Source organism: Magallana gigas, chromosome 10 (genome assembly GCF_963853765.1).
Source record: "Magallana gigas chromosome 10, xbMagGiga1.1, whole genome shotgun sequence".
Classification (NCBI taxonomy): domain Eukaryota; kingdom Metazoa; phylum Mollusca; class Bivalvia; order Ostreida; family Ostreidae; genus Magallana; species Magallana gigas.
In genome coordinates, this window is record NC_088862.1 from 20,233,433 (window position 1) to 20,374,291 (window position 140,859).

The window sequence follows — 140,859 nt, forward strand, 5'->3', positions numbered from 1 at the left end:
CGATTGTTAAACTATATTTATCTGATACAATTTGCATTCGTGAACTATAGTTTAGAGTTGTTAATCATAGTTTCACAATGGTGAAACTATATTTATCAGATAAACTATGTTTAACAATCGCAAATTATTGATTTCAGTGTTAACTATAGTTAACAGATGTGAAACATAGATTAGGCCTATCGCGTTAACTACAGTATAGTTTACAGACGTGAAATATAGATTAACGTCGTTAACTATAGTTTTCGATCCGTAAACTATAGTTAACAGTCGATAAACCTAGTTTATCGACTGTGAAACTATGTTTAGCTCATCTTTGTGAATTTGTCTGATAAATGTAGCTTCACGATTTGTGAAACTATAATTAACAAGTCTTAACTATAGTTTACGATTGTAAATTATATACAAATGTGAATCTATATTTATCAGCAAAATCTATTGTTAACGTTTTTTACAGATAGATAAGTTATGAAATAAAAATCTTATCATTGGTAAACTATAGTTTACATTCGTGAAATATAGTTTCACAGATGTAAACTATAGTTAACGAATCGTTATCTATAGTTTAGGATCTGTAAACTATAGTTTACAGCTGATAAACCTAGTTTATCGACTGTGAAACTATGTTTAGCTCATCTTTGTGAATTTGGCGTGCCATATATATGGTCAAATCTTGATTTGATTACTGGTCATATATGTCCGTTTCTTTGAAAACGAATTTGATTGCAATTTCATAGAAGAGGGGCTAACTCCACGTAATTGACCTTTTATTAGTTTAGTATGGGGTAAATTCATTGCACGAACAAATTCTTGTACACTGTTCATCTTTTGATGACCCTCCTTACTTTGTAAAAGCGTCGGGCTCGGGAACTGTTAATCAGCCTTTCGGCACATCCTCTAAAATTTTTAAAATCCTCAAAGGTGTTTCGAATAATTACCCGGGAAATGAGAACAGTCATGGGGGACACAAAATCTTCATCTTCGAGAGTCCTACCCAAAAGACAGCGCATGGCACTAAAACAGAATGACGAGAGTCCAATGTATAGTACTTCAAGTTCAAGTTCATCAGACGAAGACTTTCAGACTTCAAGGAGAAAATGGACGTTAAAAAAGTTAGAAATGTTTGGATTATGCTACGATTTGCAGTCTTCTGATGTTTCGTTGTTAATGGGGGAAAGTGATAATTATGAATATCCTCTTGAAGAAGACAGGAGAAAAGTCGTGGAGTCATTAGCAGATCAAGTTGACAGCCTGGATAGGCCTGGCATAACATTCAGAGAGGGAGAGAAATCCAGGACGTGGATTACTTATCGCCGTATCTTGCAGAAATGCGATGAAACATTGCAGTCAGTTGATGTTCATCTAAATAACCCGCCAATGAATTCAAAGTGAGTGTAATTTTAATCAGTTAATTAGTGATTTGATTTTGATTATATTTTATTCATTGGATAAGTTGGATACAATACATGCGCGGATCTAGAGGGGGGGGGGGGGTCGGGGGGGTCACGACCCCCCCTGGAAAATGAAAATTTATTAAATTTACATAGTAAAATTATCGCGAAAATATGCCTCGGACCCCCCCTGGCAAACACAATTATCCTTCGGACCCCCCCTGGAAAAATTTTCTCGATCCGTGCATGCAATATATGCAAAGGGTAGATCGAATTATATAACTTTAATAATTTACTGTTGAAAAAGATTTCGAGTGATTGTCATGCATATATATGGCTTCATAAGTTCGCTGAATGATATTTTGTTTTTTTAACAGGCTACTTGTTCTTAGCCAAGCTGCACTACACAGATTTTACATGGGTCTTAGAGAGTTCCTTATTGAAAGTGATCAGATTTTGGCAAAAGAAAAACCCATCCCCAAGCACTTGTACACTAATTTATGCAGTAAATTCATGGAGGTTTTCTTGTTGAATGTCAGGTATATAAATATTTTTTTTAAAATTTAAGTTATTTAATTATTTTTTTATTAAATTTCAAAGTTTAAATTGAACAGTGAATGTCTTTTTCAAAGGAAAGAGCACACTATACTTAACTGCATTGGCTAATAATTATCTTGTCTGTTTTCTTAATAAAAAGCGGGCAAAAATAAGTAGGATCAAACATCAATTAATGGTTTATTTCATGCATCAAATTATACTGCTACATTCCAGTTTCATTTATTATTTTGTAGATCAGGTTTATTGGAGAGTTCAGGGATGACAATTAAGGGTGTGAAGAGTTCTAGTGATCCAGATCTGCGGGCGACAGTACCTGTTAGCTCGTTTGGCAGAATCTCCAGTGTTCTGGTCATTAATGTAGAAGAGGTAATCTTTTTAAATACAATTTATTGTAAATCAGATTCAATATAAGTGATACCCAATAACTCAGAGTCATTTATCAGGAACAATTTAGCCACTTGCAGGAGTCAAAAAGGTGGTTTATTTCGATTTCATATTGTTTGCTGAATAGAAAACACTAATATGATTAAATAACGTAAGATTTAAAAACACTAGACCATCTGATACATGTACAAATTAAGATACATTTACGATAACAAATCCATAGAAATCTTAAAGATGTGTAATAGAGCCACCAGTAAATTGGTAAAATTTAAAACTTGGGAATTTCTGTTTATTAATGATCTTGCAGGTACTGCAAACATATACTACATGTTATTTAAAGTGTACGATATTTGGTGGAATATGATTTTTAACAAGTTTAATAGCGTGGATTTGATTTAGCGCATTTCTGAATGTACCTATATTTATCTACTTACATAGGGTAAAGGCCGGTATCTTCGGACAGCCGGTAAATTCGGACAGGACTCGTTAAATTCAGTCCTTTACCTTCAACAAATACACACTTGCTTTCTCTTTTTCACTTTCGGTTAATATTAGAAATAAAGTTGTACGACTTACCTTTTTTATCCGGATGTGTTGTTGTTATTATTTAAAACCAGCAAAAAACAAAACTTCTTTTTCCGGATTGATACAACAGTTGTCGACCGCGATAATTTCAAGGACTCGTTCCAAAGTTTTGATTAGGTAAGTAATATTTTTTTTTCACTCAATACACAATTTTCCCAAACAATTTGATTATCATATTGTGCTTTTAAGGGAAATGAACATAGTTTTAAGTGTTAAATCATGCTGTTTTTAAAGCAACATTGGTATTTTATAGTGTCCGAAATTAACGGACGAATTTTTTTCAAAGTAATTTAATTTCGGACATTTTTTTTAAAATGTAAGAAAAATAGAAAGTGAATTTTTTATCGTTAGTTTGAAAATTTATCAAGTCTATTAACGGTAAAACATTTTCAAAAACAATTTGCAATTATATTTTTTCCAGATTTTTCTAGATAATTAATTATTCAGTAACGTTTGCTTTTTATAATTATACATCTATGTTGATTTTTTTTAAATGTCTCCGATGCTATTAATTTTTATTGTTTTTTTTTTAATAGGGAAAATTTTCTTTCAGCATGGCCAGAAAAAAGGCAAAAACAAGGGGGAGCTACCAAAAAAATGACCCCTCAGTTATGGAGCAGGCGGTAAAAGCTGTACAATCGGGGGCTCTGTCTTTAAGAAAAGCCGCGGAGAAGTTTAATGTACACAAGTCAACTTTGCACGACAGAGTGACGAAACGAGTTACTATCGATGCAAAGCCTGGGAGAAAGCCTGTTCTCTCGAACGAAATTGAAAAAAGAATTATAAAAAATGTTACTGAAAGTGCTGAGAAGGGTTTCGGTATATCAAGAAAACAACTCCTTCATCGAGCTGCTGTTCTTTGTAAAAGGAAAAAAATTACAGGTTTCAAAAACTTCACACCATCTAAACACTGGTGGGAAGGTCTGAAAAAAAGGCACCCCGAGGTTGCGTTAAGGAAGCCAGAAAAGCTCGGCACAGTACGTGCAAGAATGCTTAATGGCTGTGTAGTAGATAAGTATTTCGCAGACCTATCTAAAATAGTTGTTAACCTTGATTTGCAAGAGAAACCAGAAAATATATGGAACTGCGACGAAACCGGCAAGCAGTTAGAGCACACGCCCGTCAATGTCATTGCCAGACGTGGCAGCAAATCTGTTGTTGGCCGCACTGGCAATGACAGGTCCAATATTACAATCATGGCCTGCGTAAATGCCACTGGGGATTCCATGCCCCCTATGCTTATAGTGAAGGGCAAGACTAAAAAGTCTTTATTCGGCTTCAACACAGCCGAGTCTCCCCAAAATTCAGTTTGGACCTACAATGAAAAGGCTTGGATGAATGAGGAGTTGGGGGAACAGTGGTTTCGGGAGGTTTTTCTAGCGCACTGTGGCCACGAGAGACCCCAACTTCTCATTCTGGATGGCCACGGATCTCACGAAACACTCGGCTTGCTAGAACTTGCAGCGGAGGAAAATATACATATATTAGCACTACCTCCCCATACCACTCACTTTTTGCAACCCCTAGACAGAACTGTATTCGGTCCGTTCAATAAGGCGTACAACAGGGTTTGTTCTGAATTTTTGTCTGAAAATCCGAGTAACTTAATAAACAAATGGACGTTTCCAAAAATGTTTTCTAAAGCATGGGAGGCTGCAATTACGAAAGAAAACATCCAGAGTGGCTTCAGGGCCTGTGGGATCTACCCACTCAATCCCCATGCGATTCCGACATCGGCATATTTACCGAGCTCAGCTTACGAGACAAGCATGCCCGTTGCGGAAACACCGGCAGCTTTAGGGAGACCGCCATCTCCAAGTGCCGCCGACAATGAAAATATTCCAAGCATCAATATGCCCATCCCGCCAGAAACAGAGTCACAACCCATGCACAATGCAACATCTACAATGCCTCCTATTGATTCAGTAAGTCATGATCAGCCCACGCCAAACATCATATCTCTAGAGCAGCTTCCCCTTCAAACTACATCACTGCCCACAACGCCGTCTTCGCAGAATTTTGAAGTAGATGATCCCAGCTATTTACTACAGCTGATTAACAGTGGCGAAATTCAGGTGGTTGCCACAGCTGACAACGAAGGCGTCGCTACACTGCCTGTGGACACGGTTTGGAATGAACACATAGACGCAATCTTTTCTCCATCCGTAAATGCCCCACGCACTGCAGTCGAATCCAAAAAGAAAAGCCGCGCAATTACATCGCATCGGTTACTTACAAGTGTAGAGGTTGTTAATGAAAAACGGGCAGTTGCTGAGAAAAAGAAGAAAATCGAGGAGGAAAAACAAAACAGAAAACTCAAGAGGGAACAAAACAAACTTAAAAGAGAGAAAAAAACAGCTTAGAATTTATACACTACATGATGTTTCAATGTTTGCCTTCCGGTGTTGAATTAATTCAAATGAAATATATTTACATGTATATAACTTATAGCTTTTTTGTTAAATTGTTGATAAATTAAATGAAAATGATACTTTTTTGTTTTTCTCTTCATTACTCAAATAAACGAAACATCGAAATAAAGAACAAGGATAATTTGATATATGAGCGCAATTCTATTTTTTTCAGAAATCCAAAATGTTTTTTTTTATTCCATTATTTTTAAAACAATTAAATTACAATGCAATACCATAATACGTATATCTGTGCATAGATTTTTAAAATATTACGCATAATTATTAATTTTCTATCAATGTCCGAACTAACCGACTGACCGTCCGAATTTACCGACTTGCTGTCCGAATTTACCGACCTCTGTTACGTCTTGGTTTTTATTTTATATTCTTTTGTTAACATGATAACATCATTCGGAACTCTAGATTTTTCGTAAGTATTGTTGATTTCACAATCGATGCACATTCACTCACACGATCGTGTCAAGGTGCTCAAACTCCAACCTAATCTGATTTCCGAAGAGCACCAGACTGTCCGAAGATACCGGCCTTTACCCTATACAGTTTATTATATTTGGCGACGTACTTGTTTTAGCGGTTGCAGTTTTCTGCCAGAAATGCTAAATAGAATACACAGCCAAATTTAATATGTTTCCAGTAATCTTTGATATATATACCTTTGGCTCATAGAATTCCTTTCTAATCCATTATAAAACAACTAATATTATGGCCACACTGCAAAATTAGATGGTCAAATTATTGTGTACAAATATATATGCGAAAGGAACAAAATAGACACCATTACGCTCATATGTAACTTTAGAAGAAGAAAAAAAGGCAAAAGTCAGTTATGTTCTCCCTCACTTTGTTTTTCTGAATATAAAACAATAAAGTGCTAAATGAATAAAAACAACAAGTATTACATATTAGGTATGCTGCTTGCTGGCATTTTTTGGAGTTGATTTTAATCAACTCTCCTATGCAGTTACTCACTCAAACCGAAAGCGAAACAGTGTTTGGACCTCAGCACAAATCATCGCTGCTGACAAGACTTAGTTCTTGAAAATAATTGATAAATTCGATGTAATGTATGCCAAAGCATTGTTTTTCAGGGAAACTTATTTATAAATACCTTGAAAATAGTCAGATTTTAAATGGTACGAACAATTTAGATATTTTTGTAGTCGTATGTATTCCTACGCCAGAGTTCAATATAGTCTTGTCACCTCGACGCTCGCTTTCTCCGTAAATCTCCGACAAGCAGAGAGTCTCTCTTGCTTGTCGGAGATTTACGGTGTCAGCCGAGCGTTTGGTTGAACGAGACTAGTGTTCAATATTGCTTGGATCCATACAATTTTCAAGAAATATTTCTATTACTGATACATAGTTTGATTGAATTAATTTTATCTTTAAATATTATTTAACATGATTCATATGGGGGTTTCTCGACATTCTTGTTGAAAAAGTCCAAAAATTCATATTATTAAAATGTGCATAATTCAAATACGAATTAGAAACTACATGTACTTGTCATGCAGAATAACACATATTTGATTTTAAAATAAATAAACATCGACAAAATCAACTCCCGTCAGTTCTTCAGTACTTTGATTATATTACACAAAAACACATAAAAAGAATCGTCTGTCAGCCCAAAACTAACGCTTTTCATATCATATGCCATTTTACCTTAAATCACTACTATAGTCTGTCCCAAGTTATTGCTTCCATCAATTTTTGATGATTTTTAATAAAAATACACATACATGTGAAAGAAATACAATTGAAATCGTTGAAAGGGAATATATCCAAGATATCTTCATTGAACAATTATCCCTTTTCACTCATAAAATTTCACAGGAACGAAAACAATTTTCTTACGGAGATTTATAATGGGGAATGTTTACATCTTTTCTCCATTCGGAATACACTCGGAATACATCGCACAATTTTTTAACGTTATCATCCGGGCTTATTAATGGCTGATGCAATGCAAAATTTCCGTAGACTTTCAATTTTTGGATGTGTATTGAAACCTGAAGCGGTAGAGGGGGCGTTTCAAAACAGATAATCTGGACATTTTTCATATAAGTGGATGAACGTAGTTTGAGCACAAAGGTATTTACTATTATTGAAATATCATGCAAAAAGTGGTGGAAGCAAAAACTCGGGACAGAGTATAGTGAGCGAGCTTTGAGTGCCACACCACCGCATGGTCCTACTATCTATATTACCTGATCACTCAAAACCTATTCGAGTACGTATGAAAACCCATCACGCATATAATTTGAAGTAACTTTCTCCATTTTAAACTGATGTTAACCTGATGTGAATTCGCCTAATATTCTAAACCTTTCAAAATGTTGGTCTTCTTTTCCACCAGTGTCATGTGACATACATTCAGTTTGATTCAGTAGGTAGAGTGGTCTTATTTTGATGATTATTTTTTTTATACTTTAGATTTGTTCAGTAGTGTCACTCTGTGTTTTGCAACAATTTATTAAAAAAAATTGTAGAATTTAGAAAGTTTATTGGTTTAAATAATCCTAGAATATTAAAAATGAATTCATTAGCCCTCTAATTACAATGCACATGATTATACATTGCAAAAGCCATACTGCAGTTACTTAGGTGACCAATAAGGCCCCTGGGCCACTTGTTATAATCATTATACCTTAATCATTATACTTACTAGATAGCTGATTAGGCATGGGACAATAATTTAGCATGGAACAGGACAAGTTTGATTTGCCTTAGATGATATGTGGCTTATATATGTGTAAGCCTGGCAACAATAAGGGAAAGCAAAGACAATTGCTAACAAAAATACTTTTGATACTTAAATTTTAATCGAAGTATAATTATAAGTGTTTATATGTTTTTGAGTTAAAGATGCGGTGTATGTGACAGTAGCATTACTTTATTTTAAAAGGATGCACAGTTTCAATTAAATCAAAGAGTACTCAAGTCTCGCTAGACTAAAGCCCCTGATTAATTGACTTGTCTATTCGAGTAAAATTGACATCCTAAGTTTTAATTATACAGTGGTATCAACGTTATTGTTGACAAGCCAATCGTGTTTAATAGTTCGTGTAACGTGGGTGATCGTTAGTGTAACGTGCGGGATCGTGCGTGTATCACGAATATTAATTTGCGTTTTTTACCGTGCGTGATTGTGCGTTTTTTTCGTTTTGTATTTTTTTTACGGAATGTCAGGATTTATTCTTAAAACAACGACAAGTAGTTTTTGCAAAACAATGTGAATTTTAAACTTTTTTTAATACAAGAACATTGACAATTCCTAACATTCATGTATCAGTTGATAACATTTATTCTCTCTTTCGTCGTTAAATACATTTAGTAAGTATTTCCACAGCTCATTCAATCCTTTGTTCGGTTGAGTTAGTTTTGCATAATTTTATAATCAGCCTATATCAAGCATCCATTGTGTCTTGACACATAATTTAAATCATATTAGCATGAGCGACACGTTAAATGAAAGCGGCCAAGCTTACCCATTCCCCGTTTTAAACTAAACGATTATTAACAACTTTTTTCTTTCAAATGAGAATACGTTGCGCATTCATATCTGGTACATTGTGTAAATATTTGTTTGAAATAAAATTTATTAAGATGCTTTAAAATTTAGAATGAATAGAAATAAATCAATTATGTTCTTTAAATAATGAAAAATTTTGTACGTGTAACATCGAAATTCTATGTAACAAGGTAACAAATTTACCTCTATCCCGCATAATCAAATCCTACGTAAGGGAATTGAATTACATAAACAGTCAACTCGTATGTATATAATTTTGAGTAGTTTATGCATTATCTTCATTTCATTTACACTTAAGTTATTATTCTTTATGGAGACAAAAAGATTAATTTGTGTATGAATCCTTTATTTTTTTGTATGGATGTGTAAAATTGTTAACTCGTAAAATATAAAACAGTGCATGGCTACTGTACATGATACAGCCGCTTTTCAACAAAACACAAACATAAAGCAATACAAATTAAAGCAATACGTTTCCTTAATTCTAATCTTAAAAATTAATTTTGATTTTGCGTGTTTAATGGTGTAGAATCGTTTGGTTGCGTGTTTCATCGTTTTTGTTCGTGTATTGTGAAAATTCAGTAAGTTAATGATCGTTCGTGTATCGTGTGTGATCGTTCGTGTATCTGAATCGAGCGTGTCGTTTGTCAACAATAACGTTGCAACCACTGTACAGCACTTATACATAAATTTCGCATTTCACTATAATAAAAAAATTAATTACTCGCATACTTATTATTATAAACATATTGTCTATTGTACAAGGGCCGGTCCACCCATTCTGCTCATTATTACACTAAAAAAACAATCCGAGCTATCAACACTTGTCAGGATGTCTTTTTCACACTCTCATTTCAAAACTATCAAAATCGTGGTGAATTTTCTATGATTCTATGTATATTTTGTGGGAAACCGTCTTTCATATCATTGCAGATGAAGCCAGACTACAAGCACAGAGTCCCGGCGGGACCCTTCCAGATCACGGAAGCAGTCCAACACAGAGTCCTGGAACAACATGCCTCCCAGCTATTGCTCGATTTCAAGATGTCTGTTTTTGCTGACATTGGTGCCATTTTTGGAATTATATGCATGAGAACATCTGTATGTATTTTGCACTCAATTTGTCACAATTATTCAACAAATCATATTCATATTTGCTTATTTTCATTCTTGTTTGGTTCAAAATATTCAATACAGATATACAGTTAAACCTCAAAAGATCAAGTTTTATATAAAATAAAGAATATTGTGTGCAATTGATAATTACTTATTAGAAATACTTACAAATAACAGAAAAAAAAGATTTTTTGTGTAAACATGACTCTCATTGTCTTGTGAAAATTTGATTATTTTTAATGTTTTTATTGACAAATATTAATTTCCTTCATTCTTCTTGGTTATACTGCCTGTATGGTTATATTTATAGACTAGGTGATGTTTAATTTAGTAATTGATGTACATGTATCTTACATACATTTTGCACATTGCAGTTATTTCAGTTTTATTTACGTATTTTTCACTTGTATCCCTCAGCATTCATGTTGATATGCATTTCCATTCCCTTTTACACAGCTGATTTTCACATGTTTGAAAATGTCATGGAAGCATTATGAACTCATAAAAATGCATGGAGAAGATGTTACAAAGAAAGGAATGGCATTTGAAGAAGATAATGAAGAAGTGGAAAATGAAAGAAAAAGGATGTGTACACGCAAAGAAGAAGAGGAAAGTGAAAGTAAGCGACTGTGTACACACAATGAGGAAAGTGAAAGTAAGAGGCAGTGTACACGCAAAGAAAAAACTTCTAAAGATTCAAAAACTAAGGAAAGAAATGAAGCAAAGACAAAGCAAAGTGGAACCGTTTTCTATACTAGACCATATGATTACCTTGTGAAAGAGGACAGACAGCAGATAACTGAGTTCTTGTTTAGACTAGGGGTGCATGTAGAAACTCTACAACATAATTAAGGTATGGCTCCCTGTTCAGTTAACTTGTCATGTGTAAAAGTAAGTTAACTTTTGAACATTTAATAAGTGACTTATTGGTGACTAGTCAAGATCCTTTGTTCCAATATCACTATTGAGCTGAGTGTATGGATATAGATACATGGTTACCCCTTACCTAGATTTTAAATTAGAACTGGAATAATGCAATCAAGTTTTGCTTTTGTGATTATTTCACAAGAGGCATTGAAATATTTTTTTGTAATGCACACAATATAAGGAATCTTATGGACCAGATTTTGACAATCACTGCATGTTTTATAACAGAACAGTAGTTCTCTGATGTAGTGAGAGTTATGCATCTTACCAGATGGACTATCAGTCTTAAAATAATATTTTGTTAGATTGGTAATTTTTCATATTAAATGCCTTTGGTTTTTCATTGTTTGATTTTAAGTTAATGCACCTTCAACTTTTTAGGAAATAAAATGATGAATTGAACTTTGCATGGAGCATTCTTAATAAATTTTAGATATAAACTTTGATATGATTGACGTATACCAGTATATAAAAAAGAAGAATAAAAATAAGAATTCATGCATTAATTGTTGTACATGTAAATTGTATATAGATAATAAATAAATAAAAATATTTTCTAAAACTACAGTGTATTAAATCTAGAATTGAAGCAATAAGGTATGAATACAACATGGAAAAACTATGTTTTAAATAAACATGAGCTTTTGGTGAAGCACAACCAGCAAGATGAGTTTTAAAACACTAAATAAATCACTCAGCATCCTTAAGATGTCGTTCAATAAACTACTAGTATGTTTCAGTAAAAACTGACTTCAACATATTTAAAAGGAGAGTAGGGTAGTGGTAAAAGCAGCCTCACCCAGGTATAGGTATCTGAGATGGAGTTGATTGGGAGTGTTAAATGTAGTGCTGGGACAGATATCGGGTAAGATGGAGCCATCGTGTAGTCGCCATGTACTGTTGGGACTGAATCCAAACCTCGGCAGCTGGGCCATGATCTAAAATGAAATACATATTAAGATACCGTATACCGCATTTTAGAAGTTTGATTTTGAGAGTATGGTGACAGTTTAAAAGGAATGAGAGTAAAATATCTAATTAATTTGTGTTGGTTATAAAATTGGTTGTAACCACATGAGAATTGACATAGATGAAAAAATGACAATAACAAACCGTCAACCATCTCAAAAATCCATAAAACGAAATACAAATTCAAAGCAGAGCAACACGAACCTCCATATAGATAGAGGTAGGATCAGGTGCCTAGGAGGAGTGAGCATCCTCAGCTGACCTATCACACCCGCCGTGTGCTCTTAGTGGTAATCTGGGGGGAAAAAACCTGGAAAAGTCCGTAGACAATTGGGTTATTAATTATGGTCTAACAATTAGTATGAAAAACGTCAGTCAGCATGCGACCTTGTGGAAGATTATATATGCTGACAAGGTCGTTGTATCGACCATATAACCATCTTCCCAAGTCAAGGGTTTCTGATCTGCATCGTTTCTCACAAACTGTGAGAAGCGATGCGGATCAGAAACCCTTGACTTGGGAAGATGCCATAGAACTTGTAAAAAGACGACTTCGTTCGAGACTGTTGATAGTCCTGTTTTGTCAACTTGTTTGTCAGAAGCTTGCCTCGCCTTAAAATCTGTTCATACGAAGAGCATGCCCTTGTGTATCGAATCAACTGAGAGACAAAAACACCATATGCAGGTGATGAAGGTATATTGCTACATAACTAAGTCAGGAAAGTTGACTATAGAAAATGAAAGATGTAAGAAATATATTTGTGTATGCCCCCTTGCAATCACCCGCCAAACCAGCAGTTCTTGTATCGTTTTATTTCGAATTTTTTTAAATATGAAATTCTAAACAATTGGCTTTAATTCAAATGTTGGCATTGGTTCGTGAGAAGAAGATTTTTAAGACACACACACTATTTTCCCTGTTTTGTAATTGTTTCCCTTTTAAGAAAATATTCCGAACATATTCACAGGGGTGTATAGGGTTAAGAGTCCTTTCCAAAAGATTTCAGGCAGGGGGGTGGATGTCATTACAATATTATAATTTTCTACTCCATAATGAAACTCAATTAGAGTATAAATGCATTTATGAGACTCCTCCGCAATTTCGTGCATGGGCTATGGTACTCAGGTGACCGTTTTAAAAGGCCTATGGCCTCTTGTTGTTCAATCTGAACAGATCAAGCAAATTGTCCAAAACTGATTATAAAAAAAATCTGTTATGACCTTCACATTTGACCTTGAAAATTGGCTCAAGGTCACTACACATCTGTTATTCATAAGCTCTGTTTATGTGAAGCATGAGCCAAATAGGGTTAATTGAAAAGTATATATGTTCTGGGATTTTTGCGTGGTCCGATATGACCTTGGTCCTTGACCTACAAACTTCATCCAAGGTCACTTCACACCCATTGACCATAGACACTCTGTATATAAAGTATGAGCTAGATTGGACCAAGGGGTACTACAGTGTAAAATAAAGGTTTACTGATAATTGGATAAGACAAAGAGTGGGGATATTTCACCTGCTAAAATTTTAATTGTACAAATAGTTGCCGTTACCGGGACATGATGTGCTCTCCTGTGAATGGGTGCGCTACTTCATTTAAACAATAAAATGCTTCTTTAATGATCCATGCGGAATATGAAGGAAGCAACATAGCAGAAAAAATACATAACCCGCGTTAGCGTGTTATGTAAATTTTTTCTGCAATGATCGCTACCTTCATAACCCGAATGAATCATGAAAGAAAGCATTTTATTGAATTCTTTTCACGGATTTCTTGAAACAGAATTTTCGATTCATTAAAAGATAAATCTGTGTTTTAACTAATACTTCTTAACGTAATTTTTCAATTTTCCACATGTTTTAAGGAATAAAAAATCATTGTTTAAGTATGTACATGTACTTTCATTGCGGTCGAGACGTGATGAAATCCAATAAAGCTTGAATGATGATTACCTCATATTAATCTTCAAAGAATGATTCTTTATTACTTATATTTATATAATTTTCAGCGATTGTACAATAAAATATTAAATTATTGTCATTTTATGATATTTTCGTTTTGAATAACCATGCAAACCCAGCTTGCAAACCAACAGTTCATTTATGTCATTTGCGTCTTTGGTGAATTAATTATTGAACTATGCTTTACAAATGTATTTCGTAGTGTTATCACAGACAAGGACACTCGAAAATATAAATAAAGTAAAATCAAATAACACGGAATACTTTATTCTGATAAAATCTTTCCCATTTCAAACACCATCTTCACTAGCCAAGGGTTATCGGTCCAAAATATTATGTTGTTTTGTTATTCCAAAATGAACTATACTTTGTCCAAAATTCTTAGCAATTTAGTTTTTTTTCCAAGCATATATCGGTATCTGAATTATTTGTTATATATTAAAGATAGGAAATAATCGCCTGTAGATTAGTGCTCATTACATTTTCTTTAAATCCATACGCTCCAGAATAGGGGGAGGATTCCATCCCCCGAAACCCTCTCTTGATTCGCCAATGCACAAAGTTAAATTGTGTAATTTCAATTATCAAATGATTAATTTTCATAACTTATTAACTATCAAGTTCAAGATTGTTTAATTCCAATTTATTTTTCTGTTTTACTGCATTGTGAAAGCTATCAAAGGTAACGTTAATTGTTATTTTACCTGCGATTAGCGGGACAACGTTGTATGTTGGTAGTTATAAACGTGTCCGAATGGATTCGCGAAGGAATACAGGGCGGGGCCATTGGAATGCCAGTATATATAATATTCTAAATAGCCTAGGTTAATCTAATAGCCAGTTTTACAAAAAAGATGAAGTTTATATTTTTTCTACTCACACCCGCGTTCGAATACATGTTCCCATAGTTTTGTTTCTTTCAAATACACTGTATTTCACGATGGTTTAATTAACTTGTTATAATGGGCTGCGTTCAAGATCGTAGCTGCTACATAGGGCTACATTGCCGCTACGTAGGTATTCGTAGCCTAAATATTTCATGCTAAGCATCAAATTCAAGATTGTCATCAATAGTTACCACTTTGTAACAAACAAGAAATCTATATATATCTAGTGATCATTCCTTTACCTTCAATTTCACTGTTCATTTCCTTATTTTCAATTCCATTTTTTACATGGTCCCATAAAAGTGTTGGGGGGGCCTTCATGTTCATTCAATTTTTTGTTACGATGCGTACTTGTAAATTCATGTAAGCTTTAACGTCAATCAAAAATGTATATTCATATAGGTTTATTTCTAAAGTTTTATGTACACATGTGATTGATAATGGGTTATCACTCTATATAAATATCAGTTGCCTTCAAAAGCTTGTCTGGCTCGGCTAAGCTGTTGTGTTAGCTGCAGGTCTGTAGCTCCAGGTTTAAAAAAAATTCGGATGGACGAACTGATAGCTACAGTTCCGCACATATTTAAAAGTTGCAATATACAACGCACATAAAATGAGCTAGTTTTGGACTGAATAACCTTATTTCCATACAAATTATATTGCAAAAGTGTCACTTTTAATAGCTTTCGTAGTTTAGAGAGATTACTTTTAGGTCTGAGCCTTGTTCACACCTGCCCAAATTATACAAATAAATTTAGAAATAACAATATTTAGCTGTGAAATGTCAAGGGAAAGTAGAAAAAAAATTCCATCAAGACATCGACCCAATTTCATCTTGAATTTTTAAGATAACCCTGCGTGGTTTTATTTATAAACCAATGATTGTTTTCATTCTACTATGATTTTCAAATGGAAATAAAACGAACACAATACGTAGTGCAGGGGTATATACTTGGGCTCTTCACAAACTCGAACACAGCCGATGAAAATCTGTTTTTATTTTATATCCTTAAAAATATCTATGATTCTTTTAGTATCAAACTATGTATAGAGAGTAGCATATGCTATTGACTGTTACAGCCAGCCCTGTATATAAAACATACATAAAGAGCTAACATAGAGTCAGGCATAACTGACGAATACTGATGGGATGAGACACTTCCATACACAAATAACAATGTCAATAGATATTTTCGATACAAGTATTTCATGTCCCCAGTATGTAAGAAGTCTATTAACAACAATATCATATGCACTGTGTATATCATATATTGTGTTAAATAAATTCATAATAATATTAACAAAGTTCACACTCTAGGCATTCTTTAAGTACATATCAATGTCCGTGAGACACAAATATTGTGGCAACAAACTGAGTTTTAAATAGATAAAACAACTACTGCACATAAACTATTTTCTTTGACACAAACTGTTGTTCTTCTAACACAGAAGCTGATGCCAATCCAGAAATTTTTTCCACCACACAACCTGCCATATTTTAATATAAAAATTCAAATTTTTCTTAACTCTAATCAGAATCGTAACAATTATAAAGTTCATCAAAATAGGTAGGTGGCTCTATGACAAGGGAATCAATGTTTATGTGGAAGTGTCATATTGTAAGCTTCAAGAAATGACTTATTTTAAATTGTAGGCAGTGCTTAGATTGCATTACAACACTGTCATCTTTTATGCTATTTTTCTTTACATGAAATAGAGCAAAAATGTATTTCAAGGTTTACATTAGAATTCTTTAAAGTTACGCCTTTAAAGGATAAACAGGACATCATCCACTGAAGGTTTTCTACTACAAAACAACTACTGGTATTGAGGTAACAATTCATTAGTTTATCCCCACACTCCAAAATCAGGATACTTATATTACTTCACTATCAGAATAACATGAAACACTCTTGAAAATAAAAATCTATGCAACAAATAACAAATTCATGACAATAATTTCAAAGAATTTACACAACTTCATATCATAAAGCAGATTATAAAAATGAAAATTAGTAATTTTTAAAGATACAAAAAACTCTTTCAAGATCACATCCCTGAAAAACATGATAACAAAGATCATACAATGTTTTCTTTACACTCATCCTCTTTTATTCGACACCACAGTTGTATTTATTTTGAGTGAGATTTCTTGACAGTTGATCTGACAGTGCAAGCTGTGGAAGGATTCAAAGCACCGTATAGGAAAGCAGGACGTCTGAGAGGCTTGTCAAACACATTACAAGTAATCAACCATGGTGGTTCCACTTTCACTTCTCCCTGACAAGACCAATCCAGCAAATGCTTGGGAGGACATTTCTGTGCATGTTCATTCTTATGGAAAGTGGTCATTTCTTATCACTGTAGCGAGCAATTTAAACTGGTCAAACAACGAACTCGCATCTGCATACTAGTACCTCGTGAAAAATTGGTCCCCCTGTGTATACTACCAAAACTGAAGGTGGTCTCTGCAAGTGTCCACAAACAGTACTTGTTTGATTTTCACAAATCTAGAACTGTATTTTTCCACTGTTCAGTAAAACTCCGAGTCTGAGCTTTGATAAGAACCTGAGTGTTCCTTCACATCTTGAACGGAACTGGAGGGACTTCCTATACTAATCTGGTCCCCTGTCGGCTCCAGAGTCCTTGTGCCAGCTTTAAAACAGAACCCAAAGGTGATTACAGAACAAGTACTTTATAATTAGTATGAAGCTATCTACAGAACAAATGGCATACAAGTACATATTCATATATTTATGAATTACATAAATATTTTTACATGTGTCATATCAAATTATTAACATGAAAATAAAAGGCATGCAAAATATGGATTGTATAAGAAAAAAAAGAGGATATAAAGAAAGGCATATGCAGATTAACATGAAGAACCTTTTACATTTACCGTACAACTCACTTTTGCAAAAGTCAGCATAAAGTCATGGCTATCATCTGTAAATGATTTCAGCTTTCTTCACTTACCGAATGTATTATTGGGGGTACTGCTGTCATATCGGCCTGTCCGGGGGTAAACGTTGTTAGGGGTTGGGGAGAGAGGCATGTGAGCGAGGATTATGGCCAGGCAGTCAGCTACACGGTTATTGGGAGCGCATGCCAAGGCCGGAGTATGGCCTGAAACAAGAGATGACAGACCAATGGAAAACAAGCAGTTACAGAGCATAGGAATAGACTGCAAGTCAGAACAGCATATCCAAGTATTAAAGCTGACTTGAATCCTAAAATAGGCATTATTTTTCTCCATTTACCGCAATACAGGTTTTCGATTTCTATTGTTATGCTCATCGCTACACATCCCCTATATAAGGTTGAGAGCACTATTCATGTTAGATCTGAAAGCAACCATACGTAAGTTTCTCATCTGGTTTATATACCCAAGTAGCAGTTGAAATGCGATCAAAACTAATATGGCAACCAAATACTTTTAGGAATTCCATGTCAGCTTTAGCTGCTGTGCAGTTGATAGTCAAAACATTCTCTAGATGAAAATATTACATGGTGTTTTTTTTACTATCTTAAATTAAGCAAATATAGAGAATGCAATTATAACTTTCTTCATCCGAATATAACAGTTATTCATCTCTTTCTTGACTGTTAAAGCAACAGCTGTAAAGCTTTTATCTGACTGTTTACTTTGAATGTAAACATATTCTATTAATAGCTCAAAAGATTGGGCAACAGGCAAGCCTAATATTAACACTCTGCCAGGAGGTCTTGAGGTTTAATGAGAGTTAGTACATGCTTGTAAGTGACAATACAAATCTTTTTATCTTAAATTGCAAAAAGTTTTGACAATTGAAGAGGCCAGTGTTTTTGCACAGTGTGTCCTTCTAGCAAATGCATGGACTCTTATTTTCTGCAGAAGTTAATAAATGCAAACAAAATCTTCCTTTTAAGCTTAACAGTAGCTTTTGCAAAAAGTTGCTTTCTTTAGGAGATTAGGATCAACCCCCCAGCCCTTCTACCCTGATTCCCATTTCAAACTTCTTTTCTTGACATAGAGAGCAAAATACACACAGTAAATATTAAAGGTGGTATGGGACACCTGTCAATATTAACGTGGATAAAAGCACATTATAATCAAAATACCTTCACGGTTTAGAATTTTACAATATTTGACCAAAAAATATAAGAGTTATGAAAAATTTTGGATAGGTAAAAATTGTTTAAAATGGATTTGATTGATTGGCCAAAATTTGAATGTTGGAAGTTAAGTTACAAGCGAGATAGAGAGGTAAGGATTCATTGTTATGTAAACAAAGTTTGAGTCTTATATTTGTTTACAAATAAAGCAAAGTAAGATTATCATTTCTTTTGACAAAATGACTTGTGACAAACATTATAAACTAATTCAATGTGTTCATATAATCTATTATTACCAGTAAAACCATCATTTGATTGAACATCTACCAAAACAACACACACCTGGACAATAACAAGACTCACTCTATCTTGTTTGTAACTCAATCTTTGAATTTTAAAAGTTTGATGAAGCATTAATAATACCCATATTAACAATTCTAAACATTAAAAATCAAAAAACTAAAATTTGAAAGTTTTGACTCAAATCGTGTCTAGGTCCCTAGAAATTATACTTGATTTTAATGTTTATTTCAGTAGGAAGCATGTCACAATATTGCGGTGTCCCATACCACCTTAAATTGATTGCATACCATCATGCATTTTTTGAATAATGAAAAGGTTTAGAATAAGTTTAAAAATCATGCTGTGAAAATCAGTTAAAATGAAAAAAAGAAAATAAAAGGATTGAAACAGTGAAAATTGTCATACCGTTCTCATCTAAAGCATACACACTGCTGCCTTTGGTTATAAGATCTTGAACAACTGGGGTTAAACCATATCTAGCTGCTATATGCAAGGGCCTGAAAGAAATCAAAACTCAATTTAAAAAAAAATAATTGAACAAACATTGTTCAAAACAGTAAACTTCATGCAAATCATATGTACACTGCCCATGTCTGGTATCAAAATATGTAAAATCTTTAAAGAGATGAGAATCAAGTCAGTTATGTACAACTACTTACGTTTTTAATTCACTATTTGCTATATTACAGATATTGGAATCATGAATTTTGTCTAATAGAAGAAGAGCCACATTTTCATGTTCCTGAAAAAAAAATAAATGACAAAAACATGTAAACGAGATCAATAATAAGCCGATTTATATGAATAATTGAGGGAATATAAACAAATGATATCACAGCTTTCATTTCAGAATGAACCACCAAAGACAGCATTCAAAATTTTACATATGCATATAGGAGTTGATGTAAAAATAACAAAGCACTCACCCTTGAACAAGCGAAATGTAAACAAGTATTTCCTTCATTATCAGTTAATGAAAGATCAGCATTTTGCTCCAACAATAATTCTGTAAAAGAAAAAAATGCTTTAAATACATCATCAATAAAAAGAAGGAAATCTTCAACCCCTTTGGACTTAAAAAAAAAAGAATTCCAGTTCCTTTAAGCTGAACACTGCTCATGAAAAAGCATTGTCCGCCATCTTTCTTTTACATTGCCATTATCCCTACAACCCCTATATCAACCGCAAACCTCTTTAAAAGAGTTCAAAGTATTCCCCTGTTGAGGTCTCTTCTGCAGGAACGATCTTACATTGCAGTAATACTCGGTTGCAATGAAATTATCAACTTTTCACACACTTTTTCTAAGCCAGGGCAATATCAACATCAAAATATCAACATCAAATACACAGGATACTGCATTGTTTTACGAACAGAAAATGTACATTTTGTACATATAATAAGAAATACAAGAACAAAATTTAAGACCACCAAAAAACTACACATTGGCCAAGAGTTTCAGGTGTGTAGTATGGTGTACTGAAATCAGAGGGTTTATAAACCTGTGAGACAGTGCTTATTCATGAGTTGTGTTCAGCTTTAAGCTCAATTTGCATGTACTTGATGTAGAGAATATGAATAAAACTTTAATTGATACATAAACATTGTAGTACATGTACAGTATGTTGAAGAAATCTCCCCTAGTTGTAATCTAAAAATAACTCACCTACAGCTGCTGCATGCCCATTGGCTGCAGCCAACATGATGGGGGATTTCCCGGTGGTATCACAGTGATTGACAAGGGCCCCATGGTTAAGTAACATTTGCATAGACTCACACTGGTCACTGAAGGCAGCTGCATGCAATGGGGTTCTACAGAACAAATTAAAAATGTACATCACAATGGGGCTGTACAGAACAAACCAAAAATGATATTCAAGAGTGAATTAAACATTAATGATTCTGTAAATTGTTTGAAATAGCTGAAATAGGCTGGGGTTGAGCTGCTGACAAAATTTAAGCTATAGTAAACTCAAAATAGCCTTAATAAAATTAACATCAGATCCATGTTTAAAAGGAATTCTCGATCACCCTGATGTTTGCGTTTATCTTACTAGGATATAAAAGCAACGTCCGGCTGATGCAGACAAGATCACAGTCTAAACAACTTAATCTTTTTTCAAAACGAACAAAAACGAAAAATCGTATTCTTTGATTCATATTAGCAGATTTCTGCTTAATATCAGAAAAGAATCATCATTGCTAAAAGCAATCCACACTATATGCAGGCATACACTTCAATATGTAACAGTTTTTCTCCATCTTTCATCCATTCAAATATGAAGAAGTTCTTGTTTTTTTTTGAAATACTGATCTTTTTTAATATCATTTCTCAGTGCTTTTATGTTATCTAAACAAACACATGATCAAAAACTTACCTCCCTTTGCCATCAGTTAGGTTTACTATTTTATCACCAAATGCTTCTAATAAAATTTCTGTACATGTATCATTTCCATTTATCCTAGAGGGGAAAAACAATAATTTGAAAGGTAAAATTTATAAGAAATCAGCGAACTAAAAGAAATGTATGAAATACACTGGGGTAATTATATCATATATACAGTCTAATTGACACTTTGCAAAAAAGAAGACTAGGTTATGTATAACTGAAAACCCATATGTCATATGAAATAAACAATGTCCCTTTTATTTATGCCACCTTTCAATTAAAAGTTATCTTAATATAAGATTTGAAAAATATGAGAGACCACAACCTGGGGTATTCAAATACATTATGTTCTAAACAATTTTTCTACAATATGGCAGGTAAGAGCAAAACTGTGAACTAAAGAACTAAAATGAAATGAACTTACACAGCACAATGTAGAGGTGAGAAAGGATTCCCTGAAAACTCGCTTATTTTATCTTGTTCTATTATTGTCTCCACACAGTTGTCTTGACCTGTAATACAGAACAGAGGTAATATATTTAGCCATTTATTTTTTATACGGGTAAAAAAATAGGGATTGACCACATTATATGACTTCATTAAACTAAATAAATATCAGTCCTTGTTGGATACTTAAAAATCAACAACAAATATCGCATTTTCTTATTTTAACCAATACTCAATTTTCAATATTTCTAAATTATGTTTATTTTTATTTTTTCTATCAATTTTTACTTTTATACTGTAAATTATGGTATCAAGTGGCATTCCCTTCACTCACACCTATACAATAATACCGAAACATGTACTGGAATTTCACTCTGTGATCAATTTCAGATCTCACCATTATAACAAGCGATGTGTAGAGGAGTGTATCCCAGCTGATCTTCTGTTTTACTACTGTTTGGTCCCATCTGTAAAACAAATCAGACCATTCAGTTCAAAGTGTTCTTTTACAGGCATTCTCTTGCAACCTTTGATCACTCTTGTTCATATTCATTTCAAGATAGCAGGGATGTCATATTGGGTTCTGTTCCCTGTTAGCACCAATGTTGACGTGACAGCTAACTCCCTTTCCCTCCTTTTTTTTAAGGTGCTTAAACAAAATTCCCAGACAAAATCACTCTTTTGACTAAATTGTGTTAAAAACAGTACAGTAACCCAGTGACTGTTAGAGATTAACATCTTTTAACAGGAGATAATGTATCTTTAGTTAAAAGATTTTCCAGCATGGAGCAGCTAAAGGCTTATGATAGCAAAATCATGAACAAACTAATTCTGCAATACACTTTTCAAACTAAGCAGGTGTTCCTCTTACAATACTCAATAATAGCAAAAAGAAAACAATAATAAAGTTACCCCAACACATCTGACAGGTGGCCAATTATTTCATTATTTTAGATGTACATGTACAAGTATACACTTACTGCCAGAAGATTGGACAATATGGACACCTGTCCACAGGTTGCAGCCAGGTAAGTGGCGACCCTGCCGCGCTGGTCCCTGACGTTGACGTCCGCCCCGTTGTGTAGTAGAGCGTCCACACACTCCTCATGTCCATTGGCAGCCTACGATCAATAAGCACAGTTACAATCAAACTGATATATCCATGGCAACAAACACAGTTACAATCAAACTGATATATCCATGGCAACAAGCAAAGTTACAATCAAACTCATATATACAGTAGGTATTAAAATTCAAACAATGATCCTTTTTTTTCAGTTCCTTTCTTAAAATTTTTATGTACGTAAGTTGCCTTGGATTCTAAAAATGAATTGAGAATAAATATTTAGTAGTCAAAATAGTAATCTTGGTTTTTCACTGATGCATCTTGCATCTCCCAGAATTAGGTTTTATAGATTATGTTGTTGATAGGACTGGAATTTGTCATTTGCTTGGGAAGTACACTACCGGATTGATCCTGACCCATATTTAAAGGTCACTATTTTTAAGATTAGTTTGTCAATAAGAAGTAGTTATTTGATTGAGATGTGTACTGTGATTGCTCACCCCCCGATGGAGAGAAGTCCTGCCCTGACTGTCTTTGGCATTGACTATGGCACCATTAGCAATCAGGTAAAGCACTGTGTCCACATGACCATTGGCTACAGCCATCATCAGAGGTGTCCTACAAAACATGGCATACAAGTTACAACTTAATGCTGAGACAACGGCATATAACATAAAGGATCATAATAACATAATCTGGATTATTTTGATTAAATCTTGTTCTGTCCTTACTATTTATATCATAATTGTTTCATATTTCTGACTTGGCCATAATTTGATAAACTTCATGCAACACATACAGGTAATTTACAAGGAACAATTGCTTTAGCTGATACAATGCAAAGATTGTCTATACCTGTCATAAACATCTGTACAATCTACGATATTGCTGTCTTCAGCTGTTTCCATTAGCAACCGTAAACACTCTGTGTGCCCGTTCATGGCTAAAAATAAAACCTCTGGATTAAAACATATCATTTTCAAATTTGAAATTACATTATAACACAGATTCCTTTAATTGGAAAAACACGTAAAAACATTTCATTTGTATGAACATATGTCATAGGAAAATGACTACATGTAAAATCTCTTATAAAAACTGATAAAAGCATTTAAGGTGGTAAGAGAAACCTTGAAATATCAATATTGATGAAAGCTCATCATTTTCAAAATACATGGACATGTATTCCTGTAGAAGCAGAAATTTTTGTTGAGGATTTAATCTCGTTATTTTTGTTAGCAGTATAAATCAACAAACCTAAATCCATGATGAATAATAAACCAAAGTATTAATTAATGAATATAGAGTTGATACGTGAAGCAAATTCTATTTGGATTAAGAACAAAATCTTGGCCCAATGAAAATATGTAGTTCTAAAGTATCGCACTTTGAAAATGCAAAATGCAAATGAAAATGCAAAATATTTGACCATAAAATTCATTTTATTAATTCTAATACAGAGGTTTTCAACTTGTGACTTGCAAATCAAAAGCTGATGCTTAAACCAATTACACTATAAATATCAAAATCATAAAAGGCAGAATGTATAAAGTTAGAATATAATGTCATTGTTAACTTTGAAAGTAAATACATGTACAGTGTACTCCACAATATGGATGTGCCCCACACATGTACATGTCCCTCCTTAAAACCATCACATGTCACACTTTCGTCCTGTGTCTGTTTCTAAAAGCTGGTATTTTTACCTGCTGAGTGGAGTGGTGTCCGTCTGGTGGTGCTGTCTTGGACCAGTATGGTGGCACCCTGCAGTAACAAGGTCTCAACACACTCCCCATGTCCCTGTAGACAGGCCAGGTCCAGCATGGTCCGCCCTGTACAAACCACACACACATATAACACTTGTCTACACATAATCAACTACTCAGTAGGATATACATATATCATTATAAATAAATGAATTGAAGAATTTACAAATAACTGTACTGAACCAGTTAGTCAGTGTATGCCTTCAATAGCCACAAACACGGATTTAATACAAAGCATCATGATTTAACAGTATTTATACACTTAACACAGACTTTTTCTATACTTATTGCTTCTTTATAGATTTAAAATACCTTACTTTCATTACCGACGTCATTTGATATCAATCTCTTACCATGAGAGTCCCTAATATCAAGATTCATGATACATCCCAACAGTATATGTAGAGCCTCGTTATGACCATTGTATGCCTGAAATCATCAATCATAACAAATAGTCAACAAGGTCAACTGTTTTCTAATCTAATAATTGCTTTCACATTGAAATGCACTTAAGAAGATTTGAAATGAAAATATCTTAATGCAGAACATTATCTTTTTAGCATGAGCATTTCACAGGGTGCAATTCCTCTTAAATAAAGAAACAATCAGTAACTTGAATGCTATTTCTTTCTTCCTAGAAGGACATTTAATTATGCTTCATAATGTCAAGGTCAGAGAGCAGATACTGACCGCAATGTGGGCAGGGGACAATGGGGCTCCACTTCGTATCAAATCCGTGGAGGCACAGTCTAATAACTGCAAAGTACGGAAACAGCATTAAGTCAGTAATGTTTCATACACATATATAAAGACTTCTGTGTATCTAGCTTAGTTTATATCTACAATCAAATTATGTACACTGATGATATACATGTACATGTAGCTTAAAAGTTAAAAAATTACTTCAAATGTTTCATTTTCTATATAAAAATATTTACAATCACTTAGAAGAGCAACATTCACTGCACAGCATTTAATTTTTGATTAACATTTGATTAAGAGTTAAAGTAATCCTTTTTTCATAATAGTATTTTTTTTACCATTCCATTACCCAAAATCTCCCTGCTGTGACATAGACAGTGTATATGCAGAGCATGTTATGAATACTTCTGAGTACACACCATTTCCAGGGTCAGTCGGTGTCCCTTCATGGCCGCATAGTGTAAGGTGTTGAAGCCATCATGGTCCCTGATACTGGGTCGAGCGTCATTCTTCAGGAGAAGTTCTACAACTCTAAAAACACACCGAAATTACAATAATTACTTATATACAACATACAAGCATGTATATGTATTAATTAACAATAATTGTATTTTTGTTACTATCAGTAATACAGGAACATAGATGATATAAATAGCTTTTCATCAAAACTCCTAGATCTTGGGATAATCTATTCAAATAATCAATGAGAGAGTGAAAGAACTGAAACATCCTGAATTCTAAACAAAGAACCTTCAATCAAGTAATATTAGTGATTAGGACACAATACAAATATATCTTGGAGTCTCACTTAGCATCATGGTCCCAGGCTGAGGCATAATGGAGGGGGGTACAGCCCCGCCTGTCTGTGATGTTGACTGCTGCTCGACCCGCATTGATCAGGGATGCCACACAGTCTCCGTGGGTGTGAGCACTGGCGTAATGTAAAGGTACCCTGTAAAACAAACACAGTGCAGTGTCAAATCAGTGTGTTCACGTACCATACCAACATATAATGTGGAGAACCCGATAGACAAAACACAGTGTATTCACAAGTATTACACAATAAATAATGTAGGGGTACCCTGAAAAACAAGTACAGTGTGTGTATATGTATCAACCAAAACACTGAGGTGCCCTGTAAATGGAGTGTTAAATCAGTTTACTAGTGTGGATTTTTATCTTTTATGATATAATTTATTAGAAAAAAATTTCTAGAATCATGAAATTCTTATAAAACATAAAGACACAAATGGTAATATTGAAATTCGGCAGATTTACAGCTGTACATTGATCTGGTTAACAAATGGCCATGTCATTTAATCTAAAAATAGTTTACAAACGTACCTTCCCTCGTGGTCTGCACAAAGCACATCTGCACCCATCTTCAACAAAAGATCCACCACATCTACTTTCCTACAAATTTCAACACATTCTTAAAACATTAAAAGAATTACCCAATGATAATATATCATACATCATCTATCACCTCATATCTTACAATCATTTCAACAAATATTTTTGTTTTGTGGATATCATTTGGATTTCTTTGAAACGTTAGGTCATTTTTATTTACATCATTTCAAAAAGCAGAGCATCCCTTAGCTAGAAAGTGTATTGCTGCAAAAAACAACTAGTGGGTATTGTTTTTTTATACAAAAAAACACATGTCTCCCCTTCTCCCCAAGGATTGTAATATGGGGCAAATTTAATAAGTGAAAAAGAATGAAGTCAGCTATATGTTAGATATCATCCATATATGATACAGTTTAGAAAATGAATTAACTTGAGACACAAGATTGGTCAAGGTCAAAAATTATGGAGGCGTGCACTCCTTCTCAATACCATCTACCTATGTTCCAAGTTTGAAGCCTTAATGTCAAAAGGTATCTAAGTTACCACCCAGACAAAATTTAATTATTTTTTCTTAATTTGACCTTGAGTAAAACAAGGTCAAGGTCAAATGTTTATCAATAGTACACCTCAGTGTATTATAATTGTTCTTTGTGTAAAGTTTGAAGTCCTTCTGTCAAAGAATATTTAGGAGGTGAACAATGAAGTTTTTTCTAATTTGACCTTGAAATAAAATTTATAGGTCAAGGTCAAAAATTTTGGTAAGGTTGAACTGGACTATATACCATCTATGTATGATACAAGTTAAAAGATTGTATGATTAAGGAGTCTTGTGTTATGGTCCGGACTATATTTTTTATAAAACGCTTGACCTTGAAGAAGATAATAGGTCAAGGTCAAAAATTTTGATGGCGTGCACTTCTTCTCAAAACCATCTAGCTATGTTCCAAGTTTGAAGTCTTAATGTCAAAAGGTATCTAAGTTACCACCCAGACAAAATTTAATTATTTTTTCTCAAGTTGACCTTGAGTAAAACAAGGTCAAGGTCAAATGTTTATCAATAGTACACCTCAGTGTATTATAATTGTTCTTTGTGTAAAGTTTGAAGTCCTTCTGTCAAAGAATATTTAGGAGGTGAACAATGAAGTTTTTTCTAATTTGACCTTGAAATGAAATTTTTAGGTCAAGGTAAAAATTTTTGGTAAGGTTGAACTGGACTATATACCATATATGTATGATACAAGTTAAAAGATTGTATGATTAAGGAGTCTTGTGTTATGGTCCGGACTATATTTTTTATAAAACTCTTGACCTTGAAGAAGATAATAGGTCAAGGTCAAAAATTTTGATGGCGTGCACTTCTTCTCAAAACCATCTAGCTATGTTCCAAGTTTGAAGTCTTAATGTCAAAAGGTATCTAAGTTACCACCCAGACAAAATTTAATTATTTTTTCTCAAGTTGACCTTGAGTAAAACAAGGTCAAGGTCAAATGTTTATCAATAGTACACCTCAGTGTATTATAATTGTTCTTTGTGTAAAGTTTGAAGTCCTTCTGTCAAAGAATATTTAGGAGGTGAACAATGAAGTTTTTTCTAATTTGACCTTGAAATGAAATTTTTAGGTCAAGGTAAAAATTTTTGGTAAGGTTGAACTGGACTATATACCATATATGTATGATACAAGTTAAAAGATTGTATGATTAAGGAGTCTTGTGTTATGGTCCGGACTATATTTTTTATAAAACTCTTGACCTTGAAGAAGATAATAGGTCAAGGTCAAAAATTTTGATGGCGTGCACTTCTTCTCAAAACCATCTAGCTATGTTCCAAGTTTGAAGTCTTAATGTCAAAAGGTATCTAAGTTACCACCCAGACAAAATTTAATTATTTTTTCTCAAGTTGACCTTGAGTAAAACAAGGTCAAGGTCAAATGTTTATCAATAGTACACCTCAGTGTATTATAATTGTTCTTTGTGTAAAGTTTGAAGTCCTTCTGTCAAAGAATATTTAGGAGGTGAACAATGAATTTTTTTCTAATTTGACCTTGAAATGAAATTTTTAGGTCAAGGTAAAAAATTTTGGTAAGGTTGAACTGGACTATATACCATATATGTATGATACAAGTTAAAAGATTGTATGATTAAGGAGTCTTGTGTTATGGTCCGGACTATATTTTTTATAAAACTCTTGACCTTGAAGAAGATAATCGGTCAAGGTCAAAAATTTTGATGGCGTGCACTTCTTCTCAAAACCATCTAGCTATGTTCCAAGTTTGAAGTCTTAATGTCAAAAGGTATCTAAGTTACCACCCAGACAAAATTTAATTATTTTTTCTCAAGTTGACCTTGAGTAAAACAAGGTCAAGGTCAAATGTTTATCAATAGTACACCTCAGTGTATTATAATTGTTCTTTGTGTAAAGTTTGAAGTCCTTCTGTCAAAGAATATTTAGGAGGTGAACAATGAAGTTTTTTTCTGATTTGACCTTGAAATAAAATTTTAAGGTCAAGGTCAAAAATTTTGGTAAGGTTCAACTGGACTATATACCATCTACCTATGATACAAGTTAAAAGTTTGTATGTTTAAGGAATCTTGTGTTATAGTCCAAACTCTATTTTTTTATAAAACGCTTGACCTTGAAAAAGAAAATAGGTCAAGGTCAAAAATTTTGGTGGCGTGCACTCCTTCTTAATACCATCTACCTATGTTCCAAGTTTGAAGTCTCAATGTCAAAGGGTATTTAAGTTACGGCTTGGACAAATTTGGATGAAGAAGAATAAGAAGAATATGAAGAATAAGAAGAATAAGAAGAATAAGAAGAAGAAGAATAAGAAAGTCGACAAAAACAATATGTCTCCCCTTTGAAAGGGGAGACATAATAAGTAGATATCAAGGATGCGCTTGGCATCAAAATTTAACCCTTAAGTTAATTATAACTTTCATTACACACCCCACAGGGGTACTTTGAGGTGCTAAAGTATCTGGTCAACTCGTCTTACCCGCTACAGGCCCCTCCGTGCAGACAAGTTCGTCCAAAGTCATCGGTGATGTCAATCTCCAGGCTCACCATGGCCGCTAGCAGCGTCTTCACACAGTCAACGTGGCCGTTTAGAGCCGCAATGTGGACAGGAAGCATGCCACTGGTCCCTCGTCTGGTGAAACAGAGGGGTACACAAGGGTCAGATGCAAGCATACCAGGATCAATACATAAATCCATTCATATATGTGTATCAAAATTTTGGATAATAGATATACATTCTATCTGATCAATCAGGAATTATTTTCAACATAATTAAGTACGCATCTGTCATATTTGATGTTTTTATTTAAAAAAAAAATTTTTGGGGGGTGGGGGGGGGGGGGTGGAGGGCTGTTGCTCTTTAAAATACATTACAAATATAGGGGACTTGACACAGAGAGAGAGAGAGAGAGAGAGAGAGAGAGAGAGAGAGAGAGAGAGAGAGAGAGAGAGAGAGAGAGACTTACTTCATAGGGTCCGAACCGTTTTCCAGCAATGTGTTGATTAACAGTTCGTGTCCATACCGAGCTGCTATGTGAAGGGGCGTGTTCCCAAACTTATCACAGACATCTATATCCGCCCCTGTACACAGAGATACACACTCAACAAAACAGTTCAAAGTAAAAACCTCTACCACATGTTTATAAGAGATTATAATATTAAAAGTTCTGACTCTGTAGTACATTAACCACGGCATGATTGTTACGTTACTTTACTTTAATTCAAAATCAGTAACAATTATCTTCAAACCATTTCTTCTTCATAACATCTCAGTAAAATGTTTGTTTTAAAAGCATAATCTACATGTATCTGCATGGAATGGTGAACATTTTACAGTAAATCAATTTATGTACAGGAATTCATGTTTTCTGGGTATGAGATGATTTATTGAATTTTCCTTCATTTACTTCCAGTTATGAACACTTTCATACATGTACAATATGTACAAAATGAAAGCATATGCTTAACAAAGAAAATGAGACATCATAATGAAGATGTGAGTACCAATAAACCAGACTCATATCATTTCATTTTTTCCCTCCCCCTTTTTCCATGTCTTATTAAAAAAAATATATAATACAATCAATAATTGCACATGTCTGTCATTGTCATTAGTACATCACTTCTCATTATCTTCAACTTTATCACTGTAAAAGGTGTCACCATAACCATTATTCAAAAACAGGTTAATTTGTGACAAGCAAATTTCTACTTCTATTGTATTCTGTGTGTAAGACTATAGTTATTAGGACATTTTAAGTGCAATCAAATAGGTAAAATTATAAATATAAAATTTGGTAATTTTTTTCAGTAAATACATGCACTACATTTTTACTTGATTTAATTGTTTGTTACATTCTCATTTACTATTATATATGTTGTAATAAAATAAATAAGTATAGGTATAAGTCATTTCAAATTCAATGAGTGCAAATTTTGTCAAACGTTATCACGGGGGAAATACTGGTCAGTAAAGCCTCTATATTCATGCTTCTTTACATTGCCAGAATCTCCCAACCCCCACCTTTTTAAATACATAAATCAAAAACACAGAATCAAGCTGATAAAAAGGGAAAATATAAGCAGAATAGATTATATCTTTTTTTCAATGAATTTTCAGGTATGCTCTAGACACTTCATAAAGAAAAGTTCTTATTTGATTTTTGACAATTTTCCATGATAGAAAAAGATTATAATAAGTATGTTTTATCTACATACCAGTAAACAATAACAGTTACTATTATATTACCATTACCCAAAAGTTAAACATTTTTCACTGGTGTATAGAGCTTCCTCAAAAGAAAAACCTCAGCCTTTACATTGCCCAAAGCACCAATGTGATGAGTATGGCTGGCTACACTGTGACAAATTTGACACTCTTGAGTGCACTCACACCAGAGCAAGCAGAAATTAGTACTCGCTCACCGTGCTCGAGTAGAGTCTGTGCTCGAGTGAATCTACCATGCACTGCAGTCATATGTAAAGGGGATCGCCCATCATTGCACTGGAATAACATACACAGAAAGAGGTCAAGATAAAACTCAATCGCCCTGGATATATCAAGATAATATGGATAATATATAAAACTATATGCAAATCAACATAGAAAAACATCAATCCCAGACATGTCACCTTGTCATTTGACCACTCTGAAGCAATTCAACCACATCTTAGTTTCTGATCACACCCACAATTTCTTTTAACTTATCCCTGTTAAATAATTATCAATCATGGTATTAGGAAGATTTCTTCAGAATTTCAAATATTAGTATAAATATTGTAAACCACTTTTTATTTGCCTGGGAGGGAAAAAAGCCATGCTTATGAATACCTCTCAGTTCAAAATAAATTTCTCATTGTAAATCAGAAGAGGTAAACATAAATGCATACGAATGTAATGAGGTGTCAAAGGTGACAAATTTGTCATAGTGCACCACTCTGGCATCGTGTTTCCAGAAATAAGGTAGTTGTCAAAATAAAACTTGGTTCAAAAGAGTTCATCTAAATGTTTTCTTGAATTTTTGTGACAGTTTTTTTTTCTGATTTAAATTTAGTAATACATGTATACAGATTATATTCATATCTATGAAGTTTCTGATTACAAGACTTATCAAGTATGAGATTGTGTATATGGAATGCTTTTCAAAATGGTCAACTGAATTATCACAAGGTTACATATATATGGCCTTGAAAATTCATGAATTTGCTTTGAATACTAATAATCTTTTTAACTTGAATTTTCAAGCCCACGAATTTTCCAGATACTGAAATAAAAGTAATGTATACATTACAGAGAAGAAAAAAAGATATGCTACTCCCTTTTTCCTCCCTCAATCCCCATCCCCACCCCTTTAAATCTGTTTTGTGATGCCCATAACAAAATATTCAACAAGTGCTTGGTTCTTCATACGCCTTTAAATGTACAGTACTTCGATTGTACATGTATGTCAACATTCAATCTAATTTCAAAGACCTGTGGGCTAACATTTCAACATTGTTGGCTCCCATGCAAGATACTTCCACATTTCAAATTTTGCTATTTAAGCAGCATAAACAGTTACTATATGTGTATGTAAATGAAGAAATAATTTATGCATATAAATATTCATTAGTATATGATTGGCAGCCAAGCATGCAGTTTGACCTCTGACCCCAAACGTACACTTATTCTTCGGCTCTTGTTTCTTGGTATCTGATGAATTCTTTAGAAAAGAATAAATCAAACATGTAACTAAACTTCAAAAATAAACTCAATATTGTAAAGCAAAAATGAAAATACATGTAAGTGATGACTAAAGCATTTTCAAATAAATGAATCAGGCTTTTATGATTAATGAAAAAGATTAATTAATATTTTAAAAATGAAAAAGTTACAAGTGAGCTTTAATGGATATACGCTCAATCTACTAGCAAAGCACTGTATTGACATTAAACAAATACATGAATTGCATTCTGCACCATGAATTGGTGTGGTGATCCTATACCTTATAATAACATAAAGTGTACCATTATGTGAAGGATCAAATGAACCCATCTCCAATTATGCAGTAACAAGCATGCAAAAATGTAAAACATCTTGCCATTTTGATAAAATTAATTGTACAAAGGTATTTTGAGTTTTGAAACATTTCCATATACATGTATTCATGTATACAACAATACTTGTCTTATTGTATTTCAAGCAATGAAAATATTTTCCCTTCAAATATTTTACGTCTCTTGACATAGTAATACAACCCTTTCTTCATGAAAAAACGAGACAGATACGCTATCATATATAGGCTTATTTCAGGTCATTTTGGCAAACTTCAAGGAATGAAGCATCAATATTTCCATAAAGTTATCTTAATAAGCTTAAATGCTAAAAAGTTTAAAACAAAAAGCACCAGAATATTCTTAATTCCTTTCTTTAAATAACTATTTAATGTATTCCTGACACCAAAATAATTTGAGATTCAGTGCCCTTGCATGAATTGACAAATATGAGCTTCTGTAATGAGTTTGTAGACTGATGGCTGTGTGTGTATAGGAAACAGACTCTACAGTGTACATGTATACAGGGCTCTAGTACCTGGGCTTTGGTGTTTGCTCCTTCTGTCACCATGATCTCCAGGCAGATTCCTCCATGAGTTGACGACGCAGCATAGTGTAGTGGGGTCTGTAAAAATTATCATTTCAAGCTACTAAATTTTTCTTGACTCCAGATAAATGGTGATACAATATGATATGTTGATTTACTGTTGATGGTACACGTATATATGCTGAATTTGTCTTGTTGCAAAACTCTGCCAAGAACTTTTATGCTAATCACATTGTAACAAATCATACATCTATATTTTGCAAGGATTTTAAGAAATATACATGTAAATCATTTGATTTTCAATAAGTCACATAATTTGCTTTTAAATTTCAGATCAAATTTCATTACTTTCCTCAGTAAACAAGAAATGTAAACATTCACAATAAATTCTATCTCACATAATAGACAAAAAAAAGAGTATTTGCCTACATACAAGTACTTAGTACTAACCTGCATATCATTCCTTATATACATGTATATTGGAAAGAACAGATGTGTATTATTTATGTCGCTGAATAACATAAGTACATCAATTAGAAACTCCTGATTTATTATTGAATTAATAAATGTATTGCAAAGGTTGTGGTTACTCACCATACCACGATGGTTCACCGAGTTGATGGAGGCCCCGAACTGTAAAAGCTCGGTCACTACTGGGTCCTGTCCATTTAGACATGCAATGTGGAGGGCGGTGTTTCCATGGACGTTCACTGCATCCACCTCCACCTGGTATTCCAGCAGAAACTTGACCACCGTCATCTGACCACTGGACGCCGCTGCGTGAAGGGGCGTGTACATCTGAAATAAGTTCATCTTATCATGCATTGTAGCAAATGTAAACTGTTCCTCCGCAGACAAGGAACAAAAATAAGAAGAAACCACTTATTACGAAATGGTTCATTTCTTTAAATGGCAGAAAAAAAATGTACAATTAAAACAGAAATTGTGTAGAAATAGATTGTTAAATAACACAGTGAAGCATTAGAAAAAGCATTTCAGACTGCTCACAGAAAGAGAGTGTGTAAAAAATTAATAATAAATAAGTCAACAGAAGTACAGTAAATTGTATGATGTACACAAGTACATATTTAAAAATATTCTCCAAAAATTCACAGATCTGTGAGGACCTTACCTGCTTGTCTCTACAGTTGAGTTCCGCCCCGTGCTCCACAAGGATGCGCACCACTTCCGTGTGACCCATGTATGCTGCCCAGTGAACTGCTCGCCGGTCCTTCTTGTCAAAGGCGTTAATGGTGGCTCCTTTCTCCAGCAACAGTTTGGCCATCTACAGTTTAAAACAATTTGATTCACTGTGATTTCAAACATCTGAAATTTCAAAACATCTTTGTCTGCTTTGAGTAACAGGTAGCTTTTCCTTAAACAAAATGCAAGAATTTGATATGTACCATGCACATATCATGTCCATCTTAAAGAGAAAAAATATTCAAAATGAACCTAGTGTTGTAAATAACTCAGAGCACTAAATTTTGTTACAATAAACATCACAAAATTAAAATATATCCAGCTTTAGTTGAACGCATTGTACAGGTACAAAAAATAATATTTGTAACCCTGATTGACTAAGCTAGTTACCTCCTTGTGGCCGTTAAATGAAGCATGCTGTAGACTGGTTCTCCCCGCGCGGTCCGAGACATTGACATTGGTCAGGAGAGGAATAAGATACTCAGCACAGCGGACTGCATTGTTTGCTGCGGCGATGTGTAGTGGGGTCTGCCAGTTCTTGTCGCGGGCATTCACATCGGCCTGATGTCTGAGTAAAGTTTCGACTGTTTCCTGAGAGCAAAAAAAATACAATCTCAGTCACATACAATGACAATATACAAGTGCCAAATAATACATCGAGAATTCAGTTGTAATTTGTTGCTAACTTTCAGCTGATAGAAAATATATCAATATCCATTTATACAAAGATTTCTTAGTCTTTTAAGTGAGATATATGTTACTATGATCATTGATTATCTTGTAAGATTTCAATACATGTATAATAAACATCATATATAAAATCATACCCCGAAACAGTAAAACAAACTGAATTTCCTTTAGGATAAAGAAGAGGGGTCTTACGGAGCATATTACAGAATAACTACATCATTAATACATCAATCATCATAACAAATTACTGGATACATTGCATGCACTCGCAGACCATGAAAACTTTTAATTCTCAGTAATGAACTGTACTAAGCTTAAAATTTTCTGGAAGCTTACATCACTCTTGGAGCAGCAGGCTCGGTGGAGCGGAGTCAGCCATTTGTTGTCCTTGGTGTTTACCCGGGCGCCACTCATAATCAGGAGGTCCGCTATCTCCGCCTCCCCACAGTAAGCCGCCGCGTGGAGCGGACTTCTCTTCTCTGTATCCTATAACACATTAAATTTATTCCTTACCATTCATACATTGATGTTTCTGTTTTTATTGTTATTTTATGTTTATAAAACAACAAACACTTTTTTTCCTTCAATTTTTACTTACTTGGTAATTGACATCTTCTTTCTTGTATAACAGTGCTCGCACCTCATCTGGATCACCATGGAAACAGGCTTGCACCAACTGAGGCTGTGATAAATAATATAGATAAGTCAACTTATATCAATGCTTTTGACTTTAGCACAATTTTAATATGTGTTCATCTAATTATTTTCAGGCAAAATAGAGTCCTAACTCTATAGGGGAAAAATATCAAGGTCTAGGCTTTTGATTTAGATTAAAATTAGTGATTTGATTGACAAAATCTTTCACGTTAAGTCTCCACTGATGCTTGCTTCAAGTTTTAATGCATAATCTTTAAATAGACAGAGATGCATGAATTACATTTTAGAATAAGCATATAAATTAAAAAAGTCTGATTAACAGGTTAAGCACCAACCCCTGTATGGCGGTGTGACTCCTATTTCATGGTTAAATTGATGCTAGACCAATTTTGTGTACCAAATGGGACTCATTTTTCATTCATCTCGAATTACATTTTTCTGAAGAAAGAATGCATCATGTTTACCACCAGGGCAAGAACTCTAACATGTCTGCATCAAAATAAAATTCTATGCATTGATTCTTCCCCTCGGTTGTTTAAAGTTGAAATGAAAACATCAAGGAGGTTGTTTTTAAATAATGTATTTTTGTCGTCAAAAAGATTGATTTGATTTTCATCAAAGTATGACATGGCCTCATCCTTGGGATCTTTAGTTTTAATTAGTATCATCTACACAATTTGACAACAAGTATTCCTTTTAAAGGAATGATTGGTATGTAATATCATTGGTCAGCTCTGTTAATGTAATACAAAAGCATTAAGCTATATGCAATAAACTATTCATGTATATATATAGCACCGTTTTCTTGATTTCTGAAATAACAAAGCATTAATAGCTTTACAGGACTGTGAACAGCGAATTATACTTCTGTTAAATAATATTCTTTAGCATATGAAGAAAAACGTGATTTGAATCATTATGTTACATGTAACTGTATGAATGTTTTATTTTTATTTCAAACAGATAAAAGTAACGTTTTTAGAAATCTACGTGTAATTAACTATTTGAATGAGGTTGTCATTGCATATAGTATATAAAGTAGTGCAAGGCTCAATGCGGGCGCAAATAATAAAGTTTCCCAGATGTCTCACATGGACACAACTGTGATCGGTCGAAGCCGATCACAAACATCAGCCAATGAAATGAATGATCTCTAGGTGAGCCTCAGAAGCTAAATTTAAATATGAAGACCTGTTCGCACAATGTAATATTTCTTAACTAAAAGGTACTTAGAACACAATATATGTTTTATACAAATGTTTCATTATGAAGCAAAAATGTCCATGATGAACCAAAAAAAGGTCCCATCTGGTGGGTAAAACAGGAACTGGTGAGCGACCAGTTCTCACCAAGTACCATTTCTTGCCAGTACATTGTTACGTCAAAAACAATGCACTGGCGAGAACTGTTTCTCGGCGAGAACTGGTTGCACGCCAGAATGTCATTCAGGCATTTATCCACCAAGAGAGAGTCAAACCACAGAGGTTGGTGCCCAACCTTGTTTAAAATTATATAACGATCCAATGTCAAGTTTTAGTGAGGATTGCTGAACTGTGAAAGATCATCTACTTCAATGAGTTTAGGTGTTTAAACATGTAATTTCCATACAACTCTTATACGCATATTTTTTCTGGTGCAATCTTCAGATTCCATTTATGATTAAAATTAAACAGTTCCAATAAAGATTGTCTCATTCAAATATAATTATGTATAATGACGAGATGCTGTCATCAACAACATCGGGTTCAAACAATAACGCATGTTTTGATGGATTAGCGGGCTAATTCCGTTCTTGCACGAACAACTCGCCCAGATCGGACATCGTCCACGCATGATGATTAGTTTTGTTACGTTACCTCATCTTCTAGAGATTGCAACACCAACGTTCCTAACTTCATTGGCGATACTGATTTTTTGTGGGAATACAGCATTTCCCTGATTTTCAAACTTCTGTATTTTACAGGAAACGGGTTTTATCCCATAGCCGCCATATTTTTGTTGTTTTTATCGACGATTGGTCAAAATTTTCACGTGACAAAACTTAACTGAGTTTACCGATCCCGATCTAAATAGTTTTACGTAGGATTACATAGGACACGTAATTGTTGTCTTGATATATTTTGAATATTTGCCGATATTGCACATACCTATACACGAATACGACAAAACCAGATAAAAATTATAATACAAATTTTCAATCAATGAGAAAAAGCAAGTATAATTATAATATAATACTCTACAATTAGTGCTTTCAGGGACATAAACTAATAATATATATGTCTCTTGTGCTTTTTAAACATATTTTGGCAATCCGATCATCAAATGATGAAACGATTTCCTAATCTATCCACATTGTTAATCTTGCAATTTATTTTTGAAATATAAACCTAAATCAATATATATAATTCATTCAATCATGCTGAATGTGCATTGTTTCTTTCGTTTAAAAACCGTGTTCTTTATGAAATAAACCTTACAAGATGGTTGATAGGAGCGGATCATAAACTCTTGGCTAGCCAAGATGAAGATGGGTAGAACAATTATATTACAGATCTTTGCTTTATGCACTTCTGATTCATGTCAAGTTTCAAAGTTTTGAAGTTTGCAAATTGAGGATACTTTAGTTTACATAAATATTAAGATGATTAACCCTTATTATATAGTTATGTACACACTGATATATTTGTTCAAATTCAGGTGGTCATCTCTCTTCTTTACATATTCAAACTTTTGAAAATAATGAAGTTAACTTAATGCTTATCTTTGTAGATGGCGAACTATCTACCAAAGATGTCTTTCAAATGGCATGCAATATTATATGTTGAATACCGTTTATCTCAAAGTGGTATACAAACATACAATCATGTACACGTCACACAACCAACAATATTCTGTCTTCTAAATGTTTACAATTGTCACTATCAACTTCATAAGATTCATATCTAGGATTTTCTCTCAAAAATGATGAAAGTAAATGACAATTCAAATCCATGCAGCAATTCCAACTTTTTTATTTAAAACACAAAACTTGTTGTTAACTATATAAAATACACGTTAAAATAGTTGCATTAAAATGTTATGATGTTCAGCAATGAGAAAACTGCCCATCCTGGGGCAGGTATCTACATGTATTAAAACAAATCCATCATTGAGACTGGTTCACATCTGAAGGTATCAAATTCAATGTATTACATCTGAAAATTACCAAGAACTTATTCAAGAGAGTTCATAGTAAAAGGTTCAACATGTCACGGCAAGTCAACTGCATTATGCTTCCCAAATTCTCACAATAATTTCTTTTTCAACTAGCAGTTTGTAATGAATGATATATATATAGAAATTTTAAAATCTCAAATGTACTTGGTAAAAAACAAAATCAATAATTTAGAATCCTATTGTTGCCATGGTTATTTTGTTGAACTTTCAAGGTAAGCAATCAGATGTCCTCGCTCCTGGGCTTTCTTAATGCCTGCAAACACCATCTTTGTTCCAGGGATGTATTTCTTGGGGTTTTCTAGGTATTCAAATAGTGTGTCCTTTCCCCATGTGATGCCTGTAAATATAAACATAATATTGTAAATAAAAACTTGCATAACCATGCATGCTCTGCAAACTACCTATTGGTTTAATTTACGTTTTTACATAGAAACTGTGTTTATTCTCTTGAGATAAAGATGACTAGTACATTCCAAACTTTAAACCTTAAATTAAACTAAGGAGACATATGACAATCTTTAGTTTACAAAGCAAATTTTTAGACAGTTTTCAAGTGACATAAGTTTTGTTCAGCTTCATACCTTTGCTTTTGTTGGCATCCGTGTAACTGAAGCCTGCAGCCTGGCCGGTCTTCCTGCCGAACAGTCCATTCAGATTGGGCCCGGTTTTGTGTTTTCCTCCAGCTTCAACAGTATGGCACTGAGCACATTTCTGGACAAAGACCTTCTTGCCCTTATCAACATCTCCAGCTGGTACATCAGGCCTTAAAAGGATATGAATGGGAAAAATTAAAATTTAGTGAATATTCATTAAAATGCTGGCTAGCTATGACAATTTTATAACTTCCGGATATAAACAATGTCCAGACCACAATCGGCCCAGAGGGCAAGTCTAGCAGAAGTTGTGTAACTGTTAATCCCCAAGGTTATGTAACCGTAAACCTCTATAAACAACTATACTGTGAAAAACATGACCCCCAGCTAGTTTCACTGGGAAGGCACTTAATGACCCACGTCCAGAAAAGCTTGTCTAATCTGCAGAATTTGAATCTTAATTTCATACTTATTTACAATGAAAATTGCTATATCAAGATATTTACATGATTATCTGTCTTGATGAATCGGTTGAATTTCGTTGTAACATTTCAATAATAGAATATTCAACAGTTAGCTGCCCTTCCTTTGTCCTTGCTATGTACAAGCCTTATCATAGAGATGGTATACGTGGAAATCAACAAATTAACGATACATACAGACATGAACATAAGAAAAAAAGATTCCACGATTCCCCCCAGTGCCCTTTGTTTACGCTTCTCTCTTGACATACACGTGTTCCTGGGTTTTTTTAGCAGCTGATAATGGACATTGATTTGACATGTAGGCATACTATGTTTGTTTTACACCTATAGTAACTGTAAAAGATACACGATCTACAGAATCAACATGACTTTTCATTCATAATAAAGAAGAAAGTTGATCTTCTTAGCAAGGATTGTTTAATTTGCGTAGTACGTGTTCACAAGTTCATTCACAGTTAATGTCCTTGAAATAACCGAGGTGCCGGTGTCAGGCAATTTTTCACAATTTCACAAAAAGTACGATACATTTAACTTGTAAACAATAAAATTAACTACGATATTGCTACCTTTTATCTCAATGTATAAAAACATCGACTACATTAATACCAATTAAGAGATTTCCACTCACATTTTGAACGTTGTTCCTTCTGCTCCTCGGTTAGTCAGAATGAAACTTTGAAAGGGAGGTTATTTAACCTTCTGACGTCACGATCGGAAATGAACATGGACTGTCTTATTATGAGAGGTGTGCAGGATGCCTATACAATATAATATACAGTATATTGTATATGAAAAGCATAGTATGTAAATTTGTTATGGATAATATTATAACAGTAATAATTTTGTTTTTATACAAAAGTATTTTATTCTAGAGCAACACGTTATACATGTTATATATTCACTACTTCATAACAATATCGTAACTTCAAACCCTATATTTCGGAAGCGTCCATTAGAGCAACTGCACTGCCCTCTAGTGGTAGCTGTTGTAATTTCTTATGAAATATTGGTGGATAATGTCATTTTGCTTATATAATTTTAAAAAATTACATGTATACGGACATTTTCACAATTTTTAAAATCATTTTAATGTTTAGCAATTGCAACTTATCGCGTCTTTCTGGCAGATAGGCCCAAGAAGTTGCGATTGAATGTTAAGTTTATTAAACTTATCAAAACATCTAGATATATATAACGTTACACAATTTTATAAAAGTAATGTATTAATAGCTTTACACAAATTAACTCTCAAAAGAGACAATGTAATTATAAAAGTTGATTTATAAAACTATTCAAATAGTAATGTGATTAAATTCGTCACAAAAATATAACCTTATTTGATAGAAAAAATGCTGAGCTCGAGTATGATATGGTATATATATATTTGCTATGCGGTTTGTGATATTAAAATAGTGTTATGTGGTCGATTGTGACTATTTTGCACAGTGTTTATTCGTTAGCTAGTCAAGCAATTTGTTTCAAGAATTTAGAGTTAAAGACTTTAATTGAAATAAGTGCGATTAGACAATTAAGTGCATCCTCGTCTGACCATTCTAGCATTCCAGTACTCATCTGTGATCGTTGTATAAATGATTATGTTAAATAAAAATGAATCTCATTTTCTACACTATTTTCAGAGTAAAAGGCACAATGCTTAACAGACCAGTACACCATATAGTATCTATACGTACCGTCTCACATCTAAACTGAGCGAAAAAACAAAATGATAGCAAATATTTATAGGCATATCTAAAACTACACAATTTTCTCTACCAAAAACTGTTTTAAAAAGTATATATAAGTACGTAATTTTGGAAAATCGAAGATCTCGCTGTTCCAGTAATTTGAATAGAAGTGTATTTTTGATTTTATGTTGATCAACTATCATTCTACTCTAAATAATAAAATATTTCTTTTATACTACTGCACCAAATATTCTTACGACTGTTGTAATCAATTTCAAATACATTTCTTGTGATCCGCTCAATGTCAAAGGACAATTAAAACTGTATTCCAATATCAAATTACGTCGATTTAACATTTATATTGACTGGGTATCCATCCAGTGTCTCCACAGACTGATAAAGTTGGCGCAAAGCGATGAACCCCAAGAAAAGAACAAATCACTCTTTTATGTCAGCATTATCGATTGAACATTTTTGAGCCCCCCCCCCCCCCCCCCCCCGGATGCCAAGACAAAAATTGAAATGGCATAATAGTAGAATAGTTTCTCGTGTGAGTTAAACCAAAAGTCTTTATAATTATGTATTGAAGAAATAAATTTCCAAAGAAAATGCACTCCGCCTTAGCTCGTTTTTCTCCATTTTCCATAAAATTTATAGTTATCAATGCATACGTTTTAACTTGTTGGTGTACAGCTCTCCAACGTCAGCACCACCCTTATAATTTATTTAACATGCATTGAAAATCTTCTGTAGACTTATAACATCAAGCATGCAGCTTTTTGTTTGTTAACAGAGTAAGAAAATATGAAAATTATATGTTTTTGTGAAATACTAAAAAATTGCAATAATAATTTTGAAGGTTATGAAGTGTTATATTTTTTCTGTGTCTAAACGAAATAGCCATCATTTGACATCAATTTTCTTTCAATTTGTTAAAAGTTAACTTTTGAAAAATTATTTTATTAAAACACGAAAAAACATATTTTAAAAATACCTATAGTCTCACTATTATCATTTTAATATTTAATAAGTATTATGTTTTGTGGTCTCCTTTTGAAAATTGGAATAAACTGCGGGTATTGAGCCACCTTAACAATGCATGCTTATGTGACACTTTGAAGTTCTTCAACAACATTTTGAACATACCAGACAATGCACATACTGGATTTGGGGGCTGCAAAGTATTGCAGCAGCTTGCAAAACAGTATGTCATTTCGTGAAATACAGATACATGAGCTTATTTTGGATTCTGTTGCAGTGGCGGATTCAGAAGGGGGCGCACCCAGCGCGCATCCCCTCTAAAGTTGTAAAAAAATAAAGCCAAATTATACTCCTTCTGGCAATTTTAAAGAAAATGGACAACTTGCGAGTCTTAAATATGAACTTATTGAAAACTCATGGGATTTCTCGATCTACATTAAATTGGTTTTAACGGTGTAGTATGAAAAAAAATTCCATGTGTAACGTACATAGAAAGCCCATTTTAAATTCCTCTCCTCGGGTTTAAATGTGACCAGTCATCTAACTTAGGTAATTGGTTATACTAGGTAGTATTTTAAACGACTTTTCCATGTTTATTATAATACAAACTAGCATGGTTTTCTTTTCAACTTCATAAACATCGTCCCATTGAACTTCATATTTTAAAATTTATTTATTTACAGTCATTCGTTAGAAATTCTTATATTTCTGCATGGCAGAGGGTTTTGATGGTATTACTGCAGGTCTCACATGTATATCTAAAATGTTTAAAATTATAAATAATTGTATTACTTAAATTCTAAGTATAATCACTATAGAAGAATTATCACAAAAGTCGAAAATAGAAAGTTCATTTTTACCCTACAAAATCTCTAGAATCCATGAGCTTCCAGGGTTTAGCTCCCCGCCCCCACCCCGGGCTGCCGAGACCGACTGCCTAACACTGGCGCTCTCTCTAACTTCAAATCCTGGATCCGCCCCTGTGTTGGATACTATCATTTGCATGAGATGACAAATTGTTCCAGGGACCCCTTTTCAATCCGCATTGGTAGGCGTCAGAAACTGCCATCTTTTACCACAATGTGTGTATCAAGAACACAATTATCTATTTCTTTTTGAACTTGAGCCTATAGAGGTAAAACTGCGGAAACGTACACGTATTTATGACCCAATTATATTGACTCAATTATATGATACTGAAAATTTTATTTTTTTATCCACGTAAAATGTAGTGTTAACTTATTGATAAAATGTTCGTACTCAGTAAATTGTATAAATTACAATACCCCGGTATATTATGATCCTCCAAAAATTTCCAACTAGGGATCCAGGGGATACTTTTGTTTACCAAAGGGTCAAGCCCTATTTTTAGTAACATACACAATGTTGATGTTGGGGGGGGGGGGGGGGGGGTGTTCCGGAATCCGTCTGCAATCCCCCCCCCCCCTTCTTGCGCATGTAAGTTGAGTAATTTTAAACCATGGCAACTTGTGTGCATCAAAGATTTAAAAGAAATGAATTTCTGAAATTTTTATTTTTTAACAACAGTACAAACAATTTATTCATTAACTTATATAATTTGAACAACACACTCCAGACAATGCATGTATCTATTCATTTAGAACCTTTTTAAGATATGAATATGAAAAGACTCTTTCTTCCTCTATACCAACATTGATAAAAAAAAACAACTTTATTATTGGCAAAGAATCTATAAAAAAGATAAATTTTTCAAAAAGACATCACTGTGATTTTCTAAAACCACACTATTAGGAGAAACATATATACTTAGTATAGTATATAAATCCCTGATAATAGGCACTTGATTTATTTGAACTTAATTTTCTATTTGCTGCTTACAATGTAGTTGTAAGTGATTTTGACATTTGCAAATTAAACTAAGCTGAAAGATCAAATGATATACAAATTTCAAATGTGGTGCTCTTTATATAGCTAATTAATTATAATACAAATTTTAACTTTAACTCTCTCTCTCTCTCTCTCTCTCTCTCTCTCTCTCTCATTGAAATATGGTAAATAAGTACCGGTAAATGTATATACATATATACTGACAGGACGGAATACTTTAAAATATGCCTATAATGTACAATAAATTTATTAAAAAGATGTATCACAGGCTGAAAATTCAAAAATATAAAGTACTACTGGCTAGTACATTTTAAGTAAATGTACCAGTAGTTATACATGGAATGGTTTAAATATTGCAGTGTAATACTGATTTGATAAAATACATATGATATACAACAACCTTTGCAAATTCAGCTTATCCAAAAACCACAAGGCACTTCTCATATAACCACATCAACTCATCCATATAAAATGTGGAACATACTGTGTACTGCCCAAATAGCAATCCAAGGCCTGTTTCTATTATACCCCCCAAACTCCTTTTTTGCCCAAAACATTTCATTTAGAATGTTCCCTTCCCTGGAATTTTCTTATGTAGTCTATATGGTAATACATGTAAATTTGATCACAGCAAAGAGCGGAATAATATTGAAAATTAACAAATGAAAAAATATCCATCTGAAACTTTGGCACCTCTATGAAAAAAAAAAAACAAAGTAAGAAACCCACAGCCTTTCTTGCAAACACTGACTATATATAATTATGGGCAGGTTCAATGAACTTTTCCTGGTTTCTTGAATATTTCATGTCATATTTCAACTTGTTTCTTCACAACTACATGAAGAAAATATTCCTATAATTATGCTTAAGCTACAATGTGCTCATAAGTAGTATCAAACACATAGTGGGATTAAACAAATGAAATGGGGGAAAAGTTCATGAAGTTAACCCAGGATAAAAAAGCATAATATGGTATGGAAGTTTGGCTGTTGGTTTCTGGGAATTGGAAAAAAGCACATCGAACCATTGAGCAAATCGTAAGCATAGGATATATAACTAACACATTGAATACATCATGAGAAATTGATTGCCACTCCCAAATGAAAAACAGAGCAACATAATAACAAGAGGCCCATGGGCCACATCGCTCACCTGAACAGCAGTTCCTTGTAACATTACATTTCGTAGCATATGCTTTTTCTATTTTAAACATTGAACCCCTTTCTGGGGACCCAGTTATGGTCCGAGGTTTATGGTTGGCTTGAACAACATAAACAGTAACATAGGAATGAAAATGTGTAGCACTGCGGTAGGACCGCATGTACACAACCTGAAAAACTGAACGTAGCAGAGTTCCACTTCAAGAGAAATAACTCTCAGACTGTACAGAACATCAAGAAAGATAACTCTTGGTTCCACTACATTAGAGTTTACACAATTTGAGGATCCTTGCATAATAATCTCACAAACTGTAGCATTATAGTTCTCGAGAAAAACTTTTTAAAAACATTTTCAATATATCTTTCTATGTTAAACTTTGAACCCCTCTTGGGGCCACAGTATTAGTCCAGGGCTAAAGTTTTAATTATTTGGAATCTACATTATTTAAGGATGCTTGCATAGTTATCTCACAAGCTGAAGCATTATAGTTCCCTAGAAAAAGATTTTTCAACATTTTCCCTCTATATTTTTATGCTAAACTTTGAACACCTCTTGGGGCCCCAATATTAGATTGAGGTCACAGCTTTTATAATTTCGAATCTACACTATTTGAGGGTGCTTACGAAGTTATCTGACAAATTGATGCATTGTAGTTCTCGAAAAGAAGATTTTTAAACATTTTCCATATATACCGGTACTTCTACATTTAACTTTAAACCCATCTTGGGTCCCTAGTATTGGTCCAGGGGTCACTATTTTAAAACTGTCGAACCTTCATTATCCAAGGTTGTATGCATGATAGTAATCTCACAAATTGAGGCATTGTAGTTCTCGAGAAGAAGATATTTTAACGTTACCTTTATATTTCTATAATAAACTTTGACCCCATCTTGGGGCCCCAGTATTGGTCCGGGGGTCACGGTTTTACCAATTAGGAATCTACATGAGCGAAGGCATAGAAATTCCACAAACTAAAACATTGTAGTTCTTGAGAAGAAAATTTTTAAACTTTTCCTTTATGTTTTTTAAAATGTTTAAATTTTGAACCCCTCTTGGTGCCCATCAATTGTCCGGGAGTTACAATTTTTTGAATCTACATTATTTAAGGATGTACATGTATGCATAGTAATATCCCAAACAGTTGCACTATAGTTCTTGAGAAGAAGATTTTAAAACATTTTCCTATATATGTTAAAATCTAAACCCCTACTGGGGCCCCACTTTTTTGTTCAGGGGTCACGATTTTTACAATCTTCACTATATATACAACCATTTGTATATGTATTGGCATTTTTGGTGAAGTGGTTTTTGAGAAGAAAATTTTTAAACATTTTTCATATGTAGTTCTATGTTAAACTTTGAACCCCGCCTGGGGCTGCAGTTTTGATTTGAGGGTCACGATTTCTACAATTTAGAATCTTCATTATACATACAAGCTTTTGTGTAAATATTGGCATTTCTGGTGCAGTGGTTCTTGAGAAGAAGATTTTTTAAACATTTTCCTAAGGTATATCTATGTTAAACTTTGAACCCCGCCTGGGGCCCCAGTTTTGGTCCGAGGGTCACGATTGTTACAATTTAGAATCTTCACTATATATACAAGCTTTTGTGTAAATATTGGCATTTCTGGTGCAGTGGTTCTTGAGAAGAAGATTTTTTAAACATTTTCCTAAGGTATATCTATGTTAAATTTGAACCCCGCCTGGGGCCCCAGTTTTGGTCCGAGGGTCACGATTTTTACAATTTAGAATCTTCACTATGTATACAAGCTTATGTGTAAATATTGGCATTTCTGGTGCAGTGGTTCTTGAGAAGAAGATTTTTTAAAAATTTTCCTATGTATTTCTATGTTAAACTTTGAACCCCGCCTGGGGCCCCAGTTTTGGTCCGAGGGTCACGATTGTTACAATTTAGAATCTTCACTATATATACAAGCTTTTGTGTAAATATTGGCATTTCTGGTGCAGTGGTTCTTGAGAAGAAGATTTTTTAAACATTTTCCTAAGGTATATCTATGTTAAATTTGAACCCCGCCTGGGGCCCCAGTTTTGGTCCGAGGGTCACGATTTTTACAATTTAGAATCTTCACTATGTATACAAGCTTATGTGTAAATATTGGCATTTCTGGTGCAGTGGTTCTTGAGAAGAAGATTTTTTAAAAATTTTCCTATGTATTTCTATGTTAAACTTTGAACCCCGCCTGGGGCCCCAGTTTTGGTCCGAGGGTCACGATTTTTACAATTTAGAATCTTCACTATATATACAAGTTTTTGTGTAAATATTGGCATTTCTGGTGCAGTGGTTCTTGAGAAGAAGATTTTTAAAACATTTTCCTATGTATTTCTATGTTAAACTTTGAACCCCGCCTGGGGCCCCAGTTTTGGTCCGAGGGTCACGATTTTTACAATTTAGAATCTTCACTATGTATACAAGCTTATGTTTAAATATTGGCATTTCTGGTGCAGTGGTTCTTGAGAAGAAGATTTTTTTTTAAATTTTCCTATGTATTTCTATGTTAAACTTTGAACCCCGCCTGGGGCCCCAGTTTTGGTCCGAGGGTCACGATTGTTACAATTTAGAATCTTCACTATATATACAAGTTTTTGTGTAAATATTGGCATTTCTGGTGCAGTGGTTCTTGAGAAGAAGATTTTTAAAACATTTTCCTATGTATTTCTATGTTAAACTTTGAACCCCGCCTGGGGCCCCAGTTTTGGTCCGAGGGTCACGATTTTTACAATTTAGAATCTTCACTATATATACAAGCTTTTGTGTAAATATTGGCATTTCTGGTGCAGTGGTTCTTGAGAAGAAGATTTTTAAAGACATGCACCCTATACTTACTGTTTCGCAATTATCTCCCTTTTGAAAAGGGCTGTGCCCTTTATTTTTACAATTTATAACGATGCTTTGTACCAAATTTGGTTAAATTTGGCCCAGTGGTTTTTGAGAAGAAGTTGAAAATGTGAAAAGTTTACAGACGGACGGACAGACAGACAGACGGACGGACGGACGGACGACGGACAACGGGTGATCAGAAAAGCTCACTTGAACCTTCGGTTCAGGTGAGCTAAAAATACTTGTAAAATGGGAAATAAGACATCTACTTGTCATCTTTTAAAAATATTCCAACAAAAACAGATCTTGTGCAAAAAGCATTGAACATGCATAAAAGATATTGCCTAAATACATGTGTATTCATATGATATTTATGGGTATAGTGCAGATCACTAAGTGTACCTAAAAATATTACAATTTCTTTTAATCAAATCTGCAGTGAATTAATTTAAAATCAACAGGCAAAATCTGTATAACAGACAACATTGTTTTTATTGTGCTTGTATACAATGCACATTTACAGGGCATATCTTAACATAATACTCTGACCCTTTTGATTAAAGTAGAGGGCCAGGTAGAATAGAGCATGCACCATTACCACAGCAAATTTATCTGATTTAAAGGCATTATAATAATGTATGCCATTATTTTTCACACACGCTGTTCCTGACTATCAATTCATGGCTCCTCAGTGAATGATATCTCTCAGAGTCAGGTTACTGTAGGCAGCCGTCCCTTCTAATCCGAACTCATTGGAAGGTCGTCGACGCACTTCATTTTCTCGCCTTCTCTGTCGTACAGCTGATGGATTACTCAGTTGTCGACGTAACACCTTGGGTTGTCTCCCTTGTTGATCTGACACAACATTTGGACTGTTGCCAAGGTATAAATCTGAGAAGAGCTGCATACGAAAATTAGAGATGTAAAAATATCATATGTAACAGCAATAAATTTTCATTGAGGAACAATTGAGGTACAATTCCTTAACATTCAAATTAGTTAACCTCACAAACAGGCACTATTTATTTTATTGTACTGAATGTCTTATTTTTAAATAAAAATTTCTTTTATATCGAAATGAAGTGAATTCTACAGCGAACCATACGCGCATAATTTACGCACATGTAACAATTCGTTGTGTTACCCATTGCCAAGTGTGTTGCTAACGCTGAGGGTAATAGAACGGATTACCAACTGCGTCTAAACCAATCAGATTTCAGTATTTAACATGAAAGTATAATAATATGAAATTGTTTGTGATATTTCAGATCAAAGCAGCGGTATGCTTAGGTCATGTTTACAGTTATACATATACATTTATTAACTTAAACATAGGCAGGACAGTAAATAACTTGCTCTCTACATGACCTTGACCTTTCACACTTTCCTTATAAATAGATTATGTTATGACAATTTGCTTCATTAAAAAATTACCAGATTACCGTATATACTTGCCTATAAGTCGGATTTTTGGGAGTAGAAAACTGAGTGAAAAGTGGGGGTCCGACTTATAGGTGAGACATAGTAAAAAAAATTTCACAAGACTAGAGAAGTAAGTTATATTTCTTTTTAAATAATAAGCAGATAAATGCATTGAACCTGTGTTAATAAAAAAAAAATTCAAGCAGTCAGTTTTTCACACCTAAGGTGATAATAGATATAGGGGTCATGTCACCTAATACAACACAAGCCAACACCCCAGTTTAAGGGGCTAATTACCAACCTAATCAGTCAGTAAGGAAATAAATCACTACCATCAAATTTTCAAAAGGACTCAATTTAAATAACTGGTACTTTTGAAGCTATTACCAACTTGTAATTAGTGTTATAGGAAAATAATGGCATTTAAAATCTAAAGTTATTAACATCATAGAACCATGATAGAAATAGTCTAGAAGCAACTATGGGGTGAAACAAGGACAATTTTTTTTAAGAACTCAAAACATGTATGATTAAATGTGGTATTTTATTGAGAGTATCTGTACATCAATTGTCCTGAAAAAGTGACCCAACTTATAAGGGAGTCAACAGCAAAATCTTCATATTAAAGCTGGAAAAAGGCAACCGACTAATAGAAGAACCGTACTTATAGGCGAGTATATACAGTAGACCTCATGCAAGATGGAAATCAAAAGAAGGATTTGGTTAAGGGAGTACGTGTACCTGTAGTCTCTCCATCAGCTGGTTCTCTTCCTGGTTTTCACTTCCTGTTTGGTCGGTTTCCTGGTTTGAGTGTGCTCCTCTCCTTGTGTGTTCTTTAGGAGAAAATTATGTTTATAATCTAACTTGCAACAAGTCAATCAATTGATTCATATTTATATGTATGAATAAAATAACAGAAATCTCAAACTCATATACTGTACATACATTTATAAATTATATATGTACTGGTATACACTGTATAATATGTTTAGATGATATTATTTGTAAACTGAATTTTATAAATACATGTATATAAAAAAAGCAGGATGCTATTGATCTAATTTCCCATTATTTTTTATTGCTGCTGAGAAATCTATATAGTCAACGCTTAAGCACCAAGCATGCAATTTATATATGCACATTTATAATTACAGGGTAATCATATTGAATTTATAAACAGAATTATTCTGTTAATTTAAAAAATGGGTTTTTTTGTTTAAATTTGTTCTTATTAAACCCCAAAAAGCAGTCCCACCAAACTACATGTATTGGTATATTGTGCCATGCTGTGTTAGAGGAAATAAGTAGAAGGATAAGTGAAGAAAATGAAAGAAATTAGCTACTGCAGGTAGATCATCTAAAGGTTTCACATGTAACTTAAAAATATATTATAAATAAAACAACTACACTGTACAGACACACAGACAGACAGGCAACCAGCAGAGAGGCTGTTAGCTACAACAGAATGGAAATCATTCATTATTCTGAGTACCCTGCTTGTCTCAATTAGTCATCTACTGGAAAGTTAAATGGTAATGATGGTACATCTGTTACATAGACAGAAGTTGACTATGGAGCTCTATTTTAAAAAAGAAATTTCAAGTAAACAGGTTGGTAATTTTATGATATAAGAATGTGTAATGACTAATTAAAAAGCTATGTAACAAAACTTTTCATTATGGTTGTCCAGATTGTGTCATACTAGTAAGATTGAGGCAGAATGAAGGCTTGATTCTTATCACATTTGGTTTACCACTAGAGTTCAAAGTTTATTCAGTTTCTAGGGATCTTACTATCACCAGTGAAATGGATATCATTTCATCACCATTGAAATGATATACATTTCACTTGTGATATTACAATGACATCAAAGACACAGTTTATTTTTTGAATATTCATCTTTTAATTTTCTGACACAGATAATGACCTGAGACAAGCAAGGTGTGAGGAAAATAAATAAAATGCATGCAGAGTTAGCTTCCTTGAAATACCTGATGGTCGAGGTGCCCTGGGGGGTAGACTTGCCCTGGAGCCACCGGAGTGTCCCCGAGATAAGCCCCCCTCAGGACCCAGATCCTCAGCCACAATAATGCCATTGGCAAGGCGAGTTGAGCGTAGACTTGTATGTGATCCAGCAAGGCTCACTCGAGAATCTGGAGATGAACGTAGAGATGTTAACAAGACATCAAAATCATGAACATCAGCTGACGAATCAGCTCGACGGACTCGCTGGAATAAACCACGCTTTCCACTGCGATAACTACTCGCCCCTAGGCTTGTCACAGTGGATATTGTGTCTAAGTCAGCATTTGGGTTAGTTTCATCAGACTCAATTAAGGGAGGCAACTCCCTTGTAGGAGAATGTATCTCAGAAGGTCTACTAAGCATTAAAGATCTCACACTAGGTGATCGAGATGATCGAGATGACTCAGGTGTTGTCAACAATGAACCAGGTGAATGGCCTTTTTGTAATATGGATAAAGTTTTTCTTATAACATTATGAGTGGATGCACTGTCATTTTTCGGACCAAAAGGAAATTCTATCACAGCTGTAGATTGCATGTCATCTGAGTCAAGATCTCGAGATAGTTCATCTGAACGATTTCGCCAGCGACGAGAATTTTGTCTTTTAAGATTCTGACCTGCAAAGTGTTCAGAAGACTGGGAATGAGCTTCGGTTTCGTTTTGGTGTTCATCCGATCGAACATTCAGATCCTGAAGGCGCTGATTGAGAGATGATTTCCGATTCTGTAGGCGACCTAACAATCGACCGCCAGGCAGGGAGGTAGTGCCAGACACATTATCTGACCCATCACCCCTAAATTAAAACAAAATTTCATAAATTTGTCAAACAAAACTCTTTGAAATTAAAAAAATTGTCATAGTTTGCTGATACTCTGATAAATTTTGTAAAATGACTTTACTTTATACAAGTACTGGTACATAATATAATATAAAATATTATACGTGAATTTAACCATATTGTATCAAGATAAACATTCATTATACTTCTCCATAAATCTTTAAAAGATTTAATTTTGTAGAGAGTTGTATTTTACTCCTTCGGAATAGAGATAATGTCCCATAATTCTTTATCAGAAACATGTATCGCTGATTTACCCATTAGCACCAACAGACATTCCATTCAAAGTGAAACTGGCCCGCAGTGGATTAGCTGCTGGCTCTTCTGCTTGACGCCCTTGTAAACGCCCCTGCTGTGCCATTTTCTTCCCCCGCAGACTGCTGGACTTCTCTACCGGGGTGTTGTCCACTCTTACTAACCCTACTCCTGGAATGCTGAGTTCACTTACTCCATTCCCCCTTATTCCTGAAGATTCTGTTGTTTTCTTGGCAGCAGAAGATCTGAAATGAATATTACAATTAGATAGTGTACCGGTATATGAAAAACAGCTTTCAACTTATAACACACTTCCAGTCCTTTTCAGTCATGCTTCTTCTTTTCCTTACTTTTATTAGGCTAATGATTTATTTTCATTCAAACTTATGATTTCATTTAGGGGGATTAAGTTACAATTTTTCACAAAACTATTCCATATTCTTTAAAGTGAATAAATAACAGTGGAGAAAAATATAGCTCAATCATCCAATCATAGAGATGAGCCCCATTATTTAGCAGAATAAAGAAAAACATAATAAACTTATGACCTATTAAGTTAACAAAAAGGTTACCTTTGACTGAACTCAGTAAACGAGTGTTTATACCTGTGACTTAGCAAAGTTGACGAAAGGTTACCTTTGACTTAATGAAGTAAATAAATGGTTACCATTGACTTAACTAGGTTTGTAAATGGTAACCATTGACTTAACTTAGTTTAGGAGTAGTTAGCTTTGACTTTGATATGTATAAAGTGGTTGACTTTGACTTAACTAAGTTAACGAGAGGTCAGCTTTGATTTGATTGAGTTAAGGAATGGTAAGCTTTGACCTAATTTAGCTAATGAGTGGTTGATTTTGACTAAACTAAGTTAAGGAGTGATTAACTTTGACTTAATTGAATTATTGATTACCTTTGACTATAATAAGTTAAGGAGAAGCAACTTTTGACCTAACTATGTTAATAAATGTTACCTTTGACTAGTTCGTTCAGCCTCTTCCTCGGCCTCTAACTGGGCGGTGACTGGGTCCCATACCACCTGACCATCCACTGGACACGTGGGGTGGGAGTGTAGCAGCCAGCTGTCTATACAGTCCTTGTGAAACTGTACACACAAAGATGGGGTAAGATTCAAGTACAAATTCACAATGAATTTACTAACATTTTTTTTGTCTGTGATATGACTGCTTATATATTTTATTGAATGTAGTTCAATGGTTGGCACAGCCACATTCCAACTTGCGCAAAAATAACCAAAAGCCAAACAATTTTCTTCAATCATAACAAAAACATTTACATCACAGGGGCCAAGCCCGTTTTAACATTGGTTACATTGAAATTCATGTTAAAACGGGCTTGGCCCCTGTGATTTACACTATACATTCCAACGCTGTTTCTTTATTTTATTTGGGTACTATAGCTTTTCAGAAAGTTGGTTAACAGTGTTTGAACTTTTTAAATTTGGAATAAGTTTTCATAATTTTGGCTGAAAGCACTTTTTTAAAATGAAAAAAAAAAAGATTACCTTATGTTTACACCTTGGTAACTTTCTGACAAATTGGTTGACTTCATAACCTCGTAGACAGATTCGACACTGCATGCCAGGAGCCAACAATGGTCCCCGCTCACGGACCTTCTCCAGGGGAAACTTACTGATGACAGACTCAGGAATGTCACTGGGCTGCTGATTGGCATTGCTTGAAAAATTGATTATTAAATATATATAAAACTAAATACATGCATTCACACAAAAAATCTTCCAAATTCTAATCTCCAGAAATTTCAAGCACTTTAGTTTCTTTCCTTTATACTTGGTTGTGCAAATTGAAACTTTGGCTTATCAAAACCATGTTAAATCACAAGCAGTATTATTAAGCTGAAAAAGGGTAAACTTAACATAGTGGCAAACTGTTTTTAGTGACATGTGCGGATATACAATCAATAATTTAAAAGATCTTTCATTTTATCTACAAGACTTTCATGTTAAAGTGAAGCAATGTTTACCTGTCTAACTGTGTCAGGAGTTCGTAGTCAGACTCTGTGAACTCTCTGTTTAATAAATCATTGGCCACAGCCTCGGGTAACACAGCACCATAGGTCCTCTGAGCTGGCCGCCATCTCTGGTTTCTTTTCTGTAAAAAAACCCCCAATCATCAAGTTATAAAAACAAAATCTCTTTCCTTTCAAAAATTTCTTGAATGTAGTTTTAATATTTCATCTGATCATAAAATACATATATACTAATATTATTTAGAGAAAATCTACATACCGGTAATAAAAATATAATTGCAACCCACAAAAATTATTTTCTCAGGCACCATCACATTAATTCTATTGGTATTTGAAAAAGAAAATAACTCATTGCAAAATTTTGGTCTGTGAAACTAAAGATTGATTTTTGTTGGCCATAGCATCTCATCTCTGGATGTTTGGTCTGATAATTGTATATACTTACGTGTCTGTATTCAAATGGATGACTTGTGTGAATGGAAGTGTTGAAACAGGACTGACACAGGTGGAAATCTGTACAAGCAGTGCACCTAATACAACAAATCATATCTATATATTACAAACATTATTTATACATGGTCATACTTTTTCGATCCACAGCCCACGTACATGCAGTGCTATTTTCACCAGTAATTCATTAATAATGACATTATTTATTCTCTAAGAAAGTCTTGGGTGCTGTACAGTTAATTTTGTGTGCACTTTTGTCTCGTTCACTCCCAGCGGGATAGTGTAAAAGAGTTCTAATACTTCTAAACAGTACATTATTTATCATAGTATCATATATATGTACCTTGGTAAAATTAAGTCCAAAATAGAGTGAAATCAGAGACAAATGGAGGAGTCTAGTCCTTGCCCTATGTGCCCCTGGGCATAGCAAGGACTAGGGAGGGGAGGGGGAGAGTGAAATCATTTTTTAATGCAAGAAGTAAAATGCAGCTTAGTAATGTGAGGTTGAATATAACCTAGTATCAGTCTATAGAGGGACATTGATTGTACTGTACCTGTAGCATTTGCCTTCTATAGGTGAAACTTGACAACTCTGACACCTGGTGTGGAGATGACGATCCATGCGTCCCCCTGCGGGGACCCCCATAGCATTACGACTCTCTGCCTTCAGGAGTTCTATCGTGCCAAAGTCCTCTCGACAAAATGGGCACTTAATGGTCTTCTCCCCCGAAGTTTTCTGGTGGTCTGCCCAGATCTTCATACATTTTATGTGGATGCTGTTACCACAACCAAATCTGTAATAACATCAGTAAGTACATAAATCACTCACTATAAATTAAGATAATATTTTAAGGGTAGGTCTTTCTATAATAAATTGTGATTTAATGCTGACACTACTATTACTAGCTTGGACAAAATTTTTTTTTCTGCATGTAGTTATCATTTAACTACCGTATTTACATGTCCAAATTAGTGTTTAAAATGGTGTAATCATGAATATTACATTACATTAATTCAATGAAACCTATAATGAAAAACAATTTGCATCTATAGGAGAGAATTTTTATGATTTGACAACAGTTCTTTTCTAAGAAATGACATGTTCTGTTAAATTATTTGATATAGTACATGTCAGAGAGAATATTTCTCAATCGTTCAAATAAACTACTGGTACTGCCCAGTACTTACTTGCAGTAGGTGACAGGCTGGTGTTTGCCCAGTAGTTCATCCTGACAGATGGGACAACAGTCATCGTCCCCGATTTCTCTCTGTTGAATTGTGGGCCGTCCATCCGCATTAAACCCTGTAGTCCCCGGGGGACCAGACGTTGTCCAGCGCCGGACTGGAGTTTTGCGCTGCTTGGCCGTAGCTCCGAATAAAATGTCATTGATCTCTCTCTCCACCAAGCCCAGCTGCCACGTGACTGAAACAAACAGATTGTCATTGTAAATTTCCTTTTGACTGTTTTCTTTGCAGCTTTATTCATGGTACCCAATGGATAGAAATTATTTAAAATTTATACCTGGATTATTCTGTGGGACACGAAACTTTTTCAAAATCAGCCAACATATATGTTTACAAAGGTCTCTGTCTTTCATGAAAGAGGTACAGGTGCAGGAATGGGGGTCCCCTAAAAACACCTGAAAGAGAGAATAAAGACATACAACTGATAGAGGCTCTATCATTTATACTAGTACATCCAAAACATTCACATTGTTTCTTTTGTTTCAAAATTAATCAACCGTTCATTCATGATTGTATAGTAGTAAATTATTCATTTATTAATCAATTCAATTTATCAATAAATATTATTGAGAACTGATAACTTAACCAGGGTGTGTAATTAGTACATTGTACTTGACTGCATTGTAAGTCAGATGTAATATATATAAGATCTTTTATTTCTTAAAGGCTTTAACTAATTGATACTAAAGCTATAAAATGAGCAATAACCAATGTGGTACCTTGACAGGTTTAGTTTCCCCCTCCTCTTTCAGAAGGAACCCTGTGGGGCCGGTCTCTCGGAGGATGTAGATGGTGGCATTGAGCGCCTGACATTGACGCCAGAACACAACATCATTGCAAGTCCGCCGCCATGCCACACTCCTAGACATAATTCTGTTGTAGAGAATAAAAATAATTATCGTCAAATGGTTGGTCGGAACAATGGTAACCAGTTACAGAGTCAATTGCATAAGTTGTCATAAAAAATCTAATTATTGGTATAATTATTTTAATTAACACATTCTTTTTCACAATTTTTATTTTGTACTCCTTGAGAGTTAATTCAATGATTATAATTTTTTTTGGAAGAAAAAATTTCTCAAGATTTCTCCATGCACTTTATTATGGCACGCCAAATTCACAAAAATTAGCTAAGCATAGTTTCACATTTTATATTAAATTAGGTAGTTTTAATTATCAACTGGTAACTATATAGTTTACGAACCGCAAACTATAGTTAACGATTTGTTAACCATAGTTTTTATCTGTAAAACTATATTCAACAGTTGTAAACTATAGTTTACGAATGATAATCTAAGTTTATCTGTCTGCAAATAACAATAGATTTTGCTGATAAATATAGATTTATATCTGTAAACTATCATTTACATTCGTTAACTATAGTTAAGGTTTGTTAATCATAGTTTCACAATCGTGAAACTATATTTATCAGATAAATTATGTTTTGCAATCGCAAATGGTTGTTTTCAGTGTTAATTATAGTTTTACACTTCTGAAACATATAGATGATCACGTTAACTATATGGTTCACAGATGTGAAATGAAGAATATGGTCGTTACCTATAGTTTTCTGTCCGTAAACTATAGTTTACAACCAATAAACCTAGTTTATCGACTGTGAAACTATGATTAGCTCACTTTTGTGAATTTGGCGTGCCATTCTTTATTGTGTCAGGTTGAAGGATACTACAAAAAAGTCTACAGAGATGATGCATTACAAAGGAAATTAACATGATTAAAGAACCTGAATGATAATAGCAAAATTAAGCAAAGCGAGCTCCAAGAACCAGTGTGTGCGGGAAAAAGAATGAGCTAAACCTACAGATTCATCACACAAAATTTTTTGTCTACGTCCCATAATGCTCTCTAATGTTTTTACCCGTGGTGCTATATATATTGCCAAATATGGCTGACATTTAACTCGTAATTTATGGTGTCTTGAGGTTTGAAGACATGTTTTGAGTACCGCACCAGCTTTGGTGAGACCCAAGAGATTTGTTAGTACATATAGATCTATACCTTCGTATTGAGTCGAGATATGTAGACAAAAAAGGTCACGGATGACGTCACAGTGCTCTTGTGCTATATTTCCCGTGATAAATTTAGAGGTTGATCAAACATCTGTAATGCATGTACTAGCTACTTTTGTATACCTGCCTCATTGACATATGATTTGTTTTTATTTATTTTTTATATAGAGATTATATAAATATATACTAGCAAGAGTCATACGTACTTTACTGTCATTACTCATATCGATCCAATTTTAAGCTAATTGTGCAGTAAGTATATGAGCAGGGAGGAAATAAACAATAGGACATTTTGAACATACATGTTAACCTCCAGTGATGAAAAATAGGTAGATTTTAAATTGAAAAGCAGTAGCAACACGCGCGGTCTTTTTCATGTATATTTCACAGCATAGATTTTTTAACTATTAATAAAAAAGAATATATAAAGAGAAAAAATTAATATTTAAAAAATTTATGCAGATACCGCATATAGTCAAACCATTAAATTTGAAAATGGGAAATTACACACCTAAAAACAGGGACCGGGTTCTCTCTCTCTCTCTCAAAAAAAAATCTTTCAATTGACGTTCCTTGAAAACTTAAACACATAATGCAGTGCTGAATAAATTTGATTTTCGAACAAAAAATAAACAATTGAGATGTAATTTTCCATTATATACCTGTCCTATCTGTACATAGAATGTTTTAAATTCCCAAATATCACGTCATACGGCCATGTTGTTTATAGCCTCGGTTTGAAATCACCATGAAGAAATATTTGATATACAATAGAACCAATATGCAAATGTTATGTTTTCCGGATTTACAACATCAAAGTATGACAGGCTCCAGAAGTTTTAGGATTTTCGGAACAAATTTTTCATAACCTTGAAATAGGTTCGAGCATCCAAATAATTTTTAAAAGAAAATTTTTAGTAATAAAACTTAATTATTTTACAGCAAAGAAAAGAAAAAAAAATGAAAAAAGAAAAAAGAAAAGAAAAGAAATTGATGGTATGTGATAATGTCTATCTAAGATGAAAATACATCACATCCAAAGAGATTAAGTGCTATAAAACGATTCCATGAAAAGTTGACATAAAACTGGTCGTGAATTAATAATTAAGGCTATGCAAATGACGCTTTTGATAAACTGTATGAATAAGAATAGGCTACTATGTAGCTGTCTTCATGTAAAAGAATGTGGGATTTGAATAGTATATCAGATAAAGTAAAAGAAAGTTAGGAAAATGTGAGAATGTCAGTGCCCAATTTAAGATGGAGAGAGAGAGAGAGAGAGAGAGAGAGAGAGAGAGAGAGAGAGAGAGAGAGCATCTTTAATTAGAAGTTAAAGAAAGCCCATTTTCAGTATTTTGAAAAGAAATTAACACGTTTTACCTGTTTTCATTAAATTCCTGACTGTTTGACATATCACGTAACGGAATTCATTCTTTTCTCTTTTTATATCTCGGATTTTGACAAATGATAAACGACTGTTCTTCTGATAACGTAAATACAAATTTGCGCACCCATTTACATGGCATCGGGTACCTAGACTGTTAGATCATTACGTAGCTTATGGAGTCAAGTTACAAGACTTTTGCGGACTTTTCAAAGAGAAAGCAGTAGCGTTAAAATGTGTTTTGTTTTTATGCATTGTACGAATCGTTGTGTTGAACTTCAAAATTAAATATCACTTTCAGTTAGCTATGAACTTTGATAAGGTAATTTCTGGTTCATCTGCTCAAGACTCAATCCATGACAAATATTCAGTCACTTAGCTTTAAATGACCGGATTTAAACACAAAATGTTAGAACTGATACCTAATTAAGATATTTATAAATAAGGAGTATAGTCACACTGGCGTCGGAAGCAAATTGAAAGGGGGGGGGGCTAATCCTTAGAAATATTGAGAAAAAAGTAATTCCCAAAATCACGGAAATCCTAATCCGTGGGGGGGGGGGGGGGGGGGGGGGGGGGGAGTCTTCCAAAAGAAAAAAAATTACCCAATTTTTTTTTCCAAAATCATGAAATTCCTAATCCGTGGGGGGGGGGGGGGGGGGAATAGTATGCTTCTGAATCCAACTTCTCAATCTTTCAAGGTAAATTTAGGAACAATAATCTTTCCTGCGAGAAAAAGTGGGGGGGGGGGGGGCTGAACCCTCTATCATGCTATGTCTCTAGCCCCCCCCCCCCCCCGGTTCCGACGCCTATGAGTCACACATCCTAACAGACAGGGGACATACAATTAAAACGAACCCTGGCTCGAGGTCAGCTGGTGGGGGTTATGATTTATGTATTTGAATCTTTTTCTACTTAAAAGCTAGCATTGATTTGCATACGGCGCATCATGGTATTGTAAGGCTTAAATAGAAAAAACCTGAATTTATGAACTGAGCAATGTTTTGTTAATCTTAATTGACATAATCTGAATCTCATCATATTTTTTATATTTAACACCTACGACCTTCAATCTAAATCTACTAAGTATACTTCATATGCAGGTATGTTACTTTAGGTTTTTCCCCCCAAAATAGAGTGACCATACAAAATTAAGTGTTGATGCTAGTACGTTTATCAAAAATAAGAAGGATCCCAGTGGACCCTCCCCCTTGCTTTAACAAAACTTCAAATACATGTATATATACCAGAATAATCAAACAACGGACACTAGATACAATTGCAAAATTTTAGATATAACTTAAAAAAAAACCATACATCCATCAACAATCAAATATATTTACTTATGTTCTTATTCGTTAACACTCAAACGAACATAAATAATTTATAAAATAAATAACAACACGTATATAGATGCAGAAGCGCTCTCAGAAGCGCAGTTTAATTATTACATGTATACAATCACATAATTCAATTTTCTTGTGTTCTTTTTCTCTACAAAAACAAAACAACACATATTAGCAAAATATTTATATATATATTTTTCATAAAACCAAACATTTATGACTATCTTTGAGGGCGGGTGGGTGGGGAAACGTCTGCTTGCACTGAGAGAGATCCTTCGAATGACTTAAAACTCAATTCTTTACCAAATCGTGCGTACCTTACGAGAATACCTGTAGAACAGGTTTTCTATAAATATAATAACCAATCAAATTGGTTAGTCTTCATAACAAACACCAGGTAAACACGTGTTCGATCGAAAACACGTGTTGTAATACCTTCAATAAATATATATATATATATATATATATATATATATATATATATATATATATATATATATATATATATATATATATATATATATATATATATATATATATATATATATATATATATATATATATATATATATATATATATATATATATATATATACCGGTATATCAGAGGAGAGGTTTACAGTTCTTATTACCTTCCACATAAAGTTATACTATTTTTTGTGTCGATATGTCACAACTGGGATAGAATTAGCAAAGAAAGCATCCGCGGATCTGGGGTGGGGTGGGGGGTGGTGGGTCAGGGTCGGGGGAGGGGTTGGATCCCTCTCCCCGGAAAATTCAAATTTATTAAAACTAATTTTCAAATAATTTTACAAAAAATAGGCCTAACCCCCCCCCCCCCCCCCCCCCCCGCCCGGCAACACAATCCGCGCATGCGGTGGAATGCAAAAATTAGAATACTGTATACAGGGTTATATTTGCCCCGTGTAATTTACATCTACCGAGTTTGATTCCCTCCATTTCTTATGGAAAGCACCCTTATACGTAATTCATATTTCTATAGAAACTGACGGGACTGAAATCTACACGTCCCGTTTATTGATTGATCGAAACCTACACAGGCACGTAGCATCGTTTTTGAAAGTGGGATGGGGGGCAGACTCATCCCAAAAAAAAAATTTGACATGCCAAAAAAAAAAAAGGAAAATTGTTATTTCCGAAAATCGTCAAAAACCTAATCCGAGGGGGAGGGGGTGGGGGGGGGGGTAGCTAAAAAAAAAAGAAAGAAAGAAAAAAAAGGGAAATTTGTAATTTCCGAAAATAGTCAAAAACCTAATCCGTGGGGGGGGGGGGGGGGCTAATTTCCTTATTTCTATATCAATTTTTTACATACTCCCAAAAAAGTGGGGGGGGGGGGGCAACTCTATGTTAATTCAATTTTTTGTATGTTAATTTTGAAAAATTTGTTGCGGCGAGAAAAAGTGGGGGGCAAGCCCCCCCCCCCCCCCGGCCCGATGCTACGTGCCTGCTACAACGACCTAGGAAAAATCACGAACTGCATGAAATAATCATGATGCATGCCCAAATTCCCATGGGAGACGATTTGGCTGCTTCTTTTAGCTACATGTAACGCTGATGTAAATTAAAAGTGAGTTAAATTAACTTACTATACACAGTAAATTTAAAATAAAGATGTAAATTTAAACAATAAAATGTTTTTCTTTGGTGATTCATGCAGGTTATGAAGGTGTTGATCTTTGAAGAAGAAATGCATAACCCGCGCTGGCAATGTCGCCACCTTCATATCCCGCATGAATCACCAAAGAAAGCATTTTATTGTTTCAATGTAGAGAGTTAATTGAAATTTGGAATTCGCGACCCAGTCTTAAATTCGCCTGCTGACAACGAGGGTGTAAGGAGCGAAATTAAAACGAGGCGAACATTTCCCTGTAATGCTTATATTTATCGGGTTCGGTATACGTGAAATTATAAAACCACAGGTTGAACTAATCAGTCTTTTTTGCATTTTCTCAACGTTTAATATGACTGAAACGTTAGAAGCACAGTTAGAAACGCTCACGAACGAGAATGCATTCTTACAGAAGTACTTTTCCTTGAGGAAGAAGTGCGAACAGCTTCAACAGGTATATTGCACAGCCCTCCTGCTCTCTCTCACTTCTTTGGGTCTCACTTTTGTTGATGATGCATGATGGTCTTATAAATGGTCATAAGTATCCAACGCAAATTGTCATCATTCATTCCAATGAAATATGATAATATGTTTTACGGTGTGACCGTTGGGGCGAGCGCAGAAGGAACCACACATCTGTCATCATTGTTAAATGTAACCCGTGGACTTGCCCTAACCAAAAAACTTTGGCTTTGTCTCGAAAACTTTTACCACCGCAAGGAACCCGAAATTATCAAACCTTTTTAAAACAAACTACCACTGAGCATTAATAAAATGTTAAACAGACTTATTAAATACAATAATATTATGTTTTATCATTCCTTTACCTTTTAATAATGATCATTAAAATCAGTAAACAAATTGTGTGTCTGTGTTATTTTTCATTTTGTTCCTTGTTGTTACCTGTGTTTTAATTATTTTCCTCTGTGACATCAATTTTGTTATTAATCTTTTTCATTTTTGTACGCTATATAAGCGTTGAAGACATGTGCCCTCAACCTTTTTTAGTGTGTGATATCCAATATAATTGAAAGGTATGTCCACATATGCAACTATAACAAATACATGTAGATATTTTAAAAGTTTAATTTTTTTCTTTTATTTATTCATTTATTACAAAATGATGTGGCTGCACGTAGATCTAATAATGATTGGACTTTTCTTTTTGAATAATTTTTTGTCACCTACCTAACGTATGCATATATGATTGGATCAATATGACAGTAAATTTAGCATGGAAATTGCATGTGTATTTACTAGGCAAAAAAATTTATCAAAACAAAACTAATCAGCCAAAGAGTCACCGTTAACACTGATACTGAGTACTTCCTACACGTTACATCCAGTACAGATGCTTGATCCACCTCTAAATGTATCGCGGGAAATTAAAACGCGAGATCACTGTGACGTCATACTTAACTTTCTTTTGCGCTCGACAGTTTTCGTTAGTTGTCGGGGAAGGAAATGACGTCATATGTCAGCAAACGTTCAGTTTTTTACGTAAGCATATGTGCTGTTTACTTTAGTGTTTTTTAAAAAAGGACTTTTTATTGGTAAATGGAGAAAGATATATGCGATTTACAGGTAAGATTTTCCTTAGAAACGCTTCCTGTTCCGCCATGTTGCTATGCACCGCAATGGATCACTGGGATAGTAGAACGTCTTCACGCGGGTCCACAAAATTTTCTTTGAACAATGTGCAGATTTCAACTCGAATTTCCTCCATTCATACACGTTGTCTATGGAGCTCGCTACGCGAGCGGCGCTTCGCGTCGCCTCGCTGCGCTCGCTATTACAATAATGAAAAGCAATATTTAGGCGGTTACTTAAACAGTTAAATGCAAATGGAAAATGTTTTTGACTTGTAATATGCACAAGCCTCTGAATTTCTATCAATAAGCTGTTAAATGTAAGGGAAGATAGAGATATATACCCTATCTATATATAAATACACTTTTTATATATAGATAGGGTATATATATATATAAATATCTCTCTCTCTCTCCCTCTCTCTCTCTCTTCCCATACATTTAACAGCTTATTGATAGAAATTCAGAGGCCTGTGCAATATGAAATACAATGCACTGTATCATTATGATATTAGTGATGAATATAGACCCCTCATATTACACTAAATTGCTGTGCACTATAGAAAGGATCCGTAACAGGGATGTGTGTATGTATAGCATCAGGGTGGAGTACAACAATAATCACCTTTGGGTGATTGGATGAACCTGGATAACTGACTGTTCACAACACACTATGACTTTATATTGACCAACCATATACTGTAACAGTAACTCAAATTTATGGTTGATAAGAAGATGACAGATGAATACAAACCCTTGTATCTATGTGCAATAATAAGACATTCTGTTTCTCCTATAGGCTAATGAGAAAATAGTCAACAGAATACAGCATGTGAAGAAGCTCATCAAGAGATACAAGAGGGAGAGAAGGTCAGCATTGCACATTGTTGTGGTTCATTGTTTATTAGTTTCTAATATGGAATCTTTTTTACCAGTCAGATATGGAACAACAAATAGGATTTAAATAACATGCATATGTATGTATTGCATATTGCATGCAAACCCAAAAATATTGTCAGATAGAAATCAGTGGAAATTTAAGATATAGAAAGAGAATGATGATGCGAAGAAATTTAAGGTTTTAGTATTAAAGATTCTATTGACTATTGCATATTGCATGCAAACACAAAAATATTGTTAGATAGAAATCAGTGGAAATTTAAAGAAAGAGAATGATGATGTGAAGAAATTTAAGGTTTTAGTATTAAAGATTCTTTCATTGATACATTTATTTAGGTTTCTAACCAACCGCCTGGATGAACATGGGGACGACTACAAAGATGCACAGATTCCAGTGATGTGGGAGGTCAGCTAACAGTTTGTGAAAATCTCTGTTTGGCAGATAAATGTAAACTTGTTTGAATGTTCTTGGCTAACTTGATTAGTCCATGGGTCTATAAGTAGGAAAATAAAACATCAATTATGGTACATATTCAAGAAAAAAAATCATCTCAGGCCTTTGAAGATACACAAAATGGATATGCAAAATATAAGTTCTTGATTACTTTTTTGTAATAAAGATGAAGAAAAATGTCAAAATTTCATTAGTAAACTTTATTAAACATTAGAGTTGGTTACCCTTTGTCTGACAATAAACACATCAAGTATAGGATCAATTTTTATTGTACTCTGTGATCGGTAGGAGGATCAAATACACAACCCTCTTCGTGCAATGAAAAGCAGCAATGGAAAAGCTCATGGAGTGAAACATTCATCTGACATCATCTCAGCAGTCAGTCCCCGAGTGTTAGCAGACATGGGACAAATCTCCTCAAGTTCGTAACTTAAACTTTAATAATCTGCATGTACCGGTAGTTTTTTAAATCACTAGAAATCAGTGTGTATGAAAAGTTTGTTATGTAAGAAATCTTAGGATTTCATCGTAGTCTGTATCTAAAAAATGTTGAAATGATCTATTAGAAATGTTGAAATAACCAGGTTTTTTTTAATGAAAATAAATACAATGTACAATTAAAGTAGATTTTATTGTACAACATATTTTTAGTTCCCTTCCCCTTTAAGCATGTGAAAGATGTTGGGATATTTCTCTAAGTGAGAGATGTGAAATATGTGGGGGCTTGACAAAATTTTTAGAACACTTCAACTTGATAATGATCAACAGATTATAGAAAATTCAAGCCTTTACTCTCAATAAAAAAGATAAATCAGTTACTTGAAATTTTTTTTTTATAAAATTCATTCTTGAGCCCCCTCCCTTAGATTTTGGTGAAAGGATGACGCAGCTGCATTTAGGCTCTGTTTACATTGGAACACTTTAATATGTCCTTTAGTATGATGCTTGTAAATTGATAACTAGCATTCTAACTTTAGTTGGCTAATAGTATGTGAAGTATATTTTATTCATTGAGTATTTTGAATTTTAAAGTGGAAAGATAACTTTCAAAAGTTTTTCGGCTCAAAATGTGACAATACCATTTTAAAATAAGAGAATATATAAATTTAATGTTCTTCAGAATGGAAACTTTAGGTTTCTTTAAAACTCTTCAAGACTGGGCTAAATGTTGATAAACAAGATATGTTTCTCCCTTTTATCAGGTAAATCCAAAAAGAAGGTAGAAAAAGCCAAGGACTTTGTTGGCCCTAAGAAGCCCGCCAATGCATTTCTTTTGTTTTGTCAGCACAGGAGGACGGCCGTGTCAGAGGAATACTTCAAGGTGGGGCTTACAGGGGAATTCACACGACATAGCACATAATGAATGAGGAAAATACGCATAGGCAAACCATTATGATGTTTACAATAGAAGCAATGAAGTGAATATATAATGTAAAATGATGTATGAGACGGAATTTTTCTCATAACTTTTGTATAAATAGTTATGAAACAATTTTAGTGATCATAAACACTTATATGCTTTTGTTGAACCCTAATGAATTAAAAGGAATTTGATTTTAAAAACAGTGTTTGACAACTAGCCATGAATGATTCAATTTATTTTCCACACAGTTCCCCCTTTTGGAATTGATTCTAGAAACTTTGTGTGCTCTTGGATCTTGCAGTTGATATACATAGATCTATCTTTTCTATCCTTTTCATTTTTTGCAGGAGAAACATGAAGAAATTTCAAACCATGAGTTGACTCGTAGAATTGCTTTGGAGTGGAATATTCTAAAACCAGATCAGAAAAAAGTAGGTTGTATAATTGTTGCTAAAGGTGTGTAGAAATATCTATAAGAAATATTTTCATTAATGATATAGGGTATTCCAAAAACATTGATGTTTTATGGTAGTCGGATCCAAAATATTGAATTACAATGTGCAATTTAACTTTTGAACCTTTTTTAAATGTAAGGGCATAAGTCTTTTTATAAAGAAACATCTCCTTAAATCATGCTGTATTGTATTCTACCAATAAAATCTCAACACATATAAAGGAAACAATGCTGTTTTTAGTGTTTTAGGGATAAAGTGAAAATTATTTATTTTGCAGATTTACTTTGACTTGTATGAACAAGAGAAGGAGCAATATGAGAGAGAGATGAAAATCTACCACGAGCAGGAATTGTCTCGGGGGATCGACAGAGAGCCTAACAAGGGACGCGAGAGCTCAGAGGAAGTGGATGCTGCTGCCATGGAAATGGAGGCACAGAGTGCCGTCAACGCACTAATGATGGACAACTGACAAAGGAGTGTCCAAGAATCTCTACTTACACTGACCGAGTAACACTGCCTTAACAATCAGCTTCCCTGCCATCTTCCTTCTTTTAATTTGTTTTCTTTTAATAGGTTAGGAATGAAGTAAAATGTGTGATTTTATTTATCTTTGGTTTAATATCGTTAGAGAAAATTTTTTATCGGATTTTATTTTGAATTTCATTTTGCGTCCAAGTAAACCAATTCAATTGGTTCTTTGGAATTCATTTGATCTATTCGTAAAAGAGAAACTATTATTATAATATGTGACGTACTATTTACATATGTATGATGGACTGATTTTACTTGTTTTATTTGATGTGTGTTTGAAAATGATTGCATTAAATGCCACTTTGAAGGTCATTGTCTGTATCAAACCAAAAAACATTAGATTTTTACACATTATTTAACAAATACAAACCAATTTAATTCAGAGATGTTTATGTTAAGCTGTTACTGTAAACTATCTATCGAATTGGAACTTCTGAATGTATATTGATGTCATTAATTATGCTTCAAATGGGAAGAAGTGTGATTAAAAAATAAGAATAATTCATCTTCCTATACATATGTATTGCAAAGGCCAGTTACTCTAGCTGTTTTCAGTTTACTGTCACAATAATTTATGTACATATTAAATATTCATAGCAAATATTTAGCAGCTTTTACAATAACCAGTTGATCAAATATTTAAGTCATTAAATTTTACAAATTCTAAAATTTCAATGTTGTGTGTAATAAAAAATCATCATTTCTACGAAAATTGATTTTTTCTGTATTATTGAATTTTGAAAATAAATTATAAATATTGTCTACAGAGGTCAAACTTCAATTCAAAGTAAGTGATAGTTGAAAAAAAAAAGCCAAGTTGGATGCTGAACAAAACAAAACACTAGTTAAATATTTGAACATTGTATTACATGTAATAGTAATTGTGTGGATCTGGCCCCTGGGCCATAAAACTTAGATGAGCTTACTTTTGATCTAGGTCTCACTTTTACAAAAGAAACATATAGTGGAAAAGTGAGACTGAGATCAAAAGTGAGCTCGTCTAAGTTTTATGGCCCCAGGGCCTGAACTCTGACAAGAAAAGTAATGGTACATGTATTTCATTATATAGCCCATATTAGGTAATAATGAGTGTTAATTGTGAATTAAACAATCTCTGTATGCTGCCTTCTTCTTATTTCAAGATTTCAAGTATTTACAGTGTAGAAAATCAAGACGACACACCACTCAATGAATTAGGATTATTTGATTTATTTCAGTTTATATCAATTCAACATAAACAGTAATATATATGTTTTAACATTTTCTTTTCTTAAGATAAGAACGTACCTTTTTACATACATTTGTGGATAAACCAAAATTATTTATGTTCAGCAATGAAAAATATAATTGATCAGGTAAAATTGCTCATAATACTCTGATAACTAAGTTAAATTTGACATCAAACTAAAATAGCTTTTATAAAATTGTTTTCCACTTCTGAGGTTCTCATTGATGTCATGAAATTCCTTAGGCAAATGCTTAATGTACAGAATTTTCTTCAAAACATAAATAGGGTGGACATAGATTAAAATTAGTTACTTTTCTCACTTAATTTGCTATATAGATGATTTTGTGCCTTTCAACGGTTTCAATGTCTCTTTCTAGTTGTTTCATTTCGGCTTCCATTCGTTCTTTTCTGTTCTTTTTGGGGGCGGTGTCAGGAACCACTGATAGACCCTGATACTGGTCATGAATTTCTTCCCAGTTTTGTTTAAGTCCCTTGAGAATTGCAGCTCTCTCGTCGGCTGTGAGAGATTTCATGGCTCCGCGACGGAAATGCTCGGCAACATAGGCATCATACTCCTCCTGTGCTCTCTGCATTTCATCCCTTCTCCTGATCAAGTATTTTGGTGTTTCTCCAAAATCCTGTAGATGGAAAGATTTTTTTAGAGCTGTTACAGTCAACTGATTTAATTTTATTTTGACAAAAATATTTTGACAAAAATATGCATCTTACTACTTCAACAACATTTATATATAAAAAAAGAAGTTGATAATCTCTATGAGAGAGAGAGAGAGAGAGGGGGGGATAATAAATTTGTTTCATCTTAACTTTGTCAATATAGTGATATGTACCTTTTTGTTTGTGTACACAGGTTCTAAGCCTGATGGCTCCAAGAGATTTTTGTGGCCTCCTCTGGTATCCACGTAAACCTTCTGTGGTTGTCTTGGGACAGATGTAATGTTCTGGACTGCATTTGTAGTGATGAAGTTCTTGGAGGTTTTCAGGCCCATTAAGGGCTTATCATCTTTCCTTGGGACTGGGGGTCTCCTCCTCTCCTCATCGGCATACTTGAATTGTTGGTCTGGGGGAAGATCTATTTAGAGAAAAGAATTTTGAATAAATGGGGAACACCAAAGGCAATTTTTGAGAATGAAGACCTATTGAATAGATATACTGCATTAGATTTTCATTTTACTTCAGGGAAATCAGGATTAAGAAAGAATACCTCTTGGTAATATGACATCTTTGGTGCGTTTCTTGAGGAAATTATCTGTGGTTGGGGCAGGCACCTTGGCTTGTCCCATAGTTTTGTGGTCCCCTCGACCAGACACATATTCTTGTTTCACATTATCCCGAAATTTGGAGTTGTATCTGTAATTCAATATGAATTGTGTCAATCCTTTAAAAATGTATACAAATGTAACAAAAAAACTCACATACTGAGTGACTTTTTTGAAAAGATTCAATAGATATAAACATATGATACATTCTAATAACTAAAATATCTTATAACGTGTCTTACTAGCGCAATCAAGTGTAAATATACACGCATGGACAATTGGCGTAGACATAATTTCTACACTTGTTCTCTGTGTCCAGTTAATAACGATTTATATAAGCATGTTGAATGCATATACGATATGTGGAAAGTTATTAAGTCCCAAATGCAAGCCTTTTAAGTCTTTTAAGCATATATGAAGATATTTGACTAAGATATTGTACATGTCTATACTGTCAACTCAACCAAAACAGATAATCGTACCTTGCTTGTTTGATTTTCTTTTCCTCCTCCGTTGGGATAAGATTGTAGATGCTTGCCTCCTCCAGCATGTTTAGATATGAAGGCTGCCACGGGAATATAAACAATGAAAACCTTCCCAATTTGTGCCTGTCAACTGGTTGACAACACGGCAGCCAGTATAAATATGTCCGTAGTAACCTGTTACTAGGAAGTACGTCACAAAACAACACCGACAACTCTACCTTACCCGTCTTAACATGTTATGGAGTTGCCTCCCGTGTCTTAAATGCTTTTTTTCCTCGAGATTTTGAAGTATGTATATATATATATATTTAAATTATAATTTTTCTTTGTTTCTATTCAGAACATCCGACTTTTGACAGTTTAACCAAATTACCGTATCAATTAATCTTCTAAACATCATACATGGTTTTTTCATCAAAATTAAAATTTATATTATTTTGATGAAGGTAACTGGTGCCTCTAAATGCAAGATTATTTAAGTCAACATACACGATTATTATGTCAACATGCAAGATATTAGATAATTATGTTGACATGCATGATTATTATGTTGAAATGCAAGTTATAAATCTTTTTAATGGTTTGATTTTTATATGGGTAAAATGACTCACTAATGCCGGACTCTGACATCACAGATGTACGATGCAACATAAATATGACAACATGCGACTTAGGTGGCAGGGGATAGTATTTTTGGTCGAGGAAATGTGAGGCAGATAGTGCTCATATATGAGATTTAATTTTTCAGTGGGTTTTTAAATTTGCTAAAATTGGTTTGCATGCAGGGGACACATGGTCCCGACTCTTGAGAATTTTTAAACATTTCAGAATAAAACAAGTACAACTTACATATAGCACTATAAAGAATAGCCAGGGACGGTCTCAAAATATTCTGAAAAATTGCCCTTTTTTCACATTTTCACGGGTCCAGAACCACGCTCCAGTCCCGAGCAACTGCCATAAACTACCATAGGATTGGTAGCTTAATGTATACCCATGCAAATAATCACCAATTGATGGGGGGTCAATCACCTTCTTTTCGAGTGACATTTCGTGTTCTGAACCCACCCTACTTTTCAAGCACAAAACCGAAAGTGAAAATTATGGCCACAGTTTCGCATTTTCATTCCATATCTGATGAAAAGTGCTACCAGTATTAAAGTGTCATATATCAGTGAAATTGACATGAGCTCCTCTATCCACAAAATGAATGCAATAAATATTCTAGCAATTTATACCCCTCAAATAACCAGCCAAACCCCAGGTTCTCCCTTTATTTCAAAATTTTGACCGGGTCTTTCCTTCGAAACTATCCCCTGCCACCTTTAACTTTAAGAGTTTGTTTCTCTCTAACCAAAACACTTTAAATTCAGAAAGTTCATGCAATTCTGAGTAAAACACTCCAAATTTGGTCTGATTTCATTGAAAAATAAAAAAGTTATGGCTGTTTAAGTATTACCCCCTTTCGAGGCTGATTCACCTTAACCTGTTTCTGTAAGGTTTTCAAGATATATCATGACTTCTTTCAATCCAAAAGACATTTTTTCTTTTAACATCAGTTATAACAAGAAACCTTTATCCAAATCTGATGGAAAAACATTGAAATATTCACATTTAGTAACAACATCTAGGAGAATTCAACTCATATGTATCACCTATCCCCCTGCAAATGGGAATAAGAAAAACACACTATTCCTCCTTGCAATCAACCTTTTTGTTTCTAAATGGTATTAACAGGTTTAAAAACTCCATTGGAACATAAAAGCAACTTATTTGGAACACAAAACCTTCACTTTCATCTCTTCATAAGGGACAGGTACCTAGAAAATGGCAATCAGGCATCTTACCCGAGGAGTCATTTCCCAAATATGCTGAACGGATGATGATGAAACCTAATTCCTCTGTTTATTCTTTAACCAATAGTAAAAGATCTAGATTTATTGGTTAAAAAGATTGAAATACATGTTTTACATACAAAGAAATACCAAATTTGAACATCATGACCACACCCCCATCATGAGGTGGGAATACATGCAAATGACAAATGGTTAAAAAATGCACACAAATTCAATTTTTCTTGATATATTTTCAATAAAGAAGAAACCAGACATATGTGTTTTGTTTTAAATGGGAGCAATTTTATGTACCTATGATTTTTTATCAAGAAAAATGTGAAATAAAGGCTATTTTTTGGTTTTCGGTGAAGAAAATTGAAGGGTGGGGGGTGCTTTTTTGACAATCAGACATTTTAAAATTGTTTATAATGACTTAAAATGCAGATATTAACTATTTAGAATTACATGTAATTACATGTAATTTACATGTAGCACATGTAAAATATATATTTAGCCATAAAATCTACTTTTTGTCTGTTTTAGCTTGAGAAAGAACAATATTTAGCAATTTCTTATCAAAACTAAGGGTTTAAAACTTCATAAAACTGCATGGCTATCACTTAATTTCAAGAAAATTTAAAGAAAATGGTACAATATTATTCAGTTAATCCAAATTCAACCCTGCAACTTATACCAATAGGAATAATATGCCTATAAAGGGTTTTAAAATAAGGACAAACCCAAAATGCTAAAAAGTTGCACTTTTTCTTAGGACCACCCCCTGTTACATTTTGGCCCCTAAATCTCATTACAGGGTTGAGCAATCATAAAAATTCAGCCAGTTTCCCATTTTACACACATTGAACATCTTTTCTGTTCCCATGTTGTTAAACTTAAAGCCTATTAAAAATTTGACATTTTCTTGAAGGTGGCAGGGGATAGTATTTTTGGTCGAGGAAATGTGAGGCAGATAGTGCTCATATATGAGATTTAATTTTTCAGTGGGTTTTTAAATTTGCTAAAATTGGTTTGCATGCAGGGGACACATGGTCCCGACTCTTGAGAATTTTTAAACATTTCAGAATAAAACAAGTACAACTTACATATAGCACTATAAAGAATAGCCAGGGACGGTCTCAAAATATTCTGAAAAATTGCCCTTTTTTCACATTTTCACGGGTCCAGAACCACGCTCCAGTCCCGAGCAACTGCCATAAACTACCATAGGATTGGTAGCTTAATGTATACCCATGCAAATAATCACCAATTGATGGGGGGTCAATCACCTTCTTTTCGAGTGACATTTCGTGTTCTGAACCCACCCTACTTTTCAAGCACAAAACCGAAAGTGAAAATTATGGCCACAGTTTCGCATTTTCATTCCATATCTGATGAAAAGTGCTACCAGTATTAAAGTGTCATATATCAGTGAAATTGACATGAGCTCCTCTATCCACAAAATGAATGCAATAAATATTCTAGCAATTTATACCCCTCAAATAACCAGCCAAACCCCAGGTTCTCCCTTTATTTCAAAATTTTGACCGGGTCTTTCCTTCGAAACTATCCCCTGCCACCTTATGTCAACATGAAAGATATTTATGTCGACCTGCGACTTATTTATGTCGACATTATATTAAATATTTTAGCATGCAAGTTATCTTGCATGTCCTTAAAAATAACTTGCATGTAAACCTAATTAATTTGCATGTCAACATAAATAAGTCGCATGTTGTCATAATTATGTTGCATCCTGCATCTATGATGTCAGATACGGGCGTAAGTACATGGAAGTGATTTCATCCATAGAAAAATCAGGTTCTCTGGTATGTTGACACATATTATCTTGCATGCAAGGGCAGAACTATACAACCATAGGAAAAGAAATAATAATTCATTTATATTGCTAATATTTTTTTAGCGTGGGGTATTTCAATGAAGCGGGCGGCAATTGCAAACAAACAATAAAACCATTTTAACAAGACACAAGACTTTCGGATGTAACTTCATTTACATGTATCTATTTCTGGCATCAAAACAATTGAAGTTTAGAATGACGCTGGTTTAACGGAAATATACACAGATTGCGTAAGTCTTAGCTCGGACAAATCTGTCATTTCAACAAACAGAATATGACATTATCTTGCATATATATCATATTCATTGTGACAAAGAAATATACAAGTAAATACTTTATCAAATACTGGTATTGTCTACATATAAAACGAAGTCCAGAATTTGTAATGCTTGCATAATTTTTCAAAGTGCTTAATAAATATATCCATGATAAAAGAAAATGTTGATGTGCATTCATATAACAAACTCTGATTTTTTTTCAAAGCGCACTGAGTTGGTCGTGGACAAATTAAATGCAGACCGTGTAAGCTTTAGTTCTGATCTGTCAAGAAATAACCCACAAAAAGCCAAAAAAAATTCAATGAATTATGTTTAAATAATATATTGTATCCACTTGACTTTAAGCTAAATAATTCATTTTAAAACAGCTTTTATAAAGTTTAGAGAATGCTTGTAACTTTATTACTAGAATTCATTGTTACACCGCCATTTCGTCCTACAGGATCGTGAAGATTTTAGCGTGTCTTGAATTACAATAGATTTTGTCAAGACTTTGTTTATATTACAGAACTATGATATATCAATACCCATAGCATTGATCATTAATACAGACGGCGATACCGGGTTTCCGATCCCAAATACTGATCTATGTAAGAAGTACAAACCAACATTTATAAGGATTTTAACATTTTTATTCATACAAAATTTTTTCCATCAATTGTAAAACATTAAACATGTCTTCAAAATATTTAAAAATCCAGTTCATTTGATAAACAAAATACGAATGCTCTACATGTACATAATCTATATATGTACAAATATATTATAACTTTTATGGTCATGTATAAAAATTACATACACCAAAAGTGCAAGTATGATGCTCAAAAAGTTATTCAAAATTGCACACTGCTAAAAAATTAACGAATAACACAAACTATTTAATCAATCTTTCATATTCGAGAGATATGAATATAAATCACTCTATCACTTCTTTTTCTTCCCTCCCCTCCCCCGTCCCACGGGTGCAGCCTCTTCCGCTTTTCGTTTCTGGCCCCGTCCACGGCCTCTCCCCGCGGGCGCCTCTGCAGGCTCCTCCTTCCCCTTTTTGGCCCCTCTACCCGCGGGCTTGGCTGCGGGCTGTTTACCTCCTCGGCCCCGCCCCTTGGGCTTTGACACCTCCTTTTTGAGGGCGGGTTTTTTCTTGGCACTCGGTCCGTCCTCCGTATCCTCGCCTTTTCTTTTACCGCTGTCTTTATCTGTCGAGATTGAATTTGTTGAGTAATCAAAATGAATAAGGTATTTAAAAAAGAACATGTATTGTTAATACATATTAGTTCTTTGATAATAGATATACAAGGAATTAGAATATGCCCAATTAATACAATCCCGGTTTCAACTTTAAAAACTTGTAAAAAAAAAAAAAAAGACAAGACGCTACATTTTTGTTAAAGAGAATTAATTTAAGCTTATTTTGTTTTAAATAAATCAAAATCAAACCAAAAGCACCTGATAGCGATATAATTTCTAATTTAAGGAGGCCGACTTTAGTTTGCATTGTGCATGTTTTTGCGCATTCTAATATAATACAGTTGTTTTATACTTCTTATGAATTTTTTTCGATATCATTTATAAAATTGAACACAATAAACAAAATACAGATAAAAATATTTAGATTTTTAAAGGAAATTTTTATTTTTAACACGATTTTTACGTTGTGCGGTAGGGGAGCATTGCCATTGCGCTTTTATGACGTTATGATAAAATGAAGCTTTGTAGGAGTACGTTATAAGAAATAATATAAAAGAAAAAGTAAAAATTGTACGCTGTTGAAATTTTGTATACAGAATGATGCTATCCTCGAGGATATTTTCCTCATTTTTGGAATGAATCCATTATACCAATCATCAGTTGTGATGATCCAAATATATAGCAAAATTTGGTGCATTTTAATATTTTGAGATGGCCCCCACTAAAAACCAGACGGTAGAATTTTGTGTTTTTTACATATAAGGTAGGAAATGATATTACTTATCATTTATTACATACTTAGTAATAAATACAGGTTTTTGGCATATGTGATACAGATGACATCACACAACTCATATCGGCCTCCGGGGCTGATACAGGTTATCAGCCCTAGGGCTGATACGGATCCATATCACACCCCTTGCGGAACTCCTCTGCCTTTTTCCGTTTCGGCATTTGTGCATGTTTACAGATGAAAAATGAAACATTTCTTGCAGTTGACATTTTCAAATGCATTTAATAACTTCAGTTTTGGAACATTTAATTTTAAAACACGAGGAAATCCCAGTTCTGTAGCAACAAGTTGGTAAAACAATAAGATCTCGTTGTTTTATTTAATACATGTATAGACTACTTTCAGATAATATTTAAAATCAATTTGTTTAAGTTGATGCCTTTTTACATAATTTATTACTGAGTATGTAATAAATATAATAATAAATACCCTTTTTCCATATATATCACATCCTGTATCAGCCCTCGACCAATATCATCCCTCGGGCCTTCGGCCCTCGGACTGATATTGGAGTCTTGGGCTGATACAGGCTGTGATATGGTGAAGGGTATGTATTATTCTCTCTATATAACAATTTGAGAAAAAAAGCTATTGTAGTATTTTTTTAAACTGCTTTGATGTGCGGAAAATGACAGTTTCCTATATATTCCTATAGTAAATGTACCTCTATTTTGAGATGGTCCCTAAAAAGAACCAGACGGTCGATTTTCATGAACCTTCGCATATAAACTAGAGTTGGTTTAAATTACATATGGTTAAAAAATAAAGAGTTTTGCTATTGTAGTTTTTCTGAAAAAAAACCCAAATCGGCCTCCTTAAAAGGATCTTTTTTAAAATTGAAATGTTTCACTGCGCCATAAAAATCATGACTTTTCTCATAGATTAATTTTAGCTGAACATATTTTATGACTAATACCAAAAGGATTGGACACAAGATCCAAAAACTTAGAATTGTCCTCTCCTTGTACATAATATATTACAGTGCCATACAATGCCAGTTAACATTTATAACAGTTATAGTACATTTAATGAAATACAAATGAATCATTAGTTTTATATCTAGAATTAGAATTAGGATGGATAAGAAAGTTATGCAAATAATTTAAAATTATAGATAAATCTACCACACTTTTGTATATAAATGTATAGATACTTGTTGGATTTTACCTGGAAAAAATTCATAACCACAACTCTAGGACATTACTATAGTACTATGTAAAAAAAAAATCAACTTTGAATTTATAAAAAAAATTGTACATATCCTCAATAGAACCAAGCAAAGGACTCACCTTCCTTCTTTGTGTAGGGTTTGTAGCGCCTCAGGACCTCGCCCCACCCTCCCCCGGTCTTCCAGAAGGACCAGTGGTAGCCGTTTGTATCAATGGCGTACTTGACGGCGGACACCAACTTGTCAAACACCTCGTCATCCCTGAGGGGCTTGATCTTCAGGACCTAGTGTAATAGACCAGTAGACGTAAGGCCAAACTTATATCAACTACAACATGGATTGCTGCATGATGAGTTTTTTGTTCTTTAGCGGCCAATGGTAGAGTATTTTTAACGTAAAATTACTTAGGACCATATGAATGAGAGAGAGAGAGAGAGAGAGAGAGAGAGAGAGAGAGAGAGAGAGAGAGAGAGAGAGAGATATTTAAAGTCACACAATTTACCTTGAACCAATCGGAGTATGTTTCCATGTTCTTTATGAGTTGTATTGACTCTTTCATTTGTTTCACCATTTCCTCTGTTGGGAAGCCAAGATTAGCATCGTACCGTTTGACAAGGTCTGCTCTAGACTTGCCCTTTGGCATTGCAATGTCTAGAAAGAGTACCTTCAACGAGAATTGTTATTATTTAAGATTCCGACTATTAATTGAAGTCACATTTCTTTTGAGAATATATAGAGCATTTCTATTTATGGTAACATTGAAATTTCTGGCAACCATCTGTCTATCCGTTCGCCATGTATTTTAAATGTTTCTTTTTCTACGATAACCATAACATTTAATGGAATGTTTGTGCTCGTCATAAAAACCCAGATATGGTCTTTTTTAATACAATTTTCACGCATAAATCTTCAAAGCTTATGATTGATTAATTATTTTCTGACCTGGAAAGCTAACAACTTCCGGCTAACCAACGTTCTTTGCAAAGTTTCCCGGATGCGGTAGTCCTTGTCGGTATCGAGCATGCCCAGTTTGGCGTCTTCTTTCACATACCACATGACGTTCCTTTTGAAACTTTCAGACAAATAAGCCCAGGCAGCGTCCTGCCATCTGGAAAAATAAATTTACTTTCAAGGTGAATTTATCGTTGTATTATTTTCGTTGATATATATTTGCAGAAAAAGAAAATACCATAGGGCAAGAATACACTAGATCAACAAATAGAAAATAAATATTTCCTTTTGTTGTTGCTTTTTGAAGTTGAAATCTATACCTCTTTAATATTTTTTGGTATTATTTTAACATAAATTATTCAAAACGTTTCGATTCGGTCGTTTTGTGCAAAAATGCATCCATCCTTCCATCCATCCATCCATCAATCAAAATATACCCTTTTAGTTGACATATGACATTGAACAAACACATACGTATATTTGAAAGAAGCCGCCAGCAACATCAGCCATTCTCCGATGTGGGGACACGCCTTCTTGCTTCTCTCACCGACGTCATCAATGAATTTCTAATTTAGATACAAAACATTATTAGCATCAATCCCATATTAAACCCATTTCTTTACACACAAATCATAAAACAATAACCAAAGCTTGTGTATTTCTACGTGTATTTTTAAAGAATACAATATCCCAAGTATACCTTAAGTCTATTGTCTATCTCGCCCTGTAATTCCGGGTAAATGTCTAACGCCCACAGTAAAAGTCGATGTAGGGAGAAGTATCCACTAAGGCTATTGTCGCTAGTGTGTTGCGTCCCTTTAGAGAACTCCACGACAGTGGCGCTCATCAGATTTGGGATGACCTTTATGACAAGTTCCGGAATCGGTGTTTTGTTCGGTTTGCATTTTGGCAAAATGGCCGCAACCTCGTTCAAACAGTTCTCGAATGTCTCTTTGATCATTGCGCCGTGATTGGGAGTGATGTACATCGGGAGGAAAAATTTGATGTCCTCTTTCATGACACTCTTGACAGTGCCAATGGCTTTCTTCATAGCTTCATAGGATTCCAGCTTGATGAATTCGCAGGGAGTGGTTAATGCTGGGCGATGTGAGGGACCGGACACAATCAACCCATACCCAAACAACTCGTCCTTTGTCTTCGGTTTTGCTGCCTTGTCGAAGCGCTCTTTTGATGCATAGTCTATAATTTCAGGCGAAGTTTCATCGCTAGCTGCCACTTTTGCTTGCTTTCCTTTCTTCTTCTTTCCCTCGGCTTTTTCTGGTTTACCAACATCAAATGCTGGAAGGGGTTTTGCATACGTATGACCACAGTCGCATTTGTATCCCTTAGAAAGCTTCCGGTTGTGATCCGAGGCGCTTTTCATCCACGTCGAGTCTCCAGACTGTGTTTCTGCGAGAAATGCCACCACGTTCAGAAGAATGGTCTGCACTGTGTATCCCGGGGACCAGCCCACGGACTTCTGGTCCTTCCACTCAGTATGGATGTACGCAAAGTCCGAGAAAATGTTCAGACAGACCTTTGTGCCCACTTTTCCCGCCATGGTGGCGCCACTGTTGTACTGGAAGCCGACGGGAACAAACTCCGCGCTGGGCGACTCATACGGGTACTTCTCCGTGAAGAAAAGCAGGAGGTGGTAAATAACATCGTCGTGTTTGAAGTTACAGTGCCATTCGAACACGTTCGCGTCCAGTGGCATGGCGGACACGTTTTCCACCGGCTCTTTCTGTAGTTCCTCGTAGTCCTGCATCAGCCTTTTCATGGCTCGCTTTCGTTGCTGATTCACCGCCATTTTGATGAGTCAAGACAAGTAAAGATCTACAAGCAATGGATTCGATATTGTATAAAAATAAAACGTAAACAATATTCCCTGTAAAACATCAACAACCAAAACACATGCAAGTAAACATCAACCGTCACTTAATTATAGCATTGGAAGTGCATGAATCCGCAATCTTATTTTTGCACGTTTCCGCTTTAATTCTCTTTACAGTGTATTATATTCACGAAAGACAAAACGAGGAAGAAATATCAAAAAAGAGTTAAGTCAGCATGGACACAGGGGCGTGTATATGCACGTGTTGGCAGGTTGTTGTGGGTTGGTATAGTTTGGTTCCCATGCATTTTATTCACAAAGACTTCCAATATTTCGCTTTGCATACACTGTTACATCTTCGCTATTCAATAGAGAAACACCGTGGATCGTCACCCTTGGCTAGCGAAGATGACACTGTTAAAACGGGCAAATAAAAAAAATCATTTACTGACTATAGAGTTAGTGTTTCAATAGGTGTGCATTGAATATCTGCAGAACTGTTATAGATCTTTAAATACAAAATCAATAATTCTAAACCTCGCTAATGCGTGTGTGTGTGTGTGTGTGTGTGTGTGTATGTGTGTGTGTATGAGAGAGAGAGAGAGAGAGAGAGAGAGAGAGAGAGAGAGAGAGAACCTGGACCTTATCACAGATCAATGATCCAATTCCGCGAAGCTTTTGCTGACTGATTATCGTATCACAGAAGTTTATCTATCTATAAACACAACAAAGATGTGTACAAACTTGTTAAAAAAGAGTAGATTAAGTTCAGCCATTTTTGAAATTGATATTAAATGCCCAAGCCCTCCCTCATCTGACATAACGTAATCATGTACACTATTTTTTTTTTTGGCTTTTTTGTCCTTTCCAGATATTCCATCAAACCCCATAAATGTCAGTTAAACAATGAACAAACAGCGTTTTGAATGCAATATATACATACCAGAGATATATCCTTAAACAACCCACAACAAAGTCCGACTTCTGGCTTCCTCTTTATATATGGCGATAAATCGCCAGTCTGTGTTGTTAGACTGGCAATCTTATGGGAAGTTCTCAGTGGGCGGATCGTAAGTCTCTCTTTTTTTTTTTTTTAGAGGGCATGATGTCCGTAGCTATTTTTAGACAATAAGAGATCTTTTACAAATCTTAAAGCGAAAATAGGAATATAAAGTAGATTTGTTGATCATCCAGCCTTCTTGTAAGGGTATCACGCCTTCTATATTTTGTTTTATTTCAAATTCAATTAAGCGGGATTCTTTTAGTTTTTGTTTCTGGGCTAAATATTCAGATGAAACTATTTTCAAAATCTGATGATTTCTGTTTGTATGAAAACCTGCACACTTTTGAATGGACAGTCCACTTGAATGTGTCAGTGAGTAAGTTTACGTGTGTATGACAAATGAATGTTGTGGATCATTTATTTTATTACAAGTGCTTTTATTATTTAAGAAATGTTTACCCAGGTTATACTCGTTAGCGGAGTATAAAAAGCGTTAATTGCTCCAACCCAGGTTTAATATACGAGTATATCTTGGATATACATTGAATTCATTCCTTATAATCTAATTTTTTGTAATTTACTTTACAAATTGAGTGCAATTTACTTTTAAAAACGTAATGTCAAACGGATTAGTACATTTTTGGTGCATTGTGACGTGTCTCGTGACCTGCAAACCAGGTCATACAAAAAAATCAGTTTTTCTATTCAATCAATACCGCGTTACAACCAGAACTAAATTATTTGTTATAATTGGTGTGTATGGGTTGAAAACAACTCCAATAAATAATTTTAAAAAATCAGTCTGTATGAAAACTTATTATCTAACAAAACTACCCTTGTCAGTGATGCAACACTACAATAGATCATTTACCGTTGTGATACCTGTAAACAACAACACACCCGGTCATTTAACGGTGTGGTACCTGTATACAACACCAAAACTGGTCATTTAACGGTGTGATACTTGTATATAAATGAATGTTTATTTCGCTCAAACCATATCAATGGTACATGAGGTACAAAAAACAAAAATATTTACAAATGTACAAATACAGAGTCAAGTTAGGAAGAGTACAGAGTTAAATAAATCGAGCTAATATTTTTTTTAATAAATATGAACAATTTTTTTAATGAATCAATGTCACTGGTATTCATAAGGTTCCCAAATTTATAAGTGTTAACATTTGTTGAATATTTTTCTTCAATTAATTTGTTGCGGAATAAAGAAAATGCCTGACATTCCAAAATATAGTGGTATTCGTCACCCAAAGTGTTTTTATTACATAACGAACAAATTCTATGACATCTTTCTATTTTATTCCATCTTCCATTTTCAATTGGTAATTTATGATTACAGGTTCTAAATTTTGTAAAAATTAATCTTAAGTCATTTGAAAGTTTTTTAAGATAAGTTTCCTGTCCAAAGCTTTTCTTAAATATTCTGTAATTCAAACATTTGGGTGCATTTTCTACATTCCTGAACCAATCTTGTAAAAACTGATTTATGAGCGTCTCTTTAACAATAGATTTTAGCCAGTTGATACTAAAAAAAAACTTTGATTAATCCAGACATAGGAAAGACCACATGAGTTAAGAATATCTCTAACATATTTCAACCATGGGTGCATAAACGAACCCTCAGAAAAACATTTATAAAAATAGCGATACATTATATGCGTAAGCTTACAATCATGTGCCAGTAAAAGTTTAGCCCAATAAGTTATTATTCGTACCTTGATAAAAATAATCAAAGGGGATCGTCCAGTTTCCCCATAAACCATACAATTTGGGGTACTGGACTTAATAAATTAAAAATTTTCTAAATGAACTTTCTCTAAAATATCTGTGTTTTCGTAGCCCCACACTTCACATAAAATAAGATTGGGCTAATAACACTATTAAACAGATCAAATTGACAGTCGATCGGTAAATCAACATATCATATTTTTCTAAATACTCCATACTTGTGAAGCTTTTGAGGCTTGCTCAGTTAAATGTTTTTTTCGTACTTTTAAAAGATCCACTACGAGACATACTAACACCAAGATACTTAAACCCATTCACAATTTCAAGAGGTACATGTACGCCTCTGTATAAAAAAATTCTTTTTGTAACACATTAATACTTTTGTCTTTTCAATGTTTACCTGGAGTTTCCACAGATCACAATATTCAGAAAAAAGGTTCAGTGATATTTGTAAATCGCCTGGGTTCTCAGAAAATAAAACCGTGTCATCAGCGTAAATAGGATAAAAAGTTTTAACATGGTATGCATCTCAGTTTCCAATTTCTCGCTGAGGCTAGAAACTCCTTTTATACAACACTACAAACGGCAATTTACCGGTGTCAATGGTTTTAAAATCATAAACGTTTTATTTTGGACAATACTTAATTTTTTTTTTACAAATGCTTTTTTTAATTCAGTTAATTTATGTCTACTTTTAAACTTAAAAGACTTACAAAACTCTGTTCATTTCTACTGAAAATTTAATTATAAATCCGTCTTTCTCCTAGCTGCAGGTCTGTAGCTCTCGGTCTGGAAAAAAACCCCATTCTGATTGGACGACCTAAGAGTTTCAGTGCCACCCATTGAAAAAATTGTATATTTATTGCGCACAAAAAACGTGCGCTAGTTTTGGACCGATTAATCTTATTTATACACAGATTCTGTGAAAACATTTATTATAGTACCATTAAATTCCTCATGCAATTTACTATGATATCAAGCTTTTATCAGACCGGAAGCTACAGACCGGAAGCTATCTTTTTCCTTGATTCTATTTACTTTTTTCGCTTTATTCTATAGTTTATGCTGTACCTCTGATATTTTTTTTTCAACAATTCTAAGCCTCATATGAACCCCATTTATAGTCATATATTGATTGATAGTGTGATTGAAATAAAGTAATTGAATTGAATTAATTGATCATCTATATGCTTTAGTTATTTGTTACTTGAGAATAATCCCGTGTGATCATTGAACGCTTAACAATGAATGTTTAAACATGAAATCCGATGAACAAAATATTAGCATGAAAATTTCTTAATGAACAATCATGTATTAATTTGGATAAAATTTGTCGAATTTTTTTTTTTAGAATCTTCTAATAAAAAAAGTAGAACAATTTTGTATTAGATTTATTATAAATAATTTAATCCATAGATCATATGTTTGAAAAAATGTGCTTTATATAGTTTGCGGACTAACAAAGCAATTGTCTGGCAAAAATACATTTTATAAGAAATTAATCTCTTTCAAAACATCATTTGACTATCATTTTGATCACATCCAGCATCCAAAGGCTGTTACGGTATAAAGATAAAAGATAATATAAAGATAAGTTCCGGAAATGTTTGACCCAAAATATACACAAATAGAAAGATTAATGGACAGATTAATACAAATGTAACTTTGTGTACAGAAATAGGAGTGTCTACGGAAAAACGTGTATTTTAATCATTACCTTCCGGGAAAAGAGAGTTCACTCTCTCTGGAAACTAAACACATCAGACGCACATCCTTCGTATCATTTTATTTTTCAAAAATAACCACGAAAAAATATAACAATCATTTCAAAGCGTATAATAGATGGTTTTGAAAAAAAAAATAGATATTGTTTTATCCCCTTATATATCCCCTTTCCCAGTTTTAAAAGCGGAAGGTACATATTTGGTGCATGCAAAAATGGACAGTTGGGGCAGACGACTGTGTGATCAAGTAACAAGTTAAGGTGGTTGATGTCAATTGATCATGAGGCATTGGTTAAGGCACAACAATACAAATATTACATACATCACATGTACAGAAAACTGAGCAATATTAGAGCACACATAGATGTTTACAATGTCAGAGAGTGGGATCATAGATTTGTAAAGCATGGCTAAGGTAATGGCATGCAACGGGGGAGCACACTACATATGTTTAACTTACAAGTAAAATCATGCAAGCATGATAAACGTATTATGCATGTAAATATTTCTGAAAGATATGGAATGGGCTTCACTACGCTAGTATCAGTTTGAAACACTAAAAGCTTATCAAAACAAGAGACTAAATACGTACATTACATTCTGTTAATAACTTTTGATATAACAGGTATTATTTTTAGCTCTACGAAGTAAAGAATAAAGGTTCAATCTCTTCATATGTTACTCAAACCCCCGATTTCAGAAATCACACACTTATGTTAAAGTTTCCAATTGCTATCTTAAAAAATAATCTCAAAAATATTATTCTTTTGGCAATATAAGACAACAATGAATGCAAAATGTAGTAGTTTAGAAATTAAAAATACTTTGGGAGTTATCTCCCTCATCAGGGAAGTGTTATACTATGCTGTAAACATTTTTAGAAAGCTCTAAACAAACGGATTAATGAAGCTATTATATAGGTGTCCACATTTGTAACACATTGCAAGCTGTATATATACATTGTTATGGTTACCCGTCATAAATATCATCTATTACTTGTTATTATAATACTTAAAAATCATATTAGAACTGTGAAATCGATTTATAAATTGCATATCAAAGGTATTCAAGCACAAACTTAAGGACAAAAATAAATTTCGATTTATAAGCACCGTTACAAAAAATTGATAAACAAAACCCCATCTTTTTAGCTCATAATAAATCCACATATACCAGACACATTATTATATGTACTACAAAAAAAATTCTCATTCTGAATGAGATGTTATAAAACTAATTTGTATTAAAAGTAAAATTTAACCAAAAACATTCAGCATGTTAGTTAAGAGACAGACATATATAATCTACTACTATAGAGTCATTATAATTCATTAAATCGTCAGGGATTTCCGTACTTTGCAATTGGTCCTGGTGATAATTTTAGATATGTTCCTGGGTAAGTTACCTCGATATTCACAGACAGAACTGTGTTACGAATTTACGTCTTGAACAATCGCAGTCAATATAATCGTCTGATCCAGTATGTTCGTTATAGAACCTGTGTTGTCTTTGATGTTACAAATAGCAGACGTAAGAATATTATTATGACGTGTCATCGCAATGAGTTTTGAAGACGCAAAGAATTTACTCTTAAGTATGAAAAAAAGTATTATAATTCCTGATCATTTCAAAAAGCAGTCGCTCTACATATCACAAGTAGACTATTTATTTGTAATTACATCGACTCGTCTGTGAACACATGTGTGTATGATAAGTAAGAGTTATGCGGTAGATTGGATATATTACCATTCAGCACCCCGTTTTTATGGACATACATGGCAAACCAATATTAACCCTGTTGACAGTATATAAATCGTAATAAAAAGTACAAAAAATATAAAAATATGGAATCATGGCTACAAAATATCAGCGCACCATCGAAAAAAATTGGCAAATCCATATTGAAAAATAGGAATGGCGGTAATTTGTGGTCAATTAAATAATTTCTTCCAATAGGTCTACTAGGCTTTGAATCCCAAAGCGAATACCTGCTTTAGAGGCCAAGTCTTCTTTAGAACAGCTTGATATTCCAATTGCGTTTGCAAAGTCTATCAGTCTAACGTCATTGCTGGACGATGGGACATTAGTATCGAAAGATGGTGCCATCGGAACATCTCTAGAGTCATTGGTAACATCGGAATCACCTTCATAGAGAATCAAAAGCGAACACGAGAAAAGCTTAAAAGCACACTGCGTTTCCAAGACAGCAAGCATCTGACGTAATTTGGTCACTATGGACGCAATGACGTCTTTCCGTAAGGACACCCCGTCATGGAAGAAGTTCAACATTTCATTCTTTACTCCACTCTTGTCCAGTCCCCGCCCGTAATACTTATCATGGGACACGTAACTTTTGCTGTTATTTTTATAAACCTGTTAATTATAAAATAATAACATTCATCATATGATCACCCGTAGCGCGTTCGAAATTGTATTTAATTAATGAACGCGTCGATTGTAAGAATAAGCAGCGTTTATTATGCATCATAGACACAGTGCTGTAAAGGGTAAGGTCGTGATTTTGGTCAAACATTATTTTTTCCGGTTTAATGTTAACAATGCTTCAGCAAGGCATTTTTAATAGGCAACCAAAGTTTGAGTGTCATTCGTTTAGTTATATAAGCGAGTTACAGAATTTACAATTCTTAACTATGTATAAACAAAGATTTTGTTTACGTTTTGAATGCTGAAGAGAAAATTCTAGTTTCAGAATTAAAATTGAGGCGTCATTTCTTTATGCTTAAAATAAAAAGAGGATAGATAAATGAGCTTGAAAAGATATTTTACTGGTATATTGAACCTCTGTAAATAAAAACGGGGCACAAGCCTTAGCTTGTTATATGACAAAGAATTATAAGCCTTGCTTGTAACTCCACGACTGACTCTCATATTTGATTTGATCATAACGGAAATGCATTCCTAAAGATTTACATATACATGTGATAAAAACAGAAAAATAGAATTTGACCAAAATCGTGACCAAAAATGCCCCTCTAGGTATAAAATGTTCTTTAAAAAAACCTAACCTGAATTCCACACATCCGGAATCCGAGGGAGGAGGAAGTCGTGGACATCCATCTTTCCTCCAGCATCCTCCTTTTGGCCTCTGAGGCGTCAGGTGACCTGTGACTGGTCCCCATTTTGAGATCCATGACGCAAGGGAAACGATAAGGGGCGACCAGATTCTCCAACATTATAAACTCTTTGTAAAAGTTATGGAATAAACAAGATACATTGTAATAACAAAATATATTTATTACCAGAGGAATGTTTGATCTATGCATCTTATATGAATACCTAATAACTTATCTTCTTTCGTTGTCCCAAACTGCTTTAAATTACATAAACTCTCTAGAGCAAGGTAAAATGCACACGGCAAAAAAGTTATTTTTGTCACGTAACTGTCAAATAAGGCAAATGTGTTTTTCACCAAAACTGAATTCAAGTGAACATAGGGGCTGTCTCTTTTAATTTCATTATGCCGGGCGTCTTTTTTACAAAAATTATCCGCATTTTAAAACGTTGTTGTTCAGATGTTCGCACATTTGTGTAAACGAGATCTGGCGTTGATACACTTCCATTTATCTCAAACAAGAAGGAAGCAACGCTTTTATTCTGATCAGATAAAGTTAATTACATGTATATAGCATGTAGCAGAATTTTTCATAATTAACTCAGTTTAGCTGAATTCCCCTTCCAAACCCTATCTATCCTATGTTCATTTGTATCATTTGTATTCATGTGCGCATCAGTTGATGCAAAAATTATAAAGATACAAATGTAAGTTTAGAATTCAACAGAGGCACGATAGGGTTTGGTATTTTGATGGAACAGATTAAGGATACTTTGAGACCGCCCCTCACTCCAGTAGCCGTAGCGGTCGATCTGTCTGCGCACGCACTGGTCACTCCAATCCCTCAGACCCTGCTTGCAATCACTGTTAACAGAGAATGGTCAGATTACACATAGATAAACATCGGCGATACGATAATCAATCAGCAAGGGCCTCGAGGAAATAGGTCATTGATCTGTGATAATGCCCAGCTTCTCTCTCTCTTCTTTCTCTCTCTCACTCTTTCTCTCTCTCATTACTGTAGGAAAATTCGAATTGTCAACATAAAGCTAAAGTTCTGTAGCCAGAGAACACATGCACCACACATAAAATACTATGAACCTCCTGAACTTGAGCTTTGAGTTTAATCTTTTTCCAAAACACCACAGGTCAATAACCAGAGATACAGGTAGTTCATTCTTAATTCTAAATCCTGGGGTATCACTTATTAACAAAATTTCTTCTTAACTTACTCTTGCCCTTTAATAAATGCATATGCTACTAAAGCCTATTTGCTGAAAATACGTCATAGAAACTTATCGATACTCTTTACGCAAGTCAAGAAAATTTAAAAAGCTTTGTGGAATGACCAAAATTAACAGAATATGTTTACTTTTCAAACTGGTCTTTGCCGGAACCTCTCGGCTTTGAGAATAAAGAGAAACGTTTTATAAAACGAGTTTTCCAATCGTTCAATTTTGTTCGTTTACTTTAAAAGGAGTCAAATGATACAAAGTTGTGCGACTTTTGCCACGGCATATATACATATACAATATACACATTCACAGACTTAATTAATATAGTAAACAAAAGTTAGATAAGGGTAACGATTTAAAATTACAGGCCTGTGTTGGACTATAAAAGTTAACCTTCTAGAGTTCTTTCACTTTGCAAAGGACATTTGTGACGTATCACCTAGCTGAGTGTCTGTAAATAATGGATCCACATGACAACATCTTCAACCTAAACATACTAACTCGACTAACCACAATCGATATCTTTGTGATGAAAATTACCGCTCACAATTAGGTTTGCCACTTCAAGCATGATGAAAAATCACCAAACTCTGCTTTTTTCCAGAAGTAGAGAATATGACCCTCGACCCTCGTTAATTCTAAGATGATACCGACAACCCGAAGCACACATTTCCAACATCTTCTGCAGGAATCTTCATTAATAATTAGGCACAATAATAGGAGTCGCTAAAAGCCAGTTCGCACGCAATGTGATTATAAATCTTAATACATTCTTAAAGTTGCATTAACATCTGTGTTTCTTAATCTAACTTTTCAGTTATAGAAATATCAAGGTACAGAAGTTATTCCTGATACATTTGTATTAGTATTTAGCCCGTTCTCTCGCACACAATTGAAGAAGGAATCAATTTGTTTTAAGAGTATCACTATGTATCCAGCAAACATGCATTGATTTTCCCTCTAACTCTCTCTGTCTCTTTTTCTCTCATCTGTCGCATATCCAGTTAAAGCAAGGTGTTTACCTTGGAAACAGCTGGGTAGGTCTAAGAGCAGCCGGGGGGGGGGGGGTCAATATAACACAGCCCGTACAAATACTGATAATTGGTTATATACATGTGTACTAATGGTACTAAATGCAAGTGACAGAATCATTAATATTGCCCTTTCTGACAGTTTTCATTTATTTTTTATTGTCTGCAATATGAGGAATATGCAAAAGTGATATTCATCCATGTATTGTAGATTCTATTTACGAAAAAGTAAAATATGTCAAAAGGACGATATAAACAAAAAATGTTATCTACACTTATCAACGCTCATATGTTTGTTATACATGTACTTTTATAACAAAAATATCTTCCGACATATCATATACTACCCCTTGCTGACATGTAATCAATCCCTATCATGTTTAACATTCTTTGTCTGAAAACCGAGTTTTGTATCCAATTAGTCTGTGTAAGGACCGTGTAATGTAAGTAGAAGTGTTATGACAGCAGGTTACAGCTGCGTTATAATTCCCGCGTCCGTACCTGTCCGGAATGGCGTTGTCGATCACCGGCAAGGTGTCCTCTTCTTCATAGGTCTCCAGTATGGAGCTGGCCAATCCTTTGGGAACCTCCCCGTAGAATTTGATGCAGCTATTACTGATATCACAGCTAATGTTGATCACACCTACAAAGGAACCAGGTTTTTTCAACAATTTATACATAGGTGTATATTTACTACTCACAACCCAATGTAGAGTAACAGTATCCTTCAATAAAAATGATTTTCACAAAGAAATAAAAACCATATCAATATCTTGAATGCAAAAAAATGAAATCGCCAATTTTCTATGCAAAATTTGACAGACATTGTCTTTGAAGAACTTTTAAACAGAGAAAATTGCAAGTAATTTCAACTTAAGATCCGGAGAGAGAGAGAGAGAGAGAGAGAGAGAGAGAGAGAGAGAGAGAGAGAGAGAGAGAGAGAGAGAGAGAGAGATGGGGGGTTCATACCTCTGTAGAACGGCACAAATCCCCGTAGCCCCTCTGGTAGATTTATATAAAACAGAGCCTCGTTTTCCTGGTAAGGCTTACAGATGACATTCGGTGTGACCTGCAGCACGCATGTGTGACCTCCGACCTGATGAACAAACGGGGTCACAGCCACTCGCTCCAACTCTGTCTCTCCCATGACTCCCACCTGAGGCATCTACAATACAACCAAAACGTCACACATCTACAAAACAACCACAACGTCACACATCTACAATTCAACCACAATGTCACACATCTACAATACAACCACAACGTCACACATCTACAAAACAACCACAATGTCACACATCTACAAAACCACAACGTCACACATCTACAAAACCACAACGTCACACATCTACAAAACAACCACAATGTCACACATCTACAATTCAACCACAATGTCACACATCTACAATACAACCACAATGTCAAACATCTATGAAACAACCACAACGTCACACATCTACAATACAACCACAATGTCAAACATCTATGAAACAACCACAATGCCACACATCTACATTACAACCACAACGTCACATCTACAAAACAACCACAATATCACACATCAACAATACAACCACAATGTCACACATCTACAATACAACCACAATGTCACACATCTACAATACAACCACAATGTCACACATCTACAATACAACCACAATGTCAAACATCTATGAAACAACCACAACGTCACACATCTACGAAACAACCACAATGTCACACATCTTCGAAACAACCACAGTGTCACACATCTACAATACAACCACAATGTCACACATCTTCGAAACAACCACAGTGTCACAATCTACAATACAACCACAATGTCACACATCTTCGAAACAACCACAGTGTCACACCACACACCAGTTTACGTACGGCACAACTAACAATCCATCATGAAGATCATTTTCTATAGCCTACTTAATTTTTGACAAGAAAGTCTCAGACTCAAACGTTATACGATGGAGAGGTTTCCTCGTTACATTTTATATAATTATCTCCATGATGAACTTGTTCTACATGTACCTGGTCCGCTCGGGCTGATATTTTGCGAAGGCGTACTGTTTTGAGAAGAGGTGGCTTTGAAGTGAATTATTCACTTCTATAATGAGATTAGATCGATCACCAGTAGTTATGATAATTGGCAGCTAGATCTACGAAAGCATGTCTTCATCAACCTAGGCGACTATACTGTACGAGGTGAATGGTTGACATGTGCAGATTTTCAAAATAAAACACTGAAGATGAGCACCATTTCATCCCTCAACTGTTCGGTTCTCTACTTGGTGTTCCTTCTTCAGGTTTCATACTTCCCATTAATTCATACCGTTAATGTTTCATTTTCATTATTCATTTGTAATTGCGTTTATTACCTGTCTTACTAGTGTCTTACAAACAAAACAAAATTCATACATGAAAATTGATGTTATACGGAGAGCGAAAATAGAAATAATGGTTATTTCCTAGAATTGACAAACAAAAGTTATCTGTTACTGGTGCCTAACAGTTTAATAACAAGCACGAAGGGTGCCTGGAAATATGAAACCTTCGTCTTTGATAAGTGAAATAGGAGAATTGATCTTAGTTTCAACTAACAACTAACAACTAAACCCCAAACCATCCACTATCTTCTACACGCGCTTTGTCATGTAAACAAATCTTAACGCTTACATGAAGACGATAATGAGGGTGTTTGGAATCATGAATTATGTATAAAGCAGTCAAGTACTTACAATTTCATGTTCAAAGCCAGAAGCGATTGAGAACGAAACTTTCCCTGCACGCTTGGTTTGTTATAAATGCACCAGTAGGTTTATACATTTAACATTGTACTTACGTTTGAGTAATTCTTAATCGGTATTACCTATTTTTACCTTTGTTTATGTAAACAACTTTAAACAGCGTCGTTATTATATGAAAGGATCGACTTAAAACGCACGTCTGTCTTTTAGATAGGGATCAGCGGAAGTTGTTATGCAAAGTTGATATGTCCCACTATTTATGATATTAGCAATAAATTCTGACCTTACATAGAATCAAACAGCGCGTGTTCTCTTTTTAAAACTATTTAAAAAAAAAAACCCACAAAAAAAAAAATGTGGAAAATCGATACAAATGAGGTTAATAAAACAAATCTCAATTGAAGAAGGAAATAATCAAATCAATACTAGGAATAGATTTGAAAAATAATATAGTTATTCAGATTCGACATAAACAAGGAAATTAAACCTGTTCCAGATAAATGAACTAGAATTGATTCCAATTGAGTCAAAGTTCGTGAGTTTAAACGTGTGTTTTGACACTCTATTGAAATAAATGATATATCATTCTTTTGATCTTAACACGTAAGAAGTAGTTAAGTTCTAAAGGAATTCGTATGTCAAATTTGCAAAAAGGTATAATGTTTACACACCTTATGACGTTCACGTAACTATATTTGGTAGGGTTAATTGTCTTTACGAGTGACTAATTGTTTTTTTTCTTGTACACCCATACAGTAAATTTTAAAAGGAATTTAAGGATAATGTTCATGCTATTAAGACACAGTAATGAAGGATCGAATATTTGTTTCTTTACGTCACGGGTGGAGGGCATGGAAAGGGGGGGGGGGGGGTAGGTGATGAAAGTAAAGAATACAGGGACTTAGATCTTGTCCGGCCTCGATAACATGCATTGAGTTCTACATATCATAATAAAATACTTTTCACAAATCGAATTAGTAAAAATACATTCAATGAATCAATGAACTTAACAATATCAACGCACTGATATCACTTTAAAATTCACAAATGTATTTAAAGAGTATATAACCGCCGCCCCTGTGATTTTGCCAAGTAAGACAGTATGCATCTTGTACTGAGGATTGTTTGGCAGAGAATCAAACTGCAGCCGCCATACCCTACAAGCTAGTGACTGACCATGCACTCAGCAACCTAATAGTGGACTTACCGTCACACGACGGGTGAGAGAAGGGGGGGGGGGGGGGGTTAATTAGATGTACGCGGTCACAGGGTTAGGTTCATTGCGTAATACAATACCATTCCTCATATGCACGATACTAACACCGCTGAGACTAGATTTACATAACAATTACACGGATGTTGGTACTATATGGCGCGTGTAATACAATAGACCGGAAGGAGGTTTATATATAATGCGGCGTTTATTCTGTTAACTGTCATGTTAGGTCATGAAATAAATGGCGAAAATAAGGGCTATAACGTTAACTTCGCAACATTTTTAAAAATTCCTAACAAAGAAAATTGCTGAAGGAGCACAGTTTCAAACGAAAATTCTCTCTCTCTTTTTTTCTCTCTCTCCAAATTTTTAAAATAATGTAAACAAAGTCACGTCTAAAAAATGATCAAGATAAAAATGAACTTAAGATAAGTTACATTATATAACTCAAGGAGTCCCTCGAGGTGCCGTAAATAATCAATTATCTATCAAATGTATTGTAGGCGAGGCACGAATGACAAATTTTTGCTGAGAAAAGGCGTCAGTTAACAATTCTCGCCATTGCTTACAACGTACAGTACATGTATATATTTAACTATATTTAACTATATATTTTCTTTATTGTTAGTCCATGTTTGCAGCATAATCAAAATCAAAAGACTATATTTTTTAACACATAGATTTTCAATATTCCAGTGACTAGTGAAATAAGTATTATACATATCTATCAAAAGTGAACATTATTTAAGATGAAAAATAAGAAAATAACTTACAAACATGACTTTAAGTATGATGTAGGATATTCTTTCGTTCTTTTTTGTCGATTAATGTCAATTAACCCTGGGCTATCTCTGAGTCATAGATATTATACTAGGTTTCAAGTAATAATCTTTGACCTAAATGACAAATTTCAAAATCACTTGTAGTTATATATGGACGGACACATTTTCTTGGAATGTAATACAATACCATACTATTTAAATATTCCAATCAATAATAAAAAAAATTTGTCTCTGTCTTTTTTCTTGGAAATTGACTCATGCGTAATGGGGTGTGTTCGTTTACTACTTCCAGATTTGGACCTGAATATCTCCAACAGACCTGCTATTTGGAAAGTAGACAATGGAGATATACCGGAGATCTCCATACTGCAAACGAGCAAATTAGGATTACTCTTGCAGCTCTCCAATCCACCAAACGAATACACCCCATGGTTACGAGATTCTGTCCATGGGATGCATGGTTCAAGCTCAAAAAAGAAAGACATGAATTATCGCTATCACTGGACGCAATACACAAACTTCACGCCATCCGGGATGCCGGGTGTGGTGGAAGGTGTTGGGGGGGGGGGGGTGAGAAATGGGGGGGGGGGGGGGGGTAGTAGGAAAGGAAATAATGCAGGGTCCTGGTAGATCTTGGCTTGCCTCGATGATGTCTTGCCTCGATGGAATGAGGTCTACATACCATAAAAATGAACGAATGAACTTCTTCATAATATTATAAATATACATGTATATTTAACCCACTGATAATCACTTAAATAAGATATATACAAAGATGTAGGCCTATGTTAACGCGACCCGGAGTTTGATAACATACATGTTCACCTTATAAAAGATTGTTTGTCAAAGAATCGAACTGCAGCCGCGGTACCCAAATAAATGAGTGATTGACCATGCACTCAGCATCTCATAAAGAACCTACCGTCCTACCATGGGTTAGGGAACTGAGGGTGGGGATGGAGGTGTGCAGGTATGTAAAATTTGCAACTTATTAAAAAAATCCTGACAAAGACCAAAGACGATGACTGTTGAATGAGCACAGTCTCTCTCTCTCTCTCTCTCTCTCTCTCTCTCTCTCTCTCTCTCTCTCATTTTTCAAAATATGTAAACAAAGTCACGTCCTAAAATCAATCAGGATCAAACGCCACTGGCAATGCTATGTTTCCGTTTATGTGTAGCACACTGAGCATTGTCGTCTGACGGTGTCTACAGTGAATCAAAGGGACTACTTGCGATAAGTTATATAACTCAAGGAGTCACTCAAGGTGCCATAAATAATCAGTCATCTATTCAAATGTATTGTAGGCGAGATTTGGGGTTTTTTTTTTTATCGAGGAAAGGCGCCAGTTAACAATTCTCGCCATTGTTTACAACGTAATTTTCCTAAGAGTTGGCTCATGTTTGCAGCATATTTTAATAGATTGATTATCAAAGAATATCTATTATTGTTCCGACTTTTAGTGACCAGTGAAGTACATGTAGGTATTTTACGACACATGTACACATGTACATCAGACGTGAACCGCGATTATTCAAGATGAAACATAAAAAGAACCAAATTAAACATGACTTACTTTTACTATCCTGTAAGATATTCGGTTGTTCTCTTCTATTAATTTCAATTTTGAATCCATTATTAACTCTATGCTTTATCTGACAGCGTCACAAATATATACTACCATGTAATGTTTAACAGGCACTGTCTTTTTTTTAAATAAAAGAGAATAGAAAGTGGAAACAAATATATCAAATTACTTGTAGTTATTTGGAAGGACAAAGGAACAAATGACTAATGCAATGCAATATCCAAATATTGAAATATTACAATCGAAACTCAAGAACGTGACCCTGGTTTTCATGGTTCACGTGTATTACTTACAAAATTTTTGTCCAAGAGCTGGTACAACGGCACGAGTTATCTCTCTTATCGGACGTAATACACAAACATTAGGCCGCGCTGTAGTATAATTGTACATCAATGGATATGCACTTATCGATGCAACAACAAATTTTTTTTACTGACAACAAACAACAAACTTACCAATAAGCAGAACACGGCGGTACTTTAATGGGAAGGTGCAAGGGAAATGTCACATTTCGACGGAGAAACTATTTTTTTCCGGTTTGCGTCGTGTTTACAGTGATTCATCCTGGTCACGTGGTTAGCTCTCAATCTGGACCAGATCAATTACTAGGCGGATCCAGATGTATCAAGAGTTTGCAGATTAGCTATTTCAGGATTTCAGGGCAGAAACGAAAAGTCATTTGAATTTATTTAAAGAGCAGATTAGAAAGTATCATAATGTGAAAACAGGTGCGTCTCATTCGCGGATCAATGATACCCCCCCCCCCCCAATAAAAAACTAGTAAAGCGGCATGGTACAATTTTTTGGCTTGTACAGTATCAAATAATTTTCCATACAAACCATTTTTCGTAAAAAGATAAAGAATTTTGCCTATTCATACAAGCAGAAACGATCCCCTTCATAGTTGGAAATATTCAAAGAAAATGAAATTAAAATAATTATGGGAACCCCCCCCCCCCCCCCCCCCGAATAAAAACCAAACAAAATATATCATGGGCAATATAAGAAAGGGAAACCGTTTGGTTTCGTTCACCGAATGATTAGGTTTGTTCAATCCACATATTATGCATCAATTGTAAAAAAAAAACTTCATAAATATTAGCTAGTGAACAAAATATACACATGTCTATTTTTAATTTGCTAAAACAATATGACCTTTATACATGGAGGATGAACGTAAATGTAGATTCTCATCCAGGTATGTAGAGAGGGGCGGCTCCTGCCCCATGAGGAAGCTGCCCAAGGAAGATAGTTTACAGCTATGTCAAAGTCTTAATACAATTATACACATTTTATATGAGGCAAAATAACGTGGTACGCTTATATATATATGTCAGGTTTGTTTTGACAGAGAATTTGTACATCATGTTCTCATTGAAATATGGCCTTATTGATCGGGAAAACTACCGCAATGTCTATTATTATACGCATACTTAGCATATCCATTGTTTATATGCGAATATAAAATTTGATACAAAATCGGACCAAGAATGCAGCTTTAAAAGTTTCTTATCTAGCCAAAAAAAAAAAAAAAAAACCCATTAAAGTCAAAACTGATTAGCTGAGGACCGGTGGTCAGAGTAATTAAACGGGATTTTTTACTGCATTTATTATCCTACATTCAAAATTATACCTTTATTCCAAGGAACTAATCTTGTGCAGTCCGGCTTTTAATTTCCAGAGGGGGGGGGGGGGGGAAGGGGTGCATGGCAATCTAATTCTCATAAGTTTAATATGTAATTCGAATAACTTTGCAATTTCAAAGGGAGGGGGCCACTTTAACTCCTCATGGCCAACGCATGCGTTTCTTCAGATGATTTAACCAGGTCAGTGTAAAATTGACCAAAAAATGTCATTGTTCAAGTCCTCTCTAAAAATACTCTTTAAAGCAAATGAAAGCTCAGACCTTTTCATTTGCTCACTCTAAGAAGATTCTTCTTGCGAGAAAAGTTTCAAATCTTCCCGTGCTTTTCGAAATTAGAAGTAACAAATTAATCTGTGTACTCGCTATATCCCTGTATTTGGAGGGGGGATGCACGTTAAAACATTGTTTAATATTTTTTGTCTATATTGTAGCCTTAATAATCTGCGAAATATGGCAAACTGTATGTTGATAAATCGTCAATTTTAATATAAGCTTTTCAATCGCTGAACAAATTTAATTTACTACATCTATGAAATAAGGGTCCAGTGACTGCTTATTCAAACCCCTTCAGTTTGGGATCTTTCGAACGAATTCTTAGATTCTTAGATCTTTGACGACCAATTCAACTGCATGCATTTGATTTAGTGTGAATAAACCCCCGTTTTCGTAAATTGTGTACATGTGCACAAGCGTGTACCTAAATCTTGTTAATTATCTTGTTAATTAAGCGATTTCCGGTTATGTTCTACCAACACGCTCTTTAAAATAAGCATACATCTCTCTTTTTTTCACTTAGAAAGTTAAAAGGTATTGATATTTTTGAGTGGTTTAAAGGAGATACATGTATTAAGATAACAACTCACTCAATTAAAAGCCATTTATTTCTATATCATTAAATGCACGACTTTCATATACAATGCAAAAAAGGACTTACTATTTGTCGATTGTTTTGTTTGGGAGAGAAGTGCGAGAATTCAGCAGCAACAACGAGTGTTGGACCTATGTACTAAGTGTGTATAAAATTTAAATGATGAGAAATGTACAAAAATATAATATTTTCCTTTTAACAAAACAGAAAAAATACATACGAGATCGGAGCAATCCATCATCACCGTATGATTTGCGAAAAAAATTATGTGTTGATGATAACTTCCTATTTCCTTAAAAATATAGATTCTGGGAAAACGTTTATTGTGAAAAAGTATTCAAATTGACTTTAGAGTTATTCAAATTAAGCATATTTGTAACTTAGAACCATTTTAACAAGACCTTGGATGTACCAATCTATTTTTTGCGTCAAAACAAGTTAAAATGACACTGGTTTCAAGCGAAATATACACCGATTGCGTAGTCTTCGCTCAAAAAACCAGACAAATCCTGTTGATTTCAAAGAGCCATGACTGAGTGGCCTACAATGAAATAGACAGACCTACGTCACAATATCGTTTAACACAACGACCTTAAGTCCAAGCTCTTGATAAAATGGTTCTACCATATGTAATTAACGGGTAGGTGGGTTACAAATAGAGTTTTTTAGAAACTAGTAGTGTCTTACATTTATAAAATATTACGAACTAAGTGAGGTTAATTCATTATCGAATAACCATTAAAGACATCTTTTAAAAGTCCCCCCCCCCAAATACCTTTAATTAGAAATTCTGTAACATACCGGCTTAGCATGGTTGTAAAATTAAGATCGGCATAGCGTGGTTGTAAAATTAAGATCCTAACCTTTATATCAAATTAGATGTATTTTATATGCACATGAGGTTGACAGGGAAATTATATAAAAAATAGTTTCCCTGCCATGTTTTGTGAGATTCAATTAACTTGATTCGAGCTAAACGCTATAAAATTGATATTATGCTAAACACAGTACATCTGTCGATCTGTACGCATAAAATTCATATTTATGAACATACTAATAAAATACTGGTTAATTATCTTTTTGGGGATAAATACACGACGAGGAGGGGCTGTATGCTGTATGTTGTCTCTTCCTTTATTCACTATGTGGCGGGACGCTCTCCTTTGTCTCTTAGTATTTTGTGTAGTTGTAGTCTGTGAGGCGGCACAAATTCAAGGTAAGGTTATAACATATACACTCTGTGAATGAATTTTTAGAAACATATATTCAGTATGTATTGCGTTTTTTAACTCAGCTTCGTGGGATTAAAATCTGATCGGCACAAAAACGTCATATAATATAATAAAACAAGACGTAATCTAGGATATCATATATTCATCATAGTTCAAGTTCGGGGAATTTTAAAAACTTTATTGAAACTTTTTTCTTCGAACAGTTGTATTAATTTCCATAAATGGAAGAAATAGGTTCTTCCTGGAATTTAACGCTAATTCTGGACCCGATAACATATTAGTTGTTTTTACTCCTTGATAAATTTATCGAATCCGGTTTTGTTTTGTAAAAAAGAGATGTTGGATTGACAATATCTGTCTTTGGAGACTAATGTTTTTTTCAATTTTCCGTTATTAGATTGTCAGGTCACCAGATTAACACTGGTACAGTAAGCAATTTACAATCAAATATTTAATCGAACTAACTATTTTTCTTATAACTTTGAACAGTTTAAAAAAGTAAAACTCGAAGTGTCGACAGATGATCCATGATACATATTTTAAGAAATCGACCTCCTCAAAAATGAGAACAATTACATTTTTTGTTTTACTAATATTTACAGTCATTTACCATGTTAACAGCATCTATCAAAGTTGGCCAGAGAAGAAAGTAGCTGAAAACGGTAGCGTCCAAATAAACCAGTACAATTCAAGTAAAAGTAGACCACACCTACATGTTTGACATTTCAAGAATGATTATTTATCTCTTAAAATAAACATTCATACAACTTATATTTGGCAACAAGGATACCGATGAAATTAAGAACAATAAGGTAGAGTACATTGACCAAATTTGCCCCCCCCCCCCACAAAATGTCCTCATATCTATATCGTGGCTACTATTGCTTTCCAAGAAAACAATCAGTTCATGTTGTCAAGCAACACAAAATACTTAGCAACCATCATGTATGAATATCAGTTGTCGTACCCATATTAGTTACACAATAAGCTGTGTCTCTTATATTTTTAAGAATATAAAATGGTTGAGGAAAGCAAAACCTAAGATAAGATGGGTTATATCTGCTGTTCCGCGAAGGTGTCATAGTCGATATGATAAAATCTGATCGAGGTAGTTTGTCGGAACATAATCAGTGAACCAAAGCATGTTTGGCAGGATAGAAGGACCCTTGTATCTGGTATTTCGCTGAAGAAAACAACACGGATTTAAGGGGCATTGTCACGATTTTGGTCAAAAATTATTTTTTCGATTTTAATGTTTAAAATGCTTCAGTAAGGCATTTTTAATAGGCAACCAAAATTTGAGTGTCATTTGTTGAGTTGTAAGCGAGTTACAGAGCTTACAATTCCTCGCTATGTAAACAAAGCTTTCGTTTACATTTTGAACGTTGAAGTGAAAATTCCAGTTTTAGACCTAAAATGAATGTGTTGATCGTTAGGAACTGTTTTATTTATACTTAAAATGAATAAGAATATAGACAAATGATCTTGAATTTTTTTTTTCTGGAATATTGAACCTATGTTAACAAAAACAGGACACGAGCCTTGTTTACATGACGAAGAATTGTAAGCCCTGTATCCTGCTTAAAACTCATCGACGGGCACCCAAATTTCATTTGATCATTAGAAATGCATTCATAAAGCATTGTAAATATCAAAAACAGAAAAATAAAATATGACCAAAATCGTGACCATGCCCCTTTAAAGATTATATGATAGCCCTGTTAATGGTTAGCAAGACAAGTTCTCGTAGATCTGACTGATGTATTTCTCAGAGTTGTAAGCGTTGACAACATATCAGAAAACGGATCCCTGGACAGTCCTATGAAGTGTTTGTAATCTTTATCTGATTATGACAAAGGGTTTTAAATATCCAAGCGCGTTGTTAAAGACAAAGACTGTCTCGTCCCGTAAAAGAGGTCAGCAATGACTGTCATGTTTTTGATAAATCTAATGAATGGTTTCTTCAATCTGGGACAGTTGCAGTAAAAATAAACCATTATGATCTTAGACAGCGTTAGTTAATAAGCCATTATGAAGAGTTACATTACATCATGTGCATTTTTTTGGGTGACTTTTACATATAATCCAATATCTATGTGACTTTGAGGTGCTAGGAATCTTACATTTGACTGATTTGTGACTGGTGTTCATTTATTGGTGGCTCATTATTTACTATACTGTGTGGTTGCACTGTGTTACTATATAATTGAATAATTCAAACAAGTAACATTATAAAACTGTGTTGAAGAATGTTTAAAACATGTTGCTGTTTTTTGGGAGTTGATTTTAATCAACTCTCCTATGCACTTACTGGGGCAAACCGAAAATAAAACAGTGTTTGGACCTAAGCACAAATCAATACCGCTGACAACACTTACCCGGTAGTTTTTCAAAATAATCGGTAAATCCGATGCAATGTATTTTGAAGCATTGTTTTTCAAGAGAACTTATTTATCAATACCTTGAAAATTGTAAGATTTTAAATGGTACAAACAATTTAGATATTTTTTGAAGTCGTATGTATTCCTACGCTAGAGTTCAATGTGGTCTCATAATACTTTCATTTTACCAGACGCTTGGCTGTCTCCGTTAATATCCGACAAAACATAGAGTCTCTCTTGCTTGTCGGAGATAAACAGAGACAGCCGAGCATTTGGTTGAACAAAACTTGCCTGGGTCCATACAATTTCTCAGAAATATTTCGATTACTAATACTACTTGCCATGCAAAATCATATATCGTTGATTTTAAAATAAATGATAATAGATAAAATCAACTCTCTTCAGTACTTCAGTACTTTGATTTTTATTTTACATGCCGCCTGTTACTTGGTTTGCATTTGCAAATGCAATAATCGTAAGTTAAGCCATTAGTACCTACCATTGTTAAACAGGCTCACAGTTAGATTTTTTCATAAGGAATAAGGAATCATTCTTTGAGTATTATGATATGATAATTTCGGTCGGGGCGTGATCAAATCCAATAAAGCCCGAAGGGCTTTATGATAGATTTGATCACACCACGACCGAAATTATCATCTCATAATATTCAAAGAATGATTCCTTATTATCTATATTTATATGATATTAAGCCATCGTACGATTATATATTTAAATACTAATAAGCAAACCCCGCTGGCGCCTCGATTTGGCGTCATTTGTATTATGGGTTATGTAGTACAAAATCAATGCGTAGTGTTATCACATGCAAAGACACTGGAAAATGTGTGTATATATATATATATATATATATATATATATATATATATATATATATATATATATATATATATATATATATATATATATATATATATATATATATATATATATAAAACATTTATCTGCAATTTTGCAGTCAGATAGAAAGCTAGAAAGCTAGAGGATCAGAGAGATGCTGTTTTTTCCATTTTAAAGTCGTTTTGAACAAAAATGATAAAATGATCTATTACATTCCGTTATATATTCCCACCAAATCTAACCAATAAAATGCTTTCTTTAGATGAATGTGGCGAGCATTGCAGAAATATACATAACCCGCTACCTTTATAGCCTAAATGAATGATCACAGGAATGATTTTGTTGATAATACTTATATCTTTCTTTTAAAAAAATATTGAATAATGAAAAAAAGTAAGTAAAAGAAACTAATTTATTGTTGATGTACATCAGTACGTTGAGCCTCGGTCACAACTGGCCGTACGTGTTTGGTGATCGTGCGTTTGCTACGGGTTTTGCCCGTCGTGGCCCCCGTGGCAGATCGTTGATTGAGAATGAAACGTAAGACAAACAGACGTTTGACGTGCGAGTCGTAGGGGTCACGTAAAAAATTGTTTAAAGACTGCAATGCCCATAAGCACCGGACTTCCGTCTTACAATTGTTATGACGTATGTTTGTCTTGCAAAAGGCAGTAAAAAACATTCGCATCCTGCACGTCAATCGTACTTACGTCCTCCCGTATCCCACGACAGCTGCACGGACAATCATTAGTTTTCACATCAAATAAAGAACATCTTGTTTTGGGCATGTACTGAAATATATCCTACTGTTACCAAGTATATATTGTAACGTCAAAAAAACTCGTAGAAAAAAGAAGACTATTATTCTGTAAATGCTGCTTTGGTGATTAGTCTACCTATCGTTTATCTTTAGTATTTAATGCAATAAAATATATTGAAAACTTCTCTGAAATCTGGAAGAATGTTTGCGCAGAAATGTAACAGCGAATTAATTATCAACTGATAATTTTCCTGCCCAGTGTAATATCTTTAAATGATTTTTAGAATTTTGTTAACTATTTGTTGAACTTTACAATATCTCAAAAAGCTTTGACGAAACTTCAACTGAAAGTAAAAATCACATCAAACCACTTGCTTTTATAAATGTTATTATCAAAAGAGAAACACGATTTACACTTTATTCTTTTTAAATATTAAAGTCTTCAAATTCTTCTCTGGTATTATGATCTTGATACTATTATGAAAATAATTTTATAGAGTTTTAATGGCCAAATGAGATGATAAAGGATATTTCCAAAATGCAGAAAGTACTCTGTTTTCAAACAAAAATTATCATACTCATGAAAACAACAATTTCTCCAGTAGAATGTGTTTGAGTTCTTTTTTTGTGTAGATGGTTTTAGCTGAAAATATTGTTCTGTGCGTAAATATTATTTTCTTCCCCTTACTCCGAAAATGTATACATGTATGATTCTATATTAGCACCCTGGCTCGAAGTGATTGGGAATCTTATACCTTTTCTCTACAATCTACTTCAATATCCAGTTCCTCCTTGTCCTGATTAGCTTCTTTACATTGAGTTCCATTTTTTTTTTTGGTAAAAAAGAACGTATTTGTTTGTTTGATTTTGGTTTTTAGAAAGGGGTTACTAGAATCTTTGAATTGATTTTGATGAATGATAAAATGGCCGATTCTCTTATCCTTATTGGGAATTTTTTTCATGGTAATTTTTATAAAAAATTTGTTTATGGACGATTCGCACGCACCACGAGCAATTTGTGTGTGCATGACGTAAGTATGAGGTACCTTTACTGTGTGTTCAATATATATGTCGATGGTAAGTAAATGCTACTTGCAGTCAACGTACGAGTACGTGAAAGACAATGGACAAGTAAAATCTCCTTATGTCATTCGTGCACGTCAATTTGTACGGTTATCTTATACGCCGGGTTCCTTGAGTGAAATGCAAGTGCAGCATGCGTTTTCAGATCTCTCAAGGAAACCCGGTGATTGCTTGTGCATGTCCAACAGCCACCGCGCGTGCTAACGGGAAGCGTACGTCCTTCCAAAATTTTAAGATGCACTTGCGTGTCTCGCAATATTTTTATTAAAAATTAAAATCCGCCCGTAGACCACCTGTGAAGCACATACGACTAGTTTTGACTAAGACTAAGAACAAATGGCGATTCTTTTATGTACATAAGATCGTGCAACACTACCCTGAACATTATTTACTTTAGCAAACTGTAGAAATAAACAAAGTTTTCTTTACGGACACACACAACGTTTCTCATTTTTGAAGAAATTTCCATGAAAAATTATTCCTTATTTTTGGCATCTAAACCTGTTTATACCATGCCAAAAATTAAGGTTACATTACTAGACTACATTTGAAGTTAAAATCTTTTGGATTTTCCTTATTATAGCATGTAAAATGCAACTGGATGCTTCTAAATACATTATCATAGTCAATATTTTCCATTGAAACTATAGATCTAAACAGAAAAATATCATATAAAATCAAATGTGATTACGGAATAACGTAGTGGAAGTCTTCACATTGTAAAGATCGAAAAAAAAAAATGAAGATAATGGAAGATAAGTCGCGTCTGACCACAAGACATAAACGCAGATAATACTAACAAATACAAAAAGTAACCAAAAAGAGGTTTAAAAAATACAATCGTATTTTGTTCTTTAGGATGTTAATTTTGAAAAAGAATTAACACTGAACACGTGGTGTATTTCACCTCTGCTGAATGGGGACTGCAAACATCTTTTGTTTCAAAGAATGAAATTCAACCAATCAAATCATGCAGTAAAAACAACTATTACAAAACGAAATGCACACTCATTATATAAATAACCTCATTTGTTGATATTCTTGTCTGATACAAACAATTTCACTTAATAAGTATACGTCTTACTATTTAAGTTCATTTATTTAACACAATATAAACTGTTACAGAGTACAAAAAATGGAGAGAAAAAAAACAACAGGTGCTATTGGTGAACTCTTGTTTGTTTTTTTTCTCTCAGACAAACCATCGAATAAAAAGAATTTTACGAAAATCAGAAAAGACCCAAAAGTGCTCAACAAGGTATTTAATATTACTATTTATTGTGATTGAAAGAAAGAAAAACCATCATTGGAATAAGCTGGAGAATAAGAAATTATAATCAAAATATGTAATCAACGTATCCTAGCAATATACATTTTATAATGGATAAAAATTCTCCTGAAAATTACCATGTCAAATCGAAAACAAAAGTTTTAATAACATCAATGAAAACAACATTGCACGTGAACCATTGTAACATTTCATCGTCAGGCGTTATTGGACCCTGACTCTGAGGAGGAAAACTGGGTGGAGCGCAATGTGGTGTTTATCAAGTCTGTAAAGACAAAGGTAAGGTTGATGGAGGAAGTTTTAACAAAGAACAATTTCAAGCCACAGGGGGCAGTAGAAGTTTTGAGTTTGAACGAGCTTCAAAATATTTTCTAACAAGCATAGCATATATCTATAACAAGTAAAACAGATGGATAGATGGGGAAAGATGAAAAAAGTCCTCTCATAACATATAAAATTTCAGTGATGAATTTAGTAGAAAACATACACACTGAGCTAACTGATGAGCTGTTTACAGCGATGGTATTAGATTTTCTAAGTTAAAGAATAACAAACTTGTCAACAAAATACAAATGGACCAAATCAACAATTAGTCATACTTCCGTTTAAAAGTCATTTATCTATTTCAATTTTGGGAAGCCATTAAAAAATACATAAATTGAAATTACAATCATGTAACTTGGGTAGCTTGGAGGAAGAAAAAGAACTTCAAGAAACTTTTTCCAAAGCCATTCTACAGCTGTTTATTGCATTAGTATACGTTAAAATGCTTTTCTTTCAAACTTATGCATATTCACATTTGATATATTTTATTCACAATTACATCAGAACAATGCAAATATATACAATGTATAAAACGATTCTTAGCGATTTTTTTCAATCACTTTTTCCCAACAGCCGAAAAACATCAACAAGAAACTCAAAAAATCCAAAAAAGGACAGCTAATGGATGTACATCCCAAGCCTGACCGGAAACAGATGCAGGTAACGACATTATTGGTTGATCCTATCACCATACCACGTATTAATAATAATCTATCATATCGATGCAAAGTGATTAATACATCAAGATTTCATTTTAATGTCACTTAACAAGCGTTTTTGAAAAGATCTTTATCACTCAATGTTTAAAAAAAGCAAAACGGCAAGCGCTTCAGTGGAAGTTATTTAGCAATACCAGGACAACAAAAATGAACCATTTTAAAGTGTTATGTCGTTGATATATTCTTTTCTGCTAAACAACTCCCACCCCAAAAGTCGACATCTACTGGTCATTTTACATGTAATGGTTTGTAATTTGAAACAGAAAATTAAAAATACGAGAGAAAAAAGAATATTCGTAGATGAAGAAGAAGTGAGGTGGAGAAACAAAGTCATTCCGTACATGATCGACCTGCCCACGTTTTCACGTGAGTATCTGTATATGTCCCTTGAGTATCTGTATATGTCCCTTGAGTATCTGTATATGTCCCTTGAGTATCTGTATATGTCACTTGAGTATCTGTATATGTCCCTTGAGTATCTGTATATGTCCCTTGAGTATCTGTATATGTCACGTGAGTATCTGTATATGTCACTTGAGTATCTGTATATGTCACTTGAGTATCTGTATATGTCACGTGAGTATCTGTATATGTCACTTGAGTATCTGTATATGTCCCTTGAGTATCTGTATATGTCACTTGAGTATCTGTATATGTCACTTGAGTATCTGTATGTGTCACGTGAGTATCTGTATATGTCACTTGAGTATTTGTATATGTCCCTTGAGTATCTGTATGTGTCACTTGAGTATCTGTATATGTCACTTGAGTATCTGTATATGTCCCTTGAGTATCTGTATATGTCCCTTGAGTATCTGTATATGTCACTTGAGTATCTGTATATGTCCCTTGAGTATCTGTATATGTCACTTGAGTATCTGTATATGTCACTTGAGTATCTGTATGTGTCACGTGAGTATCTGTATATGTCACTTGAGTATCTGTATATGTCCCTTGAGTATCTGTATGTGTCACTTGAGTATCTGTATATGTCACGTGAGTATCTGTATATGTCCCTTGAGTATCTGTATATGTCCCTTGAGTATCTGTATATGTCACTTGAGTATCTGTATATGTCCCTTGAGTATCTGTATATGTCCCTTGAGTATCTGTATGTGTCACGTGAGTATCTGTATATGTCACTTGAGTATCTGTATATGTCCCTTGAGTATCTGTATATGTCACTTGAGTATCTGTATATGTCCCTTGAGTATCTGTATATGTCCCTTGAGTATCTGTATATGTCACTTGAGTATCTGTATATGTCCCTTGAGTATCTGTATATGTCACTTGAGTATCTGTATATGTCACTTGAGTATCTGTATGTGTCACGTGAGTATCTGTATATGTCACTTGAGTATCTGTATATGTCCCTTGAGTATCTGTATGTGTCACTTGAGTATCTGTATATGTCACGTGAGTATCTGTATATGTCCCTTGAGTATCTGTATGTGTCACGTGAGTATCTGTATATGTCACTTGAGTATCTGTATATGTCACTTGAGTATCTGTATATGTCACGTGAGTATCTGTATATGTCCCTTGAGTATCTGTATGTGTCACGTGAGTATCTGTATATGTCCCTTGAGTATCTGTATATGTCCCTTGAGTATCTGTATATGTCACTTGAGTATCTGTATATGTCCCTTGAGTATCTGTATATGTCACGTGAGTATCTGTATGTGTCACGTGAGTATCTGTATATGTCCCTTGAGTATGTGTCACGTGAGTATCTGTATGTGTCTGTTAGTCTGTGTATACCTGTATGTGTTGGTCTAACTGTCTTTCATTGTCTCTTTGTCTATATATATCCTTCCGATGTGTCCCCCCAACCCCATTTCTATAATATTTGACATTGTTATTAACATTGAATTCATTATTTGAAATAATAGAGTTGCGTAAGACAAAGGTTGCTGATTTTAGAAAATATAATTGAATATTCTTTGGTAAAGGTCTCCAAATGTCAATTTACTAGATCATGATTCAGGGCAAATGAGTAAAAATAAAGGCAATTAATCAGTTACATAATTACATTTTGGCATGTAAACACGATAAATGACGTAGACTAATATTCTAAAAGCGGAAGAGGCAAAGGCACAGTCAGTGATCGAGGAGGCTGTGCAGAAATTCAACCAGGCCGGATGTGTCACGTGGGTCCCGTACACCAATCAGAACGCCTATATCAGAATAAAGGGTGATCGACAGAGGTATGGAGAGAGAGAGAGAGAGAGAGAGAGAGAGAGAGAGAGAGAGAGAGATATTTTACTATCAATGTACTGAGAAAGAGATACACATGTATGGTAAAATAATATACGGTAGCGACGTTGATAAATGTTTTCTCTTCAGTTGTGCTTCGCATGTTGGTACATACAACGCGCCAGATCAACCACTGTATCTATATAAAGGCTACTGTCTAACAGTGAGTACCATAAACCACATAATGGCAATGATTTACAAACACACAACTCATGGATTATAATCATGTGAGAGGAATTCTGATAACTGTATAATTAGACAGTAATCAACTATAGTCTAGGTGTTTAAATCTAAGGCCCCTTAATTGCAGTTAAACAAAAACAACAAACTGGGTAAACTTGACTGTAGATGTCGAAATGTCACCTGTGTGTATATATTGAAAAGTATAGAAGATACAACTCTCCTACCGTATTAGTTTTTATTTATCTACATTGTAATTACTAAATTTTAATTATTGCATGTTTATATCCTTTTGACTGGTTTATTTTAAAACAGGCTTTGCTTCATGTTTTGTAAACAGTTTATCGACAATAGTCAGTATATCTTTGATTATGATTTTCAGGTTGAAACAACCTTGCATGAAATGATGCACGCTGCGGGATCCCTGCACGAACAATCGAGGCTACAAGACAGGGAGTTCTTTATAAGCACAATCTGGCCCAGAACGTCTTCAGCAATCAACTTTTTTGGCTACCAATTAGCGAATGCCAGGGAGTATGACCTGGGTTCGGTTCTCCAGTATAATATTTACGTGAGTGTTGCAAAGTCACGTGATATGTTAGTTACATTTACAATTTGATGAGATGCCTTCTATATACATGTACATCCCTTTTTAATAAAAAAAAAGGTCAGGGATTCTGATATTTGGGCTGCTGACTTTGGATACTAAGTGCTGCCCAGTATGAAGAAACTTAATAGGTTATCCACAAGGTCACTATATACACGTCTACCATTTGATTAAGTAAATAACTATATTCATTAAGTATTCAATCGTAGAGTGCATAATAAAACTATGATTTATAAAATTACACAAACATGCGGAAAATATTGATTAATTTTTTTTTCAACTTAGATACCAAGCACCAAATAAATTCAAAGAGGTTTTGTATTTTCTTTACAGGAAAAACACATTTTGAAACTCAAAGTAAACATTGAAGACAGTTTATTTGATATCCATGTATGAATATAATGTAATAGACATTATCCAGTGTTGCAATCTCTGCTACTTGGCTATTAATGCTACTTTTTATATGACCGTGCAATCCATACCTCTTTTTTCACTGAAAGATGATCTTCCTGCAGCAATACACAGAAAGAGGTAACTGAAGAAAAGAAGCATAAAACATGTACTGCAGACAAGTTAAATAACAAATATAATATCCAAGCAGCAAAATGCGCATTCAACATAAGAATAAGGTTGATAAGTCAAGTGGTAGTATATATGCCAAAGTAAAAAAGGTACATTATATGCTAGATTAACACATACAGTGGTTCTATCGAGATTGGTTTGATACCAATATTCATGGCTTTCATGGTTGAGTTGATCCATAAAATTCATTTAAATGAAATACTGCGGAATCATAGAATTTGTAGGGGCCAATTTTTGTGGATTGCTTCAGGTTTGAGAGGAGGTGATTTCGTGTATTATTTCATACATACAAAAAGAAACTTTATGACCCTAATTAATTGATTCGTGGAGGATGTTAATTCGTGGATGAGAACTAATACTCGAATTCCACGAAAATTGAGCCACGACGAAATCTAATGATTTCACAGTGTATAATATCATATTGTATTGATAATATAAAACTGGGAGTATTACTAAATCCATGAAAATTGATGTCCATGAATAGGAATCTACATGTTTAGTAAACATATTGAATTGTCTGGATTTTAGAAAACGCTTTTCCAGAGAATTGCTGCCTGAGAACATCAAAGTGCCTTTAACCGAACAATTTTGTCAGAACAACCTTTTCAATCATTTTCTCACTAAATACACCCTGTCTGATTTGACACTGCATCTTGTTTCAAGTTGGCTATAAAGTTTTTTAACCATAAAGTGTGTACCCAAGGACTGATAACGAAATGAATCATTCAGGATAAATAGATTCTGCACTCTAGATTTGTTTTATACCAGTAACTATGGCGATTGTCAATCATTATGCACCGAAGAAAAATAACCATTAAGTTTTACGTAAAACCATTTTTTGGATTAGTGTGAATTTAGCCACATGCACCGAGGCGTTTTCTAATTGAAACTTTTTTGAAGGATTTCATGCATCCTAGAACATACTGACAATTTATTTGTTACCCGGTTAGCCGTGTAATTGGTTGCATGCTCTGATAAATGAAGATGTTTCATCATGATTTAACCGACTTTACATTACGGATATATAGAGTTACGACAGAATCGTGACATGTTGGCCTGTGTTTATACAACAGTTTATATGATGTATTCTTGGTAAAAAAATTTTTTTTTTAAATCTACCGAACAATTGAATTGTTGCGCTTTTTGAGCAAAATTTAATTAAACGATGAAGTCATGATGTTTTGTTTTAAACCTTTTTTTTTGGGCGTGAGATATGAAAGAATGAGGAACACGGGCTGTTTTTTGTTAATTTATAAGCATGTTCTTAAAATAAAAATATGATGTAGATTTTGGTTGAAAACAAAGTTTCAAATGTTTTCGATATTCAAATAAAATGATGAAGATTTGATTGACTACAATATTTGATAAAGTACTTTCTATCTTAATGCATTTATTAAAAATGTAGTTTGTATCATTGATTAATGGATTATCATTAAGAGTTTGGTTTTACTTACAGTTATCAAAAATGTAGTTTGTATAATGGATTAATGGATTATCATTAAGAGTTTGGTTGTACTTACAGTATTTTATAATGGATTAATGGATTATCATTAAGAGTTTGGTTGTACTTACAGTATTTTATAATGGATTAATGGATTATCATTAAGAGTTTGGTTGTACTTACAGTATTTTACAATAGATTAAAGGATTATCATTAAGAGTTTGGCTGTACTTACAGTATTTTACAATGGATTACTGGATTATCATTAAGAGTTTGGTTGTACTTACAGTATTTTATAATGGATTAATGGATTATCATTAAGAGTTTGGTTGTACTTACAGTATTTTACAATGGATTACTGGATTATCATTAAGAGTTTGGTTGTACTTACAGTATTTTACAATGGATTAATGGATTATCATTAAGAGTTTGGTTGTACTTACAGTATTTTACAATGGATTACTGGATTATCATTAAGAGTTTGGTTGTACTTACAGTATTTTACAATGGATTACTGGATTATCATTAAGAGTTTCGTTGTACTTACAGTATTTTACAATGGATTACTGGATTATCATTAAGAGTTTGGTTGTACTTACAGTATTTTATAATGGATTAATGGATTATCATTAAGAGTTTGGCTGTACTTACAGTATTTTACAATGGATTACTGGATTATCATTAAGAGTTTGGTTGTACTTACAGTATTTTACAATGGATTACTGGATTATCATTAAGAGTTTGGTTGTACTTACAGTATTTTACAATGGATTACTGGATTATTTGGTTGTACTTACAGTATTTTACAATGGATTACTGGATTATCATTAATCGTTTGGTTGTACTTACAGTATTTTACAATGGATTACTGGATTATCATTAAGAGTTTGGTTGTACTTACAGTATTTTACAATGGATTACTGGATTATCATTAATCATTTGGTTGTACTTACAGTATTTTACAATGGATTAATGGATTATCATTAATCATTTGGTTGTACTTACAGTATTTTACAATGGATTAATGGATTATCATTAATCATTTGGTTGTACTTACAGTATTTTACAATGGATTACTGGATTATCATTAAGAGTTTGGCTGTACTTACAGTATTTTACAATGGATTAATGGATTATCATTAAGAGTTTGGTTGTACTTACAGTATTTTACAATGGATTAATGGATTATCATTAAGAGTTTGGTTGTACTTACAGTATTTTACAATGGATTAAAGGATTATCATTAAGAGTTTGGTTGTACTTACAGTATTTTACGCTCGTTGACCCGGACCTGTCCTACTTAGTCACTAACTCTCATAACGACCTGTCCTTTAACGACAAAGCCGAGCTCAATAGCTTCTACGGATGTGCAGGTAACCCAACTTAAAAAAATATTTTAAAGATTTTAAAGACATATTTATATGTACAGAAAATGTATAACGCCTCTACTAACCGGATGTGCTGGTAACCTTATGAAAAAAAAATATTTCATGATTTGAACTACAGTAACTATATATATATATATATATATATATATATATATATATATATATATATATATATATAATAGTAAATGGTTGTTAAGAAGCATTTATATAGATACTACTTACATCCCTCTTAAAAATGTATCAATATACCTTGTTTTTATTAACAAGTAATAATTCTGTAAAAGATGTTGCAGTTCCTATGCTAATTTTCCCTAAAGGAGTTGCAGATAAAATGGAAAAATCAAAGCTACATAATTTGATGTATTTTTTTTTTTTGCTTGCAACTGTGTATATAAAGCAGTGTAGAATTTTATATAGAAAGTTTTTATTAACTCTTATAAGAACATTATATAAAATTGAAAATGTTTAGACTGACAAACGTGACAGATTTCACGCTTTATAAAAGGGGAATCCTCATTGTTGTGAAAAACTGCCTCCATGAAACAGAATTAATTTAATCTTAACGTTTAGAGTAAGACAATTTAATGAAATCTGCGATTTCCGATTTTTGTTTCATTGAGGCATATTTTTTTTAAAATGGAACTTTTGGGAAAAAAATCTAAAAATATCTGTGAAACCTAAGAACGTTTTGTAAAATTCCCCGCAATAAGTCATGCCTAGTTTAGGCGAGTGATAAAGCTTTTTTTGCAACACTCTCTTTCAAAAAAGTTTTTCAATTTGCAGCCTCAAACTGCTTTTAAAAATAACAGAGATATATAAAGAAAGATTTCTTGTAAGCATATTTTATTTATTGAAATATGCTCTTTGATATACTCATGATTTTAGGTTTAAAGGTATAAAAACTGTTTTCATTGACTAACAGATAGCTGCAGTAACCCGCCCGTTTGTCAGAACACTGGGTTTGTTAAGCAGACGGGAGGGTCGTGTAGCTGTGAGTGTCCGGAGGGCCTGACGGGGGTGGACTGCTCACAGGTAGACACAAGTCCAGGTAATTTGTGGGGGGGGGGGGGGTAGACAAGGTATTTGACGGAGAGACTACTAGAATAGAGAAACGTTTAAATTTAATAAATATAATACCTAAAACAAACCAATGAATTTAATTTATACAAAGAGTTTGAACTTAAAACAAAAGCAAGGAATGAAAATAAACTTGTTTGTGTCAATTTCAACACAACTGACCATATTTTGGTTTTATCCGTTGTCAGGGTGTGGCGGTGTGATTGAAATGGGTGTCCATGTAGCTCACAATATTGTGCTGTCTCCATACAATACGGGAATGATGTGTACATGGTTATTCAAGGTTTGTTCTGGATGATTATCAATGGCTAACTATGCTTCACGTATATCTCTCATATTTTAGTGAATGTCGCGCAAAAAGCAAACAAAAAATCATGTTTGAATCATTACATTTAGTGTTGCAAGTTGTCGAGATGTTTTATGAGAGACAAGTAATTAATTATCTAAAGTACTTTAGACAAATCAAATTAGTCCTGCCAATGCAAACAATAGATATCAATTACTCAAAAAATGACAAAAATTATTGTAGTTCTTTATTCCGAGAGACAAATGTCTCATAGGTTATACATATGAACATATACATATTAAATAAACGGTAAGAAAAACAAAGTGTACATAATCAATTTGGATAATTCACATGGAGAGTTCGTTGCTTGTTTGCATAATATAAATATTTACCTAAATTACACAGTTCTTTAGTATTAGAGGTAGATTTTTGTAAAAATAAAAAAAAATAAAAAATAAAATTAATATGTATCTCACAAGGGAGCGGAGAAAACTCGGATGGATGTGGTCATCAACTCGATGGACCTCCCTGTCAGCACACAGAACGCCTGCTATCACGCCCTGGATATCAGAGACTACCTGCCGGGGTCACCGGGAAAACTGTACGTATAACATCCGGGATATCGTAATCTCCAGCAGTGTAGCTGCAGCCATCATCCTTTATATTGACAATACGATATGGTGATATTGTTACATCTAGGAATAAATGGTAAAATAAATTGTCATACAGACAATTTAGTATTAAATTTTCATAGTCTTCATAAGAAAAAAAGTTTTAACAAGATTGATGATAGCTAGACATTATGATCAAAATGTAAAAAGGTCTTATACTTCTTTAGATTTTACAGGACACATAGACTGCTTTAAAAAATAGACTCGCAGACAAAGTTTTATCACTACAAAGGGCAATATTAGTGTATATGGCAAGGGTAAAACTAAGTTACCTTGATCATAATAATTTACTCGTTATAACATAAATAACATATATACCTGTATACTGTAATTTACACGAACGCATGGACAAGTGCACTCTTTTTTCAGTGTTTGTGGTCAAACTGACTTTGCGTACTTCATAAGAAAAAGAGTCGGCCCTCAGAACATGTTGATCATCCGATTTGACAGCGCCACCTACAGTGACGTCACACCAGGAAGTGGCTTTAACCTGACAGTGAGAACCCTAGCGTCTGGTATGATGAAATCCATTAAACAATTTTTTGATAAAATGCGTAATACAAGAAAAACAGATATAATTATCTGCAGCTGCAACATTATGAATTTAGCTTAAATAAGAATTTATATGCCTAAAAATTATCATAAATTGATTAAAGGAACCTTGACTCGGTTTATTCTCAAAATATTCGATTTTTATTTTTCAATTTGTAATGTCAAGAGTTGTTAATTTTAGTACCTATAATGCTTTGTCGAAAATTGAAATTGAACGTTGATTTTTGAATTACAGGCAAGATATGAAGTTTAGAACATTTCTTTCCCTTTCTTTGTTGATAATTATATTATTTATCAACATAGTGAATCAGTTTATCTTGTTTACCAGTGAGTCATTTGTCATAGAAATGGCAATTACCTTTATTTTTCATAATTTGTAAAAAAAAATATTGTTGAAGCTTTGTAGCTTTTGTATACATAACGATGAATTCTGACCTCTGTATCTTACGTATAACTTGACTTCTAATATTTAAATTTTAGTCAATCTATCAAATTGCACAAGTACAAACGTAAACCATTTTATACATAAAATTGAAAGAAAATAATTTAAAATATGTGTACGTCCCTTTAAAATGAAAAAAGTACATGTATTAGATATCCAGTCTGACGGGGAAATTGGGAAAAGTGATTCCGTTTCTAAAAAAACCATCATGATAAATGTTAATAGAGTATATTTCTATATGTTAGCGATATGATAATTCCACAAATAGCAAGCTTATAGTAAAGTTACGTTTGGTATTTTGTCACCAGCCTGCACAAGTTCCCCCTGTAAGTACCCGGCCACGTGCCATGACGGATACAACACAACACAATACTCCTGTGAATGTGAGAACGGATATTCCGGCACGCACTGTGATGAAGTGGAAGGTACTGACGTAATCAGTGACATACGTTTTCAAGAAAATTGCTTCAAAAATGTATCTGAATATTAAACAATCAATTATATTGCCACACAAAAATAATTGTTAACATTGACTTTACATAAACTAGCGGGCGCATCTGTTTGGGATAGCTTTGAAGATGACCTAACAACGCTCATGCGCAATAATCCAACAGGAAGTGACATGATATGGAGCGTTGGGAAGGTGATCACCGAAACCGAATATTGATGATTATGGAATATCTTCAAATATTAGATAAATGAATTGAAAAAAAATATTATTAAAAGAAAATTTAACTTTCACTTTTCTGATGCATTATGCTTATGGTATTCACATACTTACCGACAGGAAATGACTACCGCGTCTGAAGGATACGTAATGGCAGAGCTTATATCACCTTATGTACGCAGCGTTCCTGCGCCTGGGTCCCTTGCAAAGATGGAAACCTCTGTGAGATTCAAGAGTGTGTATTTTGTCATTTAACCTAGTAAAAAAACTGAAAGAGGTAAAAATGTTAAATTTACTAATAAATGCGTTTGTTAAAAGGGTTTCCTGATCAAAGTAGGTATTTAACAATGTTAAAGGTATAAGTTGTAAAGAACATTTACATTAATACTGATACTCAAAGGTGGTGATCGGTGCCTCAGATTCCAACTGTTTCTGTCCTACCCCACGGGAACTGACAGAACGACCCTGAAGGTCATCATCAAGGACGGCAGCACCGTCAAAAGTACTCACTCATTCACTGATGCCACAGGCTATAAATGGAGGGAGGTCAGCATTGATCTACCGGCGGTCGACGATTTGAAAGTAAGCAGCTCAAGTCCAACGAAAGCAGGGGGATTATTGTTCAAACATGTGTATAAAATCCTCAATTTTGAATTTTTAGTTCTCAGTTCAAATTATGTGAATATATTTTTTCTGAGTTACCGTCAAACTTACTGATCTCTTCGCGACAACAACCCTGCCTCGTCATTTTGCATAAGCCTTCTATTCTCTTCTTTCCATCCACATTTATTAGGTAGAATTTGAAGGTGTTTACGGGAACGAAAAGTTGGCAATAGACAGGGTGAGGATTCAGCCCCAGCTTTGTTGTAAGTACCTTTTTTCCTTTAATAGAAGAACTCGTAAAACAACAAAATTTAATTACTGATATTAGTTATTTTCAAAAATAGTCTAAAGTCCAAGTACCTTATGGTATAGATTAATACCAACGGGAATGTTCAATTTTGTTAGAGAAAAATGGTGAAATAAGTGTTTATTACTGATGGGTTAACTTTGATTTTACAGCCGTCCTTGACCCCTGTGAGAGCACACAGTGCGTGAACGGGGACTGTACCACACTCCTCACCTCCAGTAACCCCGTCTGTGTCTGCCCCGAGTACTACTCCGGCGATCTCTGTGAAACACGTACGTCCTTTGGAGTCCAAGTTTTGAATCAAAGTCAAAAATATTTTATCCATTTTTTTTCCGGTTAATTTACTTCGTATCGTGCGATAAATGTTACTCACTTTATACATGTATATATATTCGTGACAAACCTCTGCTCGTAAATATTAGTGTCATTTATTCTATGAAATATATATAAACGACTTCTTGTTCACAAAAAATAATTGTCAAAATAATTGTCTCGAATCAATTCTAAACCGGCTATACGCAAATTAGAAATACTTACTAGTTTACATTTGTAAATGTATTTAAAAGGCCATGTTTTCTCAAGGAATGGGAAACGTTTGTAGATGTATGTGACAACAATGACTGTCAAAATGGCGGAGAGTGTGTACCTGAGACCACTGAGAAATACCACTGTGACTGCCCTGAGCAGTACTCAGGCCTGTTATGTAAAATACGTACGTATCAGAGTCTTGGAAAACACTCGTAAATAATTTGGTAATAAAAAGTATATATGTATTTATCAATTACATAGCTGTACAAATAGACCGGTGGTACAGTCATATTTTGTTGGTCAAAAAGTTAAATGTAATTAGTAGCACATATTGACCGGGAATACTTACATATTTTGTTGATCAAAATGTATAATGTGAAATGTGTGTTTTATATATATATATAGTATATATCAAAAAAATTATTTCTGCAATATATTGATTGCCGATGTATCGAACAATGTTAGGAAATGATGGTCTGAAACATCACTTACTTTTCATTGCAATTCACGAAATGATTTAAGAATTATAGTATGATATTTTTGCACCAGACGTCTGTGCTAACCACACGTGTGTAAATGGAGACTGTTATGCAACTTCTTCAAAGACCTGGGAATGCCGATGTAATGATGGCTGGAAAGGACAAAACTGTGATGTTGGTACGTGTAAAAGCAAATTACACGTAATTATAGAAACCTTTACCAAAACTCAAATATTATATTTAAAAAAATACCAATAAAGTAAAAAATAATTTCTGAAACTGTTTAACAATAATATTTTTTTAAACAAATAATTTTCTGTGACTATTGCATACAATTTCTTCTAAGCATCAGGCATGGGCACGATTACTTAAAAATGTAATCGATTAATAATCGATTACATTGGGGAATTTTGTGTAATCGATTATTAATCAATAACACCCATTTTTGTCCTGAAATCGATTGTAATCGATTACTTTAAAACAAGTAATCGATTACTTGATACTAGTATCTGTATGCATTTACATGCACGGGTACACATCAGGTTGATAAGATTTAGGAACCAAAGTTACATGTATTTCACCAATTGTTTGTTTGTTTTTTACTGTTTCTCTAATGCCTTATTCTTTTTTAAGTGGACATAGAGTACAAGTGCAGCTTTGAGCTGGTAGATGACCCCGATTGTTTCTTGATAGAGGACACAAACGACGACTTTGATTTCACCAGAAATTATGTATGCTCTGTCTTTCTATATATTTTTTCTTTTTTGAACATTTTTATACATTTAGTGTATTTTGAACCGGAGTAAAGGGAAATATATTATGTGTTAATTAATCTTTGAACTGTATTTATTACCGTGATTAAAAACATAAAATTAGAAATTTTTATATAATTTAAAAAAAAAAGACCGAGAAAATAAACTTGTTTGATCTTCATGTTGGGGATTATTTTCATGCAACTTCGGGGAAGATAAAATATTATAAAAATGTTATAAATGTGAGAAGAGCGAAAATGTATGAAAATGCATACTAGTTACTCACATTGCGTTCTGTTCACTTCGAATTCCCAAATTAAACGTTACCCATTTATTGACAGGGAAGCACCCCTGATCGACGCACGGGCCCCTCCTACGCATGGTTGGGCTCATACTACAAATACACAGAGGCGAGCGGGAGGTCTCCAGGCGATGTGGCGTCACTTATCAGCAATGTGGCGTTTCCAAGTTGGTTGAGGATTTTTTTTTTAATTTTTGAAAATATTTTTACTGCGCATGCATTTTTAAATGTTAAACACAATATCCTCCTCAATGCACATGAGAAAGGTTTCTTTGTAATTAAAAACACGTTTTATTTCGAGCATTGCCCCAACGCTACAAATTTGTTAATGAAAGTGTTTAAGTTTTCTTCTTAAAACGAAATTCACAATTTGGACAATTAATAAAATCAACAAGTTCTCATGGACCGTCTTTTTTACAACTTTTAAAAAATGCCTTTAATATGAAATGGAGATACTTTTTCGATGCTGTTGTCATGTTGTAAATTTTGAATTTACTGGGTGGGTGGGTGTAAATACAAAATTTACAACATGACAGCTGTAATGAATCAAATTTTTTTAATATTGACCTTTTCTCTCATGGTATGTAAAGGTTTGGAGAAAACTGTTTCAGTAATACACCAAAACGTAATAATGAAAGTATAAATATGTGAAGACGAATTAACTTTGGACTTTTTTAACCTAACCAAGAAACTTATCATAGATGGATAAGTGTTCTCTCTGCCTTGCCGTTGTTAGGTGACCCCTACTGTCTCTACTTCTATCTCCACACCTATGGGAGTGACATCGGCTCGATCTACGTGATACTGAAAACCAACAATGGAGCGGAGGAGGTGAAGTTTTCCTCCTCGGGTCCTAGAGACGACTTTTGGTGGAGGACCTACAACATTGACCTTAGTTTGGATTCCACCACCCAGGTAAGGTATATTTTTGTGTGTGTTAAGGGCATTAAGATATAATTTAACTGATTTGAGGCAAAGCTTTTTTTAAAATTAAGAATAGCCGAGAATTTGGTATCTTTTATCCCAGTCGTATTTGGATGTTATTAATCAGCCAGTTTTGAAAGGTGATAAACAGGTGGATTTTGATTTGTTGATGAAGCTTTACATACATTGATTTTGAGTACGAACTTCAAATACAGTAAAAATTCGAACTGTCCTTTTAAGCACACACTCTAGCTAGAACTATTAGTACCATTAAAACCAATTTAACGGGAGCTTGAACTTTGGGTAGTTGTGTCAAACAGCAATGTGACGAAGGCATGTCTATTTCATTGCTTGCCACTCAGCCGTGGCTCTTAGAAATCATGAGATTTGGCTAGTTTTTGAGCCAAGACTACGCAATCACTTGAAACCAGCGTCATTTTGAACTTGTTTTGACACAAGAAAAATAGAGTTAGATCCTACCGAAATCCCACAGTCCAAGGTCTTGTTAAGATGGTACGGTGTTAGTTGTGAACTAGCCTGCAGTTTCTGTCTGATGAAGAATATTGATACAGATACATGTATGTTATCTTATAGATCGTCATCAAAACAGTACGGGGAGGAAGTGGACGCCGGGACAAAGGCCTCGGGGACATAGCAATAGACAACATCAACCTAACACCGGGCGGCTGTTAAATCCAGAATCTGTCACCTCTGTATCAATAAAGAAGTGTCCACGATGAGTGTTGAACTTACCTGTCTTATAATTCCCGTCAAACACAAGCTGCATTCATGACAAAGCATCAACGTACACGTACGGTTGTTATAAATATAGGCCCAAGTTGTACAACATCAGTTTTACCGTCGATTTATATAAGTATTCCCCATTAGTGCAAATTCTACAATGAGTTGATTGAGCAGTTGAATGATGTATTACCGATGCTACTTCTCGATCAAAATTAAATGTTATAATGACAGGATTTTTCCTCCTGACAACACAATTGCATGCTACTGCGATGTGATGTAATCAAAATGCAATTTAAATTTTTTTTTTACGAAATCTATACGACAACATTGTCCATATATTTTGTATATGACCCCATAAAGATGATTTAATTATGGCTATAGTTGCTCAGGTGAGTAGGTGGCCATGGGCCACTTGTTCATGGATGTGAAATTCGGAGGAGGAATTAACAATGTTTTGAACCCATTCACTAAAAATTTCAGAAACATATACATTTACATCTAATCTGTTTTTAAGAAGCTCTGACTTTGTGTGTGTGTGTGTGTGTGTGTGTGTGTGTGTGTGTGTGTGTGTGTGTGTGTGTGAGAGAGAGAGAGAGAGAGAGAGAGAGAGAGAGAGAGAGAGAGAGAGAGAGAGAAGAGAGAGAGAGAGAGAGAGAGAGAGAGAGAGAGAGAGAGAGAGAGAAAGAGAGAGAGAGAGATTTTGTCCTTTATTGGTTGTACGTTGACGCCGGATACAGATACCATGAAGGCTGGCACCGTTTCATAAATTTGTATAATAAAAGAATAGCAAAAGCAAATTCATTACGCGCTATTCTCTTAAAGAGACAGTACGGCGCATCTTATCAAAAAACCGACTTGAAAAATTTTTCCGATCGAGTTCGGTATTTTTGTACTACTCATGAATGTATAAACTTTCAGAAAAAAACAAAGTTTTCCATGCATAAGATAAATCAAATAATTTCATTTAAATTAATATTTACGTATAACCTATCACATATTTACATCGCAACGTGTTACGGGGTTCAGCCTTCTATACTATTACGCATGCGTATTTACTGTAAACGAAACACATGCAGGGCTCGCGAAGATTCTCCTGGACATGTTTGTTGAAAAAAAAATATCTTTTCTACTTCTCCCAGGTAATAATTGTTCAAAGTTTTAAAAATAACCACAATTATTTTTTTGAAAGCATGTATTTTGCGTGTATATCATTTGTAAATGAGGCCCCTTGCGGGGGTTATTTGACATATTTATGTCTGTTCATTTTAAAATGAACCAAAATTGGTAAACCATTATTAAATTATCGAGAAAGTGATGATGTGTTCCGTTTAGAGATTCCCTTTAACCTCATTTACCGTAGTCGGGTGAAGATCCTGTAGTTTTCAGCACGTGTCAATAACTGTCAATCAATGTCCACGTGGTACAAATAAACGATATAAGATTATTCTGGTTTGTACGACCCTTAAATTTCCGGAAGCTCATTATTACGTTAATTAGGTATATGAAAGGGATTTTTATGCATTTCAACTATTACAACCAACGTTATGTCTTACTCCCTAACGATGCAATAGGTAAATCTGAAGTTATTCACACATGTGATTTCATCTGTACTGTCTCTTTAAATTGATGTATGAAAAATGCTTTTGTGCATTACTAGTATTTGAAGACAAACAAATCTATAGTGAGGGATCGGGGTTAAGGCTAAGTGGTGCTGTATTAATGTACCCTTAATGGGTGCTTTGTACCAAATGTGGTATAATTTATCGAATTAGAACTGATCAAACGAAGAAGGCTAAACTTGCACAAAAGCGGAAGAAAGGGGTGTAGTGTTCTGTTCGTGATAAATTTTGGTATATTACATGTAAAATCAACGCATTTGGTATCAAATCCGTTTGAAAGAAACCATGGAAGTTTTGAAAGATTGAAATCGTAACGAATTGAAGACAAGCATTTTGTATCTTACCTTTTAAAGATTTTCAAGAACTCGACTAATCCCGAATAGGTTTCCATAGAAAACCCCAAAGCAAATAAATGGACTCAACCAAAACGATAAGTGCGTGTGTGATTTTGAATATCGCATATTTTGCAAAATTATCACGGCTGTTATAAAGTACGGGCTTGCCTTATTGTGGTTACAGAATGGGTAAGTTTTGACTCTCATATCCCATTTCAATTATTGCACTCTGAAATCAACATATTGCTCGTGTATGCATATTTGTTATACTTTCATGTTAAATACTGAAATCTGATTGGTTAAGACGCAGTTAATAATATTTACTATTACCCTCAGCGTTAGCAACGCACTTGGCAACGGGTAACATTAAAAAATATTACATGCGCGAAAATTATGCGCGTACGGTTCGCTGTAGAATTCACGTTATTCCTATATAAAAGCAGTAAAATTTTCTTAAAAAATTTAAAAAAGACATTCAGTATAACAAAATAAATAGTGCCTGTTTGGGAGGATAACAGTTGAAATTGACACCCCTCGAAAACCATTGTCAACCTCCGCTTCGCGTCGGTTGACAATGGTTTTCTCGGGGTGTCAATTTCAACTGTTACCCTCCCAAACAGGCACTATTTATATAATAGCAAAGGGCATTTTGTTATATACAGTAACTGTTCGGCATGCTCTAAAACCTAGCACCTGCCAAATTTCTTACGCTTTGATCGCGAGTTTCTCTCACTATGGTGTTCCGATGGGGCCACTTCGACCTTCGCGCTTTCGCCTTTAGAGCGAAGATGCGAGAGTGCGAAGATGCGACGGCGAAGGCGAATAGTACATGTAGTAATAGCAAATAGTAGTATCGCTCCTTTGCCTTTGATCTTTCGCCGTCGCACCTTCGCAACTTCGCACTCTCGCATCTTCGCCCTATAGGCGAAAGTGCGAAGGTCGAAGTGGCCCCATCGGAACACCATATCTCACAGAAAGATCGACTGTTCTGTATCTTTCTTAAAGGATGCTATTTTATTACTTAACTCATGAATGAAATAATTTTTATCATGCAAATGCAAGTAAAAAATATCACCCTCTTACAGAGGATATTATGATCACACGGTTTTAGTGAACTGTCTAATTCGTTTAAAAAATATTTAGAAATTCTTAATTTTAAAAGAAGTTTCTTAATCAACATTAACGTGCATGAAAATGTGATGATCTTTTTATATTGATTTTAAGAATATACTTTGCCAGGGAACTTTCATGTACTGCTGCTATGCAACATTATGGTGTGAAAAAAAATTTGGAATTAAACAACACCTTTCGCTCCTAGACTAAATTACCTTCAATAAGCTTCGCCCTGTTACATGAGTTACACAATTCAAAGTTTATACAAGACAATTGTATTTTCAAATGGACGTAGACAACATTTATTTTGGAAATACCCAATGTACAAGGTGCATGAAATATTTTCTGCCATGTTACATGAATTACGCAACGCAAGGCTTATTCAAGACAGTTGCGTTTTCAAATGGACGTACCTTTGTAAACAATTTGGAAATACCTGATAGATGAGAGGCATAAAATATTTTCTGCTCAGTAACATGAGTTTCGCAATGCAAGATATATTCATGGCAGTTGCATTTTCAAATGGACGTAAACAACATTTATTTTGAAAATTCCCAATATACAAAATGCATGAACTATATTCAAATACCTTTTAGAACTTAGTAAAAAAAACTAAAACGCAAAAATTTGAGGTCATACGTAAAGGCAATATTAAAAAGGTATAGCGCACTTAATATACGATTTGTCCTCAAATATAGCCTTTTGCAAACATCAGACATTTTCCATATTGAACAATATTTAGTTTAAATATATTCAAAGAAACGCAATTTACACAATCACCATGCTCTAAGAGTCTTAATTATCTTACACGACATCATTAAAATATTCAGGTTTTGTTAGGGATATATAGGAAAGTAGTTTGTATACGATAAAAAATTGGATATTTGACTTTTTGAACCACTCTAAACCAAAGACATCCGATATAAATTATGTTCTACAGGTATTGTAGTACACGTTTACATTGAATTGGCTTTGGTTTAACGTGGTCTTCGTGCTGAAAATAAGACAAATATTTCAATTAGTGTCTTTTCTAATATACAATCATGTTTATAGCAATATATATTGAAAATGTATCTGACGAAAATGTTGTATGCGTGGCCTTGTGGTAACGCGGAGTTCTTTATGATTTTGTGGCCGCTGGATCGAATCCACTAAGTAGTATTTTTTTTTCACTTAAATTGAAACATGAACAGAATAGAGAGGTTAAGTTACATGTATCTATTCTTCTGGTTTTTAAAAAAAAAATTATCTTGTTTAATTCAGTTTGAGAATGAGCACACCCAAATATATATAGATCTCTTCTTTAACACTATACATGTACTCTATTTACACATAGATCTATTGTATTTTGCTTAAACTTATCACGGTTTAGAATACCAACTACTTTTATACACAGAGGAGTTTCCCGAATTTTTGACAAATCAGTTGTTACAGACACCATCCAGGTTTGCAACAGCTAGGTACTTGAAGCTATTTTTAGTAACAGGTACTTCCCGTCCAAATACAAGGTGTAGGCGAAATAATGGGAAAAGGCGCTATACCTCTTTACAGCAAACAGCCAATGAATAGATAAATCTTTTCAGGCGTAACGAAAACCACCGAGGTTAAATTTCATTCCGTTGACGTGTAACCGGATCTTGTTTACGTAATGTGCTAGATCAAAATACGCTAAAAATACGAAGACTGCTTTGTGGCAACGTGTATTCATTGAAAGAATAACACACTTTTTAAAATTTGTTCTAAAGTGCGTTAACACCAAATCAATGTACTTTGATGATATTTTTTATTTTAAAAGTGCGTTGTGAAGGAACATTAACATTTTTATATTAAGTGCGTAGCGCACTTTGGGAGTAAAAAAAACTAGTATGTTAGAATCACAAATTCTAGGATTCGATTTCAATTAGTTTATAAAATGATAATTTGTAAACACCAACGAATATATGATTTACTGTCTTAGGGAACGGGGAGCTGGCAGCTACCTATACAATTTAACTACCAGAACATTATTCAAGTTAATTGCAAAAAGAACGTCTTTGATCCCCCAAAATATAATAACAGTGATTTTGATAAATACGGGTCAGCAAAAGAAAAGTTTCTCGTATAACAATATCATGAACAATTTACAGGTGTCACAGGTGCACAAAAACCCACTTATCAAATCAAAACTAAATAAATCTCTTTATTAATAAAAATCAGTGTACTCTATAATAGTTTCTAGCTTAAAGAATCATATTTACGACTAAACAAAAACGTACAATCTTCTCTGCCCTAAAAATTATATCTAAAAGTTCAATGTACATCTGATGGATGATTAGTTGACCATTCTCCATAAAGGATTTGAGATCCCAACAATTTAGAAGTATTTCGCTGAATACAACATATCTTACCAGCATGGACGTACCTCTTACCTAGCCATTGTTACTCGATCGCGATAAAATTTACGCTATTCATCGACAATGTGTTTAATTAGCAAATAAGTGCTTTAAGATGCAGATTCATAAAAATCTATTTATAATAAACGATGGACAATAGTCAGGAGGGTATTTGTTTTTTATTTACCTTTTTGGTGTCCCTTCATTGACAGGTGAGATATTTACCTTTAAATTACAATAAACTATTGGGAAAATATTTCTAAATAAGATGAAATAATTTACCTAAAGGATAATTAGAACAAATTCTAAATTCTTTTCTTCTAGAAATTCCTTTTAAGGTATTTTCAACAGAAAAAGTATATTTTATGAAAGACAGTTTTTATACCGGGTTGTGAAAATACGTAGAAAACTATCATAATGATAAAATACAAGAAGGTGGAACGATTGCAAAATTAAGGTATATATGCATGTATAGCAGTTTGTTGATATCTAAAAAACAAGAAAACTAAGAGAGCTAGAGACTTTTTTCAAGTTGTAATATGTTTTAAGTATGTTTTAAGTCAATTTGTCAATAAAACTAGACAATTTGACTCTAATTAACAAGGCTTCTCTTATGTCTGCAATATTTACCCATTATAATCGTTCAAGAATATAACAACATATATTAGAATTTTACCTCTATTTTTATTTAGAATTTCACTGTGTCAAATGCATACATGAGTAAAATTAGAATTTGATTGCTCCTACGTTTTTATGTTATGCTGGAGTATTTCTTATTTAGATAAAACTTTCGTTTATTTGGCATTTTATAATTTGAAAAATTAAATATTAGCAACCTAAAATTTTATTAAGAAAATATCCATTTAAAAAAGAAATTTTATTGTCAGGGGAATCATATGGAATCATGACTGGAAGGTCTGTTAGAAAAACGAAAGACCCAAGATGTTGGCAACTGCTGTCATTATTTCTAGGAATAATTTGCCTAATTCTTCTAATAACTGTTATTGTGTTGGCTGTGCAGAAGAAAGAAAAAGAACAAACATCCACTTTATATGAATGTAAACAAGTTTCTGACCAGAGAATTATTGATCTCCGGGAACCCGAGAACCCTCCTAATTTTCACGACCTAACAAGAAATGAAATCGCAAGAATCTTCAACTTCATGTTTGCTCAGGAAACATTAAATATCACTCAACCTAGCAAAGCATCCCTTGGATCAAACTACATCTATGCAATGGAACTTATTCTCCCAAACAAGAACGATGCTTTTCAATCATCTACAACCAGAAAATCCTTGGTAACGGTGTTTGAGGGAGCAAACCCAAATCCAGTGGTAACTGAGTACTGTGTTGAGTTAAAGTCACAAATCCAGTTTTGTGGTTCTACCAGGTCAATCACCTTTAGCTTTAGACCAATAACAATTCCAGAGTATGTTTTCATTTTGGATACGGTAATTGCCGAGGCTAACAAGACTGTTGGCAATATTCTAAAAGAAAGTTACCATGGCACGCCTATAAACTGTGGGAAGACGTGTCTGGGCGTGGAAAATGTCAGTCCTTTTGCAGCCGTTATTGCTGGTGTTGAGGGACAAAACTATCGAGGGTTATGGGTCCCGTTTGTGCAGTTAATGGAGCCAAGGAATCTGCATCCAGTTGATTTTGCAGTTTTAGCGACAATAAATGGTACATCCACGCCGAAAGCGGATACTGTTTGGTACAACGGTCAACTGTTTGAATCTCTTGATGACTTCAAGGATAAGTGGGAGAAAAACCAGGTTTCTCCACTTAAGATAGACTTTCCAAAGATGCCTATTCATGAAGATGTTATTAAAGAAAATTACCAACGACCTCCAATAGAAGTTGAACCCGATGGCAAACGTTACTCGATCAAAGATCAGACAGTGACTTCAGATCACTGGAAATTCAGTTTTGGGATATCTCCCACTCACGGTCCACAGTTGTATGATATAAGGTACAAGGGTAATTTGATAGTTTATGAATTGGGTCTCCAAGAAATTTGTGTTTTCTATTCTTCCTCGGAACCTTTTGGAAGGTTTGCCAATTACTTTGACAGTGTTGTGATGATAGGTCACTATATGAAAACTTTGGTTCCTGGTATTGATTGTCCCTATCATGCCACATTTATAGACGCCACATTTATGTCAGAAACCTCAAATACACCAGTCACTAATAAAAAGGCAATATGTGTATTTGAACACAATACAGCAAGCCCATTAAGGCGTCATCATGCTCCAACGGAAACCCCATCCGGTTACTTTGAGGGTGCACCAAATGTAGTTTTGGTGTTAAGGATGATTGCTACACTAGTTAATTATGATTACATATTCGAATTTATTTTCTACCAAAATGGTGCTATGGAGACTAAAGTATCCGCATCTGGAATAATAGCCTCATCCTTCAAATCTGCCGGTCCAAAGTATGGATTTCAAGTCAATGACCAAGCTATCGGAACATTACACAATCATTTCTTCAATTTTAAAGTCGATTTAGATATTGGAGGCACTCAAAATAGCTACTCAACGTATAATGTAGAAGTTGATGAAGTACCAAATGCATTTTCAAAAGCGGATTCTTCATCGAACTGGTTTCAAGAAAAAATAGTAAAAGTCGACTACGCCACCGAAAGAGAGGCAGCTTATATGTTTAATTTTAGTAACCCAAAGTACCACATATTTTACAATGAAAACAATCTTGACAAGTATAATAATCCAAAAGCTTACAGATTGCTTTCAAAAGGCTTTGTGAAAAAAGTATTGCCAGAGGGTGTCGGAAATGAACCTGGATCTCCTTGGACAAGGTACCAAATGGCCGTTACAAAGCGCAAAGAAATCGAACCTCACAGCTCATCAAAGTTTGCAACATATGATGGTGAAAACCGGACAGTCAACTTTGAAGCTTTCATTGGCGAGGAAAATATAAAAAATGAGGTTTGAAAATTCTACACCTTAAAAAAAACATCGCTTTAATTTTTTAAACGAAATGAAAAATTAGTGGTAAAACCGCAGGTGGCATTTGAATGTAGTTTATTTGTATTTTTTTTCCCTTTTTAGGACTTGGTGGCTTGGGTTACATTAGGGGTACATCACATTCCCCGCACGGAGGATCTACCTATTATGCCGACACCCGGAAATGACATTAGCTTCCTCTTACTTCCGTTTAACTACTTCCCAGAAGACCCTAGCGTTGGAACCGGTGATAATATACGTCTACAGTATGACAACCCAAGCAGTCCACTTAAAATAATGGCACAAAAATTGAATGACCTTACTTGTAAACCTCCAAAGACATATTCTGTCGAGGATTTGTTGAAAGAACCGGAAATGTTTATTGACAGGCCTACCATTTAAGCCTAGTAAAATGTTATTGTAGATGACACTTAAAAGAATTGTATCTTATATACACCAATAGGTATATTCATTGATATATTTCAATATGTATATTTTGACATATATGTTCATTTATACTCTGAACAATAGCTGTGAGTATCCACTCAGCATCTGGTTAAAACACACTGCATTTGCCGTTTGTCGTGCCGTTATGGAGGCTGATTTTTATCTCAAAGGCTCGAGACCGACATCTTGACCTCTGGTTGCGACCAAAGACCTTGACCATTGCTGAATGTCATACACGCCGGTTTGGTTTAGTTTCCCCCACAGATGGTTGTCGATTGTCAATTAAAATGACGATACATTTGCATCTGTATACCGTTGAAAAAATTATGTCAAAATAACTTTTTATACGGATTGTCAAATAGTGGACAATAGCAAAAGTTGCAATTAATATGGAGTATAAAAACGCTTGTTTCTCGTCAACAGAAGAGTTGGCAGGTCTAAAAAATGCAAGGATTATGTTTCTTTTGACACTGTTGTATATCTTGTTACTTCGTCATAATGTGATCATGTCAAATAAACAGATTCATTCATACATCTTAAAACCTTCATTTTTAAAACTGAAATGTAGAAATTGTGTAATAATAGTGACAACTATAACAATTAGTTAAAGAAAACATAGTTTAATTATCAGCACTGCTGGAGAATATCGATATTTCGTTAATACCTAACCTGCAGGTATCAAATGACTGCCTGTAAATATCAACACGGACAAGATACCAACAATGAAACAGGTATTTTACCCCTAGACGAGCTGTGTTAACAATATACATACAGACAAAACGAAGAGGTGATAATCTTATGATTTACAATATTGTTTTTGTATAAATCACGATTGGATATGCAGTTGTGCGTTAATTTGGAATGGTAAACATATGTTATGCGTTTATTGAATGAAAAATAGAGATATACATTTGACTCGTTAATAATCAAAGGTTTATGAAATAGTGGGCTGCACTAAATCACGGTGTTCAAATTAGAAAAGGCAAAAGTTGAAATGTTTTTGTTAGTTTATAATGTCTCTCATAAGATATCATAAATATACATGAAAAGAATATTTGTTATCGTTTAAGTGTATCCATGCAATGTGATATTGTGGAAACATACATGTAGACTAAAGGCAAAGAAATATTTAATTCCATGCTAGAAATTCACATCGTATGTCTATGGAAAGTGTGGATAGAATGTTCTATCGTTAAAATGATAAATGTCTTACCGACCTGGTTTAACGATAGAATGAGTTCCGTGTATTGTCTTTGTAGCAAAGGTAATACATGAGATAACTCTAACTCAGTTATTTACAGTCTTAAAAAAGTTTGTTATGATTAAAACCCATTTTGTGCTACGCCGTTACGTAACAGTTTTTCGAATAAAAAAAATCCAAAACAATATAAAAACAAAAAATACTAGAACTGTATTCACATTTATTGTTTATTTCAAAGTACCTTACAATATGAATGTGTCGATGTATCTTTTTCGTAAATGTCCGATATGCAATGTCAACCCATGAACGTACGTCCATTCGATAATAAAGATATCCATTGGTCAAGTAGAATTACCGTCATTTGTCAAGTTATTAAGAAGAAACAGATCTGAAAACTTGTTGACTTGTTATGTAAACTCAGAAAAGTGCCATATGTTTGAACGTAGTGAATAGAAACATACGCACGGGTTGATTCGAACTTTTTGTCAGTTTTGTGTGGATTTATTTGACTCTTTTTGATAATATATACATGTTTTTATGTATATCTATATTAATCACTATGGACAGGTATATGTCAATTTAAGAGTTATTGCAATATTTGTGTTTATTACATACGTGTATATCTAGACAACGTGTATCGTCTCAATCTTCTCAAATTGTCGTTGGACTGTATTCCACCTGTATCTCAAGCGACCTTGTAGCCAGCGCGCTAGGTTCCGTTCCTCTTCGAAAGAAAAAAAAAGAACAAGTGCACTTAAGCTATAGAGAGTGGGCCCTTTTTCAGTGCCGTTTTTATTGAGAAAATATTAACAAATTGCCTTTTCCCTGTAATATTTAATCACTGATGGATACTTCTGATTTATATGCACGCTTGAAATTACCAAAATTAGCATACAATTTAAGCAATTGAGGATTTTTAAACGCCTATAGGTAATCTAAATCAGGAAAAATCGTACCGAACCTGCTTGAATTGTATTTATTTAAATCAACACTTTTCTATTGGTTGATCGATTGGCGCTTTTGTTGAATTATACTTTATGCATTTTTTACGTCTGACAAAAAATCGAATAAAGCTTTGAAGGTGCATATTACCTTGATAGTGATCAAACAAACATTCCTGACCATACAACGTCGATGGAAAGCGATTTAAAACATGTGAGTGTTTTACAGTGAGCACATTTGATAAGACTACCTGGATAGAACCCACGTGACTGCTTGAAATAATTAATTTCATATGTGGGTTCAAACATGGGTCATGCAGGTAATAGCTGTCACATGCCATAGGAAAAACCTTGAAATTGTCATACATTTGTCATATTTTAGAAAGCAGCCAAATGTTGATTTTCACAGGAGTTTCCTAAATGTATAATGCTTCTTTTATCTTTTCCACAAGTTTGTACACAATTAGGATGACAGTAAACAAAGGCTTTAAATTGAATGCCGCCCTGAGAACTTCAATGCGCTTTATTGTAAGTGCACTTGTCATTTGGATAGCACGGTGGCCTCTTACTGGTAGAAGAGTGAGTTTCGGAGGTCGAGAGTTCAAGAGGTGGAGCTCCAATCTGTTTAAATATTCATCTTTTAATTCTTTTAAGATTTTATCTTATCATTTAAAAAAAAGGAAACCCTTTTTCGATGCTTGCAACGAGATCGCATTCAGTAAGAAAAATCTTCATAAAGATTTAAGATTTAGAACATCTGGCTATTAGATCTTATAATGGAGAAATAAGGTTTGCATTAATCACACAGTAAGGATTGCATTTATCCTTTTTAATGTTCCCTAATCCTTGTCGCTGGGGAAAAGGACATTAAGGTCAGAGGACACGTTCCTTAATTTTAGATAACTTTTTCCAGGAATTTGTTAATGGTTTACTACTACTTTGACAAGCCTTCTTGCAAAAAATTAGGGTACCTTACCAGGCATTTCTGCAAAATACTAGAGTATGCAATTTCCTATATAATCTTCGTGAAAATACACTTGAATTGCTGATATAAAAATAAATACATCTACACCACAGCAAAATTAACTATAATAGAACTATATCTCCGCCGGGGCGGGGCTTTGAACTCACGACCTCTAGCACCTATACGCTTCTGGCAGTGAGCGGCCACGGTTCTAACCACTCGACCATCTAGACATATAATCATGTCCAAGTAAATTTTCATTTTTAAAGTAATTATAAAATTAATATTTTTTATTGGAACTCTTTATTACGAGGAGATACAAAAAAGATTCTCGAGGAACGTTTCGTCTGACCTTAAGCCATATCTCTGGATAATACACCGGTTTTTCTTGTTTCAATTGAACCGTTAAACTGATGCTTAACGAAAAGAGCTTCTTCAATTAGCAAATATGATACATGTGTATGGAAAAATGAGACATTGACATAATTATATGACCCTTACCATCACACCGCGTGTTCATACACTTTAGCATAAGTATTCATTGCACTTGGTTGAAGTTGTATTAATGAGTTTTTGAACTAAAACAAAACCACAAATATACTTATATTGGGTTATTTTCACCCCGTGTTATTTTGCTCTTCTTGACTTGCAAACGGGGTCGCTATCTTTAATTGGCCCAGATATTTGTGTGAGCGAAAGGGGGCTAATATTCCAAGCATACAGTATTACCTTTGCCTTTTCAAGGATTTTGAAATGTAATTAACTAAATTAAAATAACACTGCAAATTTACATGTATTTTGTTTAAAATTTCTGTTTAAAAAGCATTCCATTTAACTCATAGTAGCAATTTAAAATTGACCATTCAATTTACAGAGGGAAAATGTTGATGGCTGATTAAGACAAAGAACTATATAAAAACAAGAACTTACAAATTATCATTTCTTTTTGACAGGGCTTGATGGTTGCGGACATTTCAGACTTTTTCTGAGCAGAGCTTTGTATCGAGATTATTATAACAAGTTAAAACCTGTCCAAAATGTCAGGTTCAAACATGACAATATGCATTTATAGCTAATCACATAGAAAACAATTCAGGTAAATTTTATACATAAACTTTTCCAAGTCCTTAGGTTGGTGGCTGCAAATTTAGATTTTGAACCATTTAATGTGCACTTTCTCGTTTCGTTACAGAAAAGAAAAAGTATATAGCCCAATTATCAAAACAAATTACAAACATGTACACAGCAACGCATACATGTAAAGTGAACAACAGTTACTCAGAATGATGATTTTTTCGTTCAATACTATTGATTAAGTTTACTGGTTTCTTTCATTGAAATCCATCTAATTTGTTGTACATTTGTAAATTGAAACAAATTATTCTTAGAACTTTATGTAAATTTTCATTGTTTAATTTCCTAGCATGTCATGGAGAGCAACAGCAAATGGTAACATATAAGCATTAAAACATTATTTTTGGAAAGATACAGTCTCATCAATGCAAAGGTATGGACGCATATATTTTAGTCTTTCAATACGTTACGCAACGGCGTTCCTTATATATCAAAATGTTGATCCAATAGTAATGTCGCACAATGCACCGCGTTTCTGGTGGGCATTGTATTATTACATAATATGATTTATGCCTCCTCGTTCTCCTACCTACACATCAAACAAACACACAAATGTGTTGAAAATTTTGTTGATTAGAATATGATTATATCCTGATCAAAACATATTAACATTGATGTACATCATATCTAGTACATCCTGTAGAGCTTGGGTTTTTAGGTTGTGGGTTCGATACCACCCAAACTTGAGGATTTGATATTTTTTCTGGTCGTTTTTTGAAATATTTCAAACTGAATATAAATAGAAATTACCCTTTTGTAAACTTGTATTATAATTATAACATATCAAATATATTTAATTAAAAAAAAATGTTATATTTGAAATTGTATTTTACGACTAAACCAAATGGGCAGTTGCACCATCTTATTCCCCCATCTTCTTTTTGTTAAAGACTAAATTAATTAGAAGCTTTTAAAAAATAACGCCAAGAACCCAGAAATGACGTCACAGGCTAGCGGTGACTTTACTCAACTCACTCTTTTAAAAATAATGCACCAAATTTTTTTTTCAGATCTGAATTGACATAAGTATAAATTTATAAAAAAAACCGAATTTGTGTCACTTCATGCGGATTTTTGTTTTTTACGATTTTATCGTTTCTATGACATTACTTTTGGATCAACCCTCGTACTTTTAATCTTTTAATGTCTATGCAACCGCAACTAATTTTATTAGATATATATATACCACTGATTAATTGGCAGAAGACCATCACAGCTATAAATAGGATACAAAATGTCCATTATCCAGTCATGTTTTGAGGCTTCATTATGGGTAAGTTTGATTTCATTGATCATCAAATCAGATGTCTTTGCATTATTTGCAAGCATTTACATGTATATTATAAAATGCTTTCTTTGGTATTTCATGCGGGATATGAAGTTTGAGACTTTGCAGAAAAGATACGTATCGCGCGTTACCGCGTTTGGTAATGATCTTTCTTTCAACAAAATATTGAATTAGTCATTAAAATTAGGTAAAAGTAACCCAATTTTTTTTAATGTACATCATTACATGAAATAAAAGATATAGATAAGTCGTCCTATAAGTCGCATTGAATTTGAGTCTGACATCATTATGGTTATTTCGTGCAGTCCGTAATTTACTTTTCTTAAGTTGCTTATGGTTGTACCGATCTTTAAACTGATTTGAACATGATCGTGTAGATTTCTGCGCGGTCAGTTTTTTAAAGCTATGAATCACAATCGGTTTTCTAGAATTTAGAATAGAGGAGAAAATATTTTGTTGATGTAAATAAAATGTCTAAAATTATTTCTTTTTTCTTTTTGTAGTGTAATTTTTTAAAAGCATTTATGGTTTTAACAAATCAATGCACTAATGTGACTAGGTACCGTCCCTTTTCTTTGCGTGTTTATTAAAAATTGGGTACGTGTTACTGAAATCATTAATTTATTGAAATGATAACAAAGTATTATATTATTTATTTATTTATTTATATATCTAGTAGTGCTTATATTGAAAACCCCAACTTACCAAATAGCACCGTTTTCGTTTACATTTTTGCTAGTTATGTAGTTTATAAAACTAAAGTGTTTATAAGGACATGCTTCGCTAGCGCCTTTTAGTGATCAGTCTGTCAATCTGTCTATCTCACTTCTCCTGTTTTATTTTTTTTTGACCGATTTTGTCTCATAACACATTCACAGAGTGCCTTTATAAAAGGCGAGCAGCGACAACCCTAAACCTCGTTTCTATATCAGAGATCACAGGTGGTGTTGTCTGTTTTGTCGATTCTAAGACGGCATAAAATAATTATTAAAAACAAAATCAAAAAGTTAAAATCAATGTAAGCATTTTGAAAAATCAGAATTTCGAATAGTTTTCCTGATCAATAAATATATTTTATTTCACAAGTTGGTTATAAATGATTATACTTTCTATTGTTTTTTTCTGCAATTGGAAAATTGATTTCATGTTATTAACCTTAGTTCTAATTGATGACTCCATTTGCAATGTTGTTTGATTGTTCAAGATGTTCAGTCTTATATAGTGTTTCGCAGAGGAGCGGTTGTAATCTAAATAAATGTAAAAAATGACAATTGTTTGTCCGACAGGTGATATTAATAAATAGGGTCAAAAGGAGGATATTAACACATAATTCATGTATGCAGGAGGGATAAATTTAAAGCAAAAAATTCCAAATGGGGAAAACGAACATTACCTTGTTCCTTAAAGTTTAAAATATATTCATTCCATACACTGGGAGGTGCTCCATAAAATGCCGCCCTTACTGTGTAAAAAATTGGTTGAAAAAGCCGAAAAGTAGATTTCCAAACCAAATGGAACATTAATCTAATGCTTTAGACGCAGTTAAAATTCATATGTATTCACATGTACCACCAAATAACAGACCATTGACAAGAGGGTGTATAACCACTTTTGTTTTTAGTGTTTGCACTTGACAGGTTAAACACTATAATTATTATACCTCAATATGATTCTATATTACGCGTTATCTGATTGGTTCTAGAAAATCACGTGCCAGGGCAATAAAACTTCACATCTCCCTCACCATCATGATATATATATATATATATATATATATATATATATATATATATATATATATATATATATATATATATATATATATATATATATATATTCCATAAGAACATAATAAAGCTCAAAAGAGAAATAATTTTCCTACAGGGTATTTCATAATTCCTCTAGGATTTTTCAAAAATTTTAGTAGAATTATATTTTTATAGGATAAAAGTATTTCCCACAAGAAATTATTCAGACAGGTAGTTTTCCTATCGGATTTTAAATCTTATTAGAGTTATGATCGTCATGATCGTGGACTCGTTGTATTAAGAGAAACATAATAAAATAAGTTTTTGTTACTGTTTTATGAAACTACGCCGAAACTGCACGATATTTTACATACCTTACGATGAAATATTAAAACTCTATTCTACGTGCAATCAAGAAAATAGAATTTAAATACATAATTCACTTGTTTTAAACCTGAATATTGCACCTTTAGAAGAATGACAA

The 140,859-nt window shown here is 34.0% G+C and overlaps 11 protein-coding genes and 1 long non-coding RNA gene across 24 annotated transcripts; 5 read left to right on the forward strand and 7 right to left on the reverse strand.

Moving 5' to 3' along the window:
* The first annotated feature begins 772 nt into the window (after positions 1-772).
* Positions 773-11,335, forward strand: LOC105344148 (uncharacterized). Of its 2 annotated transcripts, XM_011451796.4 has the most exons (5): positions 774-1,385; positions 1,766-1,927; positions 2,180-2,312; positions 9,819-9,986; positions 10,458-11,335. In XM_011451796.4, the coding sequence occupies exons 1-5, from the start codon at positions 943-945 to the stop codon at positions 10,851-10,853; spliced, it is 1,302 nt and encodes a 433-aa protein (XP_011450098.3). In that variant the 5' UTR covers positions 774-942; the 3' UTR covers positions 10,854-11,335. The 2 variants fall into 2 exon arrangements, with proteins under 2 accessions (XP_065929181.1, XP_011450098.3); XM_066073109.1 differs by lacking the exon at positions 1,766-1,927 and having other exon boundaries at positions 773-1,385.
* On the forward strand, positions 3,389-5,278 carry LOC136272209 (uncharacterized). The gene has a single exon (XM_066073426.1). It carries the CDS (start codon positions 3,470-3,472, stop codon positions 5,276-5,278), a length of 1,809 nt encoding a protein of 602 aa, XP_065929498.1. The 5' UTR covers positions 3,389-3,469.
* Positions 11,336-15,733: 4,398 nt separating the features above from the next.
* On the reverse strand, positions 15,734-38,536 carry LOC105344149 (serine/threonine-protein phosphatase 6 regulatory ankyrin repeat subunit A). Of its 3 annotated transcripts, none has more exons than XM_011451798.4 (28): positions 38,376-38,536; positions 36,461-36,544; positions 36,199-36,348; positions 35,563-35,763; positions 35,102-35,254; positions 34,564-34,767; positions 33,961-34,047; positions 31,815-31,893; positions 30,356-30,470; positions 29,869-30,021; positions 26,865-26,933; positions 26,329-26,472; positions 25,940-26,051; positions 25,509-25,574; positions 25,172-25,247; positions 24,759-24,884; positions 23,908-23,995; positions 23,553-23,670; positions 22,967-23,107; positions 22,384-22,453; positions 21,964-22,051; positions 21,528-21,611; positions 20,816-20,961; positions 20,078-20,157; positions 19,811-19,893; positions 19,557-19,648; positions 17,730-17,879; positions 15,734-17,405 (listed from the first exon to the last, which is right to left on the reverse strand). In XM_011451798.4, exons 1-28 carry the CDS (start codon positions 38,448-38,450, stop codon positions 17,284-17,286), a joined length of 3,156 nt encoding a protein of 1,051 aa, XP_011450100.1. In that variant the 5' UTR covers positions 38,451-38,536; the 3' UTR covers positions 15,734-17,283. The 3 variants fall into 3 exon arrangements, with proteins under 3 accessions (XP_011450100.1, XP_011450101.1, XP_011450102.1); XM_011451799.4 differs by lacking the exon at positions 31,815-31,893 and adding an exon at positions 33,052-33,091; XM_011451800.4 differs by lacking the exon at positions 17,730-17,879.
* A 977-nt stretch (positions 38,537-39,513) lies between these two features.
* LOC105344150 (cytochrome c) lies at positions 39,514-41,572 on the reverse strand. Its single transcript, XM_011451801.4, has 3 exons — positions 41,442-41,572; positions 40,317-40,498; positions 39,514-40,072 (listed from the first exon to the last, which is right to left on the reverse strand). Coding segments are annotated over exons 1-3 (330 nt in total). The 5' UTR covers positions 41,444-41,572; the 3' UTR covers positions 39,514-39,926.
* A 3,424-nt stretch (positions 41,573-44,996) lies between these two features.
* Positions 44,997-61,151, reverse strand: LOC105344151 (E3 ubiquitin-protein ligase ZSWIM2). Of its 4 annotated transcripts, XM_034452817.2 has the most exons (14): positions 61,000-61,149; positions 58,309-58,462; positions 57,867-57,984; positions 57,533-57,767; positions 56,899-57,138; positions 56,340-56,424; positions 55,889-56,016; positions 55,410-55,581; positions 54,859-54,989; positions 53,890-54,132; positions 53,412-53,587; positions 52,761-52,922; positions 51,511-51,602; positions 44,997-50,248 (listed from the first exon to the last, which is right to left on the reverse strand). In XM_034452817.2, the coding sequence occupies exons 1-14, from the start codon at positions 61,029-61,031 to the stop codon at positions 50,036-50,038; spliced, it is 2,181 nt and encodes a 726-aa protein (XP_034308708.2). In that variant the 5' UTR covers positions 61,032-61,149; the 3' UTR covers positions 44,997-50,035. The 4 variants fall into 4 exon arrangements, with proteins under 4 accessions (XP_034308708.2, XP_034308706.2, XP_034308709.2 ...); XM_034452815.2 differs by having other exon boundaries at positions 52,761-53,587; positions 61,000-61,151; XM_034452818.2 differs by lacking the exon at positions 52,761-52,922 and having other exon boundaries at positions 61,000-61,150.
* A 3,116-nt stretch (positions 61,152-64,267) lies between these two features.
* On the forward strand, positions 64,268-69,974 carry LOC105344152 (high mobility group protein B1). The gene is made up of 7 exons (XM_011451805.4): positions 64,268-64,433; positions 66,368-66,438; positions 66,805-66,874; positions 67,211-67,343; positions 68,125-68,243; positions 68,633-68,716; positions 69,018-69,974. Exons 1-7 carry the CDS (start codon positions 64,332-64,334, stop codon positions 69,207-69,209), a joined length of 771 nt encoding a protein of 256 aa, XP_011450107.2. The 5' UTR covers positions 64,268-64,331; the 3' UTR covers positions 69,210-69,974.
* A 482-nt stretch (positions 69,975-70,456) lies between these two features.
* Positions 70,457-72,450, reverse strand: LOC105344153 (enkurin). The gene is made up of 4 exons (XM_034452814.2): positions 72,259-72,450; positions 71,722-71,867; positions 71,348-71,589; positions 70,457-71,137 (listed from the first exon to the last, which is right to left on the reverse strand). Exons 1-4 carry the CDS (start codon positions 72,324-72,326, stop codon positions 70,820-70,822), a joined length of 774 nt encoding a protein of 257 aa, XP_034308705.1. The 5' UTR covers positions 72,327-72,450; the 3' UTR covers positions 70,457-70,819.
* A 4,392-nt stretch (positions 72,451-76,842) lies between these two features.
* LOC105344154 (uncharacterized) lies at positions 76,843-83,240 on the reverse strand. The gene is made up of 7 exons (XM_011451807.4): positions 83,110-83,240; positions 81,033-82,168; positions 80,807-80,898; positions 80,324-80,489; positions 79,884-80,045; positions 79,503-79,665; positions 76,843-77,428 (listed from the first exon to the last, which is right to left on the reverse strand). Exons 2-7 carry the CDS (start codon positions 82,140-82,142, stop codon positions 77,157-77,159), a joined length of 1,965 nt encoding a protein of 654 aa, XP_011450109.3. The 5' UTR covers positions 82,143-82,168; positions 83,110-83,240; the 3' UTR covers positions 76,843-77,156.
* A 3,446-nt stretch (positions 83,241-86,686) lies between these two features.
* On the reverse strand, positions 86,687-101,067 carry LOC105344155 (inositol hexakisphosphate kinase 2). 7 transcript variants are annotated; one of them, XM_034452809.2, is made up of 6 exons: positions 101,037-101,067; positions 92,948-93,143; positions 92,480-92,621; positions 90,485-90,576; positions 89,666-89,841; positions 86,687-89,012 (listed from the first exon to the last, which is right to left on the reverse strand). In XM_034452809.2, exons 1-6 carry the CDS (start codon positions 101,055-101,057, stop codon positions 88,575-88,577), a joined length of 1,065 nt encoding a protein of 354 aa, XP_034308700.2. In that variant the 5' UTR covers positions 101,058-101,067; the 3' UTR covers positions 86,687-88,574. The 7 variants fall into 7 exon arrangements, with proteins under 7 accessions (XP_034308700.2, XP_034308703.1, XP_034308699.2 ...); XM_034452812.2 differs by lacking the exon at positions 101,037-101,067 and adding an exon at positions 98,759-98,918; XM_034452808.2 differs by lacking the exon at positions 101,037-101,067 and adding an exon at positions 98,292-98,432.
* Positions 101,068-101,915: 848 nt separating this feature from the next.
* Positions 101,916-124,276, forward strand: LOC105317730 (uncharacterized). Its single transcript, XM_034452806.2, has 25 exons — positions 101,916-102,032; positions 108,327-108,388; positions 108,620-108,697; positions 109,316-109,402; positions 109,725-109,827; positions 111,542-111,668; positions 111,808-111,880; positions 112,280-112,468; positions 115,795-115,900; positions 116,838-116,963; positions 117,181-117,275; positions 117,758-117,879; positions 118,319-118,464; positions 119,252-119,368; positions 119,492-119,586; positions 119,731-119,845; positions 120,011-120,192; positions 120,404-120,476; positions 120,673-120,792; positions 121,122-121,232; positions 121,598-121,705; positions 122,161-122,258; positions 122,621-122,747; positions 123,317-123,495; positions 124,099-124,276. The coding sequence occupies exons 1-25, from the start codon at positions 101,936-101,938 to the stop codon at positions 124,195-124,197; spliced, it is 2,835 nt and encodes a 944-aa protein (XP_034308697.2). The 5' UTR covers positions 101,916-101,935; the 3' UTR covers positions 124,198-124,276.
* LOC136272064 (uncharacterized) lies at positions 108,377-118,407 on the reverse strand. Its single transcript, XR_010709949.1, has 5 exons — positions 118,268-118,407; positions 117,755-117,973; positions 115,793-115,909; positions 112,987-113,039; positions 108,377-108,683 (listed from the first exon to the last, which is right to left on the reverse strand). It is a non-coding gene; the product is annotated as an uncharacterized lncRNA (long non-coding RNA).
* A 1,963-nt stretch (positions 124,277-126,239) lies between the features above and the next one.
* On the forward strand, positions 126,240-133,641 carry LOC105317726 (putative amine oxidase [copper-containing]). The gene is made up of 3 exons (XM_011414457.4): positions 126,240-126,391; positions 130,575-132,634; positions 132,758-133,641. The coding sequence occupies exons 1-3, from the start codon at positions 126,388-126,390 to the stop codon at positions 133,052-133,054; spliced, it is 2,361 nt and encodes a 786-aa protein (XP_011412759.2). The 5' UTR covers positions 126,240-126,387; the 3' UTR covers positions 133,055-133,641.
* Positions 133,642-140,859: the final 7,218 nt, after the last annotated feature.

What these genes read in the sequence shown, in the direction of transcription:
- LOC105344148 (XM_011451796.4), top strand. Translation starts at nt 943, where the DNA reads ATGAGAACAGTCATGGGGGACACAAAATCTTCATCTTCGAGAGTCCTA. An exon ending in AACCCGCCAATGAATTCAAA is followed by an intron (nt 1,386 to 1,765) that starts GTGAGTGTAATT and finishes TTTTTTTAACAG; the next exon opens with GCTACTTGTTCTTAGCCAAG. An exon ending in GTTTTCTTGTTGAATGTCAG is followed by an intron (nt 1,928 to 2,179) that starts GTATATAAATAT and finishes ATTATTTTGTAG; the next exon opens with ATCAGGTTTATTGGAGAGTT.
- LOC136272209 (XM_066073426.1), top strand. Translation starts at nt 3,470, where the DNA reads ATGGCCAGAAAAAAGGCAAAAACAAGGGGGAGCTACCAAAAAAATGAC.
- LOC105344149 (XM_011451798.4), bottom strand. Translation starts at nt 38,450, where the DNA reads ATGCTGTATTCCCACAAAAAATCAGTATCGCCAATGAAGTTAGGAACG. An exon ending in CCTGCTGCTCCAAGAGTGAT is followed by an intron (nt 35,764 to 36,198) that starts GTAAGCTTCCAG and finishes TTTTGCTCTCAG; the next exon opens with GAAACAGTCGAAACTTTACT. An exon ending in TGATATTAGGGACTCTCATG is followed by an intron (nt 24,885 to 25,171) that starts GTAAGAGATTGA and finishes TGGTTTGTACAG; the next exon opens with GGCGGACCATGCTGGACCTG.
- LOC105344150 (XM_011451801.4), bottom strand. An exon ending in GGATGCCAACAAAAGCAAAG is followed by an intron (nt 40,073 to 40,316) that starts GTATGAAGCTGA and finishes TTATATTTACAG; the next exon opens with GCATCACATGGGGAAAGGAC.
- LOC105344151 (XM_034452815.2), bottom strand. Translation starts at nt 61,031, where the DNA reads ATGTCAAACAGTCAGGAATTTAATGAAAACAG. An exon ending in TACCAAGGTGTAAACATAAG is followed by an intron (nt 54,990 to 55,409) that starts GTAATCTTTTTT and finishes TTGTGTGTACAG; the next exon opens with TTTCACAAGGACTGTATAGA. An exon ending in CAGGGCACCTCGACCATCAG is followed by an intron (nt 51,603 to 52,760) that starts GTATTTCAAGGA and finishes TTTCTCCTAAAG; the next exon opens with AACACACAAGGAGAGGAGCA.
- LOC105344152 (XM_011451805.4), top strand. Translation starts at nt 64,332, where the DNA reads ATGACTGAAACGTTAGAAGCACAGTTAGAAACGCTCACGAACGAGAAT. An exon ending in AGATTCCAGTGATGTGGGAG is followed by an intron (nt 66,875 to 67,210) that starts GTCAGCTAACAG and finishes TGTGATCGGTAG; the next exon opens with GAGGATCAAATACACAACCC. An exon ending in TAAAACCAGATCAGAAAAAA is followed by an intron (nt 68,717 to 69,017) that starts GTAGGTTGTATA and finishes TTTATTTTGCAG; the next exon opens with ATTTACTTTGACTTGTATGA.
- LOC105344153 (XM_034452814.2), bottom strand. Translation starts at nt 72,326, where the DNA reads ATGCTGGAGGAGGCAAGCATCTACAATCTTATCCCAACGGAGGAGGAA. An exon ending in AAGAAAATCAAACAAGCAAG is followed by an intron (nt 71,868 to 72,258) that starts GTACGATTATCT and finishes ATTGAATTACAG; the next exon opens with ATACAACTCCAAATTTCGGG. An exon ending in CTGTGTACACAAACAAAAAG is followed by an intron (nt 71,138 to 71,347) that starts GTACATATCACT and finishes TTCCATCTACAG; the next exon opens with GATTTTGGAGAAACACCAAA.
- LOC105344154 (XM_011451807.4), bottom strand. Translation starts at nt 82,142, where the DNA reads ATGGCGGTGAATCAGCAACGAAAGCGAGCCATGAAAAGGCTGATGCAG. An exon ending in GGAAGTTGTTAGCTTTCCAG is followed by an intron (nt 80,046 to 80,323) that starts GTCAGAAAATAA and finishes TTCTCGTTGAAG; the next exon opens with GTACTCTTTCTAGACATTGC. An exon ending in ACCCTACACAAAGAAGGAAG is followed by an intron (nt 77,429 to 79,502) that starts GTGAGTCCTTTG and finishes CAATCTCGACAG; the next exon opens with ATAAAGACAGCGGTAAAAGA.
- LOC105344155 (XM_034452808.2), bottom strand. Translation starts at nt 98,351, where the DNA reads ATGGATTCAAAATTGAAATTAATAGAAGAGAACAACCGAATATCTTAC. An exon ending in GAGTGAGGGGCGGTCTCAAA is followed by an intron (nt 89,842 to 90,484) that starts GTATCCTTAATC and finishes ACTTTTACAAAG; the next exon opens with AGTTTATAATGTTGGAGAAT. An exon ending in TCCGGATGTGTGGAATTCAG is followed by an intron (nt 89,013 to 89,665) that starts GTTAGGTTTTTT and finishes TATAATTAACAG; the next exon opens with GTTTATAAAAATAACAGCAA.
- LOC105317730 (XM_034452806.2), top strand. Translation starts at nt 101,936, where the DNA reads ATGTTGTCTCTTCCTTTATTCACTATGTGGCGGGACGCTCTCCTTTGT. An exon ending in CTGACCGGAAACAGATGCAG is followed by an intron (nt 109,403 to 109,724) that starts GTAACGACATTA and finishes AATTTGAAACAG; the next exon opens with AAAATTAAAAATACGAGAGA. An exon ending in CCGGGGTCACCGGGAAAACT is followed by an intron (nt 117,880 to 118,318) that starts GTACGTATAACA and finishes CTCTTTTTTCAG; the next exon opens with TGTTTGTGGTCAAACTGACT.
- LOC105317726 (XM_011414457.4), top strand. An exon ending in AGGAAAATATAAAAAATGAG is followed by an intron (nt 132,635 to 132,757) that starts GTTTGAAAATTC and finishes TTCCCTTTTTAG; the next exon opens with GACTTGGTGGCTTGGGTTAC.